The 102,949-nt window shown below is 39.2% G+C and overlaps 3 protein-coding genes and 1 non-coding gene across 6 annotated transcripts in view; 2 read left to right on the plus strand and 2 right to left on the minus strand.

Annotated features, from left to right (window-relative positions):
- Positions 1-2,178: 2,178 nt before the first annotated feature.
- On the plus strand, positions 2,179-25,286 carry LOC106084943 (sodium- and chloride-dependent neutral and basic amino acid transporter B(0+)). The gene is made up of 10 exons (XM_013248923.2): positions 2,179-2,965; positions 16,158-16,292; positions 16,347-16,516; positions 16,586-16,707; positions 16,764-16,899; positions 16,965-17,292; positions 21,075-21,223; positions 21,378-21,506; positions 21,577-21,783; positions 24,896-25,286. Exons 1-10 carry the CDS (start codon positions 2,803-2,805, stop codon positions 25,175-25,177), a joined length of 1,821 nt encoding a protein of 606 aa, XP_013104377.2. The 5' UTR covers positions 2,179-2,802; the 3' UTR covers positions 25,178-25,286.
- Positions 25,287-31,240: 5,954 nt separating this feature from the next.
- On the minus strand, positions 31,241-68,111 carry LOC106084944 (sodium- and chloride-dependent glycine transporter 1). 3 transcript variants are annotated; one of them, XM_059365292.1, is made up of 10 exons: positions 67,945-68,111; positions 67,495-67,733; positions 46,308-46,439; positions 45,931-46,234; positions 39,027-39,150; positions 38,610-38,943; positions 35,549-35,700; positions 32,275-32,403; positions 31,721-31,921; positions 31,241-31,669 (listed from the first exon to the last, which is right to left on the minus strand). In XM_059365292.1, the coding sequence occupies exons 2-10, from the start codon at positions 67,724-67,726 to the stop codon at positions 31,352-31,354; spliced, it is 1,926 nt and encodes a 641-aa protein (XP_059221275.1). In that variant the 5' UTR covers positions 67,727-67,733; positions 67,945-68,111; the 3' UTR covers positions 31,241-31,351. The 3 variants fall into 3 exon arrangements, with proteins under 3 accessions (XP_059221275.1, XP_059221274.1, XP_059221276.1); XM_059365291.1 differs by having other exon boundaries at positions 67,495-67,814; XM_059365293.1 differs by having other exon boundaries at positions 45,931-45,992; positions 46,071-46,234; positions 67,495-68,111.
- Positions 54,259-54,462, minus strand: Trnay-gua (transfer RNA tyrosine (anticodon GUA)). Its single transcript has 2 exons — positions 54,426-54,462; positions 54,259-54,294 (listed from the first exon to the last, which is right to left on the minus strand). It is a non-coding gene; the product is annotated as a tRNA-Tyr (tRNA).
- A 28,946-nt stretch (positions 68,112-97,057) lies between the features above and the next one.
- The window catches only part of LOC106084952 (uncharacterized), a 26,552-nt gene continuing 20,660 nt past the window's right edge, over positions 97,058-102,949 (plus strand). The window contains exons 1-2 of the mRNA XM_013248939.2: positions 97,058-98,023; positions 102,688-102,946. Coding sequence (XP_013104393.2) covers positions 97,139-98,023; positions 102,688-102,946 — 1,144 coding nt within the window. The 5' untranslated portion in view covers positions 97,058-97,138. The remainder of the gene's footprint in view (positions 98,024-102,687; positions 102,947-102,949) is intronic.

Here is a 102,949-nt window from a genome sequence, read left to right on the forward strand (position 1 = left end):
TCAACCCTTTACGATACTTGACTAAACCGATTTTCTTAAAAATTTCATTTTGTCTGGAAGGAAACATAGCCTATATAATTTTTAGATATCGGCAGGTGGTGGACCCTCCCCTTTACCCCAAAACCGAATATGGTATTAAAATTTGGGTCCAAGTACCCAGCGCACCCCCATTCCCAAAACTCTTCTAAACGGATATAGTCGAAGTTCATGTCAATATGAGACTGAAATGAAAAGTATTAGGCAGTAGATTACAAATATGGCATAAAACATTAGGCCCAAGTAATGGGATGTCGCCCACCCCCAAATACCCCCAAATGGGCATATTAGCCGACTATATGGGACCCAAATGAAAGGTATTAGGGAGTAGATTACGAATATGGCATTAAAATTTTGATTCAAGTACAGGTGGCGCTTTTCCTCCTAAAGATACTTCAAATGGGTTATTTAACCCATTATGACAAACTAATTTGGTATCTAATTTTGGAGGCAAGTGTTTTGGGGTACGCCCCAAAGCACCCCCTAAACTGAACTTCATTTCCGTTGGGAATAAAGAACGAATTTGATATTTAATTTCAGTAATTTCAAAGTGCCGGTGGCCGCCCGATTCCGATTCAAGTTTAAACTCAATGACAAGGGACCTTTTTTTATAGCCGAGTCCAAACGACGTCCTGCAGTGCGACACCTCTATGCGAAAATTTTTTTAATTACCATGCATCGCATCATAGTCTACAATGGCACGAATTCGATATCAGCATTCAGGGCGAAGTGTTCCCACCCTAAAAAGATACGGTTCGGCTAATATGTATATATATATTCTTGATCGTCATGACATTTTGAGTCGATCTAGCCATGTCCATCCGTCTGTCCGCCCATGTGTCGAAAGAACGCTAACTTTCGAAGGAGTCAAGCTAGGCGCTGAAAATTTTGAACAAATACTTCTTATGAGTGTAGGTCGGTTGTAATTGTAAATAGGCCATATCGGTCCATGTTTTGATATAGCTGCCATATAAACCGATCTTGGGTCTTGACTTCTGAAACCTCTAGAGGGCGCAATTTTAGATCGATTTGACTGTAATTTAGCATGTAGTGTTTTGGTATCTTTTCCAATAACTGTGATAAGTATGATTCTAATCGGTTCATAATCTGGTATAGCTGTCATATAAACCGATCTTGGATCTTGAGCCAATAGAGCGCGCAATTCTCATCCGATTTGGTTGAAATTTTGCATGAGGTGTTTTTTTATGACTTCCAATAACTGTGCTAAGTATGGCGTAAATCGGTATGGAACCTGATATAGCTGCCATATAAACCGATCTCGCGATAAGACTTCTTGAGCTTCTAGAAGGCGCAATTCTTGTCCAATTTGGTTAAAATTTTGCACATGCCGTTGAGTAATGACTTCCAACAACTGTGTCAAGTATAGTCTAAATCAATCAATATCCTGATATAGCCGCCATATAAACCGATCTCCCGATTAGACTTCTTGAGCTTCTAGAGGGCGCAATTCTAATCCAATTTGGTTGAAATTTTACATATGTCGTTTTGGTATGACTTCCAACGACTGTGTCAAGTATGTTTTAAATCGGTTGATAACCAGATATGGCTGCCATATAAACCAATCTCCCAATTCGACACTCTGAGCCACTGGAAGGCGCAATTTTTACTCGTTTTGCCTGAAAGTTTGGAGGTGGTATTTTTCAATGAGTTCTAACAGCCATGACAAAAGTCATTCAAAGAACTTAACAAATTCGATCCATGGTGGAGGGTATATAATATTCGGCCCGGCCGAACTTAGCACGCGTTTACTTGCTACTTGTTTAATTTCAAATTGTTTTTTTTTTTTTTTTTTTTGAAAAGTTTGAAACGTAGGATTTTCTTATGAGAAATCTCATAGTATCTACCTAGATTTTGCTACATCGGCGCATAGAGGTAGTGGGTGGTGGACACCGCCATCGATATTCATATACAACCATTTGAGATAATCTTTCGAAGATGGCCATCATTATTATTCTGGTCGGCACGGCAATGTGAAACGTAGACGTTTACTCGGTGTTGATGATAATGATGATGATGGCTATGGCGATAGCGGTGATATGCTTGTACTCGGGAAAATGCAATGCCGATGGGTTTGGCGGTTGGCGTTGGGATTTCTGTATTTTCATTTTGTTTTGCAAACAGATCATTTAGTCGCTCGACAAAGCTTCGACTAATTAGAACGCCTTATTCACATTTCTGTCGCTTTCGATGCATTTGAATATTAAAAACAACAACAACAACAACAGCAAACAAAGCAGCAGCAAAATCAAAATTAAAGCACAACAACAAAAACAAGCCAATGCTTATAAAGCATACAAGAGTGTGTGTATGAGTGTGTGTGTGTGTGCGTACGTACATGCATATAGTTGTGAATGAAAATTAAAATTAATTAAAACTTAGAAGAGGCAGAAAGAAGCCCCACCATTAATTGAATTTAGTACTATAAGCTGTCATAAACAGCACAGAGCCTACATCATTTTGCGGAATTTTAGATGGCATGCAAAACATAATTCACAATACGTAAATAAAACAATTTGTTATAATAAAGATTTGTAGCGTATCGTATTGTCGCGTGTGTGGCTGTGTGCGGATAAGTGTTATAAATAAAACGCGAGTCGCTCAACAATTTTCAATTTTCCACATTTCCAATGTCAAGTTCATAAAAACTTTTGTCTATCGAGAGAAAACAGCAAAAAAAAAAGAAACGACGCCAATTACTGAAAAGAACCAATTTTGTTTGCAACTACCGGCAACACGCCAACAACAATGGTCTATGAATCGTCTTATGAAAGCGGAAGGCAGCCGTTTGTGCCGGACAAAAAACGTGGCCGTTGGTCAAATCCTAATGACTTCATTTATGCCGGCTTGAGTTTGGCATTTCGTGTTGACATCTTCTCTATGACATGGTTTTTATCAATGGAATCTGGAGGTGAGTTGCTAAGATTCTCCGAAACTGCACTCCGAAAAACACTATCAGCTCCTACAATATATACAAACACCAATGCTATAATGTGGTTTAATCTAAATAGAAAAATGTGTTTAATGCAAACCGAATATAAACAATATTAAAGGTCAGAATCGGGTATTGATAAGAAATCAGCTAATGATTTGCGGTCAAACATATAGGCAAGCTCCATAATATAAACACATTGTACATACAAAACAATAAACTGTGGATTCGGATCGAGTAATACGGACCTTTGAAAGCCCTACGCCATAGTGAGTATTAGTTCAGGGTCAAGTTTCAAAAAATAACTATTAAATGCACGTTAAGATCGGCGGAAGGCTGAATCTAATATACTGCTAACAAGGATAGGAATACGAAAGAGGTTACTCTTGCCTATACACCTGCAAAGAGGTAATTGATTGTAAACTGCTTACTTAGTCCAAAGTAGCATCTGTTTGCCAGTATTATTCTTCGCTTTATCTCAAAACTGGCGTCATTCGTTTCGGTTACGGCGGTGCCGAGGTAGGTAAAGTTACTGACTATCTCAAAGTTGTGATTCCCAACTTTTTCCATATTCTTTATCTGCTCGGTTGTACAAGGCTTTTTGGGAGTTGAATCCATCCATTTCGTCTTATCTCCATTTACCGCCAGACCCATTTTCACTGACTCCCTTTCGATTCTTTCAAAGGCTGCAGTTACTACTTCCGGTGACCGACCTATGATATCGATATCGTCGGCATAGGCGAGTAGCTTGTGCTCTCTTGTGATTAGTGTGCCTTATTTATTCACATCTGCATCACGTATAATCTTCTCCAGCAGGATATTAAAGAGATAACACGAGAGATATAGCCGCATTGATAGGGCCCAATTATCTCATTGACTTTAGGTTTTAATCTTTCACACAGTACGCTCGAGAGTATCTTGTATGCGATGGGGAGGAGACTTATTCCTCTGTAGTTGGCACATTCCGACTTGTCTCCTTTCTTGTGTACGGGACATAGTATGCTGAGGTTCCAATCATCGGGTATGCGTTCGTCTAGCCAGATTGCATAGATAAGCTGATGCATACGCCTTATCAGCGTGTCGCCTCCGGTCTTAAATAGTTCAGAGGGTAACCCGTCGGCTCCTGCTGCCTTGTTGTTCTTTTGTCGGGTTACTGCTACTTGGACCTCATTCTGACTAGGAGGTAAACATTCTATACCATCATCAGGGATTGGGATCCAATTCTGATGGACTTCGTCGGATGTTTTCAGATGTATCAAATTTCGAGCAAATATGTTCAAATGTAATACCTACGGTTGACAAATGACAACTTTATTGCCAATTGCCCAAAATCAGACGAACATATGTATGGAAGCTATATATAAATCTGAACCGATTTCAATCAAACTTCTGAAATATTGTGGTAGTCGTCGAGGAAAGCGTTGTGCACAAGTATGGCAAGAAGTGAAAATCGGGCTATATACATATATGACAGCTATATCTAAATCTGAACCGATTTCCATGAAATTCACCAGTAATGCCGAGAGTTAAGAAAAAAAATTCGCTAAAATTCGTGAGAATCGGTTGACAAATGACCTGCGATTTGGATGGTTCAACGGTGGGAACTAGAAGGCATCTTCCTTCTTCTGTTCCTGTGGTATCACAATGGATGGAAACGTCTGAGTGAGGCTGATGGCAGACTGCCACTTAAACCTAACCTAACGTGAACAGACAGACGGACATAGCTAAATCGAATCAGAAAGTGATTCTATGTCGATCGATCTACCTCTCTTCCTTCTGGGTATTACAAACAAATTTACTTAGTTGTAATACCCCGTACCACAGTTGTTGTGAAGGGTATAAAAAATGTCTAAAGTAATTTAAACAAGCAACCATAAAAAGTAGCATAAAATTTTTTTTCAGCAGACTTGTGTACTCAAAACAGCAGATTTTATTAGTTGAGATTGCTCATACAGCAGCCCTTTGTTTTCTAAAACAGCAGAAGTATCTTCTTTTCCATTTTCAGCAGACAACAACTGCTGTTTTAGCAAAAAATTTTGCTATTTTGAATAACAAATTGGGTTGAGAGTAATCGACCTGCTTTTTATAACAACTACAGACAACTTACAACAACTTCGAGAGAATCGGTTAACTAATGATCATTTTATTGCTGTATTACTGCTAATCGGACGAACATATATATGGCAGCTATATATCCAAATCTGGACCGATTTCTATAAAATTCACCAGTAATGTCGAGATTCATAAAAAAAAGTTCTTCTTGCCAAATTTCGAGAGAACCGATTAACATATGACCATTTTATTGCATTATTACTGCAAATCGGACGAACATATATATGGCAGCTATATCCAAATCTGAACCGATTTTTTCCAATTTCCGTAGGCTTCGTCTCTGGGCCGAAAAACATGCCTTACCAAATTTGAAAACATTTGGATGAAAATTGCGATCTGTAGTTTGTACACAAATTAACATGGACAGACGGACAGACAGACGGACATAGCTAAATCGAATCAGAAAGTGATTCGGAGTCGATTGGTATACTTATCAATGGGTCTATCTCTCTTCCTTTTGGGTGTTAAGTTATAATACCCTGTACCACAGTAGTGGTGTAGGGTATAAATACAGTCGGACCTCGATTATCCGGGAGGCTCGAGACCGGAGGCATATATAAATTTTCCCGTATAATGTAGTTATATTTTTTTAGACATATTTATGGTACTTTCTTTACGCCTTCATTAACACCATACGAAACATATTCGTTTTACTTACTACATATCATATATAAATCCCATGTACCATTTGTGAGGTCGGGCTTGTGATTCACCCTCTTCTGGCACTTGAATACAAAATATAATGTTAGGTTCGCACTCTACATAAAAATATCTATAACTTGATCGCAAATTGGTATACCCTACACCACCACTGTGGTACAGGGTACTAAAACTTTGTGCATTTGTTTGCAACGCTGAGAAGGAGAAGAGCTAGACAAATTGATACGTTTATCTATTGACTTAAAATCACTTTCTGATTCGATTTAGCAATGTCCTTCTATGAGTTCATGAATTCTTGTAATCAAGGTCATGTTTGAATCCAATCGTCATGCTTGAAGTCCAATCGTCAAGAAATTTTGCACATGTCATTTTTGTGACCCAGGGAGGAACGCTATTAGTTTTGGAACAAATTGTATAGCCCGATTAACAATTATAAGCCCGTAGTAACTACAATTTTAAACCGATCTGCTTAAAATTTATCACGGTTTGTTTTGTTATCAATCCAAACATAAATGCCCAATCTCATCAAAATCGGTTGAGATTTGGATATAACTGCCATTTGACCTTGTCAGATATCGAATTCGTTCTATTGAGGAAATGTGGTCCATCATATTGGCTCACCTTCGTCTTTCTCGTGAACAGGCAGATTTCAGTCTTCTCTTGTTATTTGTAATTATTAATAGAGATAATCGAAGTAAAGTAAGATTAAAATTATTTTCAATAGTTTTTTATTTTAGTTCGTTAGCTGATGGGATATTCAAGTGATAACGAGATTGGTACAGTTTGGATTGATAACAGTTTGGTATTTACAGCAATACCAGTTCAATACTAACAATATTTAGAGCAATAAGGCTAGTACCACACGATACTAATCATTTTATATATCTTCCAAATCATACGGTATTGTTTTGATACCATTCGGTATTGTTTTATTATCAATAGCGTATGTTACTGAAATGAGCGCTTTTGGTATCAATTTTTTTCTGGGTCTTGTGCTTTACATATTTGAATAATTCAATAGAGGCCTCTATAATGCGCAAATTACTTCATTCAAAATGTAATATAAATACAAGAGAATTTTATTCATAAATTCCATATTGCACTGACCTTTTAAAGTACAATGTATTTGTATCGCTATTTCGATTGCCAATAGGGATGACATGACAGCAAATAATTATTTAGATATAGCAGATGCACTTTAAATATTAATCATAAATCAAGATTTTTATTGTAAAACACAAAAAAGAAAAAGTCATATTTATATTTGTTTTAATTTGCAGCATACGAGCCGTTTTAATTATTTCCATTTTTTTAATACGTTGCACTACAACTACTGCGGTACAGACTATTATAACTAAGTGCATTTCTTTGTACGGAGGCTGCTAGATATATTTGTGGCTTAGACAACACTAATGCTATGTCTACATTGACGAATTTTGCTTAACCCGCTAAGCGCCTTTGCTGTTGAAGTTTTCAATTACCATTTTAAGGAGATGTCTCAATCGGAGTCGAAAAAGTGCTTCGGCAATTGGTTTGAGCACATGCTAAAGTATAAAAACCAGTCGCGGATAATCAGAGGTATCGAGAGCAGAGTCTCAGTGAGAGGCCGGGCGGCACCGGCTCTCGCCCAAATACTGAGTTCTTATGTTGTTCGATATGACAAGGCGAGTTATTGGTGCCGTTGAACAACCAATGGCAACCATGTTCCCACGGCGATCAGACCTTTGGACCGGGATGAGCTTGATGATAGAAGCTTGATGGGGATTGCCACCTCCACATGCAAATGTGGCAACAACAACAACGGCAGGAAGAAAAACAAGTAAAAGCGTGCTAAGTTCGGCCGGGCCGAATCCATGAATCCAAACCCTCCACCATGGATCGCATTTGTCGAGTTCTTTCCCGGTATCTCTTTTTAGATAAACAAAGGATAAAAGAAAAGAATTGTTTTGCTAATTGAATTGAATGTTGGAGACCACAGTAGAAGTATATATGTAAAATTTCAGCCATATCGAATAAGAATTGGGCCTTTTAGGGGCTCAAGAAATAAAATAGGGAGTTGGGTATATAGGGGAGCTGTATCAGGCTAAAAACCGATTCAGACCATATTTGACACGTATGTTGGAGGTCATGGAAGAAGCCATTGTACAAAATTTCAGCCAAATCGGATAATAATTAGGCCTCTTGAGGCTCAAGAAGTCAAAATCCCAGATCGGTTTATATGGCTGCTATATAAAGTTATAGACCGATATGAACCATATTTAGCACAGTTGTTGGAAGTCATAACAAAACTCCCTGTTTCACTCTACGGTTTTTCGATTTCCCAACCCTAAATTCCTCAAATGACTGGTGACAACATAGATAATTCGCGACCCAGAGTTCAATCCTGGCTGGGTGGACTTGTTGGCAATGTCCTCATATAGTTTTGCATGGCTGACATATAGTTTCGAATGCGTACGATAGGTCCAATGCCACGAAGAGCGTCCTATCACATGGCCTGGGCTGATTGAAGCCACGGTAAATGTGTGCGGTGAAGCAATATTCCTTTTAAAGGGTGATTTTTTTGAGGTTAGGATTTTCATGCATTAGTATTTGACAGATCACGTGGGATTTCAGACATGGTGTCAAAGAGAAAGATGCTCAGTATGCTTTGACATTTCATCATGAATAGACTTACTAACGAGCAACGCTTGCAAATCATTGAATTTTATTACCAAAATCAGTGTTCGGTTCGAAATGTGTTCATTCACCGTAACGTTGCGTCCAACAGCATCTTTGAAAAAATACGGTCCAATGATTCCACCAGCGTACAAACCACACCAAACAGTGCATTTTTCGGGATGCATGGGCAGTTCTTGAACGGCTTCTGGTTGCTCTTCACTCCAAATGCGGCAATTTTGCTTATTTACGTAGCCATTCAACCAGAAATGAGCCTCATCGCTGAACGGTGAATGAACACATATCGAACCGAACACTGATTTTGGTAATAAAATTCAATGATTTGCAAGCGTTGCTCGTTAGTAAGTCTATTCATGATGAAATGTCAAAGCATACTGAGCATCTTTCTCTTTGACACCATGTCTGAAATCCCACGTGATCTGTCAAATACTAATGCATGAAAATCCTAACCTCAAAAAAATCACCCTATATTTGTGCCCCAATTGCCGTTGGTTTAGGCCTACTTATCGAGGCAACTTCTACAGAAGTCATTGTGCGGTATCCCCATGGCACAGTGTCCGGTCTTGTAAGGGCTCAAGAAGTCAAATCGGGAGATCGGTTTATATGGGAGCTATATCAAGTTATGCCTTATGTTTGCTGAAACAGCAGTAGTGTATGCTTTCCCATTTCAGCAGACAAAAATTGCTGTTTTAGCAAACATTTTTGTTGTTTTGAATAACAAATTTGGTTGAGTGTAGGAAAGACCGGTGACTGCTCCGCCCATCGCAGACGAACCCCTCCTGTCGCACTTGTCCGCCCTCTTATTCCCTGGAATGCCCTCATACCCAGGAACCCATGTCAGCGTCATCGTGGACCCGGAGCTTATCCAGGGACTTCAAGCAATCCGCCACGCATCTCGATCTCACCATCCTCGACCCTAAGGCCTTGAGCGCCAGCATAATGTCCACATAAATTCTGAGTCTCGAGGGCGGTATATCCCTTACCAGAATTTCCCTTGAGGCCACTGCAATGTCAAGACCGTACACACGTTCGGTAGTCTTTGTGAACAGAGCCTATACTGTGTGGACGTGTTTTTTATTCGCTCCTTAAAAACAATAAATTGTTCGTATTAAACGATAAATTTACACTACAAAAACAGATTAAGTTAATCCTGCAAGTGTTTCTACATTAAAGTGACTATAAACATATCTGTTATTTGGTGCTTTTAAGTTGTTTTCGACAAAACAAATAAACTAAAGAACATTGTGTTTCATTGGCCATTTACCTTTTGTGCTTTGTTCGTAACAAATCACGAAAAGCTTTGATCCACACTTGTCAACCAACATTACCTTAAACATCTCTTCGCTTATTTTGCTGATATTGTTAACATAGCAGCTGTTCCTTCCTAAATAAAAGCTATATTTTCTACAGTGTGTTAAAGTTTGGTTGTTGAACGTGATAAAGCTTTTTATAACACATTTCACTAAGTGGTTTCCGAACGTGGTAAAGCTTTTATAACAATTACATTCAAGCTCCCTGCAGGCAAGGTAACTAACTAACTTGTTAAAATGGGCTGTTCAAAAGTTAACTGCAAAAGTTCGACGTCTGGGGATTCGATGGTATCGTGTTGGCTCTGTCTGGACTCTTATCACGACAAATGTGTAGAATTATCCGTCCGAACTGCTGATAATCTAAGAGAAAATAAAGGTCTACGTTGGTGCTGTATTAAATGTCGTGCGTACGATGCTGAATTTTATTCCTTTTTCAAAACTACACGTATAGAGTTTAATAAAATATCCCTGGAACTCAACTCTGTCTTGGAAAAGTTCAATAAATACAAACAAGTATTTGATAACTCATCCCGTTTGGATCAGTTCCTTCAATCTCCTTCTGATTCTTTACGCAAAAGAAAGAAGCCATCCGATATTACTGTCCGTACTGCAGCAATCGATGAAACAAATGCCATATCTGTTCCGAAAATCAATCTTCCGGATACTTTCTCTACAAGTGTATCCTCGTCAAAACCTACCGATGCAAACAAATTAACAGCGGAAGTTATTCCATCCGGAACTAATCAATTTTATTCCCCTCTAACTTCGCCGAAATCTCCAAATGCTCCGAATACTCCGGCTAGTCCCAATTTACGTGTTGTCGTACCGAAGAAAACTATATTTGCTGCCCGTTTTGCGGCTGAAACTTCTGAGAACGATATAATTTCATATATTAATAGTAAAATTGGCTCTAATCATGAGATAAAGGTCTTTAAATTTAAATATGCAGAAAAAAGAAGTAAAATTTCATTTAAAATAATTGTTCCTGATGATATTTTTGAAACAATTGTAAACCCATCTTTTTGGCCTCCTAAAGCTGTAATTCACGAATATGTTTATAGGGATATTCCAAGAACTGATGTAGTTTATTTGCCAAACAGTGATTCAAAAAACTAATTGCAACACCCTCCGTTAAAGACATTAGTCTTGTATATCAAAATGTTAGAGGCTTAAATTCTAAGTTATCTTCCTTATTTATTAATAGTTTTGAATTTAATTACGATATAATTGCTTTCACCGAAACATGGCTTCAAGATAATGTATATGATAGGGAAATTTTATGTCAACAGTATCAAATTTTTAGACGTGATCGCAATGAGACTTCCAAAACTAGAGGTGGCGGGGTTCTTATAGCTGTAGCTTCTCGATTTACGGCAGAAGAAATTCCTCTTTCATTGTCTACTGGTACTGAAATAGTCGCTGTTAAAGTGTTTCTTAAGAACTTAACACTTTTTGTAACATGTTCGTATGTACCACCTAGTTCGAGCGTTGATATTTATACCAACCACACGTCGTCTATTTTAAGTGCATTTGAGTCAGCAAAACCAAACGATATTTTAATTGTTCTCGGAGACTTTAATTTACCAAGTATTAATTGGACTTTTAGTCAAGATAGTAATGATCTTTTGCCTACTGCAATCAGTGAGAGTACTAACCAATGTATTGGTCCATTATTTGGTTCCGGCTTGTCACAAATTAATAATATTCACAACGTTTTTGGTAAACTTCTTGACCTTGTATTCGTAAGTCAACCTCACGACATTTTTGTTTGTCCATGGGATCCTTTAGTCCACCCTGAGGATAGATATCATCCCACCATAAAAATTCAAGTTCCCTTATTGTTATGCTCTAGTGACTCTGCTAATTCTTATTTAGAGGAGACAAGATATTGTTTCTCCAAAACAAACTATAATCAGATGAATTCATTTTTAAGATCGATTGATTGGTCTGTACTTAAATCACTAAACTCACTGGATGAGATGATTGAAATGTTTTATTCTATTTTGAAAGATGGATTGTCTATAGCTGTTCCGAAGATGATTAAATGTGGGAATACTGGTCCTCCGTGGAATTCGGCTGCTTTATCAGGATTAAAGAATAGAAAGAATAAGCATTATAAAAAGTTTAAAAAAAGTGGTTCTTCTTTGGACTTTGTAAATTATTCAGTCACAAGATCGGAATACACCATCTTAAATAGAAGACTGTATCAGGGCTATATATCGAGAATGAAGAATGAATTGGTATCCAACCCGAAATCTTTTTATGGATTCATAAAGTCTAAGCGTCGATCTAATGATTGTCCAAAGAGCTTACATTTTGGATCTGATGTTGCAGATGATGATACTGGAATTTCCAATATATTTGCATCATTTTTTAAAACTACCTACTCTGATAATGTATATGATTCCACTTTCCAATATCCCTACTATATTGAGGAATTCTCAACCGTTACTATTCCATTATTGGATATTACAACGGTGTTGGCCAATTTAAAGAGTCTAAAGGACACAACGGTCCCTGGTCCCGATGGAATCCCTTCATGCATTCTTAAATACTGTGCAGAGAATTTTGCTCTTCCTCTCTCTATAATGTTCAATAAGTCCCTGGATACTGGCTATTTACCACCAATATGGAAAGAATCGTTTATTGTACCTTTATTTAAATCGGGTAGTAGAATTGATGCATCGAACTATAGAGGAATCGCTAAACTGAATACAATTCCTAAATTATTTGAAAAAATTGTGACTGAGATATTATCCTTTCAGGTCTCATCTGTTTTTTGTAAATTTCAACATGGCTTCCGGAAGCATCGGTCTACAGTGACGAATCTTTTAGAGTTAACTACGATTGTAAATGAAGGATTTAGAAGACGATATCAAACTGACTGTATTTATACAGACTTTAGTAAGGCTTTTGATAAGGTCAATCACGAATTTTATAAGTTTTATAAATGGTGCAATGCTAACTTGCTAGAACTAAACACTTTAAAATGTAAACATATGTCTTTCTTTCGGCTGAGAAGAATTGATACGAGTTACTATTTGAATGATTGTATGGTGGAGTATGTGGACTCTATTCATGATTTGGGGATTCTGTTGGACCACAGGTTGGATTTTAGAAAACATATTTCCTTAATTACGAACAAAGCTTATAGAAGTTTGGGATTTATCAAGCGTTGGAGTAAAGAATTTTCAGATCCCTTAGTAACGAAACAATTATATATTTCTTTTGTACGTTCTACTTTGGAATACGGGTCCATTATATGGGATCCAGCCTATTCCATTCATTCGAATGCGATTGAGTCAGTTCAGAAACAATTTCTTTTATTTTGCCTTAAGGGGCGTGGCTGGGACCCTCGGGCTCTACCATCGTACGAATACAGATTAAACTTAATAAAATTACCAACATTAAAAAGCCGACGAATAATGCTGAATGTTACTTTCCTTATCAATATAATGCAAGGCAAAATAATCTCCGATTTTATTTTGAATAGAATTTACATAAATGTTCCCTTAAGGCCATCCCGAAACTATCAGCTATTTCAAATAAATTATTTCACATCAAACTATGCAAACAACGACCCTTTACGCCGCCTCTTTGTTGAATTTAATAAATTTTATAGCCTCATCGATCTCTCTGAAAAACGTGATTCTGTTAAAAGAAAATTAATACTTCACTTAAACACATAGTTTTATTTATTTTGAATCTAAAATATGTATATATTCGTAAATATTTAGCATATAATTTAGTCTGTAAGGATTATAATCTATAGACTTAAGAATAAAACAAAACAAAAAAAAAAAAAAAACAAACTGATATTCAGTGTATCAGAGTAGTTTTGGGTCTACTCTGATACACTGAGTCCCTGACTCCATCTTGGAGCTATCCGAGGACTCATCCCCCTAAAGTACAACATTCGCCCTCCATTCATCCCTCCCAGGAAATCGAATCGCAAATGCCCTCACTCCAGTCGGCACAGAAGCCAGGTAATCGGAGTTCCTTCTCAGTCTACCGCATCCATAACACCCAGAATCGAACTGTGGCCGCAACCATCCTCCTTCAGCATGTTGAGCTCGCTCACCCGATACGCGACCCTGGCGGCGAAGTTCCGAATATACGCCTGAATGGACTGCATATCTAGCACCGCCTCCAGGCCTGTTTGCGGTGCGGATCACAGTGCCCCTGTGATTCCGGCGCAGTCTAGTCTCAGGACCTTCTCAAACTACCTCGCACGCGTCCTCTTCTCTACGGCATTCCACCATGCCAGTGCTCCATAGGTCAATACTGGTTTCACGATGGCTGTATTGCAAATTTCAAAGTTTGCCCATGAGCATTCCACTAAGGAACAGGGGCAAACTTCTCACATATCAATGTCCGATTCAAGTTTAAGCTCAATGATAAGGGGCTTCCTTTTTATAGCCGAGTCCGAATGGAAGTTTTACACGGCATAGAACCTCACAAATGTAGCCAGCATTAGGAGGGAAAAAACCACCGCTGAAAATTTTTATACATCCAATAAATCATCCCCACTTCCTACCGAACATCCTCCTGCAGGAGTAAAAAGTGCACAGTGCTTTACGGCTTCTTTCCTCGGTGTTCCTCTTCCAAGACAGTTTTGAATCGAGGACTATGCCTAGATACTTCGCCTTCTTAAAGGACGGGAGTCTGAACTCCGGTATCTTATATCTACGCATGAAGAGCACCTGCTCCGTCTTCCCTGGGTTGGTCCTTAATCCATTTCTGGTAGCTCATCGCGACATCCTTCTCAGTGACCCTTCCACGATCTCGCTGATAGTCGACAGAAACCTGCCTCGGACCAGCAGCACAACGTCGTCTGCATAAGGGATAATCCTAGTGCCGTCGCCACCGAGATTCATCAGGATTTCATTAATCACGAGGTTCCATAGAATCTGCGAAAACACCCCTCCTTGAGGCGTTCCTCTGGTCACCCGCTTTCTGACCACACTATCTCCCAGGTTCGCATTAACAATCCTGTCATAAAGCATATTATTGGTGCACTGGGAGATTATGGGGTGAATGCCCGTGGGTCCAGTGCGGCGACTATCGATCCTATATTCACATTTTTGAAGACCCCTCAATATCCAAGAAGGCCACCAAAGTGTACTCCTTCCATCGGAGAGACGTCCCTAGACACTTGGTCCTGAATGTGTATATCTGATTAGTGCTCGACTCCCAAATATCTTTAGCAAATACAATTTCGTGCTCCACTCCAAATATCTTTCATTTGAGCCCAATATTGCCAAGATCGGTAAATGCGCCCGCTTTGGGGAGTGGTCCCCCAAACGCTTGGTCCCACAATTGAATACCAAATACGTTTTCTACTCTTAAATGCCTTTTATTTGAGTGCCATATTGTCATGATTGAAGTGTTGAAGAGTTTTAGGGGTTAGGTACCCCTTGGTTAGCATGTCCGCCTATGATGCTGAACGCCTGGGTTCGAATCCTGGCAAGACCATCAGAAAAAAATTTTCACCGGTGATTTTCCCTTCCTAATGCTGGCAACAATTTTGAGGTACTTTGCCATGTAAAACTTCTCTCCAAAGAGGTGTCGCACTGCGGCACGCCGTTCGGACTCGGCTATAAAAAGGAGGTCCCTTATCATTGAGCTTAAACTTGAATCGGACTGCGCTCATTGATGTGTGAGAAATTTGACCCTGTTCCTTAGTGGAATGTCATGGGCAAAATTTGCAATTTGCACCTCTTGGTAACCCTGTCAAATTGAGGATATCAAATTTTTGTTATTATGTTACTATAAGAGAGCATACAAAATTTCGATCAAATAGCACCACTCGTCTCCGAGATATGGCTTTTCTGAAAACTAGGGTGTGGATGGGTGGGTGAATAACCCATACAGTTCATCCGGTTGGATTGGGCACAAGGTTCGCGCCAGCGAGGAGAAAACACAAGTTGCCGCTTGAAGCCGCTTCTGCAAGGAAAAAGAGCCTCATTGTGAGAAGTGATGCTAATGCACATCACCAGATATGGTGAAGCGCGAACTCTGAGAAAAGGGGGAGCTTCTTAACCAATACATGGCTTATCGGGTCCCGTTTGGACGCCACCCCCTCGTGTTTTGATCATGGCAGGGGGATTTCAGTTTTCTGCAATCCGCCAAACTTCCGAGATATGGTCAAAAGCTCCCCAGACAAGTGTTCAGAAACAACTGCTGAGTCATCTCCTGATTCCCGAACCCCACCGCTTATTTACAACTTCAGCTTCAATTCAACAAACAGTATTCCCTGCATGCTATGGTGTAAAAACTATGTTTAGTAAAAATTCGACATAGCTAACATATTCTGATACCTTGCTGCAATCATAAAGTTTTTTTTAAGTACTTTCCAATTTAATAAATATCTTCTGCATCATTTAAACATATAAATTTCTTTTGGTTTTCAGTGGTTTCTTTCCTGCCCATATACCTCATAAGTTTGGCTGCCTATACCATTCCGTTCATTGTAATACAGTCATTCATGGGTCAATTTTCCAGTAGTGGGTTTATTTCAGCATTTCGATTATCGCCATTATTTAAAGGTAAATAAAAATCGTTTGTCTTAAATAAAAGTTCTCAATACATTCCTCTCTAAGGCATTGGATATGTGACATTGGTCATGAACATTTGTGTGCTCAGCTACTACAGTATCTTTGCCACGGTGCCTTTGATGTACATGTTTGCCTCCATGAAACCCACCTTACCTTGGAGCTGTGAGGGTTTCAAGAGTTGGGCACAAAACTTAACGGAAGATCAAGAGATCAATGTATGTAGTAATGACAGTTTATAAAAATCTCTCTCCCCAAGTTGTGATTACCTGCGATCTGATTTTCAGTTGTGCAATATGAAGTTTGGAAATCTTACAGAACCTCACGAGGGCAGTGGCAGTGGAAGCAATGAAACATTTAGTGATGACACATTTGTCAATCATCACATTCCATCGGTATTGTATTTCCAGTAGGTTTTTATTTTCCAAATTATCGAAAACATTTGTAATTCATCTCTTTTCATAGCTCTCTATTCCATGACTTAAATTTGTTCAATTATGATGATGTAGAATTCTCCATGTCCTGGCAGCTTATTGTTTGCGCTCTCCTTGTATGGACCATAGTTGCTGTTGTTGTCTACAAATTATTTAAAACTGAAACGGTGAGTTTTGAAACATTGTGCGAAGACAGTCAGCTAATTTGTTATTGCTCTTTCTTTTTTATCAGTTTGGCGCCTTAATCCGCTACTGTGTTTGGACTACCCTGGGTCTTTTGGGGTTCCTATTAATACGCTTTAGTTTTCTGCCGGGAGCGAAGGCAATATATGGTCACCTTTTTGTACCTTCTTTAAAGGATATTGCAATGGGTTTTGCGGCGATTCCCATCTATGGAGTATCGCCATTCGGTCCCGGTTGGGGCCTTTTTATAACTCTCTCCAGCTACAATCAGTTCAAGACGAATATCATAAAATCGAGCTGGTTAATAGGACTGGGACAATTTTTTCTAATTTTGGGCTTGGATTTACTAATGAATTTCACCGAAATCTATTTAAGAGGTATGTATTCATAAAAAATAATAATATTTAAAGAATTAGAAAAGCAGTTTCAATAAATTTTCTTTTCTCGAAATATGTATCTAAATCGGTATAACGTACTACCACACAATACTGCACAATATCTTCAATCGGGTAGAACGGTTACATGGCTATATTGACTTTTCACTAAAGGCAGATTTTCTAACAATTGGGAAAAAGTACAAATTTGATCACGCGATGTCTTTATATGTCACTATACAATTTATTGTTTTCAAGTTAGAAGGCTGGTGACAAGGTGAACGCCTTAAGGAGGGGTGTTCTCACCTATTCTCTGGAACCTTGAGATAAACGACGTCTTATTTGATCTCAACGGAGACGGCGTGAGACTCGAATATGCGGACGACGGAAAGGACACTGTGGAGACTATGCCATGTAAAAGCTTCTCTCCAAAGAGGTGTCGCCCTGCGAAACGCCGTTCGGACTCGGCTATGAAAAGTAGGCCCCTTATCATTGAGCTTAAACTTGAATCGGACTGCACTCATTAATATGTGAGAAATTTGTCCATCTTCCTTAGTGGAATGTTCGTGGGCAAAATTTTCAAATATGCACTGTGGATACTATTAAGACGGGGATTAGCCCGAGGATACCGGATACCAGTCACACGTCTTTGGGCAGGACTAGGGATAGGCCTATCCCTCAATTCGAAACTGTCCTGGAAAAGAAATACGGAGGAAAGGTGCCTAGAGACGATGTGCGCATTCAACTCCTCCAGACGGATGTTCGGTAGGAAGTGGGGAGTCAATCCCAGGTGTGATATACTGGATGTATAGAAGGCCACTATGCTGAATATACAAACTGTTGAGGTATATATAAAAGGCTGTGCCGCAAAAGGTAGCCCTTAGGCTGAAGGAACTTGCCATGCAGAGAGAAGGCGGACATGGCGCCTGCACCATTCTGGATGTCATGGATGCAGGGGGTAGGCTGAGAAAGGTTTCAGACCACCTGTAGCTTAGATCGATTTGAGAGAAAGATTGTTCCCAATTCACTTCCCCGTCACAATGGGGTGGAAGTCGGGAGCTGTGTTTTAGTTGGAACCACACCTCAGTCTTCACTGATAACTCCAAGATAGAGTCAGTAACGGTATTGGGGGTCTACTCACAGACACATGACATCGGAATGTCTGATAGACTGCCGGACGACTTCATTTTCTTTCTGGCAAAGTTCTGTACCATTACGTTGGCCGCAAAACATATCCGGAAAATTGATATAGTATGAACTATATGGCAGCCCTTAGAGATAAACTTGGTTAACCCAAAGCCTTTCGGGTCGGCGCAGTCCAAGTTAAGGGCGTGGGCGATGAATGCGCATGCAACCCTGTTGAACAGGGAAACGGTCGGGAGGACGGCGAAAATCCTATGGGGGATCAATATCGTGAGAAGACGAGGCTATTACTGAAAGGAAGTAAAAAGGAGGTCAATATAGCTTTCTGTATCATAACTGGATACATGGGACTACGAGCTCACTTATGTTAAATCAATGCAGCAAGTGATAGCATGTGTAGGGCATGAGGGGAAGATGATGAGACGTTGGAGCATTTCTTTTGTCAACAGACACCGGCACTTAGGTTGGGACACAATACCAGACTTATGCCAAACCTAGGGGCGTGGCATGGAAAACAATTAAGGATTTTGTAAGTAGCACGGAGTTCCTGGCTTAGATTTTTTTCGAGGTTACTTTAAAGTTTTTAGATCGCACAACAAGCCGATTACTGGTTTAGGTGAATGTCTATAGTGGCATGCGGCGGATTAATATCTGCACCCTCTTTTCAACCTAACCTTACCTATATGCCAGCCCTCAAGGTCTTTGACGAAGTGCTCACAACGTTGTGTTGGCCTGGGTTCCTGGACACGTCGGTGTTCTAGGGAATAAAAGTGCGGACGAGTATGCGAGTATATCTGTGGCAATCTTGCACACTTGCCTTTTGCCGAACTACTGAACATTATAGAGGAGATATCTAGTGCGTAGGCGGTGACAAGGAGGGAGTTTGTGAATCGATGTCGGATTGCCAGAACACTGTGGCTAGCTATTGACCAGAAGAGGACAAGAGAATTTCTGATAAGGGCTCACTGAGTACGATTACAGGAGTCATAACCGTACCCTGGGCGATAGGTCATATGGCTGTGCTCACGAGAGTTCCGCACAACGACTACGGCGTACGCTGTCTTGTTAAGGATGAAGAGGAGACGATCGAATACCCGTTCTGTTATTCCCTGCTCTACAGGGGCATAGACATCCTAGAGAGGCGGTAGCATATGTGTCTCTGATGAGTCTCATCAGATAAGTGGATAAGACGGGTTTGTTTCGACAAGGGACGCGACAAAATCTTCAATACACTGTCATGCATGCGAAGTACCACTGCTTGGAACTCGGCGAGTTAATACTCACTCCGGGGGAGCTCACTCTATTCCTATATTTTTATACCCACCACCGAAGAATGGGGGTATATTCATTTTGTCATTCCGTTTGCAACACATCGAAATATACATTTGCGACCCTATAAAGCGTATATATTCTTGAGACCGTCCGTCTGTCTGTTGAAATTACGCTACAGTCTATAAGAATAGAGATATTGAGCTGAAACTTTGCACTGATTCTCTTCTAGTCTATAGGCAGGCTAAGTTCGAAGATGGGCTATATCGGACTATATCTTGATATAGCCCCTATATAGACCGATCCGCCGATTAAGGGTCTTAGACTCATAAAAGCCACATTTATTTATCCGATTTTGCTGAAATTTGGGACAGTGAGTTGCATTAGGCCCTTCGACATCCTTCGTTAATTTGGCTCAGATCGGTCCAGATTTGGATATAGCTGCCATATAGACCGAACTCTCGCCCATAAAAGGCGCATTTATTGTCCGATTTCGCCGAAATTTTGGATGGTGAGTTGTGTTAGGCTTTTCGAAATTCTTCTTCAATTTCGTCCATATCGGTTCAGATTTGAATATAGCTGCCATATATACCGATCTCGCGATTTAAGGTTTTGGACCCATAAAAGGCGCATTTATCGTCCGATGTCGACGAAATTTGGGGCAGTGAGTTGTGTTTAGACCTTCGACATCCTTCTTCAATTTGGCCCAGATCGGTACATATTTGGATATAGCTGCCATATAGACCGAACTCCCGATTTAAGGTTTTGGTGCCATAAGAGGCGCATTTATTGTCCGATTTCGCCGAAATTTGGGACAGTGAGTTGTGTTGGGCTTTTCGACATCCGTGCCGTTTATGGTTCAGATCGGTTTATTTTTAGATATAGCAACTTTAAAGGCAAATATTTTGTTATACAAAATTGAACAATGACTTGTACTAATTGGTATTTGGACCAAATCGGAACATATTTCGATATAGCTGCTATGGGGCATAAGGAATACATTTTTCACCGGATTTTGACACGTATATACCCGATGTGGTGCGTAATCAAAGTTCGACCCGGCCGAACTTAATGCCTTTTTACTTCTTCTAAAATGTTTACACAATGTAGTCGTTAGCCTTCACTGTGAAGTCACACAATGTAGACTTCAGCCTTCAAACTGACGTGTTTACCAATTGAGACAATATTGGTATCAAATAACAGTTAGTTAAAATTGGAGTATAAGTCTGATATAACAATTAGGCTCCAAGGTTCTGATTCTGATTATAAATAGAAATCATAAAAATAATTTGACAATTCCAATCCATGGTTCAATTTAAGAGGAAGCATAATTTTTAAGTATAAAAATTTTATTTTTCCGTTTATAATTTCAGGTATTACAGACAATAATTATTATTCGCAAGTGGAAAATATTTGGACGTTATACCTATCCACTGGCAGTGTAATGGTGGATATGCCATGGCCAAATTTATGGTCGATATTATTATATCTGATGCTTTTTCTGGGAGCCATGATTTTGATTGTAAGTTTTACATCGTAGTTTAGTGAATATTTTAGGTAATAGTATAATTAGAAACATTTAACTTATGTTATATCATACAAACATTTAACTTATGTTATATCATGCGTACCGGTACATCATATTCCTTCTTAAACCCCTAATTGTACATTTGCAGCTTATTCAGTTGCATTCCATCCTAACTGCAATTTATGATGAGTTTGCCAGTTTACGAGAAAAGAAACTAGAGGTTTCCATGATCCTGGTTGGCGTGATAGCTGCAGCGTCTCTATATTTTGCCTCAAACGTATGTACCGTACCAAGCCACCTCATATTCCGTGGCAAATGTTTGTTAAATTTTAGTTTGTATCCTACAGCATGGTATTACCTATTTTACTGCCCTCGCCGTTGATACTTATACCACACAAACTGCCATAAACTTGCTTCTAATATTTGTCGTTCTTTGGGTGTATGGCCGTGTACGTTTCCAGCGAGACATAGAATTTATGATAAATCAAAGATTATCAACATGGAGCATTAATATTTTACGATTTGTAGCACCATTGGGCATGCTTATGGCATTGGTAAGTATGCGAAAAGTAATCTAAATGAAATGTAACAAAATCAGTAAAAGTGCATTAAGTTAAGCTGGAGGGTATTACCATGGATCGCATTTAGCGATCATTATCCAGTTATAGACCGATATGAAATATAGTTGCCATGAATATTGAAAGCCATGCAAACAATACGTGGAAAATCTCTGACAAATCGGATTACAAGATATGAGCCCCGAAAGGGCCAAAAAAATCAAATCGGGAAATCGATTCATACGGGGAATGCATGCCTAGGGACCTGCCTTTTTTTTCGAGAGAGACGAAGTTGTGTTAGTTTTAAGGCGGCACATTTGCTCAACAAAACTATTCCGACAAGGTCAACTACTTGGGAATGATCTTGGATAGGATATTGAATTGAAAGTACCACATTCAAGAGAGTAGTGAGAATGCCAACGTATGGTGGGCACTATGTAAACACTTTGTAGGCTCAATAGTCCACTGGGATACACCTCGGTAGTTTGGAGGACGGCGATTGCAACACAATGGCAATATACAGATTCAGAGAACATAGGTTGGGCGATGAAGACCGCGACCATAACACACTAGAGACTATTGTAGATATCTGACCCACAGACATATGGTCTGATCAACGGATAAACGATGTTAGTATCAATTTGAAGGGGAGCAAGGGGATAGTTATTGATGAATAAACAAGTAAAAAGGCGTTAAGTTCGGCCGGGCTAAACTTTGTATACCCACCACCTCGGGTATATATGTTAACCACCTTTCGTCAAAATCCGGCGAAAAATACATACCTTATGCCCCATAGCAGCTATATCGAAATATGTTCTGATTTGGATCAAATACTAACAAGTACAAGTCATTGTTCAATTGTGTATAACAAAATATTGTTCTTTTTGGTACCTATATCTAAAAATAAACTGATCTGAACCATATACGACACGGATGTCGGAAAGCCTAACATTAGTCACTGTGTCAAATTTCAGTGAAATCGAATAATAAATGCGCTTTTTATAGGGCCAAGATTTTAAATCGAAAAATCTCACTATATGGCATCTATAATCCCAAATCTGGACCGATCTGTACCAAATTATATAGGGATATAATAAACATCCTATTTTGTTTCGCCTTTCGCTGATGTGCATTTGCCGGGGGTATTTGGGGACATTGTGTCTGATTCGAAAATCTTTTTAGACTATAAACAACTTTGCCTCTTTTAAATTATCAACCGGATTCTTTTATTAGCATGTCGTATATACCTGTGGTAAGGAGGGACACAAAGGTCATTTCATTCCAAAAGTAGGAAAACCTAACCACACGAATGCGAAATATTTTCTTCCTTTCTTTTCTGTCATATTTTATGCTGAATACTCTAGAGAGGTGGATGGAAACATATATTAGTGCAAAGATCTCTGGAGATCGCCTGTTTCGGTAACAGCATACATATAGTAAGAGTTAGTCCGATTTAAGAGCGTGTGCGACAAACGCGGAACAGCGAAACAGTCGGTAGGACGGCGAAAAACCTAAAGGTTGATCCGGATCGTGGGAGGACGAGGCTATTACTGAAAGGAAATAAGAAGGAGATCAGTATAGCTTTTGGTGCCATAACGGGACACATTGGGCTACGAGCTCAACGGGACACATAGGACTTCTTGAGCCGATAGAGGGTACAATTCTTATCCGATTTGGCTGAAATTTGGCATGAGGTGTTCTATTATGACTTCCAACAACTATGCTGAGTATGGTTGAAATCGGTCCGTAACCTGATGTAGCTGTCATATAAACCTATCTGGGGTCTTGACTACTTGAGCCGATAAAGGGCACAATTCCTGTCCGATTTAGCTGAAATTCGGCATGAGGTGTTCTATTATGACTTCCAACAACTGTGCTGAGTATGGTTGAAATCGGTCCATAACCTGATATTGCTGTCATATAAACCGATATGGGGTCTTTAATTCTTGAGCCGCTAGAGAGCACAATTCTTATCCGATTTGGCTGAAATTTTATACGACGTGTTTTGTTATGACTTCCAACAACTGTGCTGAGTATGGTTGAAATCGGTCCATAACCTAATATAGCTGTCATATAAACCGATTGGGGTCTTGAATTTTTGAGCCGCTAGAGGGCACAATTCTTATCCGATTTGGCTGAAATTTTGCACGACGTGTTTTGTTATAACTTTCAACAACTGTATTAGGAACAGTTCAAATCGGTCTATAATCTGATATAGCTGCCATATAAACCGATCTGGGGCCTTGACTTCTTGGGCCACTAGAGGGCGCAATTATTATCGGATTTAGCTGAAATTTTGCGTGAGATGTTTTGATATAATTTTCAATAATTGCGCTAAGAATAGTTCAAATCGGTCCATAACCTGATATAGGTGCCATATAAACCTATATGGGATCTTGACTTCTTCAGCCTCTAAAGGGCGCAAGTATTACCCGATTTGGCTGAAATTTTGTGCAACGGCTTCTCTCATGACCTTTAACATACGTGTCGAATATGACATGAATCGGTTTAGAGCCTAATACAGCTCCCCTATAAGCCGATCTCCCTATTTTACTTCTTCAGCCCCTAAAGTGCGAAATTCTTACTAGATTTGGCTGACATCTTAAACAATGACTTCTACTATAGTCTCCAATATTCAGTTCAGTTATGGTCCGAAATAAACCATAACTTGATATTGTTCCAATAACATAGCAATTCTTTTCTTTTATCCTTTGTTTGCCTAAAAAGAGATACCGTGGCAAGACCTCGACAAATGCGATCTATGGTAGAGGGTATATAAGATTCGGCCCGGCCGAAAATAATATACTACGGCAAATTTGAGATCTGCAGATCGACAAAGATGGGTTTGCAGAGCCACACTTCAAGTATGTGTACTGTCTCCTCTACAAAGTAGACAGTTAGTAAGTTGCGGTTAGGGGAAGTTTCCCAACACTCTTAGAGATATACTTCAGGACGCTCTACGTGCCACAGCGAAGTGTGATCCAAGGTAAATGCTATCTCCAACGCTCTCTTAATTGTTTATAATAATATATAATTTTCGACAATTTCTTTTAATTTTTAGAAATATTTTTAATTTTTTTTATCATTTTTAACCATTTCTTTGTTTTAGCTATTAGGCATTTTTATTGCTTTTTACGAGCATATGATTTCAAATGCCATATTTGCAGTCTTAGCCATCATTTTCATTGTCCTCCCTTGGCTTTGTATTCCGGGCTACGCTGTCCATTTGATGCTACAAAGTTTTGGATCATTTAAGACACGGTTTCATCGTTGCTGCCATCCAACAGATTGGTATCCCACCGAGACCGAGGACAGACAACGATACGAAGAAGCAATGGGCAATATGGAAATTACACATCAATTACATGAAGTAGGCGAAGAAATGCTATGAGCTTTTTTGAATGGATTATTATTAAAATGCATGAATTCAAATTGTGATAAAACAAACACTTTAAATGAGATTAAAATTTATATTAAAATAAATATTGTAAAAATGCGAATTTTAAAATGACAATTTTATATGTATTATCAGGTGTGGTAAGGTTAGGTCGAAAAGAAGGTGCGGATATCAGCCCCATACTATATGGACATGAATCTAAGCCAGTAATTGGATTGATGTACGCTCTAAATACTTAAAAATAACCTCGAAAAAGAAAATCTGTGCCAGATATTCCATACCACGCTCCTAAGCTGGTTCTTGTCTGGCATTGTTTCCCCACCTATCTTCCATAAGCGAGCTCGTAGTCCTATGTGTCCCGTTTTGATACTGAACGTTATACTGACCTCCTTCTAACTTCCTACCAGTAAAAGCCTCGTATTCTCACGATCCGGATCTCTCCAAAGTATTTTCGTTGTCCCATCGACTGTTTCGCTGTTCGACAGTTTTACATGAGTTCGTTGCCCACGCCATTTACTCGGACTGCGTCGACCAGAAAGGCTTCGAGTTAAGCAAGTTTTGTTTTTTATATACGGCAGTCCTCTCAACTTCCTGCCAAATCGCCTGCTCTTTTAATCCAACTTATTCCGCTATGGCCAAACACACAAACAATGGGGATCCTTCCATCCTCAGATAAGGCGTTAATCTCATTCTTTTACTCTAATACTGGTAGTGATCTTACCCTCCTGGTTGTTATTGTCCCAATGACCGGTTTACGTTTTAGATGTTCAGTGAACATATTTACGAACACTGTTCACACGCGACTTCCTCGCGTTAACTCCACACCCCCTCATGCATTCCGTGATCGCCCGAATCTCCGCCTGAAGGACCGTATTATAGCCATACAGTCGAAAACAGATCTCAGTCCCTCGGTTCTCAATATAGACTAACAGGCCCACTCTGTCCTCAAGTTTTGCACCATCTGTGTGGCATGAACTTCCAGATGTCAACAATGTGTAGACAATTCAAGATTGTACCTCGCACTGGACCTCAAGTGTTTTCTCAGGTATCCGATCGGAAATGTCTTTCATTCCTTCCAGGTTTCCTATCGTCGCGTAGATTATACCGCGATGGTATAACCTGCTCCAATCCTCTATATATTCTCCCATCGCCTTAATTCTCATATAGCCGAAGTGACTGCCTCACAATTAATCTGTATGCCTATGGGTCGGATATCTAGAATAGTCTCCAGTGCCCAAAAAGGCAAGACAACATGTTCTCTGAACCTGTTGTATGGTCCTTATGTTGCACTTCTTCTCCATAGCAGTCCACCAAACTACTGAGGCGTAACTAAGTATTGGTCTAATCACGCTCCTGTGGAGCCAGTGGACTATCCTCAGATTCACGCCCCATTTCGAGCTTACGGCTCGTCTACATAGTATCCAACATCTGTGAGCCTTCTCAGTACGCTCCTGAATGTGACACTTCCAATTCAGTTTCCTATCCAAGATCACACCTAAGTATATCTGACAAGGTCAAAGTTCACACCTAAGTAATCTGTATGTCAATGTGGGCGAAGTTCTCATCGCTTCGCCTTTGCCAAGATAACATGATCTCTGAACCTGTTGTATTATCCTAACATTTCACTTTTTCGCCATCGCAGTCCACCAAACTACTGAGGCGTAAGTATTAGTCTATCCACGAAGCCAGTAGTCCTACCTACTGAGGCAAAAGTACGTATAGGTCTATCCACGCTCCTGTAAAGCCAGTAGTCCTCGGATTCAGGCCTCATTTTAAGTTTACGCCCCATCTACGCTGCTGAATATGGCACTTTCAATTCAATTTCCTGTCTAAGATCACACCTAAATATTTGACATTCTCAGTTATCGAAATTGGCTCACCTTCGTCTTCCTCGTGAACTAGCAGATTTCGATCTTGGATTAACATTGAGACCCTTTTGGCCCTTCTGCATAGAATTACGGAAGCTTATTGGATTCGGTGGTGGCGGCGCTATTCCAAACCTAATGTAGCAATGGTCAGAGATTATCGTCGATTAGATTTTTCGAACATATCGTCACATCTAAAACCTCCTCCCTAATCCTATTAACAAAGGTAGCTATGCTACCAATATTAAGTGTTATTAGGTCGTTGGTATTCAAGAATTCTGCCGGGGCTTGGCCCCGCTTATTAATGTTGGAACTACCCCACGAAATGTGGTGAGAGTTCGCATAGCACCCTCATTTCCTTATATCCTGCCAGTTTTGCCTTTCCCACCAACCGTTGCAGCTCCTACGTGGGTGGCGATGTCGGAAAATCGAAAGGTAGATAAAGTGATGCCAGGTATACTCCACCGTCTCACTGTTTCATCAGACATACAGTGTGATAGAACCGAAAAAAACAAGAAAAAATAATTTAAAAAAAAATGGTTAGAGCTGAGATGTTATAGCGATCGTGTGCAAAATTTCAAGGACCTAGGGAGTTCGGGCTCCTTTTGATAAGCCCCCAAAGTGGGTCACCTCGGTATATCGAAAATTTTTGTGGTTGCCAAATCTTTAGTGGTCCGATTTCCTAATTCCCTAAAAAATGTGATTGAGGTCTTGTTTCGGGGACTTTTTCTGCAACTTTACCGTGACTGGAAAAGTAGCCGCACAGGTACATAATATTGATGTAGGTCATGGGGGATTGCAAATTGACCATATCAGTTCAGATTTAATTATAGCTCCCATATAAACCTATCTCCCGAGTTGACTTCTTCAGCCCCTGGAAGCCACAACTTTTGCCCGATTTAGATTAAATTTAGCATGCGGTGTTCTGTTATGATTTCCAACAGCTGTGCTCATAACGGTTCAAATCGGGCTGTAACCTGATATACCTCCCATATAAACCGATCTCCCGATTTGACTTCTTGAGCTCCTGGAAGCTGCAATTTTTGTCCGATTTGGATGAAAGTTTGCATGGAGTGTTTTGTTGAGACATCTAACATATGTGGCGGGTACGGTCCTGATACAGCTCCCATATAAACCGATCTCCCGATTTGACTTCTTGAGTCCTTACAAGCCATAATTTTTATCCGTTTTGCCTGAAATTTTGCATGCTGTGTTCTGTTTCGACTTTCAACAACCAAATATGGTTTCTAATACCAATCACCGTAGGATGGGGGTATACTAATCTAGTCATTCCGTTTGTAACACCTCGAAATATTAGTCTAAAACCCCATACAGTACATATATTCTTCATCTTCTCGACGTTCTGAGTCTATTTATTGTAGCCATGTCCGTCTGTCCGTCCGTCTGTCGAAATCACGATTGCGGTCGAACGTGTTGAGGTAGCCGCTTGAAATTTTGCACAGATTTTACTATTGATGTATTGTAGGTCGTTGGGGATTGCAAATGGTCCCGAAATGATTTTGGAGTTCCTGGAAGCCGCAATTTTCATCCGATTAGACTGAAACTTTGCATGTAGTGTTCTGTTGTTACTTCCAACAGCTATGACAAGTACCATCTGAATTGGTATATAACCTGATATAAATAGCTCCGATACAAACCGATCTCCCGATTTGAATTCTTGAGTCCTTACAAGCCGTAATTTTTGTCTGATTTGGCTGAAATTTTACTTGCGGTGTTCTGTTACGACTTTCAACAACTGTGGCAAGTACGGTTCAAATCAGTCTATAACCTGATATTGCTCCAATGTAAACCGTTCACTCGATCATCCTTGTTCGGTTCGTAGAAGCTTTAATATTTGCTGGTTTGACAGAAGATTGGTATGTAGAATCAAATTCTACTAAATTTATTTTGTGAACATTTTTAGCAGAACTCATGGTGCTTGGTTCCCAAGATTGGACCCGGCCGAACTTAGCACGCTTTTATTTGTTAAACTAGATGCTAAAAATTAAACGTTTAAAGACGCTCTTACTGGTAAGGCTATTTTTATACGCTACATCATAACTGTGGTACAAGGTATTATAACTTGTGCATTTGTTTGCAAAGCTAAGAAGGAAAAGAGAAAGACCCATTTATAAGTATACCGATCGGCTTAGAATCATATCCTGATTCGATTTAGCTATGTCCGTCTGTCTGTCCATGTATTCTTGTAATCAAGTTACAGGTCGCATTTGTTGTCCGACTGGTACAAAATTTTACACAAGTCACTTTGGTCAAAGGAACTCTATTGATTTTGAAAAAAACGGTTCAGATTTAGATATAGCTCCCATATATATCTTTCATCCGGTATGTCCTATTAAGGCGGTAGAAGCCACAATTTTGGTCCGACCTCAATAGAACTACCAAAATTTTGCAAGCGATTTTTCATTTTAAGTCTCAATACGTGTGATAAATTTCATTAAAATCGGTTCAGATTTAAATATAGCTCCCATATATATCTTCCATCCGATATGGTCTTTAAGGCTATAGAAACTAGAATTTTGGTCCGTTATTTACAAAATTTTGCACGAGATGTTTCATTTAACGCCCCAATAATTTGGTTAAACGCGTGTGCAAAATTTCATTGAAATCGGTTCAGATTTAGATATAGCTCCCATACATATCTTTCACCCGATATGGCCTTTGAATGCTATAGAAGCCACAATTTTGGTCCGATCTTTGCAAAATTTTGCGTGAGATGTTTTTTTTTTTTGACGTTACAATATGTGTGCAAAGTTTCATTAAAATCGGTTCAGATTTAGATATAGCTCCCATATATATCGTCCATCCGATATGGCTTTATAAGGCTATAGAAGCCACAATTTTGGTTTGATCTTTATAAAATTTTGAGTGAGGTGTTTTATTTACCTTTGCTAAATTTTATCGTCCGTCCTTCAAGGCTCTAGTTAAACCTACATCCGAAGGATGGGGTATATTCTTTAAACATTCTGTTTGCAACACATCGAAACATCCACTTCCAACCCTATAAAGTATATATATTCTTGATCAGCGTGAAAATCTAAGACGATCTAGCCATGCCCGTCCGTCTGTCTGTTGAAATCGAAATATTGAGCTGAAATTTTGCACAGATTCCTTTTTTGTCCATAAGCAGGTTAAGTTCGAAGATGGGCTATATCGGACTATATCTTGATACAGCCCCCATATAAACCGATCCGCCGATTTAGGGCCTTAGGCCCATAAAAACCACATTTATTATTCGATTTTGCTGAAATTTGGGACAGTTAGTTGTGTTAGGCCCTTCGACATATTTCATCAATTTGGCTCAGTTCAGTTCAGATTTGGATATAGCTGCCATATAGACCGATCTCGCGATTTAAGATCTTGGGTCCATAAAAGGCGCATTTATTGTCCGATTTTGCCAAAATTTGGGGCAGTGAGTTGTGTTTGAACCTTCGACATACTTCTCCAATTTCGCCCAGATCGGTCCAGATTTGGATATAGCTGCCAAGTAGACCGATCTCCCGATTTAAGGTTTTGGGCCCATTAAAGGCGCGTTTATTGTCCGATGTCACCGAAATTTGGGACAGTGAGTTGTGTAAGGCTCTTCGACATATTTCTGCAATTTGGCCCAAAACAGTTTAGATTTGGATATAGCTGCCATATAGTCCGATCTCTCGATTTAAGGTTTTGGGACGTAAGGTGGTTTACATAGATACCTGATCCAAAGTTCGGCCCGGCCGAACTTAACGCCTTCTCACTTGTTTTAAGATTCTTTATTTATCAGACGTGTTGTTTGAGATAACTATTTTTATTTGAGAAAACTATTTGAGACAATTATTTATTAAGCAAAATCGCAGACTTCTTAGTTACAGTAAAAGTTTACTTTTTAAATGGAAGTGTGGGCAATCCCCTACGCTCGCTGCCAACCCAAATTTTTTAATGTTTTGAACACAGTTTGCATCCAGGCATTTCTGAAGGACTTTCTGCATGTATTATGTCATACTCACCTTTGAGATACTGCAATCTTTTAAACCATATCAATTGTAAGTGTATAGATTCTCCCGCAATATTTTTGACGCAGACCTAACGCTGAGCTTTAACCTTTTAATCACGCTGAGCTTTAACGTTTTTAATCCCATTACATGCAAATGCAAATTGCAACAGTCATTCCAAGTGAAAATATTTTTTGTTGGTGTTAAAATACCCGAGGAACTCTTATTTCTTTATTTTGGCCCAAAACTATACATCTTTACTCTTACAAGTTAATCTCTTAAATTATACTAAAAACCAAACAACTGGCCGTAACTTATACCTTCTTTAGCATTTCGACTTTTTCGAAATTGCGCCCACTTAACTCATCCATCAGCTTACGGGCTGTCTTAAACTCAGCATAGGCCATACGATAATCATCTTGTGCAGGCAACCAAAATTTCGTTTTCAGCGAATCGGTGAAATTTTCCCTTAAAGTGCCCTTACGATGACAAACGGTCCATAGCATATACAATGGAATGCAAATAATGGATATGGCACAACTACACCAACCCAAAGCTACAGCCCAGTCTGGATAGACTTGATCATTATATCGTACCGGGCGATTAAAAACAATGCTAGTAAAGAAAATAAACTGGAAAGCACATTACAAATACTTGATTAGAGTGAAATTTGCATAACTTACCACCAGTATGAGGGGCGTAACGTATTTCCAACAATAGTGCCATATTCTTTCAGGTTTCTTGCCAAGCATAAAATATATATCATCAACAAAATTATCCACACCATAAATCCAGGCAACAATAAGCACTTCAATGATGCAAATCAAAATCACCGATACAGAGGCGGAGTACCAATCCAATAGTTGGACAATATACATGCCTCCCTGGAACATATTAAGGTATAATATGAAGAAAAATTCATAATCATTATAATATTATATTGAGTTGCCCAAAAAGTAATTGCAAATTTTTTAAAAGAAAGTAAATGCATTTTTAATAAGACTTAGAATGAACTTTAATCAAATATACTTTTTTTACACTTTTTTTCTAAAGCAAGCTAAAAGTAACAGCTGATAACTGACAGAAGAAAGAGTGCAATTACAGAGTCACAAGCTGTGAAAAAATTTGTCAACGCCGATTATATGAAAAATCCGCAATTACTTTTGTGGGCAACCCAATAATTATGGATGATCTTCAGTTTTTTTTTTTTTCTCTTCCTCAGCGGATACTAACTTACATTTGTGGCAAATATTATGGACACCAAAAACATGAAGAAGCATGAGATAAATGTCACAGCATATTTATAAGGTCTTACTTTCGGTATCTCATCAAGTACTGAGGAAACAATTGATTCGATTTGTACAAACTGTAATGAGATTATGAAAAGTGGAAAATTATAAGGAAAATATGAATAAATATGTATGCATATATTTTTGATCGTGCTATAGTTCTAAGACTATCTTTACATGTCCGTCCGTACGCCAAAACTGTCGGTTGTCCAACGAAACATTATTAACATAAAGATATTGATCTAAAACTTTTATACAATTTGTTTAACCAAATGCAGTATAAGTTCGAAGATGAGCTCTATTGCTGTGTTTCATTTTAGCACTGTATAATACAAATCACGATTAATCTTTCTTATTATCTGTAATTGCATGTTATCGATAACTTACCATTACAACTTTGCACTGATATTTTATCCAGAACAAATGACTTGCACTGCATAGGATTTAAATAAAATACAGCATATTAGACCTGTACCCAGTAAACCAAATTTCGGATGTCTAACATTACTGTACAAATTCTGTACGCTTCCGTCATGATCTTACAGAAATCGTTTCGAGTTCTGTTTGATTTTCTGAAGGATTTTTTTTTCCGACAGTTCTGAACGATTTCTGAACATCTTGTTGTAGTGTTTTTTTCTGAATTTTTCGTCCGACAGTTCGAAAGGAATTCTGAACGATTTCTGAACTCGTTGTCGAATGTTTTTATCATTTTTTTTTTTTTGCTTGCTGCACAGAAAAAAATAACTCTTAGAAAAAACCAACTACCAAATTTGTAAGTGACACTTTTAATATTCAACGAATTTTAGCATTGAAACGAAGACATTATTTGTTGAAGTACACAAGTATGTCTATACAAGAGACTTGACAGACAAAATTATCGAAATTTTGTTGACTTTCAACAAATTCATGAGTTGCAAACAAAGGTTCGAAACCCCCGGTCGGCCAAAAAAAAATTTTGTTTTTTTTTTCATTAAACTTATTTTAGAAAATTCGGCATAAAAAAATATGAATTTCGTATTTAGAAAAAAATTATAGAGGTTTTTACCTTTTCTTTTTAATTTAATTTATTGCGACACTTATTACTGTGCAGCAGTACTTAAGTCAATCAATCAATTTAGGTACTTAAATCAATAATTATTGATTTATTTCATCATAAGGAAGATGATGTGATATTGTTATTGTTGTTATATGTTGGCTTGGAAAGAGTGCCTTTCAACAACAAATTTGTGCTTTGGGTTGTTGAGATTCAAAATAAATTGTTGCAGAAAAATTAACAAATTTTGTAGTCGTTTTTTCGACCAAAGTTGTTGTTTTTCAAAATTATTTTTATCTGTGTGGTTTGCATATATTTGTTTGTTAGATGCCACCGTAGCAAAGAAGTAAGCATGCTCGCCTATGACGCTGAGTGCCTGGGTTCGAATACTGCCGAGAACATCAAAAAAAAATATTAAGTCGTAGTTATTCCATGCTGGTGAGATCTATGAGGTACTATGCCATGTAAAAACTTCTCCCGTTCGGAATAGGCTATAAAATGGAGATTCTTAAGGAAATGTTAAGGAGAAAATTTGCAATTTGAACCGTCGGAAACCGGACTCGAATACTCAAAAACATCCGAATTCTTAAGGAAATCTAATATACTGTCGGTCAGAAATCGACACAAGTCGGAAAACACATCCCTATTCATTAAGGCTCAATATCAGAATTCGGTAAGAAGTCTTAACGACAACTCTAAATTTCTTTCCGAATTTCCCATAATTTTGGATCAGAATTCGTTGTAAAGTGTCGGCAAAAACATTAGCTTTTCCTCCGACAATTCGTTCCGAAGTCGTGTCAACTACTCTATATAAAGGGTGATTTTGTAGCAATGACCTTTTTGCTAGCAATGATTTAAACAGTTCACGCACGTTTCGTGTTTTGTTTCTCTGTCAAACATCTTCAGTTGGTCTATAACTTTACCATGAATCGTCTTACAAACGAACAACGCTTGCAAATTATTGAATTTTATTATCAAAATACGTGCTCTGTTAAGAAAGTGCATCGCGGTCTTCTTCTTCTACAGGGTCAAATCACATTTTTGGCTCAATGGGTATGTAAATAAGTAGAATTGTCAATTTTGGAGTGAAGATCAGCCAGAAGCATTGTAAGAGCTACCAATGCATCCAGAAAAAGTCACAGTTTGGTGCTGTTTATGAGCTGGTGGCATCATTGGACCGTACTTCTTCAAAGATGATGCGAATCGTAACGTAACTCTGAGTGGTGAGCGTTACCGTGAAATGATATCCAACCTTTTTTTTGCCCAAAATAGCTTGACTTGCATGACATGTGGTTCCAACAAAACGATGCCACATGCCACACACGATGTGTGGACTTATAAAGGAGGCAATGGACTTATTAAGAGGCAAGTTCGTTGAACATTTTATTTCATGTTCGGGACCGGTCAATTGGCCGGCTAGATCGTGCGGCTTAACGCCATTCGATTTTTTTTTTCTGGGGCTATGATGAAGCTGATGTCTACACAGACAAGCCCGCTTCAATTGACGCATTGGAAAACAACATTGAATTATATATTCATGAGATACTGGCCGAAATGTTGGAAAAAGTATGCCAATATTGGACTAAGCAGATGGACCATTTGAGGCGCAGTCACGGTCAACATATGCATGAAATAATCTTCAAACATTAAATTATATCGACCGCACTATCGATTCAAATAAAGATTATATGCATTTTTCCGAATTGTATGCGTTTTTTTTTTAAAAACTTTCCTACAGTACTTATTTTTGGTTGATAATTCGAACTGACTTTCGATCCGAATTCGGATGAATTTGCCGAATTTTACAGACTTCTGTTCTGACCGCATTCTGAACGCTTGATTCACTGGGTATATTGTTGTAAATGTTCTTATCAATAAGTGCCGCACACCATTTGGCGAACGCTTTCAAATTTACTACAATATATAAAAACTAGCAATTAAAACTAGGGTTGCCCAAAAAGTAATTGCGGATTTTTTAAAAGAAAGTAAATGCATTTTTAATGGAACTTAGAATGAACTTTAATCAAATATACTTTTTTACACTTTTTTTCTAAAGCAAGCTAAAAGTAACAGCTGATAACTGACAGAAGAAAGAATGCAATTACAGAGTCACAAGCTGTGAAAAAATTTTCAACGCCGATTATATGAAAAATCCGCAATTACTTTTTGGGCAACCCAATATAACTCACCAGAGAATCCAATCCGAGAAAGAATAACATGCAAAAGAATAAACCAGCCCATATATGTGAGAATGGCAGCATAGCAATGGCTTGAGGATATGTTACAAATGCAAGTCCTGGACCTGAGGTGGCAACATCTGCCACTGGAATGCCGGTTTGGTCTGAAATTCAAACAATTTAAAACTTCATAAAAAATAACGAAAGGCAAAAGTCGGGCAGTGCCGTCAATAAAATAGCCTACAACTCTCTATAAGTGCAACTTGGGCTGTTTCTATAAATTGGCGATATATGGATATAATTTTGATCCGATGTTTATTCCTTACCAAACTTCAGGGAAATCCTTTCAAAAATGTAATAACTTCGTCTGTGTAAGTGAAAATCGAGTGATGCTTACTTACGAATGCTATATATATTGTATTGTAGTTCTCAATTTGGAGTTTTTTTTTTAACCATGGAATTTGACTCATCACTTTTCTATAAAGTTTTTTGTACATAACACTTAGGGAAATCATGACTTGCAAAATCTTTTCATTGTAAAAACATTTCCTTGGACTTATAAAGTGTATATATTCTTGATCGTCGTAAAAATCTAAAACGATCTAGCCATGTCCGTCCCTCTGTCTGTTGAAATCACGCAACAGTTTTTAAAAATTGAGATATTAAGATGAAACTTTGCACAGATTTTTTTTTTTCCTATGCAGGTTAAGTTCGAAGATAAGCTTTATCGGACTATATCTTGATTCAGCCCCATATAGACCCATCAGTTGATTTAAGCTCTTAGGCTCATAAAAGCCACATGTCTTATTCGATTTTACTGAAATTTGGACAGTGAATTGTGTTAGGCCACTCGACATATTTTTTAATTTTTCCCTTGTCGGTACATATTTGGATATAGCTGCCATATAGACCGATCTCTTGATTGAAAGTCTTGGGCCCATCAAACGATACCGCATAACCAATCAATGATGATGGTATAGAATGTTTATCTCCTAGTCGGAATGAGGTCCAAGTAGCAGTGACCCGACTAAAGAACAACAAGGCAGCAGGAGCCGACGGGTTACCCGCTGAACTATTTAAGACCGGAGGCGAAACGCTAATGCATCAGCTTATCTGCGCAATCTGGCTAGGAAAACGCATACCCGATGATTGGAACCTCAGCATACTATGTCCTGTACACAAGAAAGGAGACAAGACGGAATATGCCAACTACTGAGGAATAAGTCTCCTCCCCATCGCATATTTAATACTCTCGAGCGTACTGTGTGAAAGATTAAAACCTAAAGTCAATGAGATAATTGGGCCCTATCAATGCGGCTTTAGACCTGGTAAATCCACCTTGGACCAGATATTCACTCTGCGCCAAATCCTAGAAAAGACTCGAGAAGGATAAATCAACACCTTCCATCTATTTGTTGACTACAAAGCTGCTTTTGATACCCCTATAGGTTCAAAGGTATTTCAAGCCATATCTGAGTTTGGTATCCCTGCAAAATTAATAAGACTCTGCAGGATGACACTTGCTGATACGCGTTCGTCTGTAAGAGTAGGAAAGAATCTCTACGAACAATTCAATACCAAACGAGGTTTCAGACAAGGTTACAGCCTATCGTGTGATCTCTTTAATATACTGCTGGAGAAGATTATACGAGATGCAGATGTGAATAGATATGGCACTCTAATCACAAGAGAACACATGCTACTCGCTTATGCCTACCACATCGGTATCATAGGTCGGCCACCGGAAGTAATAACTGCAGCCTTTGAAAGAATCAAAAGAGAGTCAATGAAAATGGGTCTGGCTGTAAATGGAGTTCAGACGAAATGGATGATTTCAAATCCCAAAACGCCTTGTACAACCGAACAGATAAAGAAAATGGAGAAAGTTAGGAACCACAACTTTAAGACAGTCAGTAACTTAATTTACATCGGCACCTCCATAACCGAAACGAATGACACCAGTTTTGAGATAAAGCGAAAAATAATAACACTGGTAAATAGATGCTACTTTGGACTATGTAAGCAGTTTAGAAACAAGGCCACCTCTCGACAGACGAAGATTACACTATACAAGACACTGATACTACCCGTGTTGTTATATGGTTCTGAAGCATGGGTACTTTTGAAAGCATATGAGGCTGTGATTGGAGTATTTGAGAGAAAGATTCTTCATAATATATATGGACCAGTCTGCGTTAATGGAGAATATAGGCGACTTATAAACCACGAGCTGTATGAGTTGTATGACGACGATAGCATAGTTACACGCATCAAAATACAACGGCTGCGTTTGCTAGGTCATATTGTCAGAATGGATGAAGCTCCGGCAAAGAAGTCAAGCAGGGTGGTATACGCAAACCTGGAAGATCAAATCCCGGTGGAAAAATCAAATGGTTGGAGACACCTCGAAACTTGGTGTCAGAGATTTTAGAATGAGCGTAGAAGATCGAGGCGCTTGGAACGCTATTCAACGTTCGGCTAGTGGACAAATATTCTGTCATAGCCAATTAAAGTAAGTAAAGTATATAACCCCCGAATGAGCTTGACTTCTTGAACCTCAGATCTCAGTCCCCTGGCTTTAATGAAGGACAGGCTCACTCTGGTCTATAGAACTAAACTGAACTATCAGATTTATACCTAATTTTTACGTTTATGAGCCGTTTATCTAGGGTGGCCGCCATCAACTCCCTGAACTTAGTATTTCGACAAGGTTCTTTTATGCTGTGGATTTTTCAACGAATAGCCGAAATAGTTACGAATCGCTGAATAAGAACTTTCCAATCCAAAGAGGAACCTTGATAATCCTACCCGTCACAGTGAATTTTGGAAAAATCGCTGGTATCTGCAGAAGGATTGGAATCTGCAGAACTACAAACATAGATATAGCCCTCAAAACGATTCCTTACTATGTACTTGAAATGTATGAGACCTTTTTTGAACTTTACAGATAATCTCTACATCTCTATAATGTCTGAGATAATTTACCATGTCCTACTCGTACTATTGTACAAACACAAGGTATGTTAAAAACTTAAAACATTGCAACTATTTACATAATTTTTTTTTTACTTACGTGATAAAAATCCCAATACAGAAAATACCACAAATCCAGCGAAAATGCTCGTCGAACAATTGATTATTGGTACTAAAATGGAATCACTTTTGGCATTATTGCGAAAATTATTAAAACTTGCCATGTTGACAATGCCTCCCCAGCCAGGACCAAGGGAGAAAAAAATTTGTATAGCAGCATCGGCCCACACTTTGAGATCTGCTAAACGTGACCACTCTGGTTTAATATAAAACAGTATACCCTTCATAGCACCGGGTAAAGTAACACCCCGTATGAATAAAATGAACAGAATAACAAATGGAAATGTTGCAGTAAAGTATACAACCTTGCCAACCTGAAACATGAATAAAAAGTTAAAGTTTATACAACCACGAAAAAGGTTTATGAGGTTTAAAGCGTTTTATGGCAGAAAGTTACCGTCTTAATACCCTTAATAATGGAAATATAGACCAATATCCAAGATAAAACAAGAGCTGCAAACAATGACCACTGTACGGTACCGATTTCATGTATTCCGCCAGATATTTTAAGGATTTCTAAACTTAAAAAATAAGAAAACAAAAGGAAAATGTTATTTGAAAGTTTGGTATTTATACCGCAAACCACATATTATACCTCAACCTGTACGTTTGTCAAAATTTTGTGTTTCTTTATATCATGAAAATATACCAATCGATATAACCTTTCAGTCTGTCTTGCTACAGTCAGGTTCAATTCAAGGAAATGGCTTATATGGCATCAAAAATCAAAAGGATCTCTCTGTTCAGTATTCGCTACAGATGTTGGAGAAGGTAAAATAATGTACCATTCTATATTTCATCGAAATCGGATGAAAAATTAACTTTTGGTGAAGTCAAAAAGCCAATATGCAATGTAGTCCATATGATTTCGCCATTTGATCTTAGTAGAAATCAGAAGGACTTAGAAGAACTATTTTTTCCGTTTCGTTACCACGCCACTCACACTCGACCCTGCCGACCGAGGGGATGCGTACACCCCATAGTCCGAACTATGAAGGATTAGGGTAGTACTGGCTACAGAAATTTCACAGCCAGTTAAACACTATAGTTAGATCAACCTACACATTCTGTCTAAATCAGCATTCTGTCGAACAACAATGAAAGAACAATGAAATATACAGTTTTGATAGCCCAAAAAATTTCTCAAAAGGCCAAAGTGACCAATTATATAAGACCTGTCCGGACTACTGTGGACCTTAAAATTATGCACACGATCTCGATAACACCTCAGCTCAAATTTCAACCACTTCAAATTTCAAAAAGTTATTTCTATACGTTCTCAAATGGTATATTTTTAACGGTTTTTTTCGATTCTATCCCACTGTGCGGTGGTTAAAAGTTAGCGTAACCGGCGAGAACATCAGAAACCTTTCATCACATCTAATGATGCAAATAAATACAGTTATACTGACAATACTTCCGGAATGAGTATGGCCAAATTGCTCTCAATGATATTTAGTGATAGTCTCTATCTCTCCTCTATGGGTGAGATGGGTGATATACAAATCCTCTTCGTCCAAGAGGTGGAAAATTACAGCCACTTAACGGCGAACTTGAAAAGGGTTCGATGAGGAGAGTCGGCACAAAACCACTTAGTGGAGTCTTGTGACAGTTTCTTCGTGCGGTGAGGCACACATGCAGTAACTTCCGTAGATGAGTGTTTCATCAAAATGGCTGGCAAACATCTTACGATGATTGTTAATCTTATGCAGACTAAAACAAGTAAAAGCGTGCTAAGTTCGGCCGGGCCGAATCTTATATACCCTCCACCATGGATCGCATTTGTCGAGTTCTTTTCCCGGCATCTCTTCTTAGGCAAAAAAGGATATAAGAAAAGATTTGCTCTGCTACTAGAGTGATATCAAGAAATGGTCCGGTTTGGACCACAATTAAATTATATGTTGGAGACCTGTGTAAAATGTTAGCCATTTCGAATACGAATTGCGCCCCTTGGGGGCTCAAGAAGTAAAATAGAGAGATCGATTTATATGGGAGCTGTATCGGGCTATAGACTGATTCAGACCATAATAAACACGTATGTTGATGGTCATGAGAGAATCAGTCGTACAAACATTCAGGCAAATCCGATAATAATTGCGACCTCTAGAGGCTCAAGATGTCAAGATCCCAGATCCCGGTTTATATGGCAGCTATATCAGGTTATGAACCGATTAGAACCACACTTGGCACAGTTGTTGGATATCATATACTTCGTACAAAATTTCATTCAAATCGGATGTATATTGCGCCCTCTAGTGGTTCAAGAAGTCAAGATTCAAGATCGGTTTATATGGCAGCTATATCAGGTTATGAACCGAATTGAACCTTATATGACACAGTTGTTGAAAGTAGGAATAAAATACGTCATGCAAAATTCCAGCCAAATCGGATAGAAATTGCGCACTCTAGAGGCTCAAGAAGTCAAGTCCCCAGATATGTTTATATGACAGCTATATCAGGTTATGAACCGATTTGAACCATAATTGGCACAGTTGTTGGATATCATAACAAAATACGTCATGCAAAATTTCAGACGAATATTTCGAGTAGTTCCAAACAGAATGACGAAATAAGTATACCCCCCATCCTATGGTGGAGAGTATAAAAAGGCAAAACTTTACTCGAAGGCGCAAGAATGGTGTTATACCGATTTTTGGCGGGGTGAACTTTCCTTAGAAGTGAAAAATCTTGATGTCATTATGGACTTCAGTAGAGACGCTAGACCGTGGCGCAGAGGTTGGCTTGTCTAATGCAGGATGGTCTTTCCTTACAGGCAAAAAATCTTGATTTTATTATGGTCTAGCATCTCAATGGAGTCAACCGTAGCGTAGAGGTAAGCATGTGTGCCTATGACGCTGAAAGCCTGGCTTCGAGTCCTGGCGAGAATATCAGAAAAAATTTTCAAAAATAGTTATCCTCTTATAATACCGGCGACTTTTGTTAAAACTTCTGCCCAAAGAGGTGATGCACTGCGGAACGCCATTCGGATTCGGCTGTAAAAAGGAGGTCTCTTCTCATTGAACCTAAACTTGAAACCCACAGCACTCATTGATATGTGAGAAGTTTGCCCCTGTTCTCAATGCAATTTTCGTGGGCAAACTTTGAAATCTGCATTTGCGTCTCAACTAAAGCTACTACTGAACTTGAGCCAACCAAGTACCATTCATGAAATATACGCCGCTATTGAGCATCTGCTTTTAATACATGGGTCAAGGGTCGGGTGGCAGGACACGTATAAAAGTCTTCAGGTTAGAACTTTAGATAAAGTTCTTAATATAACACACACCTGCGACTATTGAGATGTTGCAGCCTAAAGGCTCCAATGTTGATACAGGGCCAAATTATTGCTCTGTGGAGCCGTTCTTCAAATGTATGGTATTGTTAGGGAACTTCTTGCATTGATTGGTTGAGATCATAAAGTATTGGTATCTCATGCGACAGGAGGCCAATGAACGATCTAAGCGGTTAGTCTAGCGTTATCAGCGCTCTTAGAGTGACAAGGTATACATATGGTAGTGGCAGATTGTTTAAAAAAACTACGGGCTATAGTTAGCAGTATCAAACTGTTCTGGACACCAAGGTACTGAGAAAGCTGACAAATCTACAGGGAAAAAACCAGTGATATATGCCACATAAGCTCATAAATTCCCATATATCCACATGTATAAGATTTTCAACAAGCTGGATGATATCTACAGGGAAATTGAGTGCAGAACATGGTAGGATTGATCGGACTGCTCTGGATCTATGGCTCATTGTGGCTCCTTAATCTTCCAAACGCTTACTAAATTAAAGCTTCTAGGAACCGAACAAGGATGATCGAGAGACCCGTTTACATTGGAGCTATATCAGGTTATCGACTCGTTGAATTGTACTTGGCATAATGATTGGAAGTCATAAAAGAACACCAAGTGCAAAATTTCAGTCAAATCGGACAAAAATTGAGGCTTGTAAGGGATCAAGAAGTCAAATCGGGAGATCGATTTATATGGGAGCTATATCAGGTTATATGGGAGCTATATCAGGTTATAAACAGAACACCGCACACAAAATTTCAGCCGAATCATATGGCAGCTACATCAGGTTATATACCGATTTGGATCATTGGTTGGAAGTTGTAGCGGAACACTATATGTCAGCCAAATCGGACCAAAATTGCTACTTGTAATGGCTCATGAAATCAAATCGAGAGATGGGAGCTATATTGGGTTATGGACCGATTCAGACCGTACTTGGCACAGTTGATGGAAGTAAAAACAGAACACCGCACGCAAAGTTTCAGCCAAATCGGATGAAGATTGCGGTTTGTAAGGACTCAAGAAGTCAAATCCGGAGATCGGATCATATGGAAGCTACATCTGGTTATAGACCGATTTGGACCGTATCAGAAACAGTTATTGGAAGTTGTAGCAGAACACTACATGCAAAATTTCAGTCAAATCGGTCAAAATTTAAGGCTTGTAAGGGATCAAGAAGTCAAATCGGGAGATCGGTTTATATGGGAGCTATTTCAGGTTATAGACCGATTTGGATCGTACTTGTCACAATTGTTGAAAGTAAAAACAGAACACCGCACACAAAATTTCAGCCGAATCATATGGCAGCTACATCAGGTTATATACCGATTTGGATCATTGGTTGGAAGTTGTAGCGGAACACTATATGTCAGCCAAATCGGACCAAAATTGCTACTTGTAATGGCTCATGAAATCAAGTCGGGAGATGGGTTTATATGGGAGCTATATTGGGTTATGGACCGATTCGGACCGTACTTGGCACAGTTGATGGAAGTAAAAACAGAACACCGCACGCAAAGTTTCAGCCAAATCGGATGAAGATTGAGGTTTGTAAGGACTCAAGAAGTCAAATCGGTAGATAGGTTCATATGGAAACTACATCAGGTTATAGACTGATGTGGACCGTACCAGAAACAATTGTTGGAAGTCGTAGCAGAACACTACATGCAAACTTTCAGCCTAATCGGACAAAAATTGTGGAGATCGGATTATATGGGAGCTATATCAGGTTGCAGACCGATTTGGACCGTACATAGCACAGTTGTTTGGAGTCATAACGGTACACAACATGCAAAATTTCAGCAAATCGGACAAACATTACGGCACCCTGGGGCTCAAGAAGTCAAATCGGGAGATCGATTTATATGGGAGCTGTATCTAAATCTGAACCGATATGGCCCATTTGCAATCCCCAACGACCTTTATCAATACTAAATAACTGTTCAAAGTTTCAAGCGGCTAACTCTACGCGTTAGACCGCTATCGTGATTTCGACAGACGACAGAACGTCGAGACTATCAAGAATATATAGACTTTATGTGGTCTTAGCCGAATATTTCGTGGTGTTACAAACGGAATGATTAGATAAGTATGCACCCATCCTATGATGGTGGGTATAAAAAAAAAACCTAATCACCCGTCTTTTATACCCTCCGCCATAGAATGGGAGACACTAATTTCGACATTCCGTTTGTAAAACATTGAAATATTGATCTGAGACCCAACAAAGTATGTGTATTCATGATCGTTTTGACATTCTGAGTCGATTTAGTAAAGTCCATCCGTCTATCTGTCTGACGAAAACACGCTAACTTTCGAAGGAATAATGCAAGGCAGTTGAAATTTTGCGCAAATACTTCCTGCTAGTGTAGGTCAGTCGGGAGTGTAAATGAGCAATATCGGTCCATTTGTTGATATAGCTGTCATATAAACCGATCTCGGATCTTGACTTCTTGAGCATAAAGAGGACTCAATTCTTATCCGATTTGTCTGAATTTTTGCGTGAGGTGTTTTGTTATAATTTCCAACAACTGTGTTTAGCATGGTCCAAGTTGGTTAAGAACCTGACATAGCAGCCATTTAAACCAATCCTCCGATTTGATACTTGAGCTACTAGAGACCGCAATTCTTATCCGATTTGACTGAAATTTGATATATATTGTTTTCATATAATTTCCAACAGCTGCGCCGAGAATGGTCTTAATCAGCCTATAACCTGATATAGCTGCCATATAGACCGATCTCCCGATTAGACTTCATATCGGGAGGGCGCAATTAATATCCAATTTGGCTGAAATTTTGCACATGTTGTTTTGGTATGACTTTCAGCAGATGTGCCTAGTATGGTTTAAATCGGTCCATAACCTGATATAGCTGCCATTTAAACCGATCTCCGAATTTGACGTTTTGAGTCTCTAGAGGGCGCAATTATAACTCAGTTTGCATGAAATTTTGGAGGAGATAATTTTTTATTGCTTACAATAGCCATATCGGCCAATAACTTGATATGACTCATATATATTTCAAAGAGTCATTCAAAGAACTTGACAAATGCAATTCATGGTGAAGGGTATATAAGATTCGTCCTGGCCGAACTTAGAATGCTTTTATTTGATATTTACTGCATTTATATAAAGGGTGATTTTTTTGAGGTTAGGATTTTCATGCAATAGTATTTGACAGATCACGTGGGATTTCAGACATGGTGTCAAAGAGAAAGATGCTCAGTATGCTTTGACATTTCATCATGAATAGACTTACTAACGAGCAACGCTTGCAAATCATTGAATTTTATTACCAAAATCAGTGTTCGGTTCGAAATGTGTTCAAATTTTGACAAATTTTGTTCAGCGATGAGGCTCATTTCTGGTTGAATGGCTACGTAAATAAGCAAAATTGCCGCATTTGGAGTGAAGAGCAACCAGAAGCCGTTCAAGAACTGCCCATGCATCCCGAAAAATGCACTGTTTGGTGTGGTTTGTACGCTGGTGGAATCATTGGACCGTATTTTTTCAAAGATGCTGTTGGACGCAACGTTACGGTGAATGAACACATTTCGAACCGAACACTGATTTTGGTAATAAAATTCAATGATTTGCAAGCGTTGCTCGTTAGTAAGTCTATTCATGATGAAATGTCAAAGCATACTGAGCATCTTTCTCTTTGACACCATGTCTGAAATCCCACGTGATCTGTCAAATACTAATGCATGAAAATCCTAACCTCAAAAAAATCACCCTTTACATACACCAACCTCTCATCCGCACCGTAACAGGTTGCATGTGACGATTTCTGCAAGAGCTGTGAGGATGTCGGAGAAAAGGAATCGTAAGAGCATCAGATGCATGTGTGACTCGCATTGACAAGCAAGCAAAAAAAGTTCCAAGTTTGATTCTTATTTCTTCGAAGACGCACATTGCATTTCGAATAATTTGATCTAGCCCCCTGAGGTTTGGGGCATTGATTTCTATTTGACTTGTTTTAAGTATTCAAACGCAAACTTACTGAAAAAACTCATCTGCTGGCGTTCTAAATTCACCTCTTGTTGTAAAATTATGTTTGGCCATCTGCAAATAAAATCTCAAATCATTACAAATGCATTTCTCATAAGACAGATAATTATTAGAATTATGCTTTAAACTCACATCCGTAACTTCAATACAATGATTTGTATTCCATTCATTCTCACAAGACTCCCATGGCAATTTAGCAGAAAAGATATGTCTCAAAAACATTAAAGGATACGCTATGATGATTGAATAATATATGGTGCAGATTAAATTCACTATCAGAATGGCATATCCAGCACCTGTTTTATGAGAAAAAAATAAATAAAATAAGAAATTTTAAAAAGTCAACATTTATTAACGAATCTACAGTACCTTTGAACAACGGCGACAGACGAAAAATTCCCATGAAGCCTAGACTGGAAAATTGTCCCATTACAATCTCCATGAAGAATAACGGAATACCACAGAGAAATAACATTAAAAGGTATGGAATTAGAAAAGCACCTGAAATGGGAAATACAAAAATAAGTTAATATACTAAGTTGAGTTCAGTCGTAATGGTTGAGCGGAGAGGACATGTTTTCATTTCGCTCCTCGAAGAAAAATATCCGTATCTTGAAATAGGTACTTATTATGAAAAATTTTAAAGCCTTTCAGGAGTAGGTCTCAAAACGAATCCAAAGACATAACAGCTGCGGTGGTGGCATCAGACCATAACTTGTTGTCCGTCCCTCCTTTCAGGAGTAGACTCAAAATGGACTCCAAAGACATAACAGCTGCGGTGGTGGCAACAGACCATAACTTGTTGTCCGCCCCTCCTATAGGAGTGGGTGCCTTAGCACCAGTAGTCGAGAGTAAAGCTTCAATCGCACAACCAGTCGTCAGACTAACTAATGAGGAAGAGACGAATAAGCCAAAGGAATTCTCAGTTCCTTCCCATCCTTTAAGTAAAGGTGGTGTTTCCGATTCAGATTCAGTCAGCGACAATATCAATATCGAGAAATGAGGACGGAAAGATGACGGCTAAAGTGAGCGGGGACTTTGTTAAGCTCACAAGAAAACCTAGAAGGCAATCTGGCGCACGACGATGGAGACAGAGGGGTATGCATCGGCAGTGCAATCGGGTAGAAGAGCAGGATTCTGGAAGGAATAGAACTGACATTCCAGGCACTTTTAATGAAGCTGGAAAGAGCTCAGATCTTCCGAAGAGCATAAGAATACTAAAATGATGAAAAAGAAAAAGAGCTCCCTGCTTTCAAGAACACTGGGAAAACTAAGCCAGTCATCGTGCAATGGAGAATCCAGATAGTGTCCTGCGGAGGGAGGCAAATTCGGAACAGGAACGAAGGAAGCGCGCACGGCCCATGGAGGACTGTGACTCCACAGCCATCACGGAAGTGGAAGATGGTCGCTGAGCCGCCCCCATACACCAAAGTAGCAAGTAAGCACAACACAGATGAGCTGACTTATGCAGTCATCAATACCGGCAGTGCATCCGATAGGATTCCAACAAATCTACGGTCCCAAGTCGAGGATCTGGCTAACGAGCTGATTTTCGAACATGTGTGGAACTCTGAAGAGGGTCCACCCATACAATTGATGAACTACTAATATGGAGGCCACATCTTTAAGTTTCGATTTACGTCAGCAGAATGTATTGATACCGTCAAAAAACTCGTCAGAAGTATCCACACTCCCTGGGAGGGCGCAAAGCTTGACCTGATGAGAAAGAAGGATATCCCCCAGCTCACAAAGGCAACGGTCTTCATCAAGGGATGGGACAGTAAATTTGCGACTTAACGCATGTCGGAACCGCCCTCTAGCGCCAGAGTAGCAAGTAAGCACAGCAGAGATGAGCTGACTTATGTAGTCATCAATACCGGCAGTGCATCTGGTAGGATTCCAACAGATCATCGGTCCCAAGTCGAGGATCTGGCTAACGAGCTGATTTTCGAATATGTGTGGAACTCTGAAGAGGGTCCACCCATACAAATAAGGAGCTAGTATACACACTCCCTGGTAGGGCTCAAAGCTCGACCTGGTGAGAAAAATGGACATCAACCAGCTTACAAAGGTAACGGTCTTCATCAAGGGATGGGGCAGTAAATTTGCGACGGTAAACATTTTGGGTTTCTTGTGCAAAAAAAAACCAAAGTTTGGTCGCGGAGAACTGGGAGGGAACGAAGGAAGCGCTCACGGCCCCTGAGTCTTCAAGGAAGACTATGACCTCCAACAGCACGACACAGCCATCACGAAAGGGGAAGATGGTCGCTGAGGAGCCGCCCTCTAGAGCCAGAGTATCAAGTAAGCACAGCAAAGATGAGCTGACTTTTGGAGTCGTCAATATCGGCAGTGCATCCGAAAGGATTCCACCAGATCATCGGTCCCATGTGGAGGTTGAGGTTAATGAGCAGATTTTCTAACATGTGTGGAACTCTGAAAAGGGTCTACATCTTTTCGCTGCGATTTGCGTCAGCAGAATGTTTTGAACCGTCAAAAAGCTAGTCATAAGTATCCACACTCCCTGGGAGGGCGCAAAGGTTGACCTGGTCAGAAAGAAGCACATCCCCCAGCTCACAAAGTCAACGGTCTTCATCAAGGATGGGGCAGTTAATTTGCGACGCAATGCATGTCGGAATGCATGTTGGCAAGTAAAATCAAGGTTTGATGGGACCAGCTCATACCATCGCGGTATAATCGAGGCGACGATAGGAAACCTGGAAGGAAGGGAGGAGGTTTCCGATCATATACCTGAGACGACACTTGAGGTCGAGTGCGAGGCACTGCTGCCAGCGGCACAGTCTTGGACTAACAAAACCCTAGTACTGCCGTCTGTAATATAATGTTATACGGATGAATCAAAGCTTGTGGACGGAATGAGCCTGGGAGTTTACATTTAGAACCCAGGGACTGAGACTTCCTGACCATAAAACGAACCTGCAGGCGGAGACCCGGGAGATCACGGAATACGTGAGGACATCGAGTGTGAGCATATTTACGGCCAGTAAAATGGCCAAAAGGGCAATAACAACCAGGACGGTAAGGTCACGAACAATCTTGCAGTGCAAGAAGGAGATTAAAGCCTTCTCTGAGGATGGAACTATCCACATCTTTTGGGTGTCGGTCCATAACGGAGTAATGGTGAATGAAAAGGCAGACAATTTGGCAGTGAAGGCCAGAGAACTGCCGTCGATAAACTTGATTAATCTCAAGCCTTTCGGGTCGACGCAGTCCGATTTAAGGGCGTGGGCGCCAAACGCCATGTAACATTGTGAAAAAGCGAAACAGTCGGTAGGACGGCGAAAATTCTATATGGTGATCAGGATCGTGAGATGACAAGGCTATTACTGAAAGGAAGTAAGAAGGAGGTCAGTATAGCTTTTGGTGTCATAACGGGACGCATAGTGGGACGAGCTCACTTATGCAAAATCGGTGCGGCAAGTGATAACATGTGTAGGGCATGTGGGGAAGAAGATGAGTCGTTGGAGCATTTCCTATGTCATTGCCCGGCTTTCGCGGCTTATAGACACCGGTGGGGACACAATAACAGACATAAGCCAACTTAGAGGAGTCGTATGAAAGCATCTTCCTCGAAAGGGGTATTTTGGCGATTTATGTAAAAAAGTTAAGGCAGAAATTACTTTTGGCATATTAAGGACCCTTTTATCTGCAAAATTAAAAAAGAATTATAAAGACATATTTATTACTAGTTTTTTCGATGTTCTCCCACTGTGCGAAGGGACCCACGGAGACACTGGAATCCTGATCGATGGCTTATCATTACATCGTTGAGGATCTTAAGACTATTTAAGTCACAAGGACCCGGTGGAATATTTCCCGGGTTACAACATAAGGAGGCCGACTATCTAGCGCCACTTTTTTATAGCGTGTCTAGGACTTCCATATACTCCGAAAGCATGGCATAACAGAAGGCCGGACCCAAGTCCGGCAAGACAAGTTATGCGACATCAAAGGTCTTACTTAGAACAGTGGAACGTATTGTGGATACCATGATAAAGAGTAGGATATACAACGAACTTTTAAAATGCAATCAGCATGCTTAAATCCATGGTGTAGGGTATATAAAATTCGGCCCTACCGAACTTAGTACGCTTTCATTTGTTTTTATACCCTACACCACTACTGTGTTACAGGGTATTATAACTTAGTACATTTGTTTGTAACACCCAGAATAGAGATAAATCCATTGAAAAGTATAATAATCGACTCAGAATCAATTTATAATTCGATTTAGCTATGTCTGTCTGTCTGCCTGTCTGTCCGTCGGTCCATAATATTAATTTGTGTACAAAGTACAGGTCGCTGTTTTCATCCGATCGTTTTAAAATTTGATAAAGACATGTTTTTCGGCCTAGAGACGAAGCCTATTGAAATTGGAAAAAGTCGGTTCAGATTTGGATATAGCTCCCATATATATGATCGTCCGATTTGCAGTAATACTGAAATAAAATGGCAATTTGTTAACCGATTCTCTCGAAATTTAGCAGGAAGGATATTGTTATGGATCCCGACATTACAAGTGAATTTCAAGAAATCGATTCAGATTTGGATATAGCTCCCATTGCAGTTAAAAATGCAATAAAATGGCTATTTGTTAACCGATTCTCTTGAAATTTGTAAGGAAGGATTTTTTTCTTGACTCTCGACATTACTGGCAAATTTCATGAAAATCGGTTCAGATTTATATATAGCTCTCATATATATATATATCGCCCGATTTTCACTCCTAGAGCTACTGCAAGCGCATTTATTGACCAATCTTCCCAAAATTTTTTACAACGTTTTCCTCGACGACTTCCACAATGTCTATAAAGTTTGCTCGTAATCGGTTCAGATTTAGATATAGCTCCATATATATGTTCGTTTAATTTGCAGTAATATTGCAATCAAATGGTCTTTTCTTAATCAATTCTCGCGAAATATGGCAGGAATGATTTTCTCTTGACTCTCGATATTATAGATGGATTTCATAGAAATCGGTTCAGATTTAGATAAAGCTGTCATATATGTATATCGCCCGATTTTCACTTCTAGAGCCACTGCAAGAGCATTTTTTGACCAATCTTGCCAAAATTGTGCACAACGCTTTTCGCGACGAGTACCATATTATCAAATTTTGGGTAATTTGCAATAATGTTGTCATTTGTGAACCGCAGTTATTACAGTTTGAACATATTTGCTCGAAATGTGATACGGATTGTTTAATAACCCATTTGAAAACATCCAGTGGGGTCCATCAAAATTGGTTCAGTATTAGACATAGCTCCCACTTTTTACCTATAGGGTAGGTGTAGGATATTATAAAGTCGGCACCGCCCGACTTTTGCCTTTTCTTACTGGTTTATTAATCTCCTTATCCAATAATCGCCGGATCAATAAAGGTTAAAACGTGCACTGAATCCAAATTGAATTAAAAAACCAGTAAGGTTTTTTAATACAATTATAAATGAGAGTATATGAGCGCTATATCTAAATATGAACCAACTATTAAACGGATCATTTGAAAATTTTTGTTACTACGGCCATATAAGTGCAAATCTGGCGATAAATATGTATGGGAGCTACATCCAAATCTGAACCGATTTTGATGAAATCTCGCATATATGTTAAGATCCGTAACAAAACAATCCGTGCCAAATTGTGCGCAGATCGGGCGAAAATTGTAGCTACTACGGCGTTTTATGTGCAAATAGGGCGATACATATATATGGGAGCTATATCTTAATCTTGACCGATTTTTATCAAACTCAATAGTGTTCGTCCTTGAGCCAAAAAAGTGATATGTGGAAAATTTCGTGATGATTGGACAACAAATACGGCCTGCACTTTGATCAACAGAATGCATAGACTCACAGACGAGCATGGCTAAATCGAATCAGAAAGTGATTCTGAGTAGATTGGTATACTTATCAGTGGATCTAGCTCTTCTCCTTCTTAGCGTTGCAAACAAATGCACAAATCTATAATACCCTGTACCACAGTGGTAGTGTAAGGTATAACCATAAAGTGAAGCTAAATTTGGACAACGCATGCTATATACAATGCTACACTTCCCTCTTTGAATACTACTAAAATTTTGTATTTAAATCCGAATAGATATTCCCCAAACTCATCATTATCATTAGTGCGATCAGTAACATGATCTCTGAAGTACATGACAGAATTAAAGAGTAGTTGCAAGTCGATGGGTATACTTAACCACTTTTTCTTCGTGTTGAAAACAAATGCAAAAATAATAATTCCCTCTATCATTGTGGTGGAGTAGATTATAAATTCATATGTTCTAGTTCAACGGCACTTAGAATTCGTAGGACCTGTTTAAGAAGAATTATTGTACACAGAAACAGAAACTCGATTTTTGAATTTGCGTATGATATTGCGCTCGAAAAAATTAATTCAATAAATTTCTGAAATCGAAAGCTACTTACGATTAAGAAATTATTTAAAAAAAATGACTGAACTCAAGTATAAGTGCGCTATTTTCGGCGGAAATGATATAACTCATTTGTAATGCCCTTTTAATCTTACGCCAGCATTCACTAAATTTGTTAAAGCTTTGAAATAAGTTCATTTGACAGATTTTCTTTATAGAATTGTCCAAAAATTAACAAAATTAAACGTTATTTTGTAGAAATAAATCCATTACGTGTGCAAATAATTATTAAAGCAATAGTTTTCTATTGCACCCGATATCTAAAAAAGATATAGCCTATGTTTGCTTCCAGACCAACGTACACAATCTATGAAAATTTTAAGAAAATCGGTTCAGCCAAGTATCATATAGTCGGTTGGGTTGGCGTGGCCCCCTATACTTCGATCTGATTTAGTATGCCAGATTCAAAATCTACTCCCGAATGCCTTTCATTTGAGGCCCATATTGAAATGGACGTTCAATATGTCTGTTGGGGGGAGATTTGGGGTTGGGGCGGCCCGATGGGTACTTAGACACAAATTTCAATACCATATTCGTATTCTACACTCCAATTCCTTTCATTTGATGCCTTTATTATCCCGATAGGTCCACTTTCGATTTTGGGTTGTGTTTTTGGCATAAGGAGGACGGTCCGTCACCCTTCCGATACCGAAAAATTATATAGCCTATGTTTCCATCCAGACCAACCAACACTATAAGCGAGAAATTTCGTTTTTCAGTCTATACGGAACAAACAAATCGAGTCCCATATATCCGTGATTGACTAATGTGCCCATTTTGGGCGTTTTTGTGGGGGCGGGGTGACTTCCTATACTTCGACATGAATTTGTATGACAGATTCGTTATCTAATCCCGCATACTTTTCATTTGATACCCAGATTGTCCTTATCGGCCCACTTTAGATTTTGGGTGGAGTTTATGGGGTAACGGTGGAGGGTCCGCCCCCTTCCGCTATCAATAAATTAAAAAGATTATTCCTAATATCTAGCCATATTCGTAATCTACTCGCGAATACCTTTCATTTGAGTCCCATATTGTCATGATCGTCAAATAAACCTATTTTAAGGGGTTATGGGGCTGGGGCGGCCCCCCTGGCACTTGGACCCAAGTTTTATTATGAAATGCGTACTCTACTCTTGAATACCTTTCATTTGAATTCCATATTGTCCCGATCGGTTCACTTTTATTTTTGGGTAGTACTTTTGGGGTAAGGGGAAGGGACCGCCCCCCTCCCAATATCAAAAAATTATATAGCCTGTGTTTCCTTCCAAACCAACTTACACAATCTGTGAAAATTTCAAGGTGATCGGTTCAGTCGTTTTTCAGTCTATACAAACAAACAACCGGACGGACAAACAAACAAACAGAAATTGTATTTTTATAAGATTGTATGGTAGTATATCCTTCACCGATCCTATTTATGTAACAAAGAATTCTATCCTTCACCTGTAGCTTGTTGTAGAAGTTGCTAGAGAAGACTATTCATCTTATTGCCCTTTCATTGTTCTGTAATATCTATGTTGCTTTAGATGTTGAACTAACTCTAGTGAAAATTAGGTAGTTAGTATTACCCTAAGTCCCTTGATGTCTAAATTTTTCTTTCCGAAATAGTCACCATATAACCAAACCCTTAAAAAAAACTTCTTAAAGACCTAGAAGCTCCAATTATTACAAAATGCCAAATGCCATGCTTTCCTAAATTCTTAAGACGAAGTCATCTTAAAAGTTCACTCAATGTCGTCTTGACATTTTTTGATTTAATTCGATGTCTTAAAGTCCAAATTACGAAATTAGTATTTCTTCCATACTCAAAAAAAAAAAAATATAATTTGATCATTTCGTTTCTTGGGCTATATTTAAAAATACATTTCCTTCGAGCCGGATTTGAACCAGCGACCTATGGATGTCAATTGATGTTTTAAGATGTGTATAGCAGAAGCGAGGACCAAGTAACAATTGCAACAAGCGACTGCAGAAGTTGGCAAATTGCCTCGAACCAGCACATTCCATTTATAACAACTCAAGATAGGTTTTTACTACAGTCCACCGCTCTACCAACTGAGCTATCGAAGGCAATGCACATTCGCGAGACAAGCTACTGTGTGAGCAATTTACACACAGGTCATCAACACGCCACACACAATATTGCTAAATATAGCCTTATTATGAGGCATGCGCATTTAAGTCAGAGTCACAACCCTGGAAGAGCACAGCGCTTTTCCCCACTGTTAAAGTGTTATACCTACTACAATGTGAGACTATCCATGTGTGGTGAATAATTTAATGAGCTTTTAACTTATGCTTATTCACAAAAGGGAAAGACAAAGCTTACTTTTTTATCATAAGACCCGCGAAATGTGTATGCCCAACACCACAAGCGTTGTATAAGGCATTATAACGTAACAACATGAGTGCAAACTAAAAATTCCTCAAATTATTGTATACTACTTAATGGTAGAGAGAATGGGAGATATAGAGCCTATATTTATAATACCCTACAGAGTATTATAGCTAATTGCATTTGTTTGTAACGCCCAGACGAATGAGAGCTAGACCCATTGATAAGTATGTATACCGATCAAATCAAAATCACTTTCTGATTCGGTTTAGCTATGTCCGTCTGTCTATGTTAATTTGTACAGGGGCCTAATTCTCGAATCCGTTATCGTAAGTTTTTTTTTTTTTTGTTCGAAGATTAATTCCGAACGTAAGCCGCAGGGCTCTGTTCTTTCTCCTTCTCTTTTTTTCTTATTTTCATCAACGATCTGTTGGGTCAGACATCGAACCGAACAACTCATTTGCGCATGACAGTCATCTCTGTCATTCGTACTCATTCGACCATAGGCCGAGTCTTCGAGAGATTGAGGACAAAGAGGCAGGTTATGGATGATACACTCTGCCAGAATTTGCTGGCCATTTCTGTGTGGGGTCGAATCATTACAGCAGATTTTAATGGACGGAAGATTCAGTGCTGCTTGTTGTCACACAAACGATTCGCTGACCGTTTACGAACATCTTTGTCTATTAACGCTATAGATGTTGAGCAATCAGAAGCTCTTGATGTTCTGGCCATGAAAATACAAAGTGATTTCCGTTGGGCTAAACATGTATTTGAAGTGTCGAAAGAAGCATTCATGTGTTTAGGCTTCCTTAAACGGTGTAAGAATTACTTCACTCCGTCTAATCTTCTTAACATCTACACCACTTTCATATGGCCGAAAATGGAGTACAACTCACATGTATGGGCTGGAGCTTCAAACTCATCCCTGGAGCTACTGGACCGTGTACAGAGGCGAGCGATGGCGTTGATTGGGAACAGTATGGTATCCAACTCTATTGCCTCCCTTGAACATAGTCGCAATCTGCGTTGTTTCTATCGATACTTTCATGGTGTGGTCGTCTGATATTCGTCTTCTTATACCTGATGTAAGGATGTTTGTCGGGGATACTTGACATTGCTGGAACTCACACCCGTTTGTAATTGATTGGCCAGTGGACCGCAAAATGCTTTATAGAGAGAATTCTTATTTCGCCCGAACCGTTCGTATATGTAATCGATATTCGGCTAATATTTTTCCTATCCACTTTGACATCCAGAGATTTAAAACAAATGTCAATAAACACTACATCCTTTCCACACACTTTTCAACAAAATGTCACTGTTTGTTAACATGGTACTTCTGCGGTTTATCTATATTCGTCAGATGAGAACCCATCTACAACAACTCTTAAAGTGCGATCTCTGAGGAAACTCTATATAAAACGAACACCAAAAGCGACAAGCTTTGAAAGGAGTGCACCATGTCAGACCCTATGAAATGCCTTGGAGATATCCAGAGCCACAACCTTACTCTCACCGAACTGGTGAGCGACTCCAACGTTCAGACAGGAATGCCATCCGGTCAACCGTGGAGCGATTTCTGCGGAACCCATATTGTCGTTCGCTAAGAAGACCATTGGACTCTAAGTATCTCACGAGATGGTAATTTACCATGCTCTCCATAACCTTGGAAAGGTTATAGCTTTCTATCTAAGCTAAAGCTACCCACGTCACAACCAAAAAGTAAAGCTTCCAACCGAAATTGCGGAAGAAATAATTGAGATAAAGCCGCACGAAGGGTAGAATGAGAAAAATATGGTGAAATAATACCATGATTGGAGTTTCCAAGATGTGTAAGAACATTAACTTCGTACTTTTCAGGATGCGAATATTGGTCCTCTGGACTCCGAAGTCGTGTGGCCAGAGGGGGAAAGCCAAGAGGAGTTATGGACATTAAAATCCCCAGTGACAACGATTTTACTGTCCGGAAAATCCTCCAAAATTCTCGTTATAGAATCGGAAAGAGCTTCGAAGCCGTAAACAAAAACTTCCCTTTACGTGTTTGGGCTTCTTTATAAAAATCCGAAATGAAGCATGTGATCCAATCCTGAATTTTAGCCATAGGGAGCCAAATTCTGGATGCTGCGAGTCCAGGTGTTGCCGTCTTTGGAACAATACATCTTTACGGACATGTACCACAAGACCTCTGTGAGAAATAACAAGTAGGAGCGTGCTAAGTTCGGCCGGTCCGAATCTTATATACCCTCCACCGTGGATCGCATTTGTCGAGTTCTTTGCGCGGTATCTCTTTTTAGGCAAACAAAAAAAAATAATGAATAAGAACTGGACCTATCTATATCAAGTTATAGTTCGATTCGGAACATAAATTAATTGAACGGATAAGAATTGCGCTTTGTAGGGGCTCAAAAAGCAAAATCGGAGATTCAGACCATACTGGACACGTATATTGAAGGTCATGGGAGAAGCCATTGTAAAAAATTTCTGCCAAATTTGATGAGAATTGCCCCCTCTAGAGGCTCAAAAAGTCAAGGTCCCCGATCGGTTTATATGGCAGCTATACCATATTGAACACGTATGTTGAAGGTCATGGGAGAAGCCATTGTACAAAATTTCTGCCAAATCGGATGAGAATTGCGCCCTCTAGAGGCTCAAAAGTCAAGATCCCAGATCGGTTATATGGTAGCTATACCAGGTTACCATACTTAGCACAGCTGTTGGAAGTCATAACAAAACACCTCGTGCAAAATTACAGCCAAATTGGATAAGCATTGTGCCCTCTAGAGGCTCAAATAGTCAAGATCCAAGACCGGTTTATATGGCATACCAGGTTAGGAACCGATTTGAACCATACTAAGCACAGTTGTTGGAAGTGACACCAAAACACTACATGCACCTAGCTTTATTCCTTCGAAAGTTAGCGTGCTTTCGACAGACAGACGGACGGACGGACATGGCTAGATCGAATTAAAATGTCTTGACGATCAAGAATATATACTTTATGGGGTCTTATACGCATATTTCGAAGTGTTACAAACAAAATGAGGAAGTTAGTATACCCCCATCCTATGGTGGAGGGTATAAAAAGGGCGAGAGTGTGATATCCAAGAACGTGAAAATGCATTGGATCTGCATCCTCTCGCACCTGTGTCTCACATAGAGCTAGTACATCAAGGCGATGGTAATTAAGGCGCGAATGTACTGCAAAGAAATTAGATCTCAAGTCTCTTATGTTGGCGAAATGTATTTTGTACCCATTCAACGTACTCTCTACCAGAAAACAAAAACAAATTGCCGTGTGGAATGAGGTGAACAGACTCGAATCCCTTGTCTGGTTCAATGGGTCACTTGTCCAATAACAATAAAATCAACGATACAACCCTGTGGTGATGGTGGCCTAAATTCCCACTAGGCTGTCAAATTTCTGGACACTTCCTAATGAACATTTTAGTTTTTATTTGCATTATCATGTGTAGCAGCCACAAGACCAAATTATAAATTTAAACAACGGAAATGTAAAAACAACCAAACCAAGGTTTTGACGTTTTAGTGAGATTTGGATACAACTCTGAAATTGGACAATTCCATCAGCTGGGCAAGTGACCTACTAGCACAATCACATTGAAATTTTTATGATCTGGATTTAACAAAATCCAAAAACACATTCTGTCCGTTTACACTGCGTTTTTAGGGATTGAAGTGATTTAAGAGACATACATGTATACATTAATATGCATATCACACACAATTCTTGAAAACAGTTGCATATTTTGGTACTTTTATCGATTATTCAGTCATAAAATCGGGTTTATCTTAATTTTTAAAAATAAATGCTGCAAAAATGGGATTTATTTTTGTATGGTAAAACCAGCAAAAAAAACACAGGATTTAGCACTTAAATCTCGAAAAGGCCATAAATCCGAATTTTGTGGCCAGTTTAAACGTACTTTAACGTTGTTGTGAACCCTGTCCACTGCCCAGTGTTAAGCAATGTGAGTAAGCGACAAAAGAACCAGAGAGGAAACATCAACACACGAAAGGGGGTGAGGAGTAGGAAGCAAATACACAACTGAGAGAGGACAAATAAAAGGCCTTTGTGTGGTGAAACGGTGTGAGGGAGATATGTTGATCTCTTTTGAAAAATTCCCAAGAAAAACAATGTGTGCGTCTGCATGTTGCTATTGGTGTTGTATATTTTTCGGTAGTCTATTTGTGTTTTTGTTGTTTGTTAGGCGTTTCGATATTCGCGCGTGGATTTGGTTATTATACCCACCACCGTAGGATAGGGTGTATATTCATTTAGTCATTTCGTTTTCAACACATCGAAATATCAATTTTCGACCCTACACAGTATATATTGGGTTGCCCAAAAAGTAATTGCCGATTTTTCATATAGTCGGCGTTGACAAATTTTTTCACAGCTTGACTTGAGTGACTCTGTAATTGCATTCTTTCTTCTGTCAGTTATCAGCTGTTATTTTTAGCTTGCTTTAGAAAAAAAGTATAAAAAAGTATATTTGATTAAAGTTCATTCTAAGTTTTATTAAAAATGCATTTACTTTCTTTTAAAAAATCCGCAATTACTTTTTGGGCAACCCAATATATTTCGGATCGTCGTAAAAGACTATTTAACGATGTCCGTATGTCTGTCCGTCCGTCTGTTGTAATCACTCTAGAGCCTTCAAAAGTTCAGATATTGAGCTGAAATTTGGCACAGATACGTCTTTTTAATGCACGCTGGTTAAGTTCTTAAACGGGCCAATTCGGACCATATTTGGATATAACTGCTATATAGACCGATTTTCCAATGAAGGGTCTAATGCCCATAAAAACTTTATTTTTCATCCGATTTTGCTGAAATTTGAAATCGTGAGTAATTTAAGGCTTCCCGATAACTGACCAAAATATGGTTCAGATCGGACTATATTAAGATATAGCTACCATATAGACCGATATACCATTACCCGATTTTGCTGAAATTTGCAACGGTGGGTTATTTTAAGCCTCCCGACATCTGACCTAAATATGGATTAGAGAGGACCATATTTAGATATAGCTGCCATATAGACCGATCTCTCGATAAAGGGTCTGCAGCTCATAAAGCTTTATTTATTACCCGATTTCGCTGAAATTTTACACAGTGGGTTATTTTAAGCCTCCCGACATCTCACGTAAATATGGTTCAGATCGGACTATATTTAGATATAGCTGTCATATAAACCGATCTCCCCATAAAGGGTCTGAAGGCCATAAAAGCTTTAATTATTACCCGATTTCGATGAAATTTAAAACAATGGTTTATTTTAAGTCTCCCTACATCGCCGAAATTTGGGACAGTGAGTTGTGTTAGGCCCTTCAACCTTCTTTTGTAATTTGGCCCAGATCGGTCTAGATTTGGAAATAGCTGCCATATAGACCGATCTCTCTATTTAGTGTTTAGGGTCAATAAAAGGCGCATTTATTGTCCGATTTCGCCGAAATTTGGGACAGGGAGTTGCATTAGGCTCTTCAACAACTTTGCAATTTGGGTCAGATCAGTACAGATTTGGATATAGCTGCCATATAGACCGATCTCTCGATTTAAGGTTTTTAACACATAAAAGGCGCATTTATTGTCCGATTTCGCTGAAAATTGGAAGAGTGAGGTGTGTTAGGCCCTTCGACAGCCCTCTTCGATTTGGCCCAGATCGGTTCAGATTTCGATATAGCTGACATATAGACCGATCTCTCGATTTTAATTCTTGACCCAATAAATGCCGCACTTATAATCCGATTTCGCTGAAATTTGACACAGCGACTTATATTAGGCTTTTCAACATCCGTATCGTATATGGTTCAGATCGGTCTATATTTGGATATGTCTACCAAAAAGACCAATATTTTGTTGTACAAAATTGAACAAAGACTTGTTCTTATTAGACCTCTCAATATCCGTGTCGAATTTCGTGCAACCTGACCATATTTCGATGCGAGCTCTTTTAAGAAAGTTCATCGCGTGCTTCTTCCATTTAACGACGAAGCTCATTTTTGACTCAATGGGTACCTAAATAAGCAGAATTGTCTATTTGGGAGTGAAGGTACGCCAAAAACATTGCAAGAGCTACCAATGCATCCAGAAAAATCACAGTTTGGTGCGGTTTATGGGCTGATTGCATCATTGGACCGTACTTCTTCAAATATGATGGGAATCGTAACGTAACTGTAAATGGTGAGCGCTACCGTGAGATGATATCCAACTTTTTTTGCCCAAAATGCAAAAACTTGTCTTGCAAGACATTTGTTTTCAACGAGACGGTGCCACATGCCACACAGCACACACGTTTTTTTCACGTTCGGGACAGGTCAATTGGCTGCCTAGATTGCCTTTAGACTTTTTTTTATGGGGCTATGTTAAAGCTCATGTCTACACTCAGAAAAATTATTATTGTAACTATGGTTAAATTACATAATGTTTTTAAGTTCATGATATTTGTCCACGATTAGTTAAAAATTCTTATAGAGTTAGAAAATTAACTATGAACAAATAAAACTAACTACCTATGAGTATAGAGAAAATAGCTTACAACTCCTTAAACGATTATTAAACGTGGATGAAAGCATATCAACGTTGATGACACATTTTCTGAATTTTATTACCGAATAAACTAATTAAAGAAATTTTAATTTTTAGTTAATTATTGCTAAAATATTCATTATCATTTCCATTTCTTGAATTCATAAATACATGCTTGAAATTAAGAACAATTTAATAATAAACTCCCTTCCACTTGTTTGACATTGTGTCTATAAATAGAATAAGTGAAACCTAAACAAAGGGGCATGACCATCTTTGATGAAAAAAAAAAATAAGTAAATGTTTTGATTTTGTGTTGCAAATATTGAAATGAGGAAATAGTGTCACATTCAAACAATACTAATGGGGATGAATGCGTAGAGCGTCTGCTTTGTAAACGGAAGGTTTCTTGTTTCAATTCTCTGCTATGGGAAAAGATAAAGTTTTGTCTTGGAGGCAAGCGGAACTTAATCAGTTGTGAAATAAAGATGTGTCCGCAAATCTCCAATTGAATGTTCCGAAGAGTTCGGAAATAAAGATTTTTTTTTGTTTTAATTTCAATGCTGATTAGTTCATATATTACTTGTAAGAAATTTAAAGTGAACTAATACTATGTACAAACAATTCCGTAGCTGTTAAGAAATTATTGAACTAACAACGAGCATATAATTCCATAGTGCCATAGGAAGTTCAATATTTCCCAAATTTAGTTCATTTTAACTAGTGTTGAGGGTCAAGTTTTTTTGAGCGTATACAGACAAGCCCGCTTCAATTGACGCATTAAAAAACAACGTTGAAGCATTTATTCGTGAGATACCAGATTAAATGTTGGATGTTGGTTGAATGTTGGTTAAAAAATCAGTCTTAAAAAGCGTCCATAGTTCGGGCGGACCGAATCTTATATACCCTCCACCATAGATAGCATTTGTCAAGTTCTTTGAATGAAATTTCTCAATATATACATGAGCTAATAAAGTTATTAACCGATATGGACTTGTCATAGGTATAAGAAGTCATAGAAAAATACCACCTCCAAAATTTCAGGTAAATCTAGTAAAAATTGCGCCGTCTAGTGGCTCAGAGTGTCACACTGGGAGATCGGGTTATATGGCAGCTATATCAGGTTATCAACCAATTTAGACCATACATGGCACAGTTGTTGGAAGTGATGCTAAAACCACGTGCAAAATTTCAGCCAATAGGATGAGGCTATACTAACTTCTCTATTCCGTTTGTAATACCTCGAAATATTGATCTAAGGCCCCATAAAATATATACAATAAATATATATTCTTGAAAGTCTTGACATTTGTCTGTCTGGGGAAAACACACGAACTTTCGAAGGAGTAGAGCTAGGAGCTTGAAATTTTGCACAAATACTTTCTATTAGGGTAGGTCGATTGGGATAGTAAATGAGCCAAATTGGTCCATGTTTAGACATAGCTCCCATATAAACCGATCTCCCCATTTGATTTTTTGAGACTCTAGAGGGCGCAAGTATTATCAGATTTTGCTGAAATTAGGCACAATCACTTTATTTATGACCTCTACAAACAAACGCGCCAAATGTGGTCTAAATCAATCCATAACCTGATATAGCTCCAATATAAACCGATCTCCCGATTTTATTTCTTAAGCCTCTAGAGGGTGTAATTCTTATCCGATTTGGTCGGAATTTGCACAATAGCCTTAAAGATTCAAGCCAAGCCAATAACTTCTGCAATGACCTCCAACTTTCGTGCCAAGTATGGTCCAATCGGCTCAAAAACTAATATTGCTCCCATATATACCGATCTCCCGATTTTCTTCTTGAGCCTCTAGAGGGCGTAGTTCTTATCCGGTTTGGTTGAAATTTTTTACACTTGTCTTTAACAACCATGCCAAGCCCATAACTTCTGCAATGACCTCCAACTTTCTGAATCGGTCTATAACCAAATATGGTCTGAATCTGTCCACAACCTGATATAGCTCCCACATATAGAGATCTCCCGATTTTACTTCTTGAGCCTCTAGAGGGCGTAATTCTTATCCGATTTTGTTGAAATTTGGCACAATAGTCTTTAACATGGCCCGAATCGGTTTATAACCTTATACAGCTCCAAAAACATTTATCCCTTATCCTTTGCTTGCCTGTAAAGAGATACAGGGCAACGAACTTGACAAATGCCATCCATGGTTAAGGGTATATAAGATTCGACCCGGCCGAACTTAGCACGCTTTTACTTGTTTTGCCATACTAAAACTGAAGACTATTAAAAAGATAAAACAAAATTTAAATAGTTTGGTGCATCTATGCTAAATTTACTGTAGTATACGAACACGTAAAACAGGTTAATTTTGTATACCTACCACCATAGGATGGGGGTATGTTAATCTAGTCATTCCGTTTGTAACATCTCGAAATATTAATATTTGGCTGAAATTTTGCATATAGTGTTCTGTTATGACTTCCAACAACTGTGCCAACTACGGTCTACATAGGTCTATAACCTGACATAGCTCCCATATAAATCGATTTCCCGATTTGACTTCTTGCGTCCTCAAGTTGGGTTAGGTTAGGTTAAAAAGAGGGTGCAGATATTAATCCGCCCCATGCCACTATGGACATACTTCTAAGCCAGTAATCGGCTTGTTGTGCGCTCAAAATCCACAAAATCCTTAATTGTTTTCAATACCACTCCTCTAAGTTGGTTCATGTCTGATATTGTGTCTCCACCTAAGTACCTGTTGGACGCGAAAGCCGTGCAATGACAAAAGAAATGCTCCAACGTGTCATCCTCTTCCCCGCATGCCCTACACATGCTATCACTTGCAGCACCGATTTTACATAAGTAAGCTCGTAGTCCTATGTGTCCCGTTATGATAACAATAGCTATACTTACCTCCTTCTTGCTTCCTTTCAGTAATAGCCTCGCCTTCTCACGATCTGGATCCCCCCATAGGATTTTCGCCGTCCTACCGACCATTTCGCTGTTCCACTATGTTCCATGCGCATTCGTCGCCCACTCCCTTAACTTGGACTGCGTCGACCAGAAAGGCTTCGGGTTAACCAAGTTTATTGACGGCAGTCCTCTGGCCTTCACCGCGAAATCGTCTGCCCTTTCATTTCCTCTTACTCCGTTATGGCCCGGCACCCAAACGATGCGGATTTTCCCATCCTCAGAGAAGGCGTTAATCCCCTTCTTGCACTGCAAGACTGTTCGCAACCTTACCGTCCTGGTTGTTATTGTCCTTATGTTAATTTTACTGTCGGTAAAGATGTTCAGACTCGACGTCCCCGCGTTAGCACCACACCACTTTACGCATTCCGTGATCACCCGGATCTCCACCTGCAGGACCGTATTATGGTCAGGCAGTCTAAAACAGATATCAGTCCCTGGATTCTCAATGTAAACCCCCAGGCCCACTCTGTCCTCTAGCTTTGATCCATCCGTGTAACATGATCTTCCAGATGGCAATACTAGGGTTCCGTCAATCCAAGACTCTGCCGATGACAGCAGTGCGTCGTATTCGACTTTAAGGTTCATCTCAGATATCCGATCAGAAACCTCTCCACTTCCTTCCAGGTTTCCTATCGTCGCCTCGATAATACTGCGATGGTATGAGCTGCTTCCACCCTCAATCCATTCTCCCATCGCCTTAAGTCTAATAGCTGCAGTGGCAGCCTCACACTTAATCTTTATAACAATGGGTCGTATATCTAGAATAGTCTCCAGTGGCCTAGTGGGCGTGGTCCTCATCGCTCCGCCTATGTCAAGACGACATGTTCTCTGAACCTGTTGTATGGTCCTTATGTTGCACTTTTTCTCCATAACAGTCCACCAAACTACTGAGGCGTAAGTAAGTATTGGTCCAATCACGCTGCTGTATGGCCAGTGGATTATCCCCATTTCATTTCAAGCCTAAGGCCCATCTACTTTGTGCCCAACATCTGTGAGCCTTTTCAGTACTCTCCTGAATGTGACACTCTCAATTCAGTTTCCAGTCCAAGATCACACCTAAGTATTTGACCTTGTCAGATATCGAAATCGTCTTATTGAGGAAACGTGGTGCGTTAAATTCGCCCACCTTCGTCTTCCTCGTGAACAGGCATATTTCAGTCTTCTCTGGGTTAACAAAATGCCCTCCTGTGGCATGCCCTGTACCACTTTCTCCCTTATATTTATGCCATGCGATACACAATTTATCCACCTGTTCCTTAGCATATGGTTTATCCAGTCTCTAAGGACCGGTCTAAGGATTGGATCAGTGTGTCGCTCCGCACATTGTTAAAAGCCCCCTCGATGTCAATGCATGCCGCCTCGTGCAGGGCAGTCTCAACAGACCTTCCCTTGACATAGGCATGCCGTATGTACTTGAGAAGTTCGCTTGATGTCCTACTCTTTCTCATGGTGTCCACAATACATTCCATGGTTTTGAGTACAAAGGATGTAAGGCTTATGGGTCTGTAGGCCTTTGGTGTCGCATAACTTGCCTTGCCGGGCTTAGGTGTAGGCACGCTGTGAAAATTTTGGCCAGACGAGGCGCCAGATAGTCTGCCTCTGTCTGTAGTAACGCCGGAAATATCCCATCAGGTCCGGGTGACCTAAATGGTTTGAAGCTCCTCAAGGATTCCTTCACCATAAATTCTGTTATTATAAACCTTCGATCAACGAACTTGCGCCCTTACTACCCACAATTTGTGTCCGATTTGACTGAAATTTGGCATGTAGTGTTCTGTTAAGACTTTCAACAATTGTGGCAAGTATTGTCCGATTCAGTCTATAACCTGATATAGCTTCCATGTAAACCGGTCTTTCGATCATCCTTAATCGGTTCCTAGAAGCTTTAATTTTTGCTGGTTAGCAGAATCTATGGTGGTGGTGGTTTCCCAAGATTCGGTGCGGCCGAACTTAGCACGCTTTTACTTGTTATACCTATCACCGAAGGAATGGGAGTATATTCATTTTGTCACTCCGTTTACAACACATCGAAATATCCATTTCCGACCGTCTATCCGTCTGTCTGTGGAAATCGCGCTACAGTCTTTAAAAATAGAGATATTGAGCTGAAACTTTGCACAAATTCTTTTTTGTCCATAGGCGGGTTAATTGCGAAGATGGGCTATATTTAACTATATATTGATATAGCCCCCATATAGACCGATCCGCCGATTTAAGATCTTAGGGCCATAAAATCCACATTTATCATCCGATTATGCTGAAATTTGGATCAGTGAGTTGTTTTAGGCCCGTCGAACCCCTTCTGCAATTTGGCCTAGATCGGTTCAGATTTGAATATAGCTGCCATATAGACCGATCTCTCGGTTTAGGAATTGGGCAATAAAAGGCGCTTTTTTGTCCAATGTCGCCGATAGTTAGTGAGTTGTGATAGGGCCTTCTTCAATTTGGCTAAGATCATTCCAGATTTGAATAAAGCTGCTACGTAGACCGATCTCTCGATTTTAAGTCTTGGCCCCATAAAAGCCGCATTTATTGTCCGATTTTGCCAAAATTTGAGACCGTGAGTTGTGTTAGGCCCTTCAACATCCTTCTTCAATTTGGCCCAGATCGGTCCAGATTTAGTTATAGCTGCCATAAAGACCGATCTCTCGATTTAAGGTTTGGGCCCATAAAAGGCGCATTTATTGTCCGATGTCGTCGAAATTTTCGCTGAAACTTGACACAATGACTTATGTTAGGCTTTTCAACACCCGTGTCCTATATGCTTCAGATCGGTCTATATTTGGATATAGCTACCAAAAAGACCAATATTTTGTTCTACAAAATTGAATAATGGCTTGTACTTATTAGAGCACTCCGTATATATAGCTGCTATGGGGGCATAAATCATGCACTTTTCACCGGATTCTGATGAAAAGTGGTTCACATATATACCGGAGATGGTGGGTATCCAAGGTTCGGCCCGGTCGAACTTAACACATTTTTACTGCTTTTAAAATACTATTATTAGGGGATTTATTGATAAACCGATCTCCCGATTTGACATCTTGCAGTCCCTGGAAGCAGCAAGTTTTGTCCGATTTGTCTAAAATTTTGCAGGTCAAATAGGTCTATAATCTGATATAGCTCCCGTATATACCGATCTCTTGATCGGTATATATGGAATTTTTTGCAGAATCAAAGGTGATGGGTTTCTAAGATTCGGCTCGGCCGAACTTAGCCCGAACTTAGCTTTTACTTGTTTTCTATAAACTACACACTTATTTACTTACCACCACCACTGCGATAGCATAAATATGGAAAGCGCCATACATTGCCCAGACCGATGGCATATCCTAAACAAGAAAGAAGAAATTCCGTTTTTGACGCCCATCTGCCACGATCCTCATCTGGATCATATTTTGCATTTGTCGCTGATGTTGAATTTCGACCAGTGCGATTTTCATTATGAACTTTTTTCAACAAAGCATCATTAAGATGTGGTTGCTGTTTTACACTTGGCATCTGGATGCTTTAAAATAAATTACAATTAAAATTTCCTGGTGTGTATTATTTTTGTATCCAAGTGCCTTGGGTTGATGTCTTCTGTTTGCTTTTCACAATTCACGAGAAATAAAAACTCAATCAAATAGGCCAAACGAAACTATTTTAAATACCAACTAGGGGACAGATGCTAATGCCCCTTATCGTTGCTCTGCTTATGGCAAGAGTTTTAAAACCACCTTTTGCCTAATACAACAGCATAAGCAAATATTAATCTTCACTTTTCTTTGGTTAAATTCTCGATTTTCGAAAAATTTCCTTTTCTTTAAAACAACATAATTTTTGTATCACCACTTTTTGAAGCAAGATTTATTCACACATTCTATTCACTTGAAATCACGACGTTGACTAAATTGGAACTAATGAACTTCTCTTTCACTGTGGGATTTCTTACATGTACCTAATTTTTCGTTCCATGATACACTCGAAGAAAAACGAATGTTCACGTAATAGGAAGAGATCAGCACAAAACCATCATAATGTTAAATTTAATTACCATATACATTTGTTATACTTTAAATTAAAAAAATTATTCAAAATTTATATGCGGGTGCGGATATTGGAGTGCTATCAATTATTCAATGTCGTTCCATATATCTAATTATATTTTAGTATGGTATTAAAACATTTTACTACCTTCTCCATTCAGGGTGATGTGGGGGATAATAAAGGTTTTGAGTGCTTTTAATTGGGCACAGTTCAGATCAAATTTGATTCCTCCTCAATCGTTTATTGTGGACTCTGACCTCCACGTGGTGTCAACTTGAGTAGATGCCTTTAAGACCCGTTAATAGTAGTCATAGGTTCCGCGAACTCCACATATTTTTATACCCTCCACCATAGGATGGGATATACTAATTGCGTCATTCTGTTTGTAACTCTTTCGACCCCATAAAGTATATATATTCTTGATCGTCATGACATTTTTAGTCGATCTAGCCATGTCCGTCCCTCTGTCCGTCCATCTGTCCATCCGTATGTCCGTCCGTCTGTCTGTCGAAAGGACGCAAACTTTCGAAGGAGTTAAGCTAGCCGCTTGAAATTTGGCACAAGTACTCCTTATTAGTGTAGGTCGGTTGGGATTGTAAATGGGCTATACTGGTCCAAGTTTTAATATAGCTGCCATATAAACCGATCTGGGATCTTGACTTCTTAAGTGTCTAGAGTGCGCAATTCCTATCCTCTTTGGCTTAAATTTTGAACGACGTGTTTTGCTATGACTTCCAACAATTGTGCTAAGAATAATTTAAATCAGTTCATAACCTGATATAGCTGCCATATAAACCGATCTGGGATCTTGACTTCTTGAGCCGCTAGAAGGCACAATTCTTATCCCATTCGGATAAAATTTTGCATGAGGTATATTATTATGACTTTCAACAACTGCGCTGAGCATGGTCCAAATCAGTCCATAACCTGATATACCTGCCATATAAACCTATCTGGAGTCTTGACTTCTTGAGCCGCTAGAGGGCACAATTCTTATCCGATTCGGCTGAAATTTCGCACGACATATTTTGTTATGACTTCCAACAACTGTGCTAAGAATATTTCAAATCGGTCCATAACCTGATATAGCTGCCATATAAACCGATCTGGGATCTTGACTTCTTGAGCCGCTAGAGAGCACAATTCTTATCCGATTCGTCTGAAATTTTGCATGGTGTGTTTTATTATGACTTCCAACAACTGTGCTAATATTAGTTCAAATCGGTTCATAAGCTGATATAGCTGCCATATAAACCGATCTGGGATCTTGACTTCTTGAGCCGCTAGAGGGCACAATTCTTATCCCAATCGGCAAAAATTTTGCATGAGGTGTTTTATTATCACTTCCAACAACTGTGCTGAGTATGGTTCAAATCGGTTCATAACCTGATATAGCTGCCATATAAATCGATCTGGGATCTTGATTTCTTAAGTCGCTAGAGGCCACAATTCTTATCCCATTCGGCTAAAATTTAGCATGAGGTGTTTTATTATGACTTCCAACAACTGTGCTGAGCATGGTTCAAATCGGTTCATAACCTGATATAGCTGTCATATAAACCTATCTGGAGTCTTGACTTCGTGAGCGTCTAGAGTGCGCAATTCCTATCCGATTTGGCTGAAATTTTGCATGACATATTTTGTTATAACTTTCAACAACTGTATTAAGAATGGTCCAAATTGGTCCATAACCTGATATAGCTGCCATATAAACCGATCTGGGGTCTTGAATTCTTGAGCCACTAGAGGGCGCAATTATTATCCGATTTCGCTGAAATTTTGCAAGAGGTGTTTTATTATGACTTCCAACAACTGTGCCAAGATTAGTTCAAATCGCTCCATATCATGATGTAGATGCCATATAAACCAATATGGGATCTTGACTTCTTGAGCCTCTAAAGGGCGCAAGTATTATCCGATTTGACTGAAACTTTGTACAACGGCTTCTCCCGTGACCTCTAACATACGTGTCGAATATGGTATGAATCGGTTTATAGCCTAATACAGCTCCCCTATAAACCGATCTTCCTATTTTATATCTTCAGCCCCTTAAGTGCGCAATTCTTACTAGATTTGGCTGAAATTTTTCCATTGACTTCTACTATGGTCTCCAATATTCAATTCAATTACAAATGCGATCCATGGTGGAGGGTATATAAGATTCAGCCCGGCTGAACTAAGCACGCTTTTACATGTTATAGTAGTAAAAATGCAAATTTGCCAATGAACATTAAATTAAGGAACAGGGTCAAGCTTCTCACATACAGTCATCGGCATAATAATTTGACAATTAATTTTATAGTAAGAATAAATAAAATTTAATGAGTTTTATGATCAAACTAGCTGGACAAGGTCCGCTCCGCTGCGCCTTCTTTCACTCTTTTATTTTATCTGAGCCCTATATGGGCACGGTCAGAAAAAAAAGTTCTGTTTGTGAATGCTGGTATGGCCTTTCAGATATTTCGCCCCAATGCGGATATCATATTGGTGCTCTACTCCCAAATTTCCTTCATTTAAGCCTTATATTGCTATGGTCGATGAATATGTCCGGTATGGGGGTGTTGAACCCCTGTACCAGATTCATACTCTAGTCTCAGATACCTTTCATTTGAAACAAATATTGTCATTATTGGTTTATATTTCCATTTGGCGGGCTTTGGAGCCCCGCATTTTATACCCATTTTGTGACGTTGGACATTCATGCCCGTTTTGAGCGTTTTTGGGGTTGGAGAGGTGACGTAGACACATTGGACCAAATTCTTATAACAGATGTGTACTCAACTTCCAAACACCTTTCATTTGATATCCATATTATCCCAACCGGTAAATATGTCCATTTGATGGGTTTTTGGGGGTGGGGGTGCCTTAGACACCGAGGAATACATTTTTATATCAGCTTTTTACTCTACGCTCCTCAGATACCGAGGAATAACTTTTTATGTCAGATTTGTACTCTACATTTAAATACCTTTCATTTGATACCCATAATGGCCAAATCGGCTAAAAGTGTCCTATTGCGTGGTGTTTTTGGGGGTGAGGAACCCCTTCGATACCTAAGAAGACATTTTTATGCCAAGTACGTACTCTGCTCTTAAATACCTCTCATTTGATACCCATATTGCCCAAAGTGGTAAAAGTGTCCTGTTGGGTGGTGTTTTGGGGGTGGGGTACCCCCCTGACACTTAGAGAACCATTTTTATGCCAAATTAGCTCTCTACTTTTAAATACCTTTCATTTGATACCCATATTATCGCATTCGGTAAACATGGGTTTTGAGATAGGGCGTCCCTCCAGGTTAGTTGACCTTAAAATTTTATACCAATTTCGTGTTTTTGGGTACCATTTGGTGGCATGCAAAATTTCGCTTAAAACGGGGCACACATCTCCGTGATCGGGCGTTTATGAAAATTGGGGCAAGGATGAGCTATAATATCAATTTATCGGTCGGACCATAATTGAACTGAATGTTGGATACCATAGTAGAAGTCGTTGTGTAAAATGTCAGCCAATTCGAAAACACCTCTTGCAATGTTTCAGCCAAATCGGATAAGAATTGCGCTCTCTAGTGGATCAAGAAGTCAAGATTCAAGATCGGTTTATATGGCAGCTAAATCAGATTCTGGACCGATTTGAACCGTACTTAGCACAATTGTTGGAAGTCATAACATGACACCTCATGCAAAATGTCAGCCAAATCGGGTTAGATTTGCGCCCTATAGAGGCTGAAGAGTCAAGACCCCAGATCGGTTTATATGACAGTTAACATGCTTTCTCCCATGTTGAAGGTCATGGGAGAAACCGATGTACAAAATTTCACCCACATCAGATAATAATTGCGCTCTAAAGAGGCTAAAGAAGTCAAGATCCCAGATCGGTTTATATGGCAGCTATGTCAGTTGTTGGAAATCATAAAAAAACCTCATGCAAAATTTCAGGCAAATCGGATAAATATTGCGCCCTGTAGTGGCTCAAGAAGTCAAGATCCAAGATCGATTTATATGGCAGCTATATCAAAACATGAGCCGATATGGCCCATTTACAATCACAACTGACCTACACCTATAAGAAGTATTTGTACAAAATTTCAAACAGCTAGCTTTACTCCTTCGAAAGTTAGCGCGCTTTCGACAGACAGACGGACGGACGGACGGACAGACGAACGGAGATCGGTTTATATGAGGGCTATATATGGTTAAAGACCGATTTGGACCGTAATTGGCATAGTTGTTGTTGCACTATATGCAAATTTCAGCCAAATCGGACAAAAATTGCGACTTCCAGGGGCTCCAGACGTGAAATCCAGAGATCATTTTATATGGAAGCTATATAGTATATGGCAGCAAATTGGACAAAAACTGGTTGAGCTCAAGAAGTCAAATCGCGAAATCGGTTTATATGGTAGCTATATTCAAATTTGATCCGATATTACCCATTTGCAACGCCCAACAACCTTCATCAATTGCTGTGTTTTATTTTAGTACTGCATTGATAAGCCTTCACGGCAAAAATGAAACACAACAAGTAAAAAGGCATTAAGTTCGGCCGGGCCGAATACCGGATACCCACCACCTCGGCTATATATGTAAATCCCCTTTCGTCACAATCCTGTGAAAAGTGGATAATTCGGCACGGACATTGAGTCTAATAAATATAAGTCACTGTTGAATTTTGTATTTCAAATTTCAACAAAATCGGGTAATGTAGCTTTTATGAACTTCAGACCCTTAATCGGCATAACGGTCTATATGGCAGCTATATCTAAATACAGTCCGATTTTATATAGACTCAAAAACGGCTGAACCGATTACCTTCAAATTTTCAGATTATGTAGGTTGGTCTGGAAGGAAACATAGGCTATATAATTTTTTGATATCGGGAGGAGCGGACCCTGCCCCTTACCCTAAAAGTAATACCAAAAATAAAATTGAACCGATCGGGACAATATGGTATTTAAATGAAAGGTATTCTAGAGTAGATTACGTATTTCATAAAAAAGTTGGGTCTAAGTACCTGGGGGGCCGCCCCAGCCCCAAAACCCCTTAAATAGGATTTTTTGATGATCATGACAATATGGGACTCAAATGAAAGGTATTCGGGAGTAGATTACGAATATGATCAGGAAGTAGGAATAGGAATATTGATAACGTAAGGGGCGGACCCTCCACCGTTACCCCAAAAGCACCACCCAAAATCAAAAGTGAACCGATAAGGACAATATGGGTACCAAATGAAAAGTATGCGGGAGTGGAAAACGAATCTGACATACAAATTCATGTCGAAGTATAGGGGGTCACCGCACCCCCACAAAAACGTGTAGGTTGGTCTGGATGGAAACATAGTCTATATAATTTTTCGGTATCGGAAGGGTGACGGACCCTCCCCCTTATGCCAAAAACACAACTCAAAATCAAAAGTGGACCGATCGGGACAATATAGGTATCAAATGAAAGGTATTAGAGTGTAGAATACGAATATGGTATTGAAATTTGAGTCCAAGTACCCATCGGGCCAACCCAACCCCAAAACTCCCCCAAACAGATATATTGGACGTTCAAATACAAAATCATACAAAATCAGATCAAAGTATAGGGGGTCACGCCACCCCTCAAAAACGCTATTAGACCCATTATGACTATATGATGCTTGGCTGAACCGATTTTCTTAAAATGTTCATAGATTATGTACGTTTGTCTAGAAGGAAACAAAGACTTTATAATTTTTAGATATCAGGTGGAGACGGACCCTCCCCCTTACCCCAAAAATGCCACCCATCTCCGAAAGTGGTCCGATGGGCACAATAAGGGTATCAAATGAAAGGTATTGTATTGTATTGTATTTGTATTGTATTTGTATTTTATTATGATAAAACCCATACAAAAGACAGTGTCTTATATAAAGCATGGGTTAGAAAATTGATAAATACAATGAGTTCAACAAGTTTTCATTTAAATAGAACAATAATTGGTACAAAATATTTAACAATTTAAGCAAAGTTACTGATACAATATTTAAGTTAAAAAAAGGTTTAAACAAAACAAAAAAAAAGAAGAAAAAGAAACTTTAAAGAAATTTTAACAATTTAATCAAAGTTACTAATAAAATAAATTAAAAAAAAAATAGTTAAAAAAAACAAAACAAATAATTAATTAAAATGATTATAAATCAAAGATTTGAACTGTCGTTCATTACATATAATTTGAATACTATTGGGAAGATTATTCCAGAGACGTATAGCATTAACAAAGAACTGTTGTTCAGATACACGATATTGATGACGTATTTGTATTACTTGTTTACCTCTTGTAGAGTTGGCAAAACGCAAAACAGAAGCCAGATATGACGGTTCATTGGTATAAATTATCTTGTGGATCATTTGCAACAAGCGTATCTTAAGGAACGAGTTAAAAGAGACACCATATACTTGTCTGGCAAAGTCAGATACCCGGTCTCTTCTACGCAAACCAAAAATGTATCTAACGACATCGTTAAAGGCCACGTGCAATTTATTCCTATGAGTTACATCACAACCGTAAAAAACCTCGCAAGAGTATAATAGTTTCGGCTGAATAAATGTCCTAGCCAAAAGCATTCTTATTGACAAAGGGGTATACTGTCGACTCATATATAAGTTTCGTAAAACGCCGTAGGTTCTGCCCACTGTCATACTGACATGATTCTTCCATGAAAGTCTATCATCAAACTCCAAACCAAGGTTTCTTGCAGATGAAACAATCTCAATTGGGGCTCCAGCAATTGCCACATAAAGATTGGGCGGCATTGTCACCCGATTCCTTCCAATTACAAGGCACTTTGACTTTATTGGATTTAAAAGTAGTCCGTTGGCGTTTGCCCATGTGTTTATCCTATCCAAGTCATTATTTAGTCGAAGTACGCCATCGATCAACCTCCCCGGCGAGGAGCTTATATACAGCTGTACGTCGTCGGCATACATATGAATACCACAGTTGCGCAACTGTCCAGGAAGGTCATTGCTATATAAGGAAAAAAGGAGTGGGCCCAATACAGACCCCTGTGGAACGCCTCTTGAGACTGGAAGATAACTAGAACAGCGGCTATCAACACATACCGATTGGCTTCTATTCGTAAGATAGGAATATATAAGATCCGTTGTTCTTTCAGAAAATTTAAATAAATGTTTCAGTTTAAGGCAAAGTATATTGGGATCAACGGAATCAAAAGCTTTCGAATGATCTAAAAGAACAAGAAAGGCAATTTTATCGCTGTCAATATCACTCGTTACATCTTCAACTACTTTCAAAAGTGCAGTAGTGCAACTGTGCTTTGGCCGGAAACCAGATTAAAAATCTGTTAGCAGCGAATTATTCGCAATATATTCAAATATTTTCCGGTTGACTAGAGTCTCAAATATCTTAGAGACGAATGGAAGTATTGCTATTGGCCTAAATTCCTGGTTATTCTTTGGTATTGGGACTATCCTTGCCCGTTTCCAAAACTGTGGATAGCAACTCCTTAAAATAATATTGTTAAAAAGATGGCACATATACGGAAGAATAAAGGGTAGAATTATCCTAAAAAATCTTGGGTCAATACCATCAGAACCAATGGCATTAGACTTAATTGATTCTACAGCGCTAACGATATCGCTTTGTTCAAAACGCTCAAGATCAAAACCGAGGTCTGGTGAGGTGTTGTTACTACTATGGTTTACGTTACTAAATTCACTGTCGTAGAAATGTACGTTTGGCTTGGAGACCAGAAAACGAATATGGTATTAAAATTTGGGTCCAAGTGCTCAGCGGGCCCCCTCCCACCTCTCCCCAACCCCAAATCTCCTCTAAACAGATATATTCGAAGTTCATGTCAATATGGGACTCAAATGAAAAGTATCAGGCAGTAGATTACAAATATGGCATAAAACATTAGATTCAAGTAATGGGAGGTCGCCCACCCCCTAATACCTCCAAATGGGTGTATTAGCCGACCATGGCTATATGGGACTCAAATGGAAGGTATTAGGAAGTAGATTTCGAATATGACATTAAATTTGCGCTTTTCCTCCTAAAGATACGTATATTTGACTTAAATGAAAGGTATTTGAGAGTAGAAAACGAATTTGATATCCAGTTTTGAAGTCAAGTGTTTTGGGGTACGCCCTCAAGTACCCCCTAAACTGAACTTCATTTCCCTTGGGAATAAAGAACAAATTTGATATCTATTTTCAGTGCAAAGTGCCGGTGGCCGCACCAGCCCCAAAACACCCTCCAAACTGTTCATATTTACCGGCCATGGCAATATGGAGCTCAAATTAAAGGGATTTGGAAGAGCAGCACCAATTTGACATCCATATTTGAGTCGAAATGTCTAAGGTGCCATCCCTCCCCTAATGAGAACATTTCCTTAAGGAAGAACCAGCAACCGAGAAGGGGCAACTTCTCTCAACGAGTGCTTTCCGATTCAAGTTTAAACTCAATGATAAGGGACTTTTTTATAGCCGAGTCCGAACGGCATCCCCCAGTGCGACACTTCTTTGGGAAAATTTTTTAAATGATCATGCATGGCATTGTACCTCGCAAATGTCGCCAACATTAAGAGGGGATAAACACCGCTTTGTCCGATGTTCTCGCCAGGATTCCAACGCCTTCAGCGTCATAGGCTACAGTGGCGCGAATTCAATATCAGCTTTCAGGGCAAAGTGCCCCACCCTAAAAAGATATTAGAGAGTTAAAGAAAGCGCAGCGGAGCGGACTATCTAAATATAGTCCGATCCAAACCATATTTGAGACGGATGTCGGGGGGCCTTAAACTACTCACTGTTTCAAATTTCAGCGAAATCGGATAAAAATTAAAGCATTTATGGGCATTAGACCCTTTATCGTCAGATCGGTCTATATAGCAGCTATATCCAAATATGGTCCGATTTGGCCCGTTCAAAATACGTATCTGTGCCAAATTTCAGCTCAATATCTGTAGAGGCTGTAGAGTGATTACAACAGACGGACGGACAGACTGATAGACGGGCAGACACACGGACATCGTTAAATCATCTTCGAATTTTACAACGATCCGAAATATATATGCTTTGTAGGGTAGAAAATTGATATTTCGTCGTGTTGCAAACGGAATGACTAAATGAATATACCCCCTATGATACGGTGGTGGGTATAAAAAAAGTTTCCAGTGCAAGTCTGTTTGTTTGTTTCATAACAATACGAGGGAAAAAATGGAAACATTTTATTTAAAATTTATGAATAAAATTTGCAAAACATGTGTGTGCATAGAAGTCAAATAAAAGGAAGTCAATTTTTTAAAATTTGTGCCCGCAATTGTATAAATAATTGGTTCTTATTTTATTTTGTCATTGACATGGGTTGTTTAATTTACCAGTCTAGCGGATTCGCTAGCTTTTGGATAAATAAAATGCTCTTCCCGCTAAATGCTTTCTCCTTTAAACGTTGGCAGCACTGGCACACATCCGAAATAATCAAATATGAACAAAATAAGTACATATTTTTAAATAAATGTTTCTCGATGTTCATAAATGTGGTTTTATAAAAATCCTATGTAATTTTTGCATTCCAAAACATTTAATCGAGATGCTCAGCAGTCAAAATGAAGTCCGGTAATTCTATCAAAAAACTAAAACCGATAGCTTCGGTACGGGCTCTTGATACATTTTCGTACAGAGATAAAAACAAGTAAAAGCGTGCTAAGCTCGGCCGGGCCGAATCTTATATACCCTCCACCATGGATCGCATTTGTCGAGTTCTATTCCCGGCATCTCTTCTTAGGCAAAAAAAAATGGATAAAAGAAAAAAATTGCTCTGCCACTAGAGCGATATCAAGATATGGTCCGGTTTGGACCACAATTAAATTATATGCTGGAGACCTGTGTAAAATGTCAGCCAATTCGAATAAGAGTTGCGCCTTTTGGAGACTCAAGAAATAAAATAGAGAGATCGATTTATATGGGAGCTGTATCAAGCTAAAGACCGATTCAGACCATAATAAACACTTATGTTGATGGTCATGAGAGGATCCGTCGTACAAAATTTCAGGCGAATCTGATAATTATTGCGCACTCTAAAGGCTCAAGAAGTCAAGACCCCAGATCGGTTTATATGACAGCTATATCAGGATATGCATCGATTTTGCCATCGACTGTGCCATCGTAATTGGCACAGTTGTTGAAAATCATAAAAAAACACCTCATGCAAAATTTCAGCCAAATCGGATAAGAATTGCGTCCTATAGTGGCTCAAGAAGTCAAGATCCCAGATCGGTTTATATTGTAGCTATATCAGGTTATGAACCGATTTAAACCATACTTGTACATGTAGTGGAAGTCATGACGAAAAACGTCGTGCAAAATTTCAGCCAAATCGGATAGGAATTGCGCCCTCTAAAGGCTAAGAAGTCAAGACCCAAGATCGGTTTATATGGCAGCTGTATCAGGTTTTTGACCGATTTGAACCTAATTTAGCACAGTTGTTGGAAGTCATAGCAAAACACTTCGTGCAAAATTTGATTCCAATCGGATAAGAATTGCGCTCTCTAGAGGCTCAAGAAGTCAAGACCCAAGATCGGTTTATATGGCAGCTATATAAGGGTATGGACGGATTTGAACCATACTTGGCACAGTTGTTGGCTATCATAGCCAAACACGTCGTCTAAAATTTCCTTCCAATCGAATATAAATTGAACCCTCTAGAGGCTCAAGAAGTCAGGACCCAAGATCAGTTTATATGGAGCTATATCAAAACATGGACCGATATGGCCCATTTACAATACCACCCGACCTAGACTAATATGAAGTATTTGTGCAAAATTTCAAGCGGCTAGCTTTACACCTTCGAAAGTTATCGTACTTTCGACAGACAGGCGGACGGACGGACAGATGGGCAGACGGACGGACATGGCTAGATCGTCATAAAATGTCACGACGATCAAGAATATATTGGGTTTGCTCAAAAAGTAATTGCGGATTTTTCATATAGTCAGCGTTGATAAATTTTTTCACAGCTCGGACTCTGTAATTGCATTCTTTCTTCTGTCAGTTATCAGTATCAAGTATATTTGATTAAAGTTCATTCTAAGTTTTATTAAAAATGCATTTATTTTCTTTTAATTAATCCGCAACTACTTTTTGGGCAACCCAATACTTTATGGGGTCTCAGACGAATATTTCGAGTAGTTACAAACAGAATGACGAAATTAGTATACCCCATCCTATGGTGGAGGGTATAAAAATCTGGTAACAGATACATAGTGCCTACACTAAACGAAAAATTGATATCATACGATATTGTGGACAAAGTTCGTTTTTTGTGAAAGCAATACAGTATGGTATGGATTAGATGATTTACATCATCCATACCATACGATATTGTTTTCACAAAAACCGGGGTTAATTCACAATAAGTTCCATATGGTAAAATTTGGCCTTTCGGTGAATGGAACATTAGCGCAGAAAGGCCTCTGGGGAGAATTTTAAAACCTAAATTTTAAACCAGTAAGGAAAGGCAAAATTTGGGCGGGGCCGACTATGTAACACCCTACAGCATCGAGTCAATACATGTTGAAATTTAGTCAGACTTTAATTTTGCATGCCTATTGAAATATTGAATATAACCTTGTAAGATTTTCTTACAATAGAACCTAAATTGTGGCTACCACAGACTTAAGGGATCATATCGGATGAAGAAACTGCAGAAACTGGAAGCAGTAGCATAAGATCCTCTAAAACCCTTCTAAATTTGCTTTAAACAAGCACATTTGTCTTATGGGATGTCTTAGTTTTATAGTGCTACTAGCTGGACAGGGCTCACTCCGCTGCGCATTCTTTCACTCTCTTATTTTATCTGAGCCCTATACTGGCACGGTCAGGAAAAACTCCTGTTTTGGGGGTGCTGGTATGGCCTTTTAGAGTAACCAAACCCTTTGCCTCGAAAGTGGAAAGTGGATATCAGATTCATACTCTACTCCCAAAAATCACATCCCTACATATTTCTATAGGTGAGGCGTCCCTGAAACACTTGGCTATAAAACAGATATCAGATTGGAGCCCTTCATTGTCATAATCCACAAATATGTCCACTTTAAGGGTCATCTAGCGTGGGGCGGCCATCCACGCACTTAGTCCTGAAAAATTGTCAGTATCGTGCTCTACTCTCATATTTCTTTTATTTGAGCCCAATAGCCATTGGTTTAGGGTGAGTTTATGGGGTGAGACGACCCCTAAACACTTTGCCTCAAAATTGGGTATCAAATTCGTTTTCTACTATCAAATACCTATTATTTATTGTCATTGTAGGCAAACATGACCGGTTTGGAGGGAATTAAGGGAGCGGGTTCTGAAATAATATCGGCATCGTGCTAGAGCACGATTTTGCTTGGCCCTATAATGTCTATCATTTTGAAGATGTCTATTATTATTATTATTATTATATTCACGGCAACGGGTCTCGTTCAAATCCATATAAATTGTTTTTTTTTTTGTTTTGGTATTTGGGACACCACATTTTTATACCCTCCACCATAGGATGGGGGGTATACTAATTTCGTCATTCTGTTTGTAACTACTCGAAATATTCGTTTGAGACCCCATCAAATATATATATTCATGGTCGTCGCGACATTTTATGTCGATCTAGCCATGTCCGTCCGTCTGTCCGTCCGTCCGTCTGTCCGTCCGTCCGTCTGTCCGTCCGTCCGTCTGTCTGTCGAAATCACGCTAACTTCCGAAGGATCAAAGCTAGTAGCTTGAAATTTTGCACAAATACTTCTTATTAGTGTAGGTCGGTTGGTATTGTAAATGGGCCATATCGGTCCATGTTTTGATATAACTGCCATGTAAACCATTTTGGGTCTTGACTTCTTAAACTTCTAGAGGGCGCAATTCTTTTCCGATTTAAATGAATTTTTGCACGAAGTATTTTTTTATGATATCCAACAACTGTGCCAAGTATGTTTCAAATCGGTTTATAACCTGATATAGCCGTCATATAAGCCGATCTGGGGACTTGACTTCTTGAGCTTCTAGAGGGCGCAATTCCTTGAATCCTTATATCAACATTAGATTCGAACTCTACTGACATAGACCTTTCTTTTAATTCACATATTATTCCGCCAGAACTAAACTTCCTATTGAAGGGTATTTAATGGGTGGGCCGGTCCCAGACTCTATAACAAATATCTATACCTCCCAAAGACCTTTCATTTGATAACGATTTTTATGACGTTGGATATTCATGCCCGTTTAAGGGGTTTTAGGTTGGAGATGTCCCGTACGGACACCTTGGATCAAATTCTTATAAAAAATGTGTATTCAACTTTCAAACACCTTTCATTTGATATCCATATTGTCCCAATTAGTAAATAAGCCCTGTTGAAGGTTTTTGAGGGTGGGGAGGCGCTTCAAATACCAAGGATTAAATTTTTATTCTTTCGTAATTTTTATACCAAGTTCGTACTCTACTTTTAAATACCTTTCGTTTGGTCCCATATTGTCCCAATCGGTAAACGTGTCTGGTCAGGAGGTTTTTGGGGGTGCGGAGACTCCTCAGACACCAAGGAATATATTTTTATGTCAGATTTGTACTCTACTTTTAAATACCTTTCATTTGATACACATATTGTCCAAAGCGGTGAAAGAGTCCTGTTGGGGAGTTTTTTGGGCTTGGGGGACCCCCTCGAACACTTTGGGCGAAATTTTTGTACCAAGTTCTTACTCTACTCTTAAATACCTTTCATTTGATACCCATATTGTCCCAATCGGTAAACATGTCCGGCCGGGTGGGTTTTGTGGTGGTGCGTCCCCCTGGTTATTGGACCCATTAATTTAATACCAATTTCGTGTTTTTGGGTGGCATACAAAATTTCGCTTAAATCTAGCCATGTCCGTCCGTCTAACCGTCTGTGAAGAGCGACATATCTTTCGAAGCAATAAAGCTGGGAGCTTGAATTTTTGCATAAACTCTTCCTTCCTTCAATCAGTCCATGTTTTGATTTAGCTGCCATATAAACCGATCTCTCGATTTGATTTTTTAAGAGTCTAGAGGGCACAATTGTTATACGATTTGGCTGAAATTTTGCACATTGCGTTCCGTTATGACTTCCAAATTCTGCATCAAGTATGGTTCACATCGGTATATAACCTGCTGTAGATGCCATATAAACCGATCTCACGATTTGATTTCTTGGGCGTCCAGAAAGCGTATTTACAGTCCGATTATATTAAAATTTTTCACAGCGACTTCTTCTGACCTGCAACATACGTGCCAAGTATGGTCTGAGTCGGTTCATAACCTGATATACCTCCCATATAAATCGATCTCCCGATTTAACTTCTAAAGTCTCTAGAAGGCGCAATTCTAATTCGATTTAACTGAAATTTTGCACAATGACTTCAACTTTGACATTCAATATACGTGCCAAATATGGTTTGAATCAGTTTACTACTTGATATAGTTCTCATATAAACGGATCTGCTGGTACTACTGAGCGTCTTGAGGGCGTAATTCTAATCCGATTTGGCTGAAATGTCGAACAGTTACTTTTTCTATAACCTTAAACATACGTGCCAAATAAGGTTTAAATCGGATAAGATTTAAATCGGTTTAAAACTGAAAATTTGCACGTAGTGTTCCATAATGACTTCCAATAACTGTGCCAAGTACTTTCCGAATTGTTTATCAGGTTATAGACCGTTATACGTTATAAATCGGTTTATACGTTATAAATCGGTCAGGTTATAGACCGAGTTTTAACATACTAGGCACAGCTGTTAGAAGTAATAACAGAGCACCACATGCAAAATTTCAGCCAAATCGGAAAAAAATTGCGGCTTCCAGGGGCTCAAGAATTCAAATCGGGAGATCAGTTTATATGGCAGCTATATCTTAATCTAAACCGTTATGACCCATTTGCAATCTCCAACGACCTACATTAACAGTTAGTATATGTGCAAAATTTCAATTGACTAGCTTTAAGCGTTCGACCGCTATCGTGATTTCGACAGACGGACGGGCGGACATGGCTAGATCGATTCAGAACCTCGAGACGATCAAGGATATATGTACTTTATGGGGTCTTACTACTTCAAAAGTTAGCGAGCTCTCAACAGACAGACAGACGGACAGACATGGCTACATCGACTTCAAATGCCATGGCGATCAAGAATATAAATACGTTATGGGATCAATGTGCTACACACGGAATAGCGAACTTAGAGAGTATGAAAGGTTCCACTCAAACATCCGTGTATGCAGTGTCCCACTGTTTGTAAAAGAGTTTTGAGCACATTTTCACATGTGCTGCGTTTTATGACACAGTAAGTAAAAAATTATCGTTATTGTAAACAATAAACAGCACACATGCGTTTAACGTAAGGAGGTATGAAGCACTTATGCGGCATTTCCCTGTTTAAAATACCTTTTCACTATTGTTAAACTTTACTGAACACGAGAGATGGATTGTTGTTGTGTTTGAAGGCAATATATCAGAAAAACCTAACAAATGGGGTTCCTCGCAGAAACGGAGAGTAAGAAGAAACAATACGAAGGTAGTTCAAAAAAGTGTTGGCACAAACAGATTTAAGGAAGTTTCTTGAATGAAATATTGACCAGTAGGCAAATGGAGGGCAAATTTGTGTCTCTCATAGATAGACCAAGTAAAATGTTGACACATCCAGTTTTAAGGAAGTTCTTGATTGAGATATTGACCAGTAGGCAAATGGAGATGTGTGTCTCATTAGCTGTTTACGCTCCATATGGATTTTTCATAAAATATCGATATAAGTAGTAATGACCGGCATAGCCATTAATCACAACAGTGTGGGCATTAGCAGAGCAATAAAATTGACGAGGATTTTTTCACCACCTTTCGAAATGAATAACAATGGCCTCAATGTCTATGTGTGCAAGGATCTGTGGATCAAAAAAATATACTCAACCAAATTTGTTATTAAAAACAGCAAAGATGTTTGCTAAAACAGCATTTTAGTCATTAATTCTGTTTTAGCAAACATAGGGCTGCTGTATGAGCAAACATTTCGGTCAGCTAAATCAGCAAGCAAAATCTGATATTTTATGTAAAAAAACTACAAAAAAAAATGTTATGCTCCTTTATACCCACCACCGAAGGAGGGGGTATATTCATTTTGTCATTCCGTTTGCAACACATCGAAATATCAATTTCCGAACCTATAAAGTATATATATTCTTGACCAGCGTAAAATCTAAAACGATCTAGATATGTCCGTCCGTCTGTCTGTTGAAATCACGCTACAGTCTTTAAAAATGTAGATATTAAGCAGAAACTTTGCACTGATTCTTTTTTAATCCATAAGCAGGTTAACTTCGAAGATGAGCTATATTGGGAAATATCTTGATATAGCCCCCATATAGACCGACCCGCCGATTTAGGGTCTTAGGCCCATAATAGCCACATTCATTATCAGATTTTTGCTGAAATTTGGGACAGTGAGTTGTGTTAGGCCCTTCGATATCCTTCGTTAATTTGGCCCAGATCGGGTCAGATTTGGATATAGCTGCCATATAGACCGATCCTCTGATTTAGGATCTTAGGCCCATAAAAGCCACATATATTATCCGATTTTGCTGAAATTTGGCACAGTGAGTTGTGTTAGGCCCTTCGACATCCTTTGTCAATTTGGCCCGGATCGGTCAGATTTAGATATAACTGCCCATGAAAGACGAATTTATTGTCCGATTTCGCCGAAATTTGGAACAGTGAGTTAAGTTAAGCCCCTCGATATACTTCTGCAATATAGCACAGATTGGTCCAGATTTGGATCTAGCTGCCATATAGACCGATCTCTCGATTTAAAGTTTTGGGGCCATAAAAGGCGCATTTATTGTCCAATGTCGCTGAAATTTGAGACAGTGAGTTGTGTTAGGCTCTTCCACGTCCTTCTTCAATTTGGCCCAAATCGGTCCAGATTTGAATATAGCTGCCATATAGACCGATCTTTCGATTTAAGGTTTTGGGCCCATAAAAGGCGCATTTATTGTCCGATTTCGCCGAAATTTGGGACAGTGAGTTGTGTTAGGACCTTTGGCATACTTTTTTAATTTGGCCCAGATCGGTCCTGATTTGAATATAGCTGCCACTTAGACCGATCTCTCGATTTAAGGTTTTGAGCCTAAAAAAATAGCGCATTTAAAATCCGAGTTCACTGAAATTTTACACAGTGACTTAGGTTAGGCTTTTCGACATCCGTGTCGTATATGGTTCAGATCGGTTTATTTTTAGATATAGCTACTGTATTTGTTAGTATTTGGTCCAAATCGGAACATTTTTCGATATAACTGCTATGGGACATAAGGTATGCAATTTTCACCGGATTTTGATGAAAGGTGGTTTACATATATACCCGAGGTGGTGGATATCCAAGGTTGGGCCGGCCGAACTTAACGCCTTTTTACCTTTTTTTTTTTTTTGATCGCCTGTCACTTGTTTTGATTACTTTAGGCATTTTTCAGAATTTTTTTTTTTTGGAAGAGACGATTATAATTTGTGGAAGATTACTGTAAAGAAGCTACCTGATTCATCCATTGGTATACAATTCGAAATGTGGCTGAGCTAGCTCGCATTTTTTGTTATTTCTCTACTAATGTGTACATGACTGGCATAGCCTTTTGTATCTAAATTTAAAGAAACAAAATTATGGAAAGAATACATTCAGTGGTGATTATAAACACCCACTGCGACACACATTTGCATTTGTATTTTTGATTTCGTACATCCCCTTCATAATTAAGCACAGTCATTTTCAGCAAACAACAGACTTTTCAGCAGTAAGCCTGCTTATCTGAAATTGCAGAACTACTGCTGTAATCGCAGAACTATTACTATAATAGCAGCAAAATTAACTACTAATATTCAGCAGACAGTGTTTGCTATTTTCAGCAAACTATTTTCTATGACTGTAGCATAAAGTTAACAAGTAACAGCTAGCTAAGTTTGGCCGGGCCGAATCTTGGGTATTCACCACCATGGATTCCGCTTAAAATGTACCCTTATTAACTGAGTGTGTATTTGAAGTATTTTGGTGTCAAGAAGTCATATCAGCATATCGGAACTTAGGGGGACCTATATCACCATATCTACCGTTTCTGATAGAACTTGGCACTAATGTTGTAAGTCATAAGATAGAGGTTTGGCCCAAATTTCAGCCAAATCGGATGAAAATTTAGGTTTCTAAGGGCTCAATGGCCGAGATGGTCCAGAACATATACACTTTATGGGATCGCAGATCAATATTTCGAGGTGTTACAAATGGATGCAAAGCAAAAAAATGATTAATTTCAGCATATTTTCCTTTACAATACTTCAGCAGATTTTTGTATTTAAAACAGCAGCCTGAACCAGCTGTAATGTCTACTTTCCCTTTACAGCAAACAAAAACTGTTTTTTTAGCAAACATTTCTGCTGTTTTGAATAACAAATTTCGTTGAGTGTATATATATTTCAGATTGCACGATATAAGAAAATGATTTTTCTTGACAAATGAAAATACGTAAGCAATAGCACGAAGTTCAATATTTATAACTATATAACTATCACGATCGTCGTAAAATTCATATATTTCCTTATATTTGGTTTTCTATATCCACAAAACCGCCTATACAAATGCTGTAAATGCAGTGCTTATTACCACAACTCCCGTAGTGTATAAGATTTGTAGACTGAGCCAAAATGAACAAAACATTTAAAGAGAGACATATTTTACACATTTTTTGCCATATTCGCCAAAATTAGTGATTTGATGTTTTGGTGGAAAAATTATAAAATTTAAAATTGTTGTTTTAAAATCTACAAAATCTGTAAAAAAATATTTATATTATTAAAAACAAGTTAAAGCATGCTAAGTTCGGCCTGGCCGAATCTTAGGAACCCACCACCATGGATTCTGCTAAACATCTATACAAAATAAATTAAGTAGTGGGGCATAATGTTATTCTACATACCAAACTTCTGTCAAACCAGCAAACAGTTAAGCTTCTTGGAACCGAACAAGAATGATCGAGAGACCGGTTTACATGGGAGCTATATCAGGTTATAGACCGATTCGGACCGTACTTGGCACAGTTATTGGAAGTCATAACGGAACGCCACGTGCAAAATTTCAGCCAAATCGGACATAAATTGCGGCTTGTAAGGGCTCAAGAAGTCGAATCGGAAAATCGGTTTATATGGGAGCTATATCAGGTTATAGGCCGATTCGGACCGTACTTATCACAGTTGTTGGAAGTCTTAACGGAACACTACGTGGCAATTTTCAGCGAAATCGGACCAAAATTGCGGCTTGTAAGGGCTCAAGATGTCAAATCGGGCGATCGGTTTATATGGGAGCTATATCAGGTTAAAGACCGATTTGCATCGTACTTGGCACAGTTGTTGAAAGTCATAAAGAAAAACTACGAGCAAAATTTCAGCCAAATCGGACAAAAATTGCTGCTTCCAGAGGCTCAAGAATTCAAATCGGGCGATCGGTTTATATGGGATCTATATCAGGTTATAGACCGATTTGCATCGTACTTGGCGCAGTTGTTGGAAGTCATAACAAAATACCTTATGCAAAATTTCAACCAAATCGGACAACAATTGCGGCTTCCAGGAGCTCAAGAAGGCAAATCGGGAGATCGGTTCATATGGGGGCTTTACCAGGTTATAGACCTATTTGGACCGTTGTTGAAACAGTTGTTGGAAGGAACACTACCAGCAAAATTTCAGTCAAATCGGACGAAAATTGCAGTTTCCAGGGGCTCAAGAAGTTAAATCGGGAGATCGGTTTATATGGGAGTCAGGGACGCAGCCAGGATTTTACTTTGGGGGGGGGGCGCGCCCCACATTTTTTCAAAATCGAAAATTGCCAAATTCTTGTTACTTGTAGTTGGTAAAGATACCTCAATTTTTTTGAAAATTGTGGTAGTTGTTGGGTGCAGGAACTGACACATCGGCGGTGACATTTGGTCATAAAGTCAGAGCTGAAGTGTGTGTTTTGGTATCACTTCCAACAAATCGGTTCATAATCTGGTATAGCTGTCATATAAACCAATCTTGGATCATGTCTTCTTGTGCCAATAGAGCGCGCAATTTTCATCCGAATTGGCTGAAATTTTGCATGAGGTAACAAGTATGACTAAGTATGGTTTAAATCGGTTCATGTTTTGATATAGCTGCCATATAAACCGATATTGGGTTTTGACCTCTTGAGCCTCTAGAGGGTGTAATTCTCATCCGATTTGGCAGAAATTTTGTACAACGGCATCTCTCATGACCTTCAACATACGTGTCTAATATGATCTGAATCGATCAATAGCTTGATACAGCTCCCATTTAAACCGATCTCCCAATTTTGCTTCTTGAGCCCTCACAAGGAGCAATTCTTATCAGAATACACTGAAATATTACACAATGACTTGTACAATGTTCAGCATTCATTTATGGTCCGTATCGGACTATAACCAGATGTAGCTCAAATAGAAAGAAATAGCTCTTATTCAATATTCTTTGTTTACCTAAAAAGAGATACTGCACATAGAACTCGACAAATGCGATCCATGGTGGAGGGTATATAAGATTCGGCCCGGCCGAACTTAGCACGCTCTTACTTGTTTCTATCTACCCCCTTTATTTTTCAAGCCAAATTACGAAGTTCTAGCTCTACCCGTTCGCCCTATGCAAAGTTAACTTATTTCGTACCATTTTTGGTACTTTTTTGTTTCTAAATGTCCAAAAACTCTTTTGGCATCCCAATTGAGGGTTGCCATAGTGTACCTAAATTCCAAAATTCAAAGCTCTAGCTCAATTAACAAACAAGGTACCAAAACGTACCAATATTGCGGTACTAAACGTACCATTTTTTCCACAAATATCACAAAACTCCGTCTTATCATGCATCTATGTCGCAAGACCCCCAAATTTTGTCTTTAAAAATATTACTTGAAATTTGTCTGTACAAAAAATTTTAGGAAAATGTTTGGGGTAAGCATAATAAAAAGACTTTAAAAATGTTTAAGCAAAATTTCAATTTTGGTAATCTTGAGGTTAGGTTGTCTTAAGAGAGTTTTTCACTGAGTTTTTCTTTAGACAAAATCATATTGGGCTCGGCCCAGAGACATAAGCGAGTAAAAAAGTTCTTCCGTTTAAGCGCATTAAGTTTAAGTGAGCTTAATAGATTTGCCTAAATTCCCTCAGTATTTTGCTTGGGTGTGACTCTTTTTAATGTCGTATATTGTTGTTGGCGGTTCATAATTTAAATATATGTACAGCTGTATGCATCTAGACATCAATTTACAATTAGTATTATGTACTTGAATAGGAAAAGTCACACAAGTAAGAACATAAGGTGCTATTTACGCAAACCAACAAATTTTATGTGTGAGACAAACTGTTTTCAATCTGGAAATGGGGTTCAAGATCGTCGCAGTTCCAAACGGTGATAAACATTATTAAATTATATCTTAAGGAGAATATATTGTTTCTTATTCAAAGATCAACGACAATTGCTGTGTTTTATTTTCATCCTATCCAGGCAGATGTTCTGGATGGAATTTCGGTACAAAGTTGTCCTGGAACGTTGGCGATATCATGTGGTTGCAGATAATATTTTCCGATTAATCGTGTTTTGCGATTTATATAGGGTTTTCCAATAAGAGGTGTTATTTTGCTGTTTTATTATTAACATCACAAACATCAACCAAAAGGCCACCACGACTACGCATCCAGTGTCATATCCTTTTCATGAAATTTTCCACAGCCAAACCGCAAAGAAAGTCACCGTGGCGCAGAGGATAGCATGTCCCCCTATGACGCTGAACGTCCGGTTCCGAATTCTGGCGAGAAGATCAGAAAAAATTTCAGCGTCGGTTATCCCCTCCTTATGCTGGCAACATTTGTGAGGTACTATGTCATGTAAACACTTCTCCCCAAAGTGGTGTCGCACTGCGGCACGCCGTTCGAACTCGGCTACTAAAACGCTGGTCCCTTATCATTAAGCTTAAACTTGAATCGGATAGAACTCATTGATATGTGAGAGTTTGCCCCTGTTCTGTTATGGCAAATTTGTAATCGCAAAGTGGCTGCTCCCTGTCCCCGATAGCCTCGAGAATTCTATCTTTGAAGTCTCGAATCGACTCACAGTGGGATACACCGAGAAAAATTAGTCTGCTGATTTCAGCAAACACTGCCTGCTAATATTAAGTTAAACAAGCTTCGGAACTTTGGATACCCACCACCTCGGGTATTTATGTAAACCCCCTTCCATCACAAACTGGTGAAAATTGGATAACTTATGCACCCAAATCCGGCACTGACATTGAGTGGTCTATTAAATATAAGTCACTGTTGTATTTTGTATTTCAAATTTCAACAAAATCGGGTAATAAATAAAGCTTTTATGAGCTTCAGACCCATATCGGTCTATATGGCAGCTATATCTAAATATAGTCCGATCTGAACCATATTTGGGTCCTATGTTGGGAGGCCCAAAACTACTCTTTATTTTTATGGGATATCGGTCCATATTTCAACTATATCTAGATATAGTCCGATCTGGACCATATTTGGGTCAGATGTCAGGAGGCCCAAAACTACTCACTGTTTCAAATTTCAGGGAAATCGGTTTAAAAAATAAAGCTTTTATCGGCTTCAGAGTCTTATTCGGGAGATCGGTCCATATGGCAGCTATATCTAGATAAAGTTCGATCCGAACCATACCCACTGTTTCAAATTTCGGCGAAATCGGGTAATAAATGAAGATTTTATGGGCTTCAGACCCCTTATCGGCAGATTGGTCTATATGGCAGCCCTTTATCGTCAGATCGGTCTTTATAGCAGCTATATCCAAATATGGTCCGATTTGGCCCGTTCAAGAACTTAACCAGCGTGCATCAAAAAGACTTATCTGTGCCAAATTTCAGCTAAATATCTCAATTTTTGAAGGCTGTAGAGTGATTACAACAGACGGACGGACAGACACGCGAACATCATAAAATCGTCTTAGAATTTTACGACGATCTGAAATATATATATAAAAACCAGTAAGGAAAGGCAAAAGTCGGGCGGTGCCGACTTTATAATACCCTACATCTACCCTTTAAGTGCAAAGTGGGAGCTGTATCTAATTCCGAACCAATTTTGATGGACCTTGGCGGATGTTTTCAGATGGGTGATTTAATAATTCGAGCAAATATGTTCGAACTGTAATAAAGGCGGTTGACAAATGACTATATTATTGCAAGTTTTCAAAATCTGACGAACATATATATGGGAGCTATATCTAAATCTCAACCAGCTTCAAGCAAACTGCTCAGATATAGTGGTAGTCATCTGGGAAAGCGTGTACAAAATTTTGCCAAGATTGGTCAAAAAATACGCTTGCAGTAGAATTTTGTACTAGAAGTGAAAATCAGGCGATATACATATATGACAGCTATATCTAAATCTGATCCAATTCTGATGACATATTGCACTCATATTGGGACATCTAAATTTGGTAAAGATTGGACCAACATTGTGGTTTCTAAAGCATTAATAAGTTAAATAGGATGAAATATATATATGGGAGCTATATCTAAATCTGACCCGATTTTGATGACATTTTTCACACGCATTAAAACTTCACACGAATCTCATCTCATGCCAAATTTTATAAGGATCGGACTAAAATTGTGGATACTAAAGACTAAAAAGGCCATATCGAATGAAAGTTATATATGGGAGCTATTTCGAAATCTGAACCGATTTTAACGAAATTTTGCACACATAGTGAAACATATTGGAGAAAAACACTTCGTGCAAGGTTTGGTGAAGATCAAACCAAAATTGTAGTTTCTACAGCTAGAAAAGGGCATATCGGGTGGAAGTTATATATGGAAGCTCTATCAAATTCTGGACCGATTTCTTTCAAAACCAATATCGTTCGTCCGTGGACCAAAAGTGTCTTGTGCAAAATTTTGTGAAGATCGAACAACAAATGCGACATGTACCCTATACCACAGTGTGGTGGTGTAGGTTGGTATAATTCAAGGCGGATTTAAAAAGGTGGTCTCACGCGAACAGCTGTTAACAGCCGGCAAGGTTTGACGGTAATAAGATGTCAGATTTTTGTTTGCATTCTGTTTGTTGTTATCTTCTTTCTCGCATATTCTCTGCTCATGTAAGCACATGTACACACACAAATTTCTTTGTGTGTGTAGGCTAAACGTCGATCATCTTGATGGCAATATGGCGGATTGCACCATATGATTGAGACCACCTTTAATTGTTTCACCATGGGTATAATTAAAGACTAAAATTTAGAAATTGGCCGAAATACGGAATCGACGGCAAAATCCTTCACATTTTATAAGACATTCGTCAAGAAATCGGACCGAAACCGTCTACGAATTCGGTTCCAATTCGGTACGATGCAAAAATTCCCATCCGAATTTTCCTGTCATTTTGCTCCGACATCGATCTGATGTCGGTACGATATGGCGGCAAATATATCAGATTTGGGAATATGATCCGACTTTGTCTGTCGTCCGACAATACGACAATTTTTACCAAATCTGGAAAGAAATCTGTTCGACAATTCAGAGGGAATTTATTTTTTATGTTCCCACATTTAAAAAAATTAAAATTTTGTTAGCTGGGTTCCCAGATTCGACTTGTCTGCACATATTCGTGCGAAACATACGACAATTCTTACCAAATCCGAAAAGAAATCAGTTCGACATGTCTAAAGGAATTTTTGTTTTATCTGATCAGTTGTAAGACATTCGTCAAGAAATCGCACCGATTCTTCGGCAATATCGTCCTCACTTTGTAAGACTTTCGTCGAGAAATAGTCTACGAACTCATCTCATCCGAATTTCCCTGGAATTTTGCTCCGACGTCAACCCGATAACGGCAAACATATCAGATTTCCCTAAGCCGTGTCAGACAACAAGACAACCACTTCTCTCGTTTTTAGTTACGATGTCGGTAAGACATCGGATCCGATATTGGATTATTCACCCGATTGTGGGACCGAAATCGGAAAAATTTGTTAGCTGGTTAATTGGTCACAAACAAATGCGTAATGTTTTTGCCCATGGCTGAACCACTAAAAGTTGTCTCACACGAACAGCTATTAACAACCAAACCGATTTTACGGTAGTAAATGTCAGATTTTTGTTTATTGTTTTATGTTATTATACCCTCCACCATAGGATGGGGGGTATACCAATTTCGTCATTCTCTTTGTAACTACTCGTAATATACGTCTGAGGCCCCATAAAGTATATATATTCTTGATCGTCGCGTCATTTTAAGTCAATTTAGCCATGTCCGTCCGTCTGTCTGTCGAAAGCACGCTTACTTCCGAAGGAGTAAAGCTAGCCGCTTGAAAATTTGCAAAAGTACTTCTTATTAGTGTAGGTAAGTTGGTATTGTGAATGGGCCATATCGGTCCATGTTTTGATATAGCTGCCATATAAACCGATCTTGGGATTTGACTTCTTGAGCCTCTAGAGTGTGCAATTCTTATCCGATCGAAATGAAATTTTGCACGACGTGTTTTGCTATGATATCCAACAACTGTGCCAGGTATGCTTCAAATTGGTCCATAACCTGATATTGCTGTCATACAAACCGATCTTGGGTCTTGACTTCTTGAGCCTCTAGAGGGCGCAATTCTTATCCGATTTGAATGAATTTTTGCACGAAGTATTTTGTTATGATATCCAACAACTGTGCCAAGTATGATTCAAATCGGTTCACAACCTGATATAGCTGTCATATAAACAGATATGGGGACTTGACTGCTTGAGCTTCTAGAGGGAGCAATTCCTATCCGATTTGTCTGCAATTTTGTACGACGGAGCCTCTCGTGACCATTAACATACGTGTTTATTATGGTCTGAATCGATCTATAGCCCGATACAGCTCTCTCAATTTTACTTCTTGAGCCCCCAAATGGCGCAATTCTTATTCGAATTGGCTGACATTTAACACAGGTCTCCAACATATATTTTAATTGTGATCCAAACCGGACCATATCTTGATATCGCTCTAATAGCTCAGCAAATCTTTTCTTATATCCTTTTTTTTTGCCTAAGAGATGCCGGGAAAAGAACTCGACAAATGCGATCCATGGTGGAGGGTATATAAGATTCGGCCCGGCCGAACTTAGCACGCTTTTACTTGTTTGTTTTACGTTAGAGCTTTGTTTTGCTCGCTTGTTAAGTGCACACGCACTATCTGCACACGTCCATGAGCACAAATTTCTTTTTGTGAGTTGGCAAGTCGAATTGTAAATCAGCTTGATGACATAATTGCTGTTTTTGTTGCAGTGTGTTGTAAAGGGTGATTTTTTTGAGGTTAGGATTTTCATGCATTAGTATTTGACAGATCGCGTGGGATTTCAGACATGGTGTCAAAGAGAAAGATGCTCAGTATGCTTTGACATTTCATCATGAATAGACTTACTAACGAGCAACGCTTGCAAATCATTTTCAGTGAATCATTTTCAGTGAAATCATTTTCAGTGAATCGACAAATTTTGTTCAGCGATGAGGCTCATTTCTGGTTGAATGGCTACGTCAATAAGCAAAATTGCCGCATTTGGAGTGAAGAGCAACCAGAAGCCGTTCAAGAACTGCCCATGCATCCCGAAAAATGCACTGTTTGGTGTGGTTTGTACGCTGGTGGAATCATTGGACCGTATTTTTTCAAAGATGCTGTTGGACGCAACGTTACGGTGAATGAACACATTTCGAACCGAATTCTGATTTTGGTAATAAAATTCAATGATTTGCAAGCGTTGCTCGTTAGTAAGTCTATTCATGATGAAATGTCAAAGCATACTGAGCATCTTTCTCTTTGACACCATGTCTGAAATCCCACGTGATCTGTCAAATACTAATGCATGAAAATCCTAACCTCAAAAAAATCACCCTTTACAACGAGGCGGCAGCCTTCATGACATAATTACCAGGTAGTGTACCGTAAACAGCTGAGTACAATTGTTTTCTCGCTAGTACACTCAATATTTTGCTGTTGGGCAACTGCCACTATTTGTAAGTGAATATAACTTGGCAGCCCTTGCCGATGAAGGAATTTCGAGTCAACACTTGGTACAATTAAGAGGTAGGGTCATTAGGACAACAACAAAAATTAACGTCAAACGAAACTACCTTGAGTGACAAATGCCGTAAATGTCAAAGTGATTATATTGGGTTGCCCAAAAAGTAATTGCGGATTTTTTAAAAGAAAGTAAATAAATGCATTTTTAATAAAACTTTGAATGAACTTTAATCAAATATACTTTTTTTACACTTTTTTCTAAAGCAAGCTAAAAGTAACAGCTGATAACTGACAGAAGAAAGAATGCAATTACAGAGTCACAAGCTGTGAAAAAATTTGTCAACGCCGACTATCCGCAATTACTTTTTGGGCAACCCAATAGAAATAATCTTTGTTTTACAACTTATCTTCTTCAAATGTGTTTTATAACTGTATTTTCATCATTAGAACACTGTTTTGTTGCTTATGTGTGGAATATCGGATGAAATAGAACATCTTTCTAAGATGAAAAATCTCACAGCTATCAAGCTTTTAACATTTAGTTTTACTACAAAATCAAAACAAAAATAAAAAAAATTCTACTCAGCTGTTCGCATGATCTCACATATTGGTGATTTCCCCATATGGTTTTATGTTGTACACAAAGATTTTAGGAATGCTACAAGACAGTCAAACTGCTTGGATTTCCTTTCTAATAAACCCCACAATTAAGTACAAACATGTGTGAAACTGCTGTATGATGTTTACATTTTACAATATTTCCGTTAAATAAAAAAGTCGTTTAATCTTGCTATATACGGTTCCAAAAGTCAACGAAAATTTGTATACCTTATAAAATTTTTCTACACAATTGAACATGATTTCGTAAAAAATTGATTTTGTAAAGGGTGATTTTTTTGAGGTTAGGATTTTCATGCATTAGTATTTGACAGATCACGTGGGATTTCAGACATGGTGTCAAAGAGAAAGATGCTCAGTATGCTTTGACATTTCATCATGAATAGACTTACTAACGAGCAACGCTTGCACATCATTGAATTTTATTACCAAAATCAGTGTTCGGTTCGAAATGTGTTCATTCACCGTAACGTTGCGTCCAACAGCATCTTTGAAAAAATACGGTCCAATGATTCCACCAGCGTACAAACCACACCAAACAGTGCATTTTTCGGGATGCATGGGCAGTTCTTGAACGGCTTCTGGTTGCTCTTCACTCCAAATGCGGCAATTTTGCTTATCTACGTAGCCATTCAACCAGAAATGAGCCTCATCGCTGAACAAAATTTGTCGATTCACTGAAAATGATTTCACTGAAAATGATTCACTGAAAATGGTTTGCAAGCGTTGCTCGTTAGTAAGTCTATTCATGATGAAATGTCAAAGCATACTGAGCATCTTTCTCTTTGACACCATGTCTGAAATCCCACGTGATCTGTCAAATACTAATGCATGAAAATCCTAACCTCAAAAAAATCACCCTTTATTAACGAAGGAACAAAAAGAGGAATTGGTTAAAATGCTGCATTCGACATATCAACTTGCCTCAATCTAAATGTGCCACTTTTACGATATTGGGAAGACCTAGCAGACCGTACGGTCTTTGGTTTACACATTAAACAAACTTCTATCGTAAAGCCATTTTTAAGTCAGTTTGCATTTGCATTTTCCAAGTGAAATGGTAACTCTGGAGGTAATCAACTGAACATACTTCTTTCGTGACAACTGCTGTCAAACTTATTTTCATTTGAAAAATTGAATTGTGCCGCTTTGTGAAATTGTTTTTCAATCGTGTTGGAGATTTGTAAACTTGTAATCAAAAAAAAGACCATGAATTCCCGCAAGAATAACACCAGCAACAGCAGCAGTGAATCTGCAAATGCCATAAGCTACGTTAGAGATTTTAGTGTACAGGCGGCTATATATCGCAACAACAAATCAGAGGAATCACTGGTTTTGCTAAATCGCAGTGCTTCCCTGCTCAGCACTGCCATACTGCCTCAATACTTTGCACCCGGCAATTTGGAAATATCGAAATTCTACATTGATTTGCATGCTGTGATGGGAAGCTTATCCGCTGATTCAGATGCCTTGTGGGCCTGTGTGGCTGTATTGCAGCATTGTTCCAAGAATTTGGAGGCTCGTGCGGCCATTGTAGATGAATATCGTTTTATACCACTGTTGACATTTCTCTTAAAACGCACCCAACCGGGAGACAAACAGCAGAGAGTGTTAACTTTATTACAGGAGTTGACATTTGGCATAAAAATTACATGGGAAGAGCCATATATTGTGGTATTGCTGGAACAATTAGTGCAAATTGTCTACCAAGCCTCAGAGGAGGGCGAGGAATTACATGCCCAGTTAGCTTTGTCCACGCTTATAAATATGTGCTATAAAAATTTTGTTGTTCTATTCCTGTTCTTGCGTTCTGTAAATATTTCAAGCTTCAGTCGACGCATACAAAACTATGGAATGTTGGCCAATAAAATGTTGATCATTCTCTCTGAGGACATTCATTCGCCAGACCAAAAGGAGTTGCATTTATTTTTGCGTTCATGCTTTGCTGCTATCGATGAATGCATTAAAACATGGAATGTTCCACACTTGAGGCATATTGTAGAGTTTCTGAAGGATTCAAAAGCGCACAGTGGTCTCCATCAGGCAATGTTGAGCTATCAATTTTACTTTGAGGATATCGAAAAGGTTTTGGATGTAAGTAATATTTGGATGTATATATTAAGTGTTAAAAATTATTCGCTGTTGTTGTAGCCAATATTGCCTGTTGTACACTAAGGTGGTAGGCTTCACCAATGAAGACCAATTTGGCACGTTCAACTGGCTGTCATGGGATTGCTTGGCAATAGTCTTTAGCTTTAGTATGGTATTTGATGTTTTCTGGAGTCTTTTGGCAAATGCTGTGCAAAAATCGGATTGCCCGAATGTTATTATGAGTCTTATTCAACATCTGGATGTCAGTTACGCCAAAAACTAAGTCTGGTTACCTAAGTAGGTTTTTGTCATCCGCAATGTTTGGAAGGCTGCCACGTTTTGTTGGTATGCCAATATGTCTAGTTCCATGGAGACTTCTTTCTGTATACAGGTAGGGTATAGAACGGCAATGACTTTGCAGGGGGGATTTAAAGGTAACCCCTGAAGGTCTCTATCAAGTCCTCAATATCCCTTTTTCACATATAGGCTTGCATTCCTTGGCCAGATTCTGTTAAACGAAGCGATTTTTTTATAGCCATATACTTGAATGTTGCATGAAGTAGCGATGCTTGACAAGTTCCCTTATGAATTGTTCCGGTATACAAAACCTATTGCTGGGGATTGTTGTTTTGCCCGTCCACTATTCATTTGCTCAGATTCTGCAATATATCCATATTGTAGAGTTTCGGTAGCAACTCTGCAACTTAGATAAGGTGCGTTGAAAGCGAGCTGTTTGTAAGATAAGTAGGACTGGCCAAGCATAAGAAGAGGTTTCGTATGTTGTTGTAGCAGTGCGTTATACACTGAAGTGGCAGCCCTTGCCGAAGAAGGAATCCACCGGGTCAATCCGGTACGTATAACCGGCTACCATGGGATTGTGCCCTGGACTAGTTCAGATTGCCTTGGATACGGCTAGGTAGTCTTACAATGGTTGCTATAAAAACAGCCCAGTAGATGCAGCTAATGTTTAGGTTGAATGAGTAACCATGGAGGCCACCCCAACCAGAGGTAAGCATGTCCGCCTATGACGCCGATCCTCTGGCTTCAAATCCGAACCTAAACATTTGAAAGCATTTGTGAGGTACACTGCAAAGTTAAAACTTCTGTACCAAGTGGTTTCGTTATGCGGCACGCCGTTCGGTCGTTTAAAAAAGCAGGCTCCCTTTTTTTTAGCTTAAACTTTTATCAGACTGCACTAATTGCACTGTTCCTTAAGGGAATGCTCATGGGATATTCAGTAGTAGTAGAGTAACCTACCATAAAGATTTTTCACTGGGAGGTCTGTACTTCTGTATTTCATTAGCAAGAAAGGAAGGACATAGCGGGAGACGACCGTAGCGTAGAGGTTAGCATGTCTGCTTATGACGCTGAACGCCTGGGTTCGAGTCCTGGCGTGATTATCAGAAAAAATTTCAGGGTGGTTATTTTGTCATATTTGTGAGGTATCCTGTCATGTTAAACTTCTGTATCAAGTGCTGTCGCTATACAGAATGCTGTTCGGACTCTTTCGCTATACATAATGCTGTTCGGACTCTGCATAACAAAGGAGTTCCCTTATCATTGAGCTTAAACTTGAATCGGACAGCACTCAGTGACCCGGCACGGGATAGCTATGAGCACCACACAGGCTGGAACATTTAGCTCTGATCTGTGTGGTGCTCATTGCTGTTACGGGAAGCTTAGATGCGAGCTACCGGGCGCGTCCACAGGTTGCGGATAGTGGAAAACTCTATATGGAGTAGCTGCAACCACAGTCGAGGACAATAAGCGGTTTCGAGCGGAGAGTCTCAGTGAGAAGCCGGGCGGCACCGGTTCTCACATAAATACTGAGTGCCTGTGGTTACCTCCCCCGGCAACCCACAGTAGTTCTGGCCCAATTGCCTTTCAGCAGATGCAGGCGCCTCAACTCCTACAGATCTAGATTGATGCCAATGTGCAAGAAGTGTGTCAAACGGGATAACTATGAACAACACGCTGGCTGGAACTTGAGCTTACCTGGAGGCTACATGGCGCGTCCATAGGGTAAGGATAAGTGGAATGCTGCAACGACAGTCGCGGGCATTCAACGCTATTAAGCGGATATTTGTTGTTTTTGTAGCCCCCTTTGTATGTGGAGGTAGCGACTTTCGTCAAGCTCCATCGGTAGAATCGCCGTGGTAACTGTGTGGCCATTGGTTATATAAAGGCGCGAATAACCCGCCTTGTCGCATTGAGTATCATAGGCACTATTTAAAAAAGAGCCAGTCTCGCCGGCCTCTCACTGAGACAATTGTAGCTACCCCCTTCCACAAACGGACGAACCAGGCAGCTCCCAGCTGAGGTTCTCGTAATGACGATGAGCATCACATAAATCGGAGCTCAGAGTTCCAACCCGTGTGGTACTCATAGTTATCCCGTTCTGAGAAGCGGAGAGTCTCACTGAGAGAGGAGTGTCTCAGTGAGAGGCCAGGGGGCACCGGGCCTTTCGTAAATACTGAGTCTATTATGCTCGATATGACAAGACGAGTTATTGGCACCTTTAAATAACCAACGGCCATCACGTTCCCGCTGGGGATAGCTACTTCCGCATGCCAATGTAGCTACAACATCTACATATTGCCATGTCGATCTTTCTTATGCACCGGAACATGCTTGCTCACCTGAAGGAGCTTGACGAGGATCGCTACCTCCTCATGAAAATGTGACTAATACAACACCACAACATAACTCCTTTATTAGTGGTCAGTGATATCTTTTCATAAACCAGCAACTACTTCAATCGACGGTAGACCATTCGAGTACAGATTCCTACCTCGCCAACAACTCCGAACAGGACGTCCTCTCTACTATAATGTGTAGTTCGAAAAATGACATGAATGCAAGTGCGGTCTCTGGTTCGCTTGGAGTGGAGGAGCTCTCCTTGGGATATTCGTCCGCCTTCTCATATTCCGCAATGCCATCTTGTCCAGGAACGGAGATTATAAGGGATTCTAAACATTTCCACGAATCCAAGGCATTAAACGCCGTCATACTGTCCATCTGAATCTCTGGCTACAAAGGCTATTTTAATCGAACAGACCTCGCTGATCGAAAAAAAAACATGTCTCGACATCATACGCCATATGCGAATAATTTCGTGCCATCATTGTTGAGATCCTGTATGCTTCATTTATCACGATTCTCCAGAGAATCGGCTAGAATACATTCCCTATAGGTGTTTCTCTTGTCACCCGTCCTGACCACATTAAGCCCAAATTTGCATTGATTATTATGACACGTGGCACTTTATTTGAACAATGTGTGATATTCCGGTAGACCACCAGGTGGTCCAGCTTGTGACTATCGACCCTATTTTCGGGTCGTCAAAAGCCTCCTAGCTATCCAGGAAGGCCGTAAGTGTACTTCTTCTGTCGTGGCTCCTTCTGTTTGAATTTTTACGGGGTTATATCCTTTCCAATTTCATGTCTATCCGTCTTTACTGCGATGCGAATTTCAACCTTTTTGCGATTCCGTGGTAGGACAAACTTTTGACCTTTTCGAACTCCCTGGTACGAGTTGTCCCATCCACAGCTTTCCGCCATACCAGATCCCATTTGTCAGGTCTAGTGTCTCAGTGGCCGTAAAAGTCATTTTAATTATCTAACGAACCTCTTTCGGTGTGAGTAAATTGGGCACTGTGCCTTTCGATTTTTTTCCTCCGTATTCCATTTTCCATGACAGTTTCGAATAGGGGATCAGTTGGTTCCCAACCATTTCCTTGTAAAGATTTTCGAAAGGAGCGAAAGTCTTTCCAGCTGGTGTCGTATTGGATAATGACTACTCTGACCTCTCTCACGTTGTTTTTGTTCTAGCCATACTTGGAAATAGCGATCCTCGTCAAGCTCCTAAAGTTCACCAAGCTTGTTTCGTTCCAGGGGACTGATAGCCGATGGAATATGATGGCCATTGATTATTTAAAGGCGCAAATAACTCGCCTTGTCTTATAGAGCATCGTTATTTAAGCAAGAGCCGATGCCGCCCGTTTTCTCACTAACACTCCCTACTCGATACCGCTAATTGTTCGCGGTTGCAGCTACTCCGTATGGAGCATTTTACTCTCTCGTGATAACAATGAACACCACACCGACCGGAGCTCATGGTTCCAGCATATGTGCTGCTCATATTTCTCTCCCGTACATGACCTTGGTATGTAGGTTCAAGCCACATATACATTTAACCTCTCGTATAAGTCCTCAATTATAATCATCATATGATACAATCCTAATGTGCTAAGCAGGTGGCATAGAGGAATAGATAGATGTTAATCAGAGGTGACATCACTGGATCAATCTGTACCGTCACCGTGCTGTGCAGTTTGCGAAGTCCATGTTGATTTCACCCTTTTGTAAAATTCAACAAGGATCGAGAGAGAAGAGAGATCGGTCTGTACGTTTCCCCTTCACCCAACTCGGGGTCTAGATTTGGTAGCGTTACCATTGCTCATTTTCCATATTTTGAATAATTGAAGAGTATGAGGTCGATGAGGTACTCAACTGTCCGTTACAAATTTCGAATCAAAGAAAGATTTAAATCCCCTAAAATAATTACTCACCTATTGATTATAAGACCGCTAGCACTTTTTCCAAACGGCTTTTGATATACCCTCAATTTTCATTACAAAATTAATTTCTTTTTACTACTTTATTTAGCGTTTAGAAACCAGAGCAAGCATGGACGATTCAAATGAGGACACGCGTAAGCATCAGCAAATATGCTTGGGATTGCTATTTGAACTAATGGAGCACATCATGGACCTCTCGGGTCAAGTGGATGAGGAAGGCAAAGAAAATGCAGCCATAAGTTTAGATTCCAACATTCCTAGAATCTTTGAACTGTTATGTAACTGGCTGCAGTCTGCAGTGTGTGGTGTGCAAGCTATAAATCTGCTAGACAGCCTAGTCAGGCTTGGTA

This window comes from Stomoxys calcitrans, chromosome 3 (genome assembly GCF_963082655.1).
Source record: "Stomoxys calcitrans chromosome 3, idStoCalc2.1, whole genome shotgun sequence".
Lineage (NCBI taxonomy): Eukaryota > Metazoa > Arthropoda > Insecta > Diptera > Muscidae > Stomoxys > Stomoxys calcitrans.

Coding starts and splice junctions, on each gene's coding strand:
- LOC106084943 (XM_013248923.2), top strand. CDS start 2,803: ATGGTCTATGAATCGTCTTATGAAAGCGGAAGGCAGCCGTTTGTGCCG. Junction 16,517..16,585: donor CGGAAGATCAAGAGATCAAT/GTATGTAGTAAT, acceptor TCTGATTTTCAG/TTGTGCAATATGAAGTTTGG. Junction 16,708..16,763: donor CCATCGGTATTGTATTTCCA/GTAGGTTTTTAT, acceptor CTCTTTTCATAG/CTCTCTATTCCATGACTTAA.
- LOC106084944 (XM_059365292.1), bottom strand. CDS start 67,726: ATGCCAAGTGTAAAACAGCAACCACATCTTAATGATGCTTTGTTGAAA. Junction 32,404..35,548: donor TTCTCGGATTGGATTCTCTG/GTGAGTTATATT, acceptor ATCTCATTACAG/TTTGTACAAATCGAATCAAT. Junction 31,670..31,720: donor TTACGCCCCTCATACTGGTG/GTAAGTTATGCA, acceptor TGTGCTTTCCAG/TTTATTTTCTTTACTAGCAT.